Here is a 121,896-nt window from a genome sequence, read left to right as displayed (position 1 = left end):
AGATCCCTTTAATCTTAACTTTCACTTAATTATGCCATGTGTTATTTGTCCAACTGTAATCTGGATTCAGCTTTGAACAGAGAAATGCAGAGTGTTGACTGTGGGGGTGAAAAACAACAGACAGTGGGTCAGAGGCCCTGGTGTGACCATACATTAGGCCAATTAAAACAACTTTCCCACTCCCTGCAGGTTAGTGGTGTGACTTTAAATTTCTGACATGCTGTTGATTCAAGGTATGTGGTTGCGAAATGTTGATTCTACTACATTCTTTCCAATTAAAAATCGAGTAGCTCCTCTCTATCTGCCTGGCATTTTCCTGATGATCAGTTGGAGTTTAGACCCCTCCCACTTTCTTACAGTATGTACATTCCCACTCCTACTGAATTTAGATTAATTTGGGTCCCTTCAATTTTCATTTCTATTATTATGTTTCTTGTTGCTGGTCTAATTAGGGAATAACACTTTATACCTGGAAATTTAGAATCAACTCCACATTTATTCAACTCTTAAACTGGTAAAGTTCCTTGACTTAATAATACAATTCATTATACAATCCAAAAGGGAATAAAGAAAATTCTGCCAACCCCACATTTAATGTAAGCAGGATTTGCAGAAGCATCAACTGCATGAGAAATGTTCCAGTGAATGAAATTTGTTTTTTCTAAAAAGGCAAATGTTTGAATGGGTATGGAGGAGAGTGAACAATTCACTAAAATGTCCATCCATTGGATACCAATCATAGCACGTCATCCCGGAGCCCTAGATCTCCACGCAGCTTTTTACTCCTAGGAGTTTGATGTCCAATGATGGTGGGGTTATTTTCACTCTCTGAAAGAACAACGGACAACGTGAAAACCATAGTACAGGAAGCAAAAAAAAAAAAACCTCCCTTTTGCTAACTCCTAGTCTTCCTTCACAACTCCTTGCCCTAGTCCAGTCAGAAAAAGTGATGGAATGGAAAGAAAAGAAAGGAGAAGACCAAGAACTAGTGCTTGGACCAGGGTAAGATCGCCAGACAGCACGGTTTGAGGGGCTGAGCTATAAATTGCCTTGAGGGGCAGGAAATTAAAATCAGTGGACCAGGCACTGAAAATACCAGGCAAATAGTATAATTATACATTCAATTGTGACTACTTGCATCATTGGTAGTTCAGCTGGTGGTGAGAAAGGAATGTGCTAAGAGATGATACTGACCAGTTGGCTTCGAGAAAGATATGTTGTGATGGGTCAGTAGATCCTTCAGTCTCTGGATCTCTACTGAGAGTTTATTTCGTTCCTAAATTAGGAAGAGACACAGTGAACAAAATAAGTAACGTGATGGCAGATTCTAGAATGACCAGCCCTGAAGTTTCAGCTTTTTTAAAATGATTGATAGTCTTACATTGAATACAGAAGGTGTGGATATAGGTTGAATTTTTGCTCAAACTTCAAATGAAACACATCGGAGAACAGACCACCACTCATCCTTTACTTCATACCTACCATTACCTTTTTCTGAGCAAAGTTTGGAATAAATTTTCAATTTCCAAACAAAATAAACAGTTGTCTCCATTTAAAGGAAAAAATACATCACACCCCATCACTAACTAGGTTTGCATCCTGCACCTTCCATTAACCCTCTATCAGCAAGCACCAATTCTCCTTTACCTCATTACATCTGCCCAAGGTAATCTCCCGTGACTGGTTCTGTTCCTCTTTCCCCTGTTGAGTCTGTGTTGTTCCAGTGGGTTTTAGGTAACCTGCATTTTCAAATATCTCTTGTAGTAACTTCCTATAGCCCTGAAGGAGAAATGAAGTAGGTCAGTATTCTTGGCTAGAAAATAAGAGGTACAAAGCAACCCCTACTTGAGGCTGGTTTTTGAATTATGCAATGCCCCTTGGCAGTGAACAGCAGATTCACGTCAGCATGTTTATGAAAATGGCCCAGGCTTCACCAAACCTACTTGCTGAGTAATAAGGCCATCGTAGAGTGATTGTTCTGCCTGGTCCCACTGATTCTGCAACTCTTGCTTCAGATTTGGGTAAACTGCAAAAATAAATAAGTCTGAGGAGAAACTGTACAACCCATTTCTCATACATTTTCCCCTGCACACCCCCAACTCAAACCAAATAAGTGCTCTTCTAATCATAGCCCAGGAAAACCCAATCTTGCCCAGTTCATACCAACTCCCAAAACAGTGTTTCCAAGCCCAGTGAGAGTTGAGGTTGATTGTATTGGCAATCACCTGTAAACTCTGAAGTGTTTTGCACGGACTCATTTCGATACGCAGGAGCTGTTTTTCATGGAGCGTGGGGAGGCAAATATTTCTTCACTTAACAGACAGCCACATTCTCTCTGCAAATGGCTGCATTTTCCTTACTCACCCAGTAAAGAATGGGGGTGGCATACCAGGGGCGTCTCGAAACTGAGCCAGTAGATACAAGTGTGGGGCTCGGAAACGTGGATCAATTTGTGGTTGGGTCCACATTTAAGAAGAACCTGTGGAAAAGAAATGAGTTTCCACGTGGGTATTTCATGGTTTGCCAAAGTGACTCAGGAACTGGTCAGTGAGATGATGTGATACAGACTGGTATCACATTGACATTTGGGGGAAGAAAATCCTTGCTTGCCAAATGATCGGTAGCATAAATGAATCACCACACAGACCAGATCCAACAAGATAGATACTGGGAATGCTGGAACTAAAACCACCCGAGTCTCTCTCACCCTGTCTGTATTCCAACTATCTGGAGGAAGAGTTGTAATTAGCTTGGCAGTAGGGTGTAGTAAAATATTGTTTAGGTTTAGAGGGGAAGAATGTTGACTGTACTACCAATGAGTCAAGAGCCTGGGCATAGGAAAACAGCGATTGTGTACCTTGGTTTGTCTGTTCTTGGTACCACAGGAATCTCCTTCCTTCATCCACATTCCCACAAACGTGTTGTTCTCAATCTCCCATTCCTGCCATATTCTATAAAACACAAACTGTCAGATTCAGCTGTTATCCATTGCACCCTAATCCTGATTCAGTCCAACATTGTTCTGCACCTTGAAGAATAACTCCATTTTCCATTTTACCCCAACCGCTGAACACTTGATTGGGCTGTAGAAGTGGACAAACTCATCCAACAACTGGTTGGTGGAATTCAAAACACTATTCAAAATATGATGATATCTTTATATTCCCCAAGCCTATTATGTCTCTTTCCACATTATGTCCTTAGTGCATTTCTTGAGTCCATTGGTCTTAAAATCTAAATTTTTTTATATTTACCCTTCCCCTTCTATAAATTGCCGTTGACTTATCCCATAGACTTACTACGTGTTTAGTTTATTCATTGGTGAATAATAGCCGTTGGATGTACATTATTCTGTATAGGGCAAAAATGTTTAAGAGAGAGTACTACTTAAAATATCCGGCCTGTGAAATAGGGCAAGCATTGTCAGGAACATAAAAATTAGGAACAGGAGAATGCCATTCAGCCCTTCAAACCTATTTAACCATTGAACGAGATCATGGCTGAAGAAGAGTACAAGGCTGAAGAGTTTCAATGAAGAATAACTGAACTTTAACCATTAGCAGATGTGGTGGTAGAGAAAGAAACAGCTGAATTATTCCAGTATCGTATTTTTATTGTTGATATGATTGTGGCCTAAACTCCATATTCCCCCCCGCCGCCATAAGATTCTTCCCTAAAAAGAACATCAAAAATTCTCCGTCTTAACATTCACGAAGCTGCCTCCACCATTCGAGACAATGATTCCAAAGACACGATATCTCCCAGTTTCTGTCTTAAACGGAAGACCCTTTTAGTTGAAGCCGTTTCTTTCAATTCTGGTCTCTCCCACAAATGAATACATACAACGAGCATCTACCTTGTCAAATCCTCTCAAGATCTGTGTTTTATATCACAATAAGATCACTGCTTAATCTTAACTCCAAATGGACATAGACCCAGCTCAGAAAAAGGTCTTGTGGCACCAGAGTAGTGTCTCTGTCTCTGGCCTGGAAAGCCCAGATTTAAATTTCACCTGCTCCACAGCAAGTCATAATATGTCTGAGCCGGTTGATTTAAATCAAAATTTACAGGGTCATCTTGTCCAACCCAAGATAATCAGTCCAGCTCAGGTATCAGTCAAATTCACCTCTAAAACTGCCTGTAATGCATTTACTTGCTTTCTTAGACATGGAGACCAAAATTGTGTGAAGTACTCCAGATAAGACCTTGCCAATGCTCTACTACTACACCAAACCTGCCCCACCCCAACTCTAACATTCTATTCCTCTTGCAACAAAAGACAACGCTACTGTTTATCTTCCTAATTATTTCTTATACATAAGTTATGATGATTTATGAACCGAGGTGCCCTAATCTCTCCATTTAAATAACAACATGCTGCTTTTCTGTTCTTCCTGCCAAAGTGTACAAGTTCAGTGTCCAACGTTATACTCGCCCATTTGCCGATTTCTGTGCAACTGAATATGTCCCCTTCACAATTTATTTGCCTGCCTTTGTATTACGAACAAATTTTGCATTCATACATTCAACCAAGGAATGAATATAAATTATGAATATTTGAGACCCTAGCACTGACACTGTGATGCTGCACTTGATTTAGAATGACAGAACGTACTTAAGAGGCTGAATGGGCTACTCTTCCTATGCTCCTATGTCGCATTTGGCCCACCTGAAAATGGTCCATTTTTACCTGTTTGCTAACCATTGCTCTATCCATTCTTTTATGTTACTTACACCATGGGCTCTTATTCTGCGTAGTAATCTTTGCTGTGGCACCTTCTCACACACATCGCCAGTATGCGTGCGGTTCCAAACCAAATAAGTTTCTCCTTGTGATAATGGGAACTGCAGATGCTGGAGAATCCAAGATAACAAAGTGTGGAGCTGGATGAACACAGCAGGCCAAGCAGCATCTCGGGAGCATGCTGCTTGGCCTGCTGTGTTCATCCAGCTCCACACTTTATTATTTAAGTTTCTCCTTGTACCTGATTCTGCCCACACACACACACACACCCAACCACATTCCCACTCAATTCCTAATGGTGGACATACCCCAGAATCCCGCTATAAGCATTCCAGCGGAATGTCTGTTCGTGTTGAGTGACATTATGGAAGGGGCAGAACTCATACTTGTATCTGGGGGGGAAAAAAAACAGGACAAGATATAAAAACAATGGAATAAGACAGTGTAGGAGAAGGTCTATTATGCTTATATTAGATCATTTTAATACTATCCAGTTAGTTTTACTCCTGCTGTTAGAACACTTTCTCTGTCAAGATCAAAGTAGACAAACGTGATGTTGCAGATGTAATCTAGATTTCCAAAATACATTCAATAAAAAGTACATGATAGACTAACGAATATGGTCAAACCACAGGGTGCTAGGCCAAGTAGCAAAATGAACATCAAGTGACTGAAAGAGAAAAGTCGGCAAAAAAGATATCTATTTACACTGGAGAAATGAGGTCCCTCAACAATTAATGCTAGGACGACTGTTCAAAATTTAAGATTTATATTTCTGATCTAAAATTGTGGAATCAAAAGAAGTTTCTAAATTTGCAGAGAATACCAAATATGGAAGGATAGTGAACAATGAGAAGGCCTTTAAAGAAACACTACGAGTGAACTTGCAGAGTGAAATACGACAGGGGTCTTTAGAATTATTGATTTTTATGGAGTTGTTCGTCTTTTCCTTCTGATGAGAAACAAAAATATAGAGGCTGCTGATATAAAATAGGGATCCCTTTTGTGACTGTGACTAGTGACCACTGCACAGGCTTGGGTGTATTATATTCCCCCAAAATAGTACAGCCATTGAAAAATCAAGTAGGGAATTCTGAGGGAAAGCATTTATCAAGAGAGCAGCAAGAATATAAAACTCTCTAACACAGACAGTAGTTGAGCTGACTACTGTATTTAAGGGGAAGCCAGATAAGCACGTGGCAGAGAAAGGAGTAGAGGATAAGACTGATAGTCAAACAAAATAGTATGGGGAGAGGTTTGAGTGGAACATAATGATTTGTTTTTGCCCTGTGTATTCTATGTACCAGCCCCTTTTAATAAAAGTTAAACGTATCTGCTTTCATCACTCTTTTGTGCAGCATGGTCCAACTTATAACAACTCGCTGCATAAAAATATTTCTTATTTTAACTCTGCCCTCATGATGCAGTTTCTTACCCAAAGACTTCCTTCAACTGGTGTCACACCAACTGTTTATACAGTTTCCCTTATCACTAAAAATCTTTTATGGTGAGCCACTAATCAAATCCACCCTCTTATGCAGCATATATTTACAGCAATAAGTTAAATTGATACTCACACAGACTCAGTCATGCTGAAGCATTTCCCAGCAAGTCTGTGCAGATGAGCAGGGCCTAGATTAAAATAAAGCAGTTAATACCTGACTGGAACAAGACACTAACAATCACACTCTCATCAACTCGTCCCCTCAGTAAAGTTTCTTTCCTTTGTGCAATCACACTTGCCTCATTCATCTACTGGCAAAGTCAATATCTCAAACCAGGAACTCTGACACAAACACGTAGAGTCATAGACCCATTTTCATCCAGAGCAAATCAACATGTCAGCCCCTTCCCTGAAAAGTTAATCACCAGACATTGTCAGTCAAATAACCAAGCTGCCTCCTCAGCGGCCCAATTGCAGCAGGGAAGACTCCTGGCAGTTACTTACCTGAAATCGCAGCAGGGTCAATTTTGGGTTGAAGTCTGTTTACTTGGGACAGGAAAGGATTGTTTAGCCTGAAAATAAAAAGTAAGGATTAGATACATATTTTCTCATTTTATGTTTCCCATACACATTCTATAAGAGAAATGTCCTTTTGAGAGTTTTTTTTAAAAAAAGAAAATTACTTCACAGCATGTGAGTTGCTCGGCCAGCATTTGTTGCCAATCCTTAATTGCTCTGAAATGGTGGTGGTCAGCTGCGTCCTTAAACTTATGCAATCACATTGGATTGCTACACCCAAGCACTTTTAAAAAGAGAGAGTTCCAGGATTTGACCTTAAGCCAGTGATGGAATTACGATATAGTGCCAAGTCAGAACAGTAGGTATCTTGGAAGGGAACTGCAGGTGGGGATGTTCCCATGCATCAGCTGGCCTTCTAGAGGGATCACTGATTTGGAAGGTACTGCTGAAGGTATATTGTATGCTTGAAGTTACTATTCTTTCAAATTTATGGTGAACTAATTAGATGTTTTATTTAAGCATGTGGCCATTCAAAACTTTTGTTCAACCTGTGCAGTGAGTTTCAGATTTCTGCAAAGGTTACAGGCTAGGATGAGACTCACTTCATACTTGTCATGTGCCTCAAGTTCATTAATCATATCAGCGTAGTACACCAGTGGATCAGAAAGGATTTCTGTTTTTGGACCATACAAAACAGAAAGGTCCTAGGCATAATCCTAAATCTGTGCACAAATTGCCAATCCAATACTTATTCTGTTTCACTACTCATGTGCATTCTGGAAATATCTGTGATTAGAGTACCAGGTTCAGTGACATAGAATTGGAAGTAATAATATTGACTCTGAATCCTGTTCCATTGCTTTTAAATGAAATCATGGTTGATCTGTGACTTAACTCCACCCACCTTCCTTTTTCCAATTATATTTTATTACCTTTGGCTAACACAGATCTGATTAATCACAGGTCTATAATTAGTAATAGATCAAGCATCACTGGCCATTTGCGGAAGAGGCTGTCAAACATCCACCATACTTTGTGTGTAGAAATGTTTTCCTAATTTCACTTTGAAAGACCTACCTCCAATTTTTAAACTACACAGCCTAGACCTAGGTTTCCAAATCAGCAGAAACAGTTTATGTCCATTTATACTCTTCTCTTTCATATCCCAACTTCAATTCCTTATCATCTCTTAATGGTTTCTAAATTCCAAAAAGAGTATAACAATATTGTTAAGCCTGCATGTAATTTAACTCTTGAGCGCTAATGATAATTCTGGTTAATTCATTCTGTAGTCCCTCCGAAATCAATAAATCTTTCAAGGTATAGTGCCCATAATGGCTCTGTACTTCACATGTGGTTCTCAGGCTGTTTCTATAGCTTCAGCATGAAAAACCCCAATATTTGATTAATCATTTTGAATGTATTTTTGTAACTATTCATGATATTGTAATGATGTGGACTTGGACTCCCACATCTCATTGGACTTTCACTGTTTGACTTTTCACATTTAAATACTTCTATTCCATACCTTTAGGTCAAAAATAATGAGCTTACACTTGCTTACATTGAAGTCCATTTACTATACCTTTCCTCATTCACTTATTCTATTAAGAACTGTTAGCAGTGCAGATCGCATAAAATTACAACATCACCTGCACGTGTCATCAGCAGAGTTAGAAACATTACTTTCTATTCCATCATCTGATTTGTTAATAAATACAATGCAAATAGTTGAAACCACAGCACAAATCACACCTTATCAATTGGAGTCAGTTGACCAATAGCCTTATTTTCTGTACCCTGCTAATTAGTCAGTTTCTAAAGGTCATTAATTTTCCTTCAATTCTTAAGGTCTGAGCGAACATTTGTTGTTCAGGTTGTGGATGCAGTTGTTTGTTCGCTGAGCTGCTTGTTCCATGGTGTGAGCATTTCATTACCATTTCTAGGCAACATCTTCAGTGCAACCTCTAGTCAAGGTGTTGGTATTTGCTCCGTTCCAAATTTATATCATCTTGTGCTATGGTGGGTCTTTCACACTTCCAGTACTTTTTCCTGAAGAAGTGGTCTGTATATAGGGTCTATTTCTATCTGTTTGTTAATGGAGTCCCATGTGAGAACCGGGCCTCCAGAAATTCCCTTGCACATTTGTCATTTGCTTTACCCTGCACAGTCACTTTGTCCCAGCTGAACTGATGTTGTCAGTGTGTGTCGAGACAACTGAATATTGGTTATGTCTTTTTACTGTCATTTGGTTGTCAGTTTCCTCCGTTTTTCCAAAGTTTATTGCACTTGCTGCATGGGATTCTGTGTATCACGTAATGCAACACGCTAAAACAGGCCTGATGAAGGGAAACCTATGCCATCCGACAGCGCTGCCCAGGAACAACTACATTTCTTACATGAATGTTGCAGGAACTGCCTTGCAGCAAAAAAATACAAACCACCAATGAACAATGCACAAGCAAGAATAGCAGAGCAAAATACCCGCAGAATGCTATGGGGAATATCACAGATGCCTACAACCACCTCCTAGATAAGAATGGGAAATTGAGTGCCAAAAATGCTTGTACCAGAACTCTACCAACCAGTGGCCAACAATACTGGAAAAAGGAGAAGATAGCCTACTGGACCAACTAACCCAACTAATCCACCAGGAAGATGTGAACAAAGCAGACACATGGGGTAACGAACCTACCCGACAGATAACTCGGGTATAGGAAAAGCTGTCCTGCTACACGGACTTAACTACAACCACAAGGGTGCGAGTAAAACAGACTTCTTAGCAGCACTAGAGTCAACACTAAAAACCAGTGGACTCACTGAGAAACTCAATGGGCTGTCAGACAAACAGTAGTCCCAGAACTTAACCATGAACACAAATCGAGCACCTTCAGCACAGCAGAGAGAAAGACCCGAGAAGGATTGAAGCATAACAACATCACAATCCCACCAGTGGACAAAGGACAAATGACCATTGTTTTGTACAAAACAGACTACAGCATGAAAGTATTAGCACTATTCGCAGATACAGCCACGTACCAACAGGTGGCGTCAGACCCCACACTACAGCTAGAGAACAAAATAACCCAGACACTCAAACATGCAGGAGAGATTACTAACACCAACTACATCAGAATGAAACCAGATGGTTCAAACACCTCTTGCTTCTATGGTCTCCCCAAGGTACACAAATCTGGAATCCCAGTCAGATCAATAGTCTCCTTACCAAACAACTCTACTCAAGCTAGCAAGGGAATTACAACGGACGCTTAAACATCTGTTTAGCAGATCCCCACATTCGATCCATTCGGCCCAAGAATATCTCTCAGCTCAGGGACACAAAATGATGTGGACGAGATTGTGATCTCCTTCAATATTATGGCACTATTTACGTCCACTGACATACTGTTAGCCAGACAGACTCTAGCCATACTATTAGAAGGACCAGCAACATCAGCAAGGACAGCTTATTGAAACTGCTAGATTTATGCCTCACAATGCACTTCATGTTCAATGACACACCGATGGGATTACCCATCTCGGATCTCACTGCAGAAGAATTGATGCAGGGACTGGAACGTACAGCCCTTTCTATAATCTAACCAAAACTGTGAATAAGATATGTGGATGACACATTTGTAATAATCAAATGCATAAAAGTAGAAAAAACCCACAAACTTGTTAACATCTTCACAAGCATAAAATTCACCAGAGGGGAAGTAAACAGCAAACAACACCTGTTGTTCTTAGACATGATGGTAGAGAGACTAACTCAGGGTGAATTCCAGACCCGAGTATACAGGAAGGCCACACACTGAACAAATCCTGAACTTCAATAGCAACCACCCCAACACACATAATTTAATTAAGACTCTTATTTAAGAGAGCCACATCAGACTGCATAGAACCTGTTCTGCACTGTATTGTTCTTCGGCCCTCGATGTTGCGCCGACCTGTGAACTAATCTTAGCCCCTCCCCCTACACTATCCCATCATTATCCATATGCTTATCCAAGGACTGTTTAAACACCAGACATGCAAGGGAATTTCTGGAGGCTTGGTTCTCAACATGGGACTTCATTAACAAACACAAAGAAATAGACCCCATACACAGACTGCTAAAAGACCGTACCCCGAGTGACAAGACCTACCACACCAGATGATCATATAAATTTGGAACAGAGCAGAACTAAAATGTTTTGATTAGCAGTCATACTGATGATATTACCTAGAATGGTAACGAAACATCTGCACATCACAGAACAACTGGCTTGGCGAGCAAACAACCAACTGCTTCCTTCAATTCTATGTATTATAAATTTAGCTAATTGTTCTATTAAGGACTTGATTAGATGCCTTTGGGTCTTGTGGCATCCCTAACTCTGGACCAGAAGGCGTAGCTTCAAGTCCCATCTACTCTGAAGTTGTACCATAGCACTTGACAGATTAACTTTTTTTAATTCATTCACAGGATGAGAGCATCACTGGGAAGGCAGCATTTATTGCCCAGACAGCAGTTAAGACTCAACCACATTGCTATGGGTTTGGAGTTACCTGTAGACATGCCTAAAGGGCATTAGTGAACCAGATGGGTTTTTCCAACAATTGACAATTCATGATCGCATTAGACTCTTAATTCCAGACTCTTTTTTAATTGAATTCAAATTCCACCATTACCATAGTGGGATTTGAACCTGTGGCCAGAACATTATCTGGGCCTCTGGATTAACAGACCAGCGATAATACCTCTAGACTCCCTTTACCACCTAGTAAAGATATTTATAAAATCCATAAGTATTCCCCTCTGCTACTTTGGTCACCTCTTCAAAACAAAACGTGGTTCATCAGGCATGACTTATCTTTAACAAATCAATCTTAACTTTCTCAGTCACCTGAAAAAGTTGAAGCTGTTGATTAATCTCTCCTTAATTATAGACATCTTAATTGTAAGTCCAGTTATTTCCAGACAATTGATGTTAGGAAAACTGATCTATAGCTCCCCCTTATCTTTTGGGGTGCAGAGTGACATTCACAGTTTTCTACCTAAAGGAATGGTATCTGAACTAAAAGACCCTTGAAAGATCATATTCCCGGGCATGAGTTATTGTGGTCATCTACTTCCTTTAAAATCCTGGAATGGAAAGCAGCTAATGTTGGAGATTGTCACTCCTTAATAGCATTAAATTTACACGATGTCTTCTCGTGCTCTTGTTTACTGCTGCCCTAAACCTTTAAGTTGAGCTATGATTGTATTTACCCATAAGTGTTCGGCTCATCCACAATTTTCATTTTACCAGCTGAGACGATGAAAACTGCAAAAAGAAGCACAAGTACAACCACATATTATCTGAAAGGCTGGAGTTACGACAATGATTAAAATAATTCAAGGCAGTTTCTGCCCGCTGTGGACCTAAACCCGCGGAGGAGGAAGATCCAAGAGTCAGTGAGTTAGTTAATAGTCGCTGGGGGGTGCGCAGAAGGCAAAGCTGCCGTCGGTATTCCCCGGGGGGGAAGAAGGGGTGCTGTCGCTCCAGGCACTGTCCAGTGACACCTCCGGCGGGACCAAGATCACTGGTGAAGCATCCCATGACCGAATGGGTGGCTGCTTGTCCCGGGCTCAGAACTCGGAAAGCATGGGGACACTCACCCGGCAACCAGAGCATTAATAGCCCTGAGCCGGCCATTGCCATAGACACTACTGGCTCTCTTCCCCGTGTCCTTTACCGACGTAACCCGGAACTGGAACTACGCTACCACTTCCGAGTAACCCGGAACGGCACGTCTTGCTGTCTCGGTGCACCAAGTGAAGGTTCAGTTTTCACCATTTCCGGAAAAGAAGGGACTCAATCTGAATGAAGCTGTGAGTTCGGGGCCTCATCCACTGGAACCAGTACTAGGGCCTGCTCCAAGAGTCCATTCCTTAATCTGGGTTCACACCTTGGGTACATCCCGGTGGCCTGTTCCTATTCCCATTGTTCAGGAGAGTAATGAGATCGCCGCCCAGATGTTAATGCCCCGATTATGCATTTCCGAAGTGTCTTAGATACTAGAACAATACTAGCAATTTGGAAGCTCGCAATTTAGCAACTTCAAGAGAAGGAAAACAGAAAAAGAAACTGTAGATCTATTTAACTTCAGTCTACTGGAAAATGCTGAGATATGTTTTAAAGAAAGTCTTAAAAGTGCGGTTAGAAATTCATAGAATGATCAGACAGAGCCAACGTGGAATACAAAAGGAAAGTTGTGTTTGACAAATTCGTTAGGATGCTTAAAATGATATTACGAGTTGCTTTGAGTAATAGGACCACTAGATGTAATATACTTGGGTTTCCAGAAGGTGACGTGAAAAGTTGACATGCATGATCAGAGCTAATGGGAATTGTGAATAATATTGAGTATTGTTTAACATGAAGTGAACAGTAGGGATAAACAGGATATTTTCAAGTTAGCAGGAGTTAACAAGTCTAAAGCCTCGAGGCTGTAGAGTAGAGAATCTTTTAACTGAAGAAATTTCTTTTTAAATCATTACTGACAATCCCTTAGCCCACTTTTTTAGGTTCCTCAACCAGTATAAAGCCTGCCACGACAATTTACCCCTACTTTCAAGAGGCAATAAAGACTTTTATACAGGCCCAATGATCAGGAATCAGAGTGATTTATGTAAAAAAAAGTGATGTTATTTATTTTGGTAGTATAGAAAATTACAATAGAGGAAAAAAAGTGGAAATCCTTTGATATTCAGTGAGACCTGGTGAAATAAGGTGGATAATTGTGGTAATATCCAGTTTTGTGACGTGACATAAGCTCATGATAAATGGTAGGAGGCGTTGATGTGGTTACTTATTGCTCTGCATTGAGTAGGAAATGAAACGTGAAAGGGTGCAGAGAAGGCTGATCTTCATCTGTGCCACATGGACGGAAACTCTCATTCAGCCCCATTTTCTTTTCTGTGTGGCTGGGCCCTTCTTGCTGTCACTTGACAAAGGACAGCCCTGAGGCTTGTGTGGCAGTGGGTAGAGAAGCATGTAGGTTCGGGTCCACTGGACAGATTCACACCTTTGGAAATGCAGATCTGAAAATATTCCTGTGGGGAATGTTAAAGCCAAACTTTAAATATAAATTCCGAACAGGAAGAGACAGGTGTTGGGGAGACAATGGGGCATTTGAATTAGGATGAATTGGGCAGCAGGATTAGTTTCTGATGAGAGTAGTGTGATGGGGTTTTTTGGGGGTTGAGAATAGGGTAATGGAATGAATTTGGATTGGCGGCTGTGTGCAAAGACTTTAGAACCATGGAGCAAACTGTGATTTCACCAAGCTGCCCTGCCAATGGGCATAAATAGCACTTGTGTGGGCAGAAATTTAACGATAGCTAGAAGATAGCAAATGAGCGAGAGATTTAGACACATGTAGCGAATAGTCTTGACAATATAACAGTAAGGTTAGAGCTTGAAATATCTCATGTTATCATGTATAGCTATTGTATTTAGTATGGATATGCAGTAAACTGTTCTATAGAAGTCTAACCTAACAATTTTGCCTTTTCGATCAGTCTGTCTTGAATCCAAAACTCGGATGTGGACGTAGAACCACACAACAAAAGACAGTGGCAGCAAGCAGATCCACTGCCTAGAAAGTCATGGCAATAGTGAAGATCAAGAAACAAAACTGAAATTGTTTAAAGAGTGAAGACCTCAAAAATCACTTTTCTGAAAAAAATCATTGCTACAGCGTTTAGACTGGCTGGCAACCAGAAGGGCCATAGAACTAAACGGCTGCTGTGAAGAAAAAATCTGTGGACAGAAATCTCCTGCAGAGAGACAAGTGAGGACAACTGTAAGTTAATAAAAGCCTTTTACAGCCACTAATGAGGGGACAAATTTTTAAAGGAAAAGAAAACTATGTCAGCAGTAAAAGCACAAAGCAGTGAAGGGGATCAAACACATGTGAAAAGAAGCCAAAGCAAATTTGATACCTTGGAGGAAAAAACACAAAACTACTTGGCTGAGAAGCAGAGTTAAGATTACTGGCAGTCATTTAGCAGCTTCAGATCATTTATTGAATGGCAAAATTTATCAATATGCATGTTAAGAAAATTCATCAGAGACAAGATGAAAGTGCATCATTTGAAAACATTGGAATGAAAATCAAGTTTCAACATCCCAATAGCGAAGTTAGTTAAATCTTTATTATTTTAATTGTCTTCATGAGAAACTAAAGTTTTGTTCAGCAGCTAAGAAGTTTTATTCATTTTAATTGTGAAAATACAGCATTTAAGACAAAGGAAAAGTGCATATATCTTATTGTGGTGATGAATTCAGCACAAAAATAATATTTCGGTCATGGAAAAAATTGGCACAAATGATACTACTGCAGCCATCTTTGGTGCAATTAAAAATCAATTAATCTTATTGATTGAAGGCATTTTGAGAAAGTTTCTACCCAAAAATCCTTTGAAAATCCTTCTGTAATCATAGCGAAGGAATATCTTTATACCAAAAGAAAGCCAAATCTTAGATTGAAAATAGCATTTAGGATAGCAGAATCTTCCAAACACAGGGATTACAGCGTTCAGAAGAGAGAATGTGGCTGTTGGATTAGCTTGAATTGAGAATGGGTCCATAGGATTTGTTTCTCATGAGATCACAGCTGTAAGGTTGGTTTGGGATAAAAATTAGGCGGTGGGATTAGCAGGGGTGAGAGTGGCGCAGTGGGATTAGTTTGATATGAAAGTGGCATTCATTGGGATTAATTTGGCTCTGCTCCAGTGAAGAACTAGCACAAAAAAGATTTCCTCTTCTGGAAATTTTGATTGTTTTATCAAAGTTGTTTAGATTTGAGTTAACACAATGCTTGGTTGACTATAATTGTTTCTGTCAGGCACCATGGCCTAGCTGTTAACAGTTTCACAGTAACCCTTGTTCAAATGAGGCGGAAAAAACAGTCACAGAAGAGTGATCGAGCAGCTCTGAAATGGAAAGATGCTCATCATCAGCAGAAAGGGCGCTCCTTGGAGTCATTCACTGAAGATGTTCATGAGGCTCTACGAGGTAAGTGATTGTTACCCTAGAAAGACTAGGTCTGCCTAAGTCTAGACACTATTCCTGTAACTAGGAGGCTATTTCATTCCTTCTCTGTCTGTAAAACAGGATACAGGAAAATCTCATTTGATAAGGATTCCCTCTCACTTCTAATCATGACTGTGTATATGTTTGTGTTAATAGTGTCGTGACATTATTTTCACTGATAGTACTATGATCAATGCTCCTGATAGGATTGAACTGTAGGATGCTTGCTTCCTTACGGGTTGAAAACTCATTAGAACAGTGGAACACAATCTGTACATTAACTAGACTGAAAATGAAAATTCTGTGAACTTGACGTTTAATATTTACCAAATGTTGGTAATTTTGAGATTCCTGTAAACATCCTTCAGCCTGACAAGCCATCTTAACTGTTGATTGAGCTAATGTTTGTTCTGTAACAAATTCTGTGGGAATGATTGATTTGCAGCTGTTGATAATGGGATTTCTGAGGATGGGTCGTGTTCCACATTCCGGTTCCCATGTCCACTGGCCATGTGGGAACTAGGACACTGTGACACAAAACGGTGTACAGGCAGGAAGCTTGCTCGCAAAGGGTTTGTCCGCAACTTGCGTATCAGTGAGAGATTCGGTGGACTAATTCTGACTCCTATGGGAACTAGATATGTCTCCCCTACTGATAGGTAAGCAAAATGTTGAATAAAATAAAAGTTGTTGAAAGTAAGAATCTGGATTGAGAAATGAGGAAGGAGTATGTTAGCTAGAAGTATGTAACAAAATTAATATTAAATGTTTCATGTATATGAGTAAATTCTAATTCATCCGTATTTTGTAATGACACAACGCTCCCAGGGCAGATGTAGAATAAAATAAAACAAATATTGAATTAAACTCTATCTGCAGTGTCCTAGTGAACGCTCCCACAACAGGTACAGCATGCATTAGGTTAAGTGTAAAATCCTTTTCTGCCCAAAATTAAAAACCGTTTCTATTTGAGTCCTTCTCTTTGGGATTGTTCCTGGTGACAAGAAGCTGATGAGTGAGGAATGCAAGTAATATTGTTTTGATGTTTATGAATCGATGTACACTTTTTCTACAGAGAGATCGTGGCACAAGGTGGTGTGGCTGTCATCGATTGCTCCTGGGCTAAACTGGGTGACACTCCGTTCACAAAAATGAGGGGAAGACACCCCAGGCTATTACCTTATCTCATTGCTGCTAACCCAGTGAATTATGGACGCCCCTGCAAGCTTTCCTGTGTTGAGGCATTTGCTGCCACTTTCTGTATCGTAGGTAGGTTTGGTGAGATGTGGTGACTGAAATCAGAATGTTTTATGCAGTCAGTCATTCTTTATTTTGAAAGGTTCTCTCCATTTGTCAATGAATTATAATGATTGTTGATTTCATGGCATCCAGCAATACCCCTACGTCCTCCTGCCTTTTGCATTTTATTAGTAAGTACAGAGCAAACTGTTAGACTGTGGGAAAAAATAACAGCTTAATCTAGTCTTTTCATTTTCTGCTCTTTTTGTGCATGAAAATTGAGGCTGGGTGGGGCCAGGACAGAGTAACAGCCCTAGGGTGGGTTTGAAGGAAATCTCAAGTGGGAAAGGTTGATTCATGTTTATTACAGTGTCTGATTCTAATAGGGTTTCCGGAGCTGGCAGAGGTTCTGCTAAAGAAATTCAAATGGGGGAAAACATTTCTGCAGTTGAATCAAGCATTGCTGGAGAAGTATTGTGCGTCCAGGAGTGAAGCAGACGTGCTACAGGTTGAACAGGAGTGGCTGGCTACTGTGAGAGAACCAGAGGAGCAGGAGGGTAAAATTTCATCTTGTATCTAACTTATCCTGAAGTATTTGCTCCTTGTCAGATACCCATACTTAAGAGGCCCTTCCATTTTGAACTTAGACTGAACATTGACAGGGTATTTAAGCTTGATTCTGTTCTAGAAGATGTTGCTTGGCTTAACAATGAAGATCAGAAAGCCTATGTGTAACCTGGAACCCAATGAAAACAGTTAATTTCAGGAGTGTTGTCTGAATATAAAGTGAATGAAGGTTGAAGTTCTGTTTTTTGTCCTCTAATTGCAGAAGGTTTCATTTTTCAGATCCATTTGATGTTGATTCGGGAAAAGAATTCTGTAATCCCAATAGACCCAAGCTTGGAAGGTAAAATCTCAGTGTTTGTACATTGTTTATTTTTACTTTAAGTTACATTTTCACCATCAAATATTGAGAAAACCAAAGCCACCTTATTCAGCTCCCACTAATAATTCTTCAACCACCAAGCTTTTGGCTTGTTTTTCAACCACCAATCTCACCGGTCTGCTTGACAGCTTCATTGTGTCTTTAATGTTTACAGTGACCTGAATGTCCTTTGAATATGAAAGTTTTATAGAACTTGCATAAGTAAAATATTGCGGATGCTGGAAATCTGAAATCTAAACAAAAAATACTGCAAATATTCAGTAGGTCAGGGAGCATTTGTGAAGAAAATCCGTTAACATTTCATATTGATGGCCTTCCATCGGATTTATGTTCCAAAAAGGGTGGGTGATTTGAAGTATTAATTCTGTCCCTTTCCATTAATGCTGACTGAATATTTCTGGCGTTGTCTTATAGAATGATTACAATGGGGAAGGAGGCCTTATGGCTTGTTTTTCTGGCTCTGTACAAGATCGACTTAGCCAGCCCCTCCTCTTCTCTCCCCCTGCAATCTTGCAATTGTCTTTCTCTTCAAGTATGTATTTATTATCCTTTTTAAAGCCACAGTTGAATACGCCATCACCACACCCTTGAGGCAGTATGTTCTAGATCCTAATAATTTATTGGATTTAAAAATGAACGCTTTTCCTCATGTCTTCCTTTGCTATATATTGGTGTCCTCTGGTTCTAAACCCTTCTACCAATAAGAATAATTTCTGTGTTCACTTCCTTTAACACCGTCATGATTTTGACCGCCTCCTACCAACCTCCTATCAACCTTATGTTCACTGAGAAGACCAAGTCCAGTTTTAGCTTCTCCAATGTATGCACACTACTGAATTCTCTCATCCTTGGAACAATTTCCATTTTATTTTCCGCATCCTCTCTAAAGCATTCATATCCTTCCTAAAGTCAGATGTCTGGAATTGTACACAGTGCTCCAGTTAAGGCTGAAGTTATGTTTTACAAAGGTTCATTGTAGCTTTCTTGCTTTTGTATTCTGTTCTCATAATTATAAAGCATAAGATCATCTATGCCTTTTTTAACTGCTTTCTCAACCTGCTTTGTCACCTTCAACAATATATGTACACCTTTCCAGGTAACCAACCACAAAAAGTAGCTTTCTTGTTGATAATGGTCATCAACTACTTTGGTATCTGATAGAAAAACATCAGAGATGATCAAAAGCGTGGTCAAAGTTGAAGGGTTAGGGATGTGAAGGGTTTAGGAAGCAGATTTTAGTACAGACAGCTGAAGGTACCGAGTTGTTTGGGGACTGAAGACAGTATTTCCAGACTTGTCAATATTTAGTTGGAGGAACCAGAAGAACTGTGGATGCTGTAAATCAGCAACAAATCAGAAGTTGCTGGAAAAGATTAGCAGGTCTGGCTGCATCTGAGGCGAAATCAGAGGAAAAAGGATCCGAAACGTTAACTCCGATTTCTCTTCACAGATGCTGCCGGACCTGCTGAGCGTTTGGAGCAACTTCTGTTTTTGTTCTTTAGTTGGAGGAAGTTATGGCCCATCCCAAGACTTTATATGGGACAAGCAATCTGATGATACTGGGACAGTGAAGGGGCTGAAACATGTAGACTGTGTGTTGTCAGTTTACATGTGAATCCACCTGTGAGAAGAGAGCTAGTTGGTGAAGATGGTTTGGTAAAATTCTGGTCAGGAAAACAAATGTGGGGAGTCTTTACCAAGCTGAATAGTGGGAAGTGTCATTGGTGCAGGAGGTTGGAATGATCAAATGTGTTGGAGAGGATGCTGTCACAGAACACTATTTGAGAGTTCAATTTAAGCCTGTTTCTGCTTGGTGTAGAATGGATGTAGTTTGACCACATATAGCGTTCCCATGGCCTTAGCCTGCCTACTGACTACAATCTACAGCTTTATACACCTATCAGACTCTCAGTCCAAGCTGCTGCTCTTCTTCCCCTCACTGGGTCCACACCCAGGTCCCTTCCTCCATGGGCTTAGCCCTTACCTCTGGAGAACTCTCTTTACCTTTGATTTTGCCTCCTACTTAAATCTGACCATTTCAGTCATGCATTTTGTCAACTCTGCTAATTCTTCTACTATGGGCTGTTCTTTCCAGTAGAATGCTTTATACTATAATGGATTTAGAAACATAAGTGTTTCATGTCCTGGGAAAAATTTAATAAACAGAATCAGTCTTGTGCTGCAGTGTTGCTAACCTCCTGTTAGTGGTGCTGTGACCGCACAGTCAGCAGGTTTCCAGTGGCATTGTAACTCTTTACAAAATGAGAGTACAAAATTTGGGACTTGAGTTTTCCTAGAAGACAACTCATTGAGAGTGGAATCAAATTGAGTAGCTCAGTCACATACTTTTACGTGCAAAACTGGTGAAGCCTGTATTTTGTAGAAGTGAGGTTCCTGTGTCTATTCTGTTAGGTAGAGGGGTTGATGGACATGGCTCATCACATTGTGCTTCAAGCTGTATGGTGCTAGTGGTGTTGTGTTCAACAATCTACAGTGTTAATTATCTGACGAGAAGTCAGATGAAGTTACAGGTACAATTATGTGCTGTTGTCTTTGCACAGCAGAAGTTATCAATGAGTTTCACTTTATCTTATAAAGCTATTTAAAGGTTGCATTGTGCCTTCTGGTTGGCAGCATAAATTAACCTTTCCTTTTTACACTAATGTACTTCAAGCCCCTTGTCCTAAGCACAAATCAATGATATTGTTTGATCTGTAGATGTTCACAAATGCTTTTGAAATTGTGTAGTAACTGGAAACAGTTTTCTGCAGCAAGCACAATACAACATCAGGCACATTTTGTATGTTCTAATCTTAAAACTCTAAATTTGTTAAACTGTAAGGTTAAAGGACTAAAGAGATAAGGATAGACCAGGATGTGTTCAGGAACAAGTGCAAAGTTGTTTCACTTCTATTTGTCTTTAACTTTTCCATAATGGGAAACTGGTGTCAATTGTTTTCTCTCCTGTAAGAGCTTAGCAGCTCTGGGTAGATTTTCACCACTCAAAATTGCATTTATCTCAGAGAAACATTGTCTTAGACTGACCATGAGGATGAAAAGTTTAAATTTTCTACACTGTCCAATTAACAAGAGGCTTCAGCACAGAGTAGAAGTTTTACTGTTCCATTTAAACACACTGAAGGTATGTACAGCACAGGTTAAATTATATAACAATGGGTGATATTAATCTTAAGGTAGTTCCTGACCTACTGCATTTTTCCATCATTTTATGTTTTCATTGCAGAATTTCAAACTTTCACAGTTCTTATAATTTATTTCTTGTTCTGTTATCTAGAGTTGTGGAGACAGAAGATGATATTACCGATGATGATGAATCTGAGAGGGAAGATGAAAATAGTGAATCTGATGAGGAGAGTACAGCAGAAGTTTCTGGTCTAAAAGGAGACCACACAGCATGCAAAGAGGAGGAACCAACAATTAAAGCCATCAGCAGTGCAAAGGTTTGAAGCTGAATGTAATGGGGAAGCAATAGTCTTCCCTGTTTATGGACCTTCTTTCTAAAAACACGATACATAATAAAATTATTTATAAGTTAGATCTGTATAGAATGCAATGCTTAACTCAATAGAACAGAAGAACTTGGATATTTAGCTTTCACAAACACAGATATTCCAAAGGGAATAACATTCAGTGAAATACTTCTGAAGTATAGTCACTGTTGTAATGTGGGAATTGAGGCACATGACAGGATTCCATAAGAGATGATGACCAGGTAATATTATTTTTAATGATCATGCCATTCATGTTTTCTAATATCTCTCCCAGTGTCATCCCATTCATCTAAATTCCATGTTCCGGATATTTTACATTTGTAGTAAACGCAAATGGTCCCATCAAAGATGTTGTGGACCATCCTAAGAAATATATAAAGAAACGAAAGTCTGATCTCTAGATAGCACATCTTGAAAAAGATCTTGCAGCACCTCATGTACAATGAACTACTAAAAGTACAGTTGCTTATGTAGCCATTTTAGCACACATCAAGACTCCTTGAGCAATGCACTGAATGACCAGTTAAAGATAAATGTTGGCCCAGGCAGTGGGAAGAGTTACTATTCTGATGATATGTTTATGGGACTGAACTAAACAGATTGGACCTTTAGTTTTAAGCCTCATCGGGAAAACAAAATGAGAGAATGCCTCACTTTGTGTTATTCTTTTAAATGTTTTCCAAATTATAAATTACAAAAAAAATTGAAACTGAGACAAAATTATTACAACTGTGTAACATTTCTCTGTACTACTTACAAGAGCAAAGACAGGGGTTATAAGACTTAATTTTAAAAAAAAACTCAAAAATCAGGATTGCTTTTTTGTAATAAGTAGGAGTATGAAGAAATTGTGGGACAAGAGTGACCACTGCAGCACAAGATCCATATCACACCGACGGTGAGGTGAGTTGGCACAGGATCTGTGTCCCCACAATGAGAGGTCCGGCACAGCATGTGAATTACACAATGGTGCGTGCTTCAGCACTGGATCAGTATCACCACGACAACGAGGTTACAACACTGAATCAATATCACCACAATGATGAGTAGCTCAAGGATTGCACAAGTTTGAGGAGCTACAGTACAACTTCAGTATTTCGATATTGGTGACAGTGAGAAGCCACAGTACCATATCAATAATGTTCCAATGCTGAGGAGCTCCTGCATAGCTTTACTATTATCACAACAAAGCACTCCAACACTTGACATTCTGAAATTCTGAATGTTAATGTATATTCACATATTGCAATCACTTTTTCCAAATTGGCTGGAATTTAATCCGGAGACACCTCTAGCTCCTTCATCTTCTTAACAAAGTCCTGTGCTTCTCTGTCAGCAGTCCGGCTCTCCAGCATCTTCATGATTGGTTTCATTACTGCAAAAATAAACATCTTTAAAAGACAGCACTGTGTATCCTTGGATTTTGTGTATTGCAAGAGGTAGTAACTGCGTAATAACGACAGGACAAACGTGACTCCATGATACCTCTGATCTTGTTAAATTTGGAAAACAAAAACCAGACGGGATGTTATCTGGTAAATCCTGCTGCAGGGACAGGCATCAATGAGGACAGAAACTGATTCAGGTTTGAACTCCTCCCCCTCCTCCTCCTCCTCCTCCTCCTCCGTCCCCTCCCCCAAATTGTCAAATCATTTGATGATACTGTCTGTACAATAAAAGCCATTGGAGGATGGTGATGATGTTTGATTGGATGGGGTGTGGTGTTGAGTAAGTGATGAGATGAGTCATTGCCTGACAAGCTGCCACCTAGGGGGGAGAAGTTCAGATTTAATTTAAAGAGCTGAAATTGGCATTTGGGCCTGATACAAATCATTACCATGTTTTACTGACAAAACCATTAATTATCTATTAGTCAATCTTATGTAGAACTGCACACAGCCCATGAAGCCTGTGTGTAGTCTTTGGGTGATGTGGGTTAGCAGTCAGGGATTTTTGGACCAGTACATACAGACATCTAATCTTCATCTTCAAATCAGGCTGGGAATTCTCTTGGGAGTTTTTCTAGTCCCTTCTCCTCCTCTCCCCCCCCCCCCCCCCCCCCCAATCCCCAACCCCCGTTTCACCAGGGTAAGGTTAATATAAGGAGGGTTACTGGCAAAGTTATAATGACGCACTGGGACAAACTGCTAAAAATGAACCCTGTTCAGTGCTTATGAACAAGTCTTCTATCAACATTTTCAATGAAACTCTGTCAGTATCTTGGGTTGTAAACTATATATTTTAAACTACATCATCACCGCCACTGGTAGGTGAGTGAACTTACAGTCTGACATAAGTAGCGTCAAATTTAAAGATGGGCACTTTTTTTTGTGTGAAAGAAGACTTCAACTTGAATTTCCTGCAGTTGTAATTTTAGAGCTATTACTATATATAGATAGTGAAGTGTTATTTTTACCATGGGGTTCAGGATGTGTCAGTTTCAGAAATAGTGGGGAAACATTTTTTATTCCTCCAGCACTGGCGGGTTTATTGAACCCGGGAACTTCTTGCAGCTGCAACACAGCCTCTCCTGCAAAGTCGTTGGTGGAGAGCCAGTCATGGTCCATGACTGTGAAGTGAATGCAGGCGGTGCTGTTACTGCACTGCTCTCGTGTTACAGTGCTGAAAGAGATAAGACAGATTGCAATGCAACATATATATTGTTAATGAAAGAAAATACAATACATAGAGACTCATACAAATGTGAGGAATCAGTAAACTACTAAAGACCAGGAGAGTTATAAGAGATTGTTTAAGTGATATTGCTTGGAACAGGTGTGAGATCACCCAGCTAGGATTACAAACTCTGTCCCTGTCCAGTGATTATTGCATTATCTATACTATCATGGTCAGATGTATCTACAACAGATCAGTTGGTGAGGCTGAGATTTTTCCCTCTAATTGTCTCTGACCATCTGCTGCAGGTTCTACATGGCGATGTGACCTCTAAGACTGATTCATCAGCTGAGAAAAAAATAAGATAAGACCATAAGTCAATAAGAAACAGGAACAAGGGTAAGCCATTAAACCCCTTGAGCCTCTTCCACTGATCATTAGGATTGTGGCTGATCTTATGTTCCTTGTATCCATTTTACCACAATTTCCCCTTAACCTTAGATTCTTCAGCAATAGTAGAATCAATCTCAGTCTTAAATATACACAAAATATTCCAAAGGGAATTGAGAAACCACTGTGTGTTCTATTTTACACGGACAAGGCTCACTCCTACTACGCCTGACTGCGTCTTTTAATCTGAGGGTTTATCAGTTACCGCATGTTGTTTAGTGTCATCGGCAAGGCAACAGAATGTGGGGTCTGCCTTCTAATCAACACCCCCCACTGCTCAGACATGGTGATCCTGGTGAGTTACTGTTCCCTGAACCTAGAATATCTTCCAGTAAAATGCCATTCCTACGATGTATTGCACAAGTTTACCTCTGCGACCTGTAAGCAGTCTACATCCCACCTCGTGGAAGTGAAGAGTGCACTTGATGTCGTGTACAATGCTACAGTCTTGAGATGGAATACCCTTAGGCCTTGTTCATTGTAGCTGGTGGCTTCTACCAGGCCAACCTCAAGAATATGCTACCAAAATAATGTCAACATATCTCCTGTCCCACCAGAGGTCTGAACATCCTTGACCATGGCTGTACAACCATCAAAGATGCTTAACACTCCACTCCTGTCAGCATTTGGAAAATCAGATCACAACACTGTGCTGCTCCTCCTCCCAAATTACAAGCAGAAATTGAAGCATGAAGACCCAGTACAGAAGGTAGTGCGGTGTTGGTCTGAGGAAACAGGAGGGGTTCTACAGGCCACTGGGCCAATAACTCAGCGGCTGACCTAAACGAGTGAGCCACTACCATTACAGGCTTCACTAGTAAGTGTGTGGAAGACTAAGTGCTGAAGAAGTTTATCCAAATGTTCCCCAACCGAAAGCCATGGACGAACCAGGAGATCCACTCCGTACTAAAGTCCAGATCTGAGCTGTTCAAGTCGGGCAACCCTGACCTATACAGGAAATCTAGGTACGACCTTTGTAAGGCCAGAAATTACAAGAGGCACTACCAAACTAAGCTTGAGACCCATGTCAACCACACAGACACCCATCGTTTGTAGCAAAGCTTACACGATATAATAGTCTGTAACATAATAGCCAGAGCAAGATGGGCTGTAAAATTTGGAGTTTACATTTAATGAGCCAAGATGAGCCTTCCTGACTGTATTCCAAATTGCCACCAACTTTGAGAGTTTTTCCTGTTGGTGAAACTAGACATATCCAGAGATGCTAATGGAAATGTCTGGAACATTGGCTGTTAACTGTGATTTATAGCGTCATAGAGGCCACAGTAAAAGGCCCTTCAGCCCATCACACCTGCACCAGTCAAAAATAACCATCTAATTATTCTAATCCCATTTTCCAGCACTTGGCCCATATCCTTCAATGCCTTGGTAACACATGCACACGTAAATACCTATTAAATGGTGAGAGTTTCTGCCTATTCCTCACAACCCCTCTAAACCTTCAGCCCTTACCTTAAATCTGTACCCCATGGTCATCAATCTCTCCATATTGGGGAAATGTTTCTTCCTGGCTACCATATCCATAATTCATAACTTTATACATCTTCGTCGTGTCCCCTCTCGATCTTATCAAAATTTTTTTATAACCAGAACTTTCCAGCCCAGGAAACATCCTGGTAAATCTCCTCTGCACCCTCTCCAGTGCAATCACATCCTCTTATAATGCACACACAAAACTCTAGTTGTGGCCTAACCAATGTTGTATACACTTCCAGCATAACATCCCTGCTCTTAAATACGAGGTCTCTAACAAAATTAAATATACCTTATATTTTCTTAACCACCTTATCCACCCTGTACTGATAGCTTAAGAGACTGGTGTACTTGATTTGGTGAGTATGATTGTGTCAGGCTGCTTCTTTACTAGACTGTGGCCAGATGTCATAGATCATAGAATCCCTACAGCGTTAAAACAGGGCCTTTGGCCCAACAAGTCCACACTGACCCTCAGAGCATCCCACCCAGAACTCATCCCCCTAACCTACACATCCCTGAACACTACTGGCAATTTAGCATGGCCAGTCCACCTCGCTTGCACATCTTTAGACTGTGGGAGGAAATTGGAGCACCCAGAGGAAACCCACTCAGTTACGGGGAGAACGTGCAAACTCCACACAGACAGTTGCCTGAGGGTAGAATCAAACCCAGGTCTCTGGTTCTGTGAGGCAGCAGTGCTAACCACTGAGCCACCGTGGTGCCCTAATTGAGGAGAACTTGGTTGATTCAGCACAGAATGCATTTGTGATTTCCAGGTGGTCCATCTGCTTTTTTTTAAATAAAAACTTTTCTGTAGTAGTTTGGTACAACAGAGTGGCTTGCTGGGCCATTTCGGAGGACATTTAAGAATTGACCTCATTGCTGTGGATCTGAAGCCATGAGTAGGCCAGCCTAGGTAAGGATATCAGATTTCTCTCCCTAAAAGACATTAATGAACCAGATGGATTTTTAATGATGATCCAGTAGTTTCATGGTCAATATTGCTGACACTGGCTTTCTGTTCCAAAATGTACTAATTTTAAATCTCCTTGTGACAGGATTGACCTTAAATGCAGTAGTTTGGACTTGTAGATTACTAGTGCTGTCACCTTACACTGTACCACATCTGCCAAATCATGAAATATCCCCAAGATACTTTAGTAATAAAGTATGAAGACTGAAGTATAAAGAATATCAGGAAGGAACTAAATCTGGGAATGTTTGATTGGCAATAAATTCAGCACTTCAGGTAATGAAATAAAAGTACTGACAAGTTGAACAGTTCATCGTAGATCGGATGTAGCGTTTTATTCTTGACTTGTGTTTGCTGGCTCTTTGCCCCTGGGAAGAAGTGGAGAGGAGCAAGTTTGATAATGACGAAAGGATCACTGAGACCTGTTAACACAGAATAAAAAAAAATGTTGGGCTTCTAACATCATTCACTTAAGCCTAACCAAGAACAGATTGCAGATAATTAGGGGAATTGCAGAATATAGTAGTTTGCCATATGTGTGAATAGTTCTGTAGTATACATTTGAGATGTGCAATTTATCATCATATTTGATGGCTTGAACTTGGCCATACAACTCAATAGGAGCATTCCTGAAACAAGCAGGACCCTTGTGTGAATATTTAAGTCAGGGTCCAATGTACTGTGGCTGAATCGGTGGTTCTAAGACCCAGCAAGGCACTCCAAAAGATCAATTTTTGCACAGCAAAGTCTCATAAATAGTACGAAGTGACTACATAATTCTAATTCTACTCCCTTTCCCATTTCTTTGATTGAATCAATGTATACATCCACCTCTTACTTTTTATGTTTAAAGAAGCATTATGTGCAAGGCATTAACATGTCTATTTCTGCATTGATGCTGACTTTCTTTCTAACTGATTTCGATATGGCACGCAATAAGTGAAACACAGGTGCTGATAAATATTGCAGCCTCACCATTTGCATCCAAGGCAATCAGGTTTGTAGCATGCAAGACTTCAACAGACAGCTTGGATTCAGCAGCCTCATAGTGACATTTGATGCACAGCATCCCATACAGACCAGGGTCAGTGGACTTCTGAGAAGGAAAGCACAGTTACCTTGAATAAAGTGAATTTATTATTTCCCTCATCATCTTCCCAAGTTCTAAGTTCATGTCATGTATCTGTCACCATGGCTCATTAAATCTAAACTCCAAATTTTACAGCCCATCTTGCTGTGGCACACGAGACAGAGAAAAAAAAATCACCAACTCACAGTTCGACATGCTCAGAGGCGCCCAGGATGATTGTTGTAAGAAGTAGGAAAATTATATAATGTGCAGAGCATGGAACACAACTGGCAATGGGACTAAGGTCTCATATTTGAATAATTGGAGGGAACATTGCTCAATATCTAACCTGTGCTACACCTGTCTTAATAGTATTTGATAGAGTAGTGTGGAGGGAACTTTATATCTAACCTGTGATGTACCTACTCTGGAAGTGTTTACTGAAATTATTTTCCTGTAATGAGGCTATATGTTTCCCAGAACTAATAATGATTAACGTAACATGCACCAGAAACAAACAAGTGAACATTGTTTTTTGGAATTGGTTGGAATGGACACAGTACCTGTTGGCGAATTTTGGCCTGGTAACAGTATTCAACCAGTTCCTGCGTTGAGCATCTATTTAGACGCAGCTCTTCCTTCAGAGCCTGTGAAATCAGTCATCGAAAAGACAGGGTTTACACTGTCTGCCACACAGAATCCCAAAGTACTGCAGTGCTTTGATAAGAAGATCCATAAATGTCCAACTTTTTGTACTAATATGTAACACCTTGTCTTTGTGTACGTTGTGAAGAGCTTCACAGAGCTGATGCCGCGACCAAACGGGAGCAAAAATTTAATAAGAAGCACAAAGCATTGACTAAGAAACCACAGAAGTTAGTTTGAGATGTACTAAGCAGTGAGAGTTAGGGAAGAAATTCAAATGGGTCAGACACCAAGAAAATTCTGCGGCCCGTTGTGTAGGAAGGGGGAGGGAGGGACAAAGGAAGAGGGAGGAATGGACAGTGGGAAAACAGTACAGGAGGCCAGAGGGAGGAACAGAATGATACTTTCTTAACCCTGATGCAATTCCACCTGGTTACATAACAAGAAATATCAGGGCAGAAGAGTGTGTTTGGCCCAATATTACTGGTTCTTCTTTCACATACTCTGGTCCTGTTTCTCAGTCTTTTTTCCTAACACTTTCATATTTTTCCTCTGGTGAGTGATTCTCTGATTACCTCTGTGACTGACTTAATTTCCAGCATATTGGAGAAAAGTCTCCCCTTTTCAAGTCACCCTTCCTGTCAAACAATTACCCTTCCAGCTCAAATCTTGAGGTTTCTCCTGTTAATGACTCACTGAAAAGAATCTTTTGCTATTCACCTTTGAACATTCATTTGATGTCCCCATAACTTTCTAAACTTTGGTTAAATACTTTCTAGAAGATCCCAGGAATCATGTTAGTAGTGAGTGTGCAATCACTTCTTTTTACCTTGTACTTGTCATTCTGCAAGCTATCAAGTGGCAATCCCTGTCCCTCTGCGTGGAAAAACACCACAAGAGCCTAAATAGAAACAGAATTCAAAATTCCAGAAATGCAAAAATGTCTAAACATAATATTAACCAGTTTACAAAACAGTTGGAGACTACTACTGAAGATGTGATCAAATTAGTTACACGAACCTAACACCTTTGATTCCTTGGAAACTTGAATGAACTAATTCAGTGAACATAAGTTAAGAACAAACTTTGATAATGCATAATTTAAATCCTTTGCTGGGGAGGACTGGGTTCTTGACTGTTTTCTGAGCCACTCTCTGACTTAATTGGTGACATTCCTGCCCCAATTAAGCCTATAGTCTATGCTGATCCTTCAACTACTGAGAAAACGTTGCTCTCAGATGTCCAGGATATTAAGGAAAGTTCAAATTGGTGTAAAGGCCCAAAAAGACTACTTTAAGGAAAATCAGAGTTCTCCTAATGTACTGACCAACATTCCATCCTCTTCAGTTACAGATTGTGGTTACTGAACATAATTCTTGTTGAACAAGAGTGAAGTCCTTTGAGACATCCAGGATAAATGACAACCTGTCGTGGTTCTGCATGATATAAAAAGGGACAGACTGGGAATAGGAGGGTGGGAATCTTAGCGTGGCTTTGTATCAATAGGAGTTCTTTTATTTCTAAACATGCAAGGTTTTGCTTCACTTTTTGTAGTTCTTGTGAATTAGGGTACAATAGAACACAAGTCACGTAATCAAATTGAAAGCATCAGCAGGAATGATGAGTAACTAGCTAAACAATGATTTAACTAGCACAACCAACATCCTTTGGCTTAAACCCACAGTCAGTGATGGAATTTGTGTGAGGGAGAAGGTTTTTAGATAAAGCAGCAACATTTTAAAGTGAGGCTGAAGATGTGGGATTAAATGCTGCATGACGAGATTGGGAGGCTCCTCATAGCAAGACATGACACAGGTCTGGAAGACTCTGCACGAGGAGAGAGAGAGATTACTGATGGGGAGACCACCAATTATATTTAACTTGTTCCCCCTCCATTATTGAATGTTAAGTCACCACAAATGGAGTCAGGATAGGATGTGCTAGAAACAGGGAATGCTGGAAGCATTTCTAGAAAGAGAAACTGAGTAAATGTTTCAGATTTGAAGAAGAGTCACACCAGACTCAAAACATTAACTCAGTTTCTCTCTCCACAGATCCTGCCAGACCTGCTGAGTTTCTCCAGCATTCTGTTTTTTCAGATCTCCAGCATCCACAGTGTTTTACTTTTATTATAGGATGTCATAGAATGAATAAAATCAGGCAAAGCATTGGAATTATAAGCACAAAGTGCATAGAGTTATAATGCGGTGACTGATAACCATGCCCTTTGCCCCTTTGTTCTAACCTCCAGTGTGAAGTGAAATCGCTCGTAGAATTCAGCAGACATTCCAGTATTTATAGCCAATGCCTCAATGATCAAATCCAACAAGAGTGTCCACAAAGCACTCAATATCCTTGAGAAAGACAGAAGAGTTATTGGAAGTGAAGTCAGGGGAGGTTGTGAACACTGAGCTGCAGGAGTAAAGTGACACATAACACAATTTTCATTCTGAAATTATCAAAATGAATTCTCTTCCCTTGAAGCTGCTTGTAATGCTTGTACTTAATTCAACAGTGACAAACCAGATTCAGCATGAGTATTAGGCTTCTCCACATACTCGATGAGGAACTTTACACAAAGGCATAGCTTATGTTAAATACAAGATAAATCCTCCTCTATTCTGTCCAATAAAACCATGTACACTATGGATGCAAAGGAAAGCCATCTGTATACAGTTCCATCCAACACTTATGGGGAGGTACAACTTGAGTTAGACATGGAGTAAATTTCGCTCCAAGCTGACTCATCAAATATTCACTGGGAAGGTACAACAGCATGTATTTATACTGTATCTTGAATGTAATTTACATCCCGAGATATTTCATAGAAGTGTTGAAAGGCAAAATCTGACAGAATATGTGAGATGATATTAAGGCAGATGGCCAAAGAATACATGAAAGCATTCTAATTCAAGACCACAACCTCTCTCTCTATAGATGCTGTTAAAAATTGCTGAGAATTTACAGAATTTTCTGTTGTATTAGAACTAAACAAAGTTCTGAATGACCTAAGATGGATAGAACTGGGGAGGCTGTTTGGGAATGCACTGGAATGGTCAAGTCTAGGGTTAACAAAGGGTGAGAGTTCAGCAGCAGATGAGCTGAGACAGGGGTAGGGTCCATTGATGCTGCAGAGCTAGAAATTGGTAGAACTAGTGATGACTTATCTATTTCTGCAAGTTTATCTCAGGGGCTAAACATGACACAAAGGCTCAGACTGTTATCACAATTGAGAGTTTCTCACTTCCTGCCAAACACAAGTTCCATCTCCAATGCACCATTTCTACTTTTCATGGGAGGTGGTTTGGGGCACAACCCAAGTTCCCACAGTCACAGTTTACTGAGACAGCTGGCTATTTAAGTGATCAGTATTCTCCATTCAAATCCCATCTTGGTATCCTTGCTGTCTGGAATACAACTATGCGGAACAAACCAGATAAAAGCAAGTCTATTTCAATAAATTTACTCTGGATATTCCGGTTGTACCTTTTGAGAACCGAGGTACTCCTGTAGATATGATCTCAGGACACCTTGGGGTGGGAAGATGGTTTCAGGTATAGTAGTTAGGGGTAGTCAGGTTCCCTTGGAGTACTGGGGGTTGGGGGTTGGTCACCCTTTGGGATTGGTAATAATGGATGAGTCTGCCTGAAAGGTGCATAAACCCTTTTGAATTGTCAAACCAGTAAACATATTTCAAGCCATCAAAGATCTCTCTAATTAGTAAGGATGTGTAAAACTGTCAAAGAATGGTCAAGAGAACTATATAAGCCTGAGGATTTCCATTACTGGATTTGTGTTGCATTACTGATTTTACAAGGATTAAATATTACAGTGGGGTGTCTTCAATTTCAAGTGGTTGTAAAGATGTGAGCCAGTGAATAACACAGCTTCTTGCGATCAAATGAAATATTTGCTTTTACAAGGCATTATTGAGGTGAAGAAATGTAAATGTAGTTGTGTTTTTTTGAATGTGAGTGTTTTTCTCAGTAAAGTAGAGACTGTTATACACACCTAGAAATTTAGTATTCTTTGTGCGTGGGTCTTGAAGTATTCTGGACAAGTTGGTATGGTTGATGAAAAAGCAAAAGGTGGTGGATGGAGCGCACGGGCACTAAGTTGGCATAAGGGGCCAAAATGGTGAATACAGGGGTACAGATTAATATTAGGGCTATTTAGAGTCATGGTGGTAAGTACAGGGATATAGAGAGTATGGAAGTCAGGTTGGAGGGTGTAGATTGGCAGAGGGTAGTTTGGAGGTCTGAGATCCTGGGGAATGTGTAGACGGCATAATAGGTCATGGAGTTTATAAGCTGGCATGGGACGGCAATGGATAGATGTGAAGAAGAGAGGGGATGTGAGGATGAGAGCAGGAGGGATGTTGTGGTTTCATTTGTTTTACTGTTAAAATGAAATAGATAGACAATGCAGGGAGGCACAGTTACAACCAGCAGCTTCTGCTCTTGTTTCAGGATCACGCTGTTACCTCCCAGGGAATCCTGCTACCAAACATCCCATTTCCGTGTTTCCTCCCCAGGATCAAAAATAGGGTCCCGTGTTTGCAATTAGTCTGGCTCAGCCCCGACAGTGGTCAGAGAGGGGGAAGGTGTAGGAATAGAGTTTGAAGCAGATATCAAAATACCAACGGCTTCGGTCTTCCCAGTATTTATTTTGAGGAATCTCTGTTCATCCAATACCAATGCCAGACAACAAGTGTGATAAGCTAAGTGAGAGTCACGTGAGGTCCTGGTAAGATAGAACTGGGTGTTATTAACATGAAAGTCAAATCCAACACACTTCTGATAATGTCTGCGGGGGGATACATGTAGATGAGAAAAAGAACAGGGCAATGGATTGACTTTTGAGCCACACCAAAAAAAAGTGCAAGAACAGAAAGAAAAACCATTACAAGCTACAATTAGAACATAGAACATTACAGCACAGTACAGGCCCTTCGGCCCTCGATGTTGTGCCAACCTGTCATACCAATCTCAAGCCCATCTAACCTACACTATTCCATGTACGTCCATATGCTTGTCTAATTAGGTGGATAAGAATGGAACCATGTGAAAGCAGTGCTACTTGGTTGGATGACCATAAGGGGAACTGATGTTGTCAGCTGTGTCAAAGCCTGTAGAAAGATTGATGACAATGAGGGTGGCTAATTAACCTTTGTTATTGATGCATGAGATGTTATTGTGACTTTCATAAGCACAATTCTGGTAAATGTTGGTAGGGACATAAACCCAACTGAAGGGATTTGAGCATGGAGTTCTTAAGAAAAGTAGATATGGAAATTGGTCCTGAGATGGTAGCATATTAGTGAGTTCAGGGTTTCATTTTGTTTTGGAGTGAGTTGATGATATTTGTACAGCAAAGCTTAAGTATAGGGTAAGGTTACCTCTATCCAATTAAATACTCTCAAGGCAGATATGGGATGGATTAGATGTAAAGCCGTCTCTAAATTAGTAATTCAGATACTTCTAGAGAGGTAAAGTGTAAATTAGTTTACAGAGTAAAACTAACTCTATACTGTTGCATCAAATTCATGCAGAGCCAGCACAGTGCTGGTTACATATGGCTAAAACTCAAGCCTATAAAGTAAGGAGTCTTTGTAGCACAGGTCCTACAAGAGACGGAACTTAAGGCCAAGTGAGATGTTGGTCCTGTTCAATTATACAATGCAACTTGCAACCACATCAGGACTACTTAAGGCTTATCTGTAATTTTAGTTCCATCTGAAGCTGGTGACCTCTTTTGCACTTTATCCATCTTTCTGTCACTAGATTGAATTTCAGTGATCTTTGACCTGTCCGAACTTACTTTCTGAGATTCTCCATCACCAACCATTCGCTCAGGATTATTAGATTGTCATCTAAGAACTTCATAAGAGGACAGACAGCCTGCAATACAGAAACAGTTGTTATTGAACACATGTGATTTACACTGTCAAAAAAAACCCGACTAAAAATATTTCACAGGATGTTCCCAATCGGTGTCATTCCTCCCTGGAGGTTTTGTTAACAACAAATGGTATCATATGTCTCGATTAAACTGATCATGTACATTTTATATGTAGCTCTAACCATGTGCAACACTGAGCTATTCAAGAGTGAGAGTATCACCATGATATTCTCATCCAATAGTGACAAATAAATGGGCAAAATCCATTAGAATCCTGTTCTATTCTTCCCTCTGGACCCAGGGAAATGGATATCCCTCCTCTTCTTAAAAGATCACTACTGGTTACAGATCAAACCCAAGCCTATCCTAGTTAGTCATTCCAAGCCTTGCAGTGTTGAAATTCACTGAGATCTTGCTATGGATTTGATCCTTCTCAGTACCAATTGTTGTGATGATTCCCAAATCCTGTATATAACTTTCTCCAAGGCACCTACCTCATCAGGCTGGATGGAGTCTGGTGACAGACTGATGTGCTGAATGTATTTTCGCAAGTCAGTGACCATCTGTAAAAAGCCAAACCCAGGAAATAATTTAGTACTAGACTGGAGGCTTGGAATTATATGCATTTGCCATCAATGTGCTTCCTGCCCTCCTGAAAATCATTCAGATCATTGGATTGTGTAGATACAGGACCAATCTTGGAAAAGGCTGAATCTCACCGAAGCAAACTGATCTCCATCAGAGAGCATAGATAACCCCATTCCCACGATCAATACCAGTCTTGCCCAGAGTATTGCCATCCAAATGGAACTCAAATTCCATTGCTATGCGCAAAACCCTCAGTACATGCTGTAATTACCTTCTCCACGAGTTGGTTGATCATATAATTAGACTGCCGCTGCATGCCTGCATCAATGCTTTGTATTTGGGTACCCAGTGCTCTCTGCACCTGCTGCTTCCCTTCCAGCCCACAGAGCCGCTCCATGGAACCTTCCACTCCCTGCCAATCTAATTCCTTCGGCAGCTTCCAGGTGTACGTGTGTACATGCTGAATGTTATTCAGTGCAATGCACAGCTGAGGGCATAGATAGAAAGCCACCATGACAGGGTGGAAGAACAAATAGCAAAGATGATAGAAAACATTATGTAACAGAATTGATGAAATGAGCACAAGTCTTGTCACAAGCATGACCCTGGAGTATCAGAAGTGATGCCATTCATGTCAATTTTCCAAAGGCGGTGAAAGACTTTGGAGACAACTGGCAGGAACTAGATCTGCAGTGATTTTTTTTCCCCCTTTGAAGTTGATGGAATGGAATTGCTCGTTTTTAGTCTAACGTCATGGCTGACAGCAGCAAATCTATTCAATGTACCACTGGGAAGAATTGCAGTGTTCTATCCAATAATTCGCTGTCCCATGACTTAATCTGGCAGCCAGATATTTATCCAAATACTTAAAGGACATTTTCAAACACCACTTGAAAACTGGAGTAAAGAAGCATTCTTTGTTCAATATACTTTCAGGTTTAATCCCAGTTACATTTTCCAGGTTTCAGGAAGCCCAGCAACTGAAAGGAGTTGAGGGCAGCCTTAGAATGAAGATTAGTGCTTTTAGCAGTACTGTTTGCAGATTAAAAATGCTTACTCCTGGCTCCTCATTGTACATAGATCCTTGGGTTTTAAATTCAGACCACCCTTACGCTGGAATTGGACTTGCACCGGATCAGAACCCCTAGTTAGGTCTGAGATCGAACAACTCCCAGGAGCAGAGCCTCTCCCTCTATGGGATTATGGATCAGACTTCGGACCAGCCTGCCGTGGAATCCTGTCAATCTGACCATAAATTAAGTTTATAAATCAGACTACCTCTGGGCATGGAACCAGGCCATGACAAAAGATGCACACTTTGGAGTTGGTTCATTAGGATTTTCAATGAGACTAAATGGAATGATACTTAGCACATTGGCATTCTATATAAGTGAATGGGAAGATATTTAGTTTATTGAAATACTTGATATTAAGACTGAATGGGAAGAGATTTGGTGCACTGGGCTTCTGTACAATAGGAGTGAATGGGAAGAAGTTTGACTGAATGGGAACCTATCTGGATTCTGTGACCACAATTGGCTATAATATGTACTGTTCATGAGGATTCCTCAGAACTCACCTGTTGTGTAATTTTCTTCTGATCATCTGCTTTCTGTCTCACCTTTTCTGAGTACATCACAGCTGCATTACAAATATCCTAGAAGAAACCATTGAAATATCTATTGATCCTGGGAATAAAAGTTGCAGGACATTTAAACTGGATACTGCAACTACTCTTACAGTGCTGATGACACACATACTCATCACACAACCTGAATTGTTCATAAATTAAATATCAACACAATTTGGCTAAATATAACGTATCTAAAACTGAAAATATCCTGGTCACTTTGTGGAGGAAAAAGCAAATCAAAATGAAAGGAGAAAGGTTCCATGCAGGTTGTCCTCTAGCCAGCTATCCAGGGGTGAGAGGCACTAAAGAGCCATGAAATCGAAATGGACAATGAAGATTATCTAAGATTGGAAAGAGATCTTGACCAATTGGGTCAATGGGCTGAGGAGTGGCAGATGGAATTTAATTTGGATAAATGCATTTTGGTAAATTAATTAAAGCAGGACTTATACAATTAATGGTATGGCCCTGGGTTAGTTTTGTAGAACATACACCTAGGGGTTCAGGTACATGCTTCCTTGAAATTTGTGTCTCAGGTGGACAGGGTGATTAAGAAGATGTCTTTACATACTTGTCTTCATTTCTCAGATCTTTGAGCATAGGAATTGGGACATCGTGTTGAGATTGTACAGGATGTTGGTGAGGCCTGTTCTGGAGTACTGTGTACAGCTCTGATCACCCTGCTATTGGAAGGATATTAATAAATTGGAGAAGGTTCAGAAAAGATTTACCAGGATGTTGCCAGAAATGGAGACTTTGAGTTGTAAAGATAGGCTGGGACTTTTTTCACTGCAGTGTGGAAGTTTGATGGGTGACGTTATAGAAATTTATAAAATCATGAGGTGCATAGTTAGATAATAGCAAGGGTCTTTAATAGCAAGGGAGTTCAAAAGTAGGGGGCATATTCTTACGGTAAGAGGAGAAAGTTTTATAAAGGAACTGAGGCGGAACTTTTTTTTTACACAGAGAGTAGTTCATGTGTGGAATGAACTGCCAGAGAAAGTGATGGATGCAGGTACAGTTGCAACGTTTAAAAAACATTTAGAAAATAGAAAACGTCTGGAGGGTTATAGCAAGCACAGGCAAGTGGGACTAGTTTGGTCTGGGAACATCGTTGGCAGTCACTAGTTGGGCTGAAGGGTCAGTTTCCATGCTCTATGACTCTATGTAAATCTGGCTGTGTAACCAGAAGCTCAACACCTGCCCTCTGATTTCCACTCACTCACAAGCCTCTGCACTGACTGCAGGGCTCATTAGAAGTCAGATGAGAACAGGGCCAATATACTTGCTGAGGCTCCTTCGAGGAACAATATCTTTTCAGAAAGCTGCAATAATTGCGAGGATTGTGCTGATACTCACGTCTGTAATTTTTGTTACAAAGACAAATGCCCCCATGGGATCAGGCCAGGCCAACTGCAGCCAGAAGCTCTTGATCTGAGTGAAACAAGTCACTACATCGACAGCCGAACTGCTGTGCTTCGACAATGTGTCAACAGGTTCGAACTGGAGGTTAAATAAATGCACAAACATTCACCACTATTGTCAACTTAGAGATACCATTCTGAGAAAAGGTTACTCAACATCCTCTGTAAAACATCCCCTCTCATGATCTGTATCCGCACACATTTAATACAAGACATTTTCGTGAGTTAAATTAACTGACCCAAGTATTCAGCCTTGTCTCCTCACTGTATCAATTACTTCACTACAGTACAATTAAGGATAATGCCTAAATAGAAGAGTTTCATGGAGAATGAGCCTGCAACTTGTCAACATGCTCAACTGGCAACAGAGATTGCTTGGGCTATTTACCTGATCCACTGACACTGCCCTTGTAACACGTTCACATGATTTTTCGTAAACAATTTGGAGCCACTTGTTAATGGACATTTGAAACCAATCGTGGAAATTTGAGAGCGCCAGAAGTTGCGAGTCCCTGGAGGGGATGGGAAACAAAACAGATTTAGAGTCACAGTAGGATCAGGTGGTTAGACCACTCCCTGGCCACGGGATTGAATGTGTTAGACCACTCACTACTTAAAGGATTCAGTGTATCAGATCATTCCTAGATTTATGGGATCCATTGTGCTAGATCACTCCCTGCTCGATGGGATCCTGTGTTAGACCAATTCTTCCTATTACAAAGGAAAACAGAATCTGCATTTAATATCTGCTCAAAATGTGCAACTCTGCCGTCAGTACTGGACTTTCAGCTCCTGGTGAGGTAGACCCTTTAGAACAGACAATGAGAAATTTCTTCACCCAGAGAGTGGTGAGCCTGTGGAATTCCCCACCACAGAAGGAGATTGAGGCCAAAATATTCAATGTTTTCCAGAAGGAAATAGATGCAGTTCTGAGGGCTAAAGGGATCAAAGGGTGGAGTGGGGTGAAAGCAGGAACAGGGTACTGAATTGCATGATGAGCTGTAATCAAATTGAATGGTGGAGCAGGCTCAAAGGGCCAAATAGCCAACTTCTGTGACTATTTTCAATGTTTCTAAGAAGAAATACTGCTTTACACAGTGAGTTCTTCTCAACTGGAATGCATTGCCTGAAAGATGGTGGATGCAAACTCAAACTTAGCATTTAAAAAGATATTGGATAAATAACTGCAAGGAAAAAACTGGCAGGGCTATAAGGAAAAGCAAATAAAAATGTGGAATTAAAACCGCAAGAACTGCAGATACCGGAAATAGAAACAAAAATTAAAATTGCTGAAAAAGCTTAGCAGGTCTGGCAGCATCAGAATTAACATTTTGAGTCCAGTGACCCTTCCTCAGAACTCATGGTAGCCAAGAAAATGTTTTTTTTAATGCAGAAGGTAGAGTGGTGAAGGGGTAAAGACTAAACAATAAGTGGAGATAGAGCCTAAGGAGAAAGAAGAAGTTATGCAGACAAAGGAGTGGATAATGATTAGCCTCAGAGAATGAATAGCTATTAATGGGGACTATTAGTGGCTAACAATGGGGTGTGTTTAATAGCAGACTATGTGATAACAAGGCTGGTGGGTTGGGGTAAGGACATGCGAGAAGGTGCCTCAAGCCCTAAAATTGTTGAACTCAATATCAAGTCCAGAAGGCTGGAGAGTTCTCAAGCAGAAAATGAGGTGCTCTTCTTCCAACTTGTATTGAGCTTCATTGGAGCATTGCAGCAAACCAGAGAGAGAGAGATGTTGGCCAGGTAATAAGGTGATGTTTTGAAGTGGCAGACAGGACATAGATGTTCTGCAAAGTGGGTATCCAGCCTACGTTTCGTTTCCCCAATGTAGAGGACACCACATTGTGAGCAGCGAATGCAGTAGGCCAGATTGAGTGAAGTCCAGGTATATTGCTGCTTCACCTGAAAGGTGTACTTGGACCCTAGGATACCGAGGAGGGAGGAAGTAAACAGACAGGTTTTACATGTTCTGCGGTTGCAGGGGCAAGTGCCACATGGTTGTGGGGACACAGGAGGTGTTGGGAGTGAAGGAAGAGTGGACCAGGGTGTCCCAGAGGGAATGGTCCTGACAGAAGGCTGACAAGGGAGGGGAAGGGAAATATGTGTCTGGTGGGAACATCCTGCTGGAGGTAGTGGAAATGGCAGCAATGATCCTCTGGATGTGGATGCTTGTGGGATGGTAGGTGAGAACATCGGTGACCCTATGTGGGAGGGAAGAGAGAGGCTGAGGGCTAAAGTGCAGGAGATGGGTCGCACCTGCCTGAGGGCACTGTCCACTACTGTGCTGGGGAATCCTGGGTTGAGGAAGAAAGTCTACATTTTGGAGGCCACCTTGTCAAAGTCGGCATCAACAGGACAAAAGCAATGGAGTGGGAAATTGGCTCTAAACAGCTCTACCAAACAAAGGCACACTGGATTGACTGGCCTTTTTCTGTGCTGTAAAATTTTGTTCTTTGCTCAGGTCAATCCAGTACATTGGTTTTAGAAACCAAGTTGTTGTACAGAGAATTGCTCAAATCAACACCCAGCTGTATCCACACTTGCAAGTTCTTCCGGTCTCAGCTGTTAAATTCGGAGTTTGAAGTAATTGTCACAAGGTACCAGGGCTGGTCTTAATTTTTTAAGGTCTCCATTCCTCTTTCCATTGCTACATAACCCATCACTTCAACTTTACCTTTGGTCACTCCTGATAATTCCTGCTCAGTGTCTGATGTCCTAATTCCATTCTCTTGGGCTACCTTAAGGTGAGTAATTCTAGCTTCTGTTGACTCACTTTAATTGAAGGTACTCCTTGAATTGTTTCAGCTCTTTAAGTGATAAGTACAGCTCAAACAGAGTCTCCCCCATCTGTTGGGTCATTTGTGACCTCTCCAGTTCCATGGTTGTCCCCAGTTCCTCCATCAGCGTGAGAACATCATCTGCAACCTGCACCAAGCAGACAGTTTTAAGGAAATAGTTTGAGGCAACAATCACAAATCCTGGGTTCAGGAGTGGGGAGAAGACAATTCCACTTAGATCCATGATAAGTAGGTAATCCTGCATACAGTCTTGGATTCACTCTTACCACCAAATTGAGGACACTGCAATGAGGGAGAGACCTATCAGCAACTAAGATGTTCTGATGAAGTGCTGCAATTAAACTGGTCATTCAGAAGCTGATTGAGGGAGACCAGTCCCCACATTCCAGGAAGAATAAACCTGACCATTGCCCTGATTCAGCACACAATGAGTTCCCAGTTGTGGCTGGACAATGAGCATGAGGTTGGGGTTATGGCAAAGGGGTTGGGCAAGGACACAGCACAGGAAATGTGCTCAGGGTTTAGTGGCTTACATATGATGAGGGTACTCAAAAGCTCTGGCAATTGAAGACTTACACATAATGGATTGGAGATTCTCAAACATAATGGAGGCTTGATGTTTTTGGAGTTGAGTCTCTGGTTATTTAGGTTTGGTGGAGAGGGTGCTCCAAGAACTCACTCTCAGAGTTAAACAAACAAACAAACAAACAAACAATCTCCTTACCAGTTTCTCCAGCAGTAGGTAGGTGATGCTGAAGTAATCAATCTTCAAAATACTGGAAAAAGACAGAAATCATTCCAAGTGGATGAAGAACAGCTGCTCAGTGAAGTTACAACACACGACAAGAACACAACCAACAGAATGTATTCTTATGGCCCCTCTGGCTTACACCACCTCTTTCTGAGATGTGGGGTGGTGGTGGGGTGGAAGTACACTTAACATTGAGCTCAATTTTCCATTCCATCAAAACACAAGAATTTGTACAGCCAGAGGCATGGTCAGTCTTCCACTACACCAATCTCAGCCCTGTCAACCTTCTCACATACTCTCTTCTGTCCCCTGCAATGAGTTACAAACTGAAGCACACACAAACCTAAGTGATGACTCCCACTGGGGTTGTCAAACAAGTGACTGAGCAACCCAGCTCTTGTGTAGCACCAATGTGATGCCTAGTCTGTGAAAATCCCTATGACTTCAAACAACCTTTCCTAAGTATTGTGTCCTAGAGCCAATCATTTTCAGCAGTTTCATCAATGATTTTCTTTCATAAACGAGAATGTTTGCTGATCCACAATTTCAGCACCATTTGTAACTCTTTAGATACTGAAGCAGTTCATGTGTATATGCAGCAAGACCAGGACAACATTCAGGCTTGGATTGTTAACTGTTTTAAATACCAAGGAATGTGAAAGGATTGCTGCACTTTTTGAAAGTGTGTAACCTAACACTTATTACAGGTACTGTTCAAGCAGTAGCAAAAGCCTAGTTTGCAGACAATCTTGGTCAAGGAATGTGTATAATTGAAATTTAGCTGGCAACTAGTAGCTAATTGGTCTGGGACTAGCAACCAGTTATCGACGATGGTTGCCTTCTACCTGCCATCAATTAGGTGATTAGCTCCGGGGTACCAGAATAGCTTGGTGGCTTGAATGTTTTGGCAAAAGCAATCAGATTTTTGCAAAGGCAGAGCTGTCACTTTTCTCTGCAGTAAAAAGCATCTCAAGACTCATTTGCCATGATTGTGATGAATGGCAGACCAGGCTCAAAGAGCTGAATGGCCTCCTATCTTCTATGTTTCTACATAAGCCTGAAGATAACCAGTTTATTTCCCTTTCCAGTTCCTGCAAAGTATGACTAATTGATATGCCAAACATTTTTATATGTGGGATCTGGTCACCCTGTTCTTCCTGCAAACAAGTGGAAGTATCTGGAGAAGGAAGATTGAGAAGCAATATTCTGATTGGCAGAAGGATATTCTCTATAAACCCTGCAGACAGGATTTTTAGAGAGACCACTAAACTGCCTGATTTTTTTTTTTAACTTGCTTCAAATGTTTTGTTTCCTGTCTGTGTCGGTCTGTGTGTATGTGTGGAAGGGGAGTTTATAATGAGGTTGAAATTTTAACTAGTACAGTTATATGCTGATGGTTTACAACTGTTTGCATATAATCTATTGTAATAAATAGTAATTCTTGTTATAGACAGGAAACTTGGTCCATGCTTTCTGTGGGCGTGGGTCTAAAAGACAGGAAAATTGGGGAATTCCATATCCCTTTTAAATTGTTTAACTTGTATGATGATTCCAGAAATAGTGGGTTTGATTTCCAGTATGCTACACCAGTGGGGTATATGAATACCATCCAGGACAAAGCAGCCTGCTAATTGACACCCCACTTTAAACATTCACTCCCTCCACCATAGGCAACACACTGGCAGCAGTGTGTACAAGCTATAAGGTGTATTGTAGGAACTTGCCAAGCTATCTAGAAGGACAAAGACAGTAGATACATGAGAAAAACACATCTGTAGATTCCCTCTAAGCTATACACCACCCAGACTTGACATGGTACCACCATTCATTCACTCCTTTTGAATCAAAATTCTGGAACCCACTTTGAAACATCACTGTGGGTTTATGCCACTTTAACAAAATTGCAGCATTTCAAGAAGGTGGCTAACTGTAACATTTTCAAAGACAATTAGGGATGGAAAATAAATGCTGACCTGACTAGTAATACTACACCCATTGGACAAGTGTTTAAAAATACTGACAGGTTATAGATCTCATGAAATGTTTTATAAGCAAATGTGTAGAAGTGATTTACTCTCTCTGACACAGTGTGTTTGATTGGACAATGTTGAACAATCGAAACTGTATGTCGAACTCTTCCTGTACATGCCCTGGGAATAATATTAGAGACTTGGTATCCAGAGCAATGAAAGATTTTATTTCCTAGCACCGATATCCTTAATCTATCTGAACAAAATAACTGTTACTAAAATGTAGGAACAAAAAAAATGTCAAATACCTGACAAATATTTGGTTGTACTTGTTTCGATCTTTACGTAGCTCTGTACAAACTGCATCAACCAGTTGTACCAATCTCATCAGTTTAGTCAATTCACACTGCAAAATAAAGTCAGCCTGAGATCAGTTTTGATAAAAAGTAATGAACCTTTCATCACCAAATCCAAATCAAGGTCAACAATGTTGCAAAACACAACACACGGTAAACAATGCCACAAGACGCAACACACAGTCAATAACATGCCAAAACCCAATTCATGGTCAACAACATACCAAAACCTAACTCATTGTCAACAAACTCACACAAACCCAACCTAGTAATCAATAACACTACCGAACCCAACACGTCAGTAAAACCGAAATATGCATCAGTGTCTCTGAACTCAGCGCATTGTCAATAACATTGCCTAAACTCAATTCACCATATACAGCCTCTGCAATCTCCTCACAGAGTCAACACATCATTAACAATACTCCCCAAATCCAACTCATCATCACAAAACCCATCAAACCCAGCTCGTCATCAACAATACCCCAAACCCAACTTACTATAACAATACCATTCAGGACAAAGCAGCCTGCTTGACTGGCACCCCATCTACCACTTTAAGCAATGTCCTAAAACACAACGTTCCATTAACTCTATCGCCTCCCAAATCGCTGTAATCAGGAGTAGAAACATTGGATAATTTTCTCTTTCATTACTCAGACACATGAAATTGCTTCTATAACTGTTCAGTTCAGCTGATTTGTGGTTCAACTTGAGAACTTCTGTGTGTTAACAAGTGTGGAGCTGGATGAACACAGCAGGCCAAGCAACATCTCAGGAGCACAAAAGCTGAGGTTTCAGGCTTAGACCCTTCATCAGAGAGGTCTAGGCCCGAAACGTCAGCTTTTGTGCTCCTGAGATGCTGCTTGGCCTGCTGTGTTCATCCAGCTCCACACTTTGTTATCTTGGATTCTCCAGCATCTGCAGTTCCCATTATCACTGATACAACTTCTGTGTGTTGCTTGTTTTCACACAGATTACTTTGCACAATGGATCATGAACTCAGTAATGAACAAAGACAGGAAGCAAGAACAATACTAATATGACAAAATCAGATATTTCTGCTGATCTGCTCAGATTACATTATTCAGTAACACATACCTTAAGTTTTGATTTGACGGTGTCACACATTTTCTTATACAATTCACATGTGGATTTCTGTAAAATTAACAGAAAATCAGCACAATGTCACTCATTGAAATGTCAAACCACAATGTTATTCAACAGAGTGTCTTTTTATGCAATGCTATTTGACACAATGCCACTTGATGTAACGTCACTCATTCCTCTAAAATGCACTAAGAGGCAATCTCATGAAAATATACAAAATTCTTAAAGCAATAAAAAGTTGATTCAGTACATGAAGTTTTCCCTAGCTGTGGGTCTAGAACCAAAGGACACAGTCTTGGAATAAAAAGGGTAGATCATCTGGACTGAGATGGAGAGGAATTCACTCAGACTGGTGAATCTTTGGAACTCTCCACTCCAGAAGGTGGTAGAAGCTTTGACATTAAGTCCAAGACAGAAATTGATAGATTTCTAGGTACTAATATCACCAATGGATATGGGGAGATTGCAGGAATTTGCTGAACAGGTAGATGATCAGCCATGATCTAGAATGGCAGAGTAGGCTTGAGGGACTGAATGACCCACTTTTGCAGCTATGTTCCAATTCAATACCACTTAACATAATGTAACTAAAGGTATTTTTAAATATGAGTGAGAGTCTTCCGATTGTACTGAATCCAATATGTAATATACTCTTTATTTTATAAAGACTTAAAACTGTACAGTAATTTGTCTTAAGTCCAACACACACTGGTCCTGGAGTTGGTTTGCCCAGTTCAGTTTGCCAAGAGACATTGGGACTTAGTATTCCTCCACACGTGGTCTGACCTGTATTTAACTTTTAAAAATTCTTTCAAGGGATAAGGGCATTACCGGCAATTTTTCCCCCAACTCTAATTGTCTTTGAGAAGTTGGGGGTGACCCACTTTCTAAAACTGCTGTTGTCTATCTGGTGTGGATGCATCCAAAAAGTGAGTTCCCTGATTTTATTCCAGCAGTAAAGGAACAGTCATGTATTTCTAAGTCAGGATGTTGTGTCACTCAGAGTTTCTTGTGGATGGTGACATTTAAGTCGATAGATGAAGGTTGCATGGTTTGCACAAATTCTGCAAAGTGTTTTATTTCTTTGTAGTGAAGATGTTGAGTGAGAAGTTCATTAGTGCCTGAGAATTTTATCTCCTTATCCTTTGATAACTTCTATTTCCTCATAGGTTCCATGTCCCTTTTATTTTTCTTCCATACATTCTGCATTTGTTCACATTAAATTCATTTCCTCTAACCAGTTCAAGTGCAAATTTCTGAAGAAGGGTCCAGACCCGAAACGTCAGCTTTCCTGCTCCTCTGATGCTGCCTGGTCTGCTGTGTTCCTCCAGCTCCGCATCTTGTTATCTCAGACTCCAGCATTGGCAGTTCCTACTATCTCCAAATACTGCTGAGTTGTTTTGATATGATCTTGACCTGCTCTAATCCAATCTGTTCTGATTTATCAATGAATTTAAGTAATGTTACAAAGCAAATCCATGTTGTTCATATATAAGTGGATATATACAGATCACAGATCTTCGGCCATTCTTCAACTGTATCTTTTCTACCTTTATTATAATTCTGTGTCCGTCAGTTACTAATTTGTGTCACCCAGTGTCAACCTGTTGAGTTTAATTTATGGAGAAGTGTCTCCTCATCTGCTTTCTCAAAACTCATTAGGAAGTTGAGATTCACTACATCAAAGGAATTTGCCCTCCCCCTCATTAACTGGTGTTAAAAAGATTGGTTGGACGAGATTCTCCCTTCAAGGTTGTCAATGCAATTTATCATCAGATTCTGGCATGATTTCTGAATATTGACAATGAAGCCCTCTCTGTACCTTCACCATGGCAACAATCTCCACATAGAGCTGGTCGTGTAAAGGACAGACCACTTTAAAGGCTTCCATGGAATAAATCTTCAATAAACACCTGAAAAATATTAAATCAAATGCAGACACGAAAATTAGATGAGAGATAGAGAGAGAGAAACAGAAATAGAGAGCGAGATAGATAATTAGGGAGAAATAAAAATTAGGAGTTACAGAGAGAGAGAGAGAGAGAGAGAGAGAGGGAAAGAACAAGAAAACCGAAAGAGGAAAACAGGAATTGGAAGCAAGACAGGGAGACAGAGAACCCGAGACAGGCGATATCAAGCAAGATAAGATGGAAGACAATGGGGGTAAGTGATGTATGTGGAGTAGGGGTAAAAAAGATAAGGAACAGGAGTAAGACAGAAAGTAGTGACAGAGACAGAAATAGAGAGACAGACAGAAAAAGAGAAACAGAGAAAGAGAATCCTTAGTTCCAAAGATATTCTTCACTGAACAGTGTTTCGTACATTAACATTGCAAACACATGAATACACAAACTAGAAGCAGGAGTAAGTCACTTGCTCCCTCAAACCTGTTCTTCCTTTCAATAAGGTTATGGTTGAACTAATATCATTCCTGCCTACCCCACAATAACCTTTCGCTCCATTACTTATCGACCACTTCCTTTAAAACATTCAAAAATTCTGCTTCTACTGCCTTTGAGGAAGAAAGTTCCAAAGACCCATGACCCTCTGTGAGAGAAACATTCCTTAACATCTGTCTTAAATGGACAATCCCTTAATTTTAACCAAGACCCCTAGATCTACATTCCCCCACAATAATGTCAAAATGCCCTCAGGATCTTATGTTCCAATCAAGTTACTTTTTACTCTTCTAAACTGCAGCAGATACAAGCCTAGCCTGTCTAACCCTTTTCAGATAAGACGACCAGATCTTTCCCAGTATAAGTCCAGTAAACCTTTTCTAAACTTCTCGAAGTAGACTTATATTCTTCATGAAATCAGAAGACCAAAGCTGTACGCAGTATCCCAGATATAGTCTCAGAAATGCCTGGCACAACTGAAGCATAACCCTACTTTTGTATTCAATTCCCCCTGTAACACACAGTATATTCAATTAGGTTTCCTCATTACTCGCTATACCTGCATTCTAATCTTTGATGATTCGTGTGAAAGGAAGCCAAAACCATCTGCACTTCTGAGTTCTGCAACCTCTCACCATTTGTATCATATGCTTGTTTTCTATTCTTCCTGCCAAAAATGGACAATGACAGATTTTCCCACATTATACTCCATGTGCCAAATCTTTCCTCACTCACTTCAAATATCCGTAATCCTTTGCAGCCTCTTATGTCCCCTTCATAACTTAATTTTACTCCTTACTTTATATCATCAGCAAATTTAGTAATCATGCCTTAGGTCATTTATATAAATTGTAAAATGTTGAGGCCCTAGGACTGATCCCTGTGACACAGCTACTTGTTATAACTTACCAAACAGAAAATGACTGATTTGCACCTACTTACTGCTTCTTGTTAGCTAACTAATATTCTAGCAGTACAAACGTTACTGCCCAAAACCATGAGCTTTTATTCTCTGCAATAATCTTCAAGGTGGCACCTTATCAACACCTGAAACAGTTTCTTCAACAGTACCTCAAGAGAAGTAGCTAAAGCACTCAGACCAGGAAGAGCTATGGTTCAATCATCAGTTTGTGCTTGGTTCAGCTGATTAACAATGGGTTGGTGATAATTAATGGTAATGCCTGAGCTCAGAAGATAAAACTACAATTTGCCGCATTTCTTTCTTCTGATCACTATTTAGTGAAGAGATGGAAGATAAAGCATGTGATGCCAGAAGGAACAGCATGTGATTCAGTTGTGAAGCTCTCCCAAGAGTTGGACTAATCTGCACACACTCAAAGTTTAGGTCTGCTTGGACATCGACCAAATGGAATTGAAATCCAATGACAGTCAATGCTGTCGAGAACAATTAGGAGACTCTCCTGTGGATTGCACGTGGACCGACATGTTCATGTCCTGAGTGAAACTCAGTTGTCTCAGTCTGTCCCAGTTCAGTGTAGGTCAGTTTTGTTTCACCAAGCTGAGTCTGAGCTTGCCTGGCTCAGGTTGGCCTGTCCAAACTTGGTCTAGTCTGGGCCCTGTTCTGCCTGTCTCAACTTGATGTAGTATGGCCTCACTCAGTCTGATCTGGCCTCACCTGACTCTGGATCCACTCTGGTCTAGCCTCACTCAATTTGGCTCAGCTCGGTCTGTATTACCTCAGCATCAGTTCCAGCTGTTGTAATGCCATTGGATGATTGGCGGGAAAGACCTGCTTCATCCTCTGGAGCAACTCCCAGCTGTAGTCAATAAAAAGGTCAAAACTGTCACCCAGGAACTCCTCCTGCAACAAAACAAAGTTAAAGGAATAATATAACCACAATAACAATGACTAAGGAGACACTGGCCTGTGAGAAGGGGCCTCAGCTCTTAGAGACTGCTGTAGTCTGTGTTTACCAGGAATAAATAGATGTGACTTAGGCTAAGATGGGTGTTGTTATATAGTGAGTAGCACTCCACCCTTTGCAGGGTTTTGTTTTGTTTTTTTTGTTCAGGGGATGTCAGTGTCACTATCAAGGCCACCATTTATTACCCTTGAATTGAGTGGTTTGCTAGGTCATTTTAGAAGTCAGTTAAAATGAGCCAGATTGCTGTGGGTCTGGAATCACATGTAGGCTGAAGCAGGTAAGAACGTCACTGAAGCAGATAGGTTTTTTAGGATGATGGCTACCCTGTTACCAGACTAACTTTTAATTCCTGAATATTATTGGATTCAGATATAACCATCTGCCATGATTAGATATGGATTCATGTCCCAAGCACATTAGCCTAGAGTTCTGGATTAATATCCAGTTATGTTATTACTACACCACTGTCAATTGGTAAGATTAAATCTGAGTTTAATATATTTTTGTTTGTTAACTAAACAAAAAAGTAAGGGATGGGGGAAGACTGGTGGGGCTAAATAGTCTTCTCCTGTTCCTATTTTATTTAATAAAATTTCTCACCTTCCGAACACCAACTAAGCGTGATTTGAAAAATACAGGAACGGAATAACATTACACAGTAATAAAATTTGACCAATTCACTGAAAAGAATGGGTTTGAGATCCGAACATAAAAGCTGCCACATGGTGCATTCTTAACATTTTATGTATTCAAAGTGGAAGTGTATGTGAGAGAGATATGTGCATATGCACTCTCATTGCACACACATTTACAAGATTCACACACATGCACATATATACAAAGATGTTCGCAGACACTCAAAAAGAAAATTAGTGGCATGAAATTGTCAAAACTTGTGCTTTATTTAACAGACGCACAGCCTGTCATAACACTGTTTAGATTCGCAGTTGAAGGTTGGTAACTTGTGTAAAATACTGAAGAATGGCCAACACTTGGAAACTATTAAAAGTCACCAATTTCCAGGGAGTAAACAGAACTGGGGTAAGGGGAGTAATAGTTGCCACAGGCAATATTTAGTGACATGAACGTTTTACCTGGTCTTTGGTCAGAACACTAGTCTCGAACCTCTGATCTAGGTCCTCAAGGAGGTGGAGAAGGAAACCACAGTCCATAATGTGGAACTGGTAGTGCTTGCTGTATGCCTGCCACTCACTGCAAGGGGAGGAAATAAACACTTTATTTGAAACAGCTCCAGTTCATTTCCTCTCAATCTCTTCAGTCTACAGAATGCTTGATGGGATGTTAGAGGAACCTTATATCTGACTCTATCATTACATGTGTATAACTTGAAAAGTTGATAGAAAACTCAGGAGATGGGTCAAATGGTTGTTTATTTTCACATGTATACAAGGGAGGCTAGTCTTATAATTGTGAAGTGTTGTTACAACTCTCACTGACATCTCTTTATTTGTACCATTTTTGGCTTGGAAGAGTGAACTATGAGCTGAAAGCTGAAGGTCGCTTTTGGACTGTGAACATCAGCTTTTCTATTTTTAAGAAAAGAGCAGAACAGACAAGCTGATATTTGTTTATGAAGCTAGGCCTGAAGGTTAATTGCTAGTTGATGCTTGTTAAAGGTAATTTTTAGATGTTTTGACTCCAGAGAGGCATTATTCTCAAACAGATGGCAGATGTTTAAATGTTAATATATGCCAATCAGACTAACAAAGAAAATGTTGAAACAAAACCAGAAAGAGAAACCAAAGTTTGAACTGGCTTTGAACTGTGTTTTTTCAGAAGATTTGTTGCTGCCAACTCTACAGGAAGGAGATCTGATTGTTCTCTGGTTGTCCTCCCATTATCAATGTATTGAGAGATCAGAGAATAGAATTTCAGTGATAAGAACTAGATAAATATTCCTCAGAACCAACTAGAAGCTGTTTGCATTGACCAGAATCTTCAGAAACCAAGCAAGGTACAATCCCATGTGTCTGTGACATTATTCATTGTGGACTTTGCTTCAGTTGACGGGCCAGATACAGCTTATTTATTTTCCTTTCGATTTATCTCTCTTCTATATGTTTGTTTGTCTATCTATCTTTGTGTGAATGGAGTCTAAAATCAAAGATAATTGGGTTTAAATCATAGACATTAATTTGATTGTCTTGGTGTTCAACTTCACTGTGCTAAAGTTTCTGTGACATTAATAAATTAGAGTCATACAGTTGTAAGCATGGAAATAGACTTTTTGGTTCAACTCGTCCATGCCAGCTGGATACCCCAAATTAGTCTAGTGCCATTTGCCAGCATTTTGACCATATCCCTTCAAACCCTTCCTATTCGTACACCCATCCAAATGCCTTTTAAATGTTGTAATTGTACCAGCTTCCACCACTTCCACTGGCAGCTCATCCCATACACACACCACCCCCTGCATGGACAAGTTGCCCCTTTTGTCCCTTTTAAATCTTTCCCCGCTCACCTTAAACTTATGCCCTCTAGTTTTGAACTCCCCCAGTCTGGGAAAAAGACTTTTGCTATTCACCCTATCCATGCCTATCATGATTTTATTAACATCTATAAGGTCAGCCCTATTTTCCAGGGAAAATAGCCCCAGCCTATTCAACCTCTCGGCATTGCTCAAACACTCAAAATCTTTTCTGAACTCTTCCAAGTTTTACAACATCCTTCCTATTGCAGGAAGACCAAATTTGCACCTAGTATCCCAAAAGCGGCCTAACCAATGTCCTGTACAGCCACAACATGACCTTCGAACTCCTATGCTATATGCAGTGACCAAGAATGGCAAGCATACCAAACACTTTCTTCACTGTCCTATCTACCTGCAACTCCACTTTCAAAAAAAATGAACCTGCACTCCAAGGTCTCTTTATTCAGCAACACTGCCCAGGACCTTACCATTAATGTATAAGTCCTAACCTGATTTGCCTTTCCAAAATGCAGCACCTCACATTTATCTCAATTAAACTCCATCTGGCACTCCTCATCATTGGCCCATCTGATCAAGGTCCCATTGTATTCTGAAGTAACCTTTCTTGCCATCCACTGCACTACCAGTTTTGGTGTCATCTGCAAGCTTACGAACCAGACCTCCTGTAGTCACATTTAAATCATTTATATAAATGGCAAAAAGCAGTGGACCCAGCACCAATCCTTGTGACACACTGCTGTTCACAGACCTCCTAGTAGCAGTTATCCACAAAAGTCTGGCATTGGCTATTCAAAAAGTCTGGTTAGGAAGCATTGGAGTCAATTTTGAGGGTCATTGAATGTTTTAATTTTACGGTGTTGCAAGAACATAAGAACAAGGAGCAGGAGTAGGCCATCCAGCCCCTCGAGTCTGCCCTGCCATTTAATAAGAAAATGGCTGATCTTTTTGAGACTCAGCTCCAGTTACCACCAGCACCCCCCCACCCCGCTCACCATAACCCTTAATTCCTTTACAGTTCAAAAATTTATCTAGCCTTGCCTTAAAAACATTCAATGAGGTAGTTTCAACCGCTTCACTGGGCAGGGAATTCCACAGATTTACAACCCTTTGGGTGAAGAAGTTCCTCCTGACCTCAGTTCTATATCTACTTCCCTTTTTTTTTGAGGCGATGCCCTCTAGTCCTAGCTTCACCTGCGAGCAGAAACAACCTCCCTGCCTCCACTTTATCTATTCCCTTCATAATCTTATATGTTTCTATAAGATCTCCCCTCATTCTTCTGAATTCCTATGCGTATAATCCTAGCCTACTCAGTCTCACCTCATAATCTAACTCTCTCAACTCTGGAATCAACGGAGTGACTCTCCTCTGCCCCTCCCCGTCCCCTCCACCTAGTGCTAGTATATCTATTCTCAAGTGAGGAGACCAAAACTGCACACAGTACTCCAGGTGTGTCCTCACCAGGACCCAAAACAGCTGCAGCATAGCCTCCCTGTTTTTAAACTCCATCCCTTTAGCAATGATGGACAGAATTCCATTTGCCGTTTTAGTCACCTGCTGCACCTGCAATCCCACCTTCAGTGATTCATGCACAAGGACACCCAAGTCCCCCTGCATAGCAGTGTGCTGCAATTTTTTTTACCATTTAAAACATAGTCCATTTTTCTGTTATTCCTACCAAAATGGATGACCTCACACTTATCAACATTGTACTCCTTCTGCTAGACCTTTGCCCACTAACTTAGACTATCTATGTCCGTCTGCAGACTTTCACTGTCTTCTGCACACTTTGCTCTACCACTCACCTTAGTGTCATCAGCAAATTTTGACAGACCACACTTAGTCCCCAACTCCAAATCATCTCTGTCAATTGTAAACAATTGTGGTCCCAACATTGATCCCTGAGACACACCACTAGCCACTGACCGCCATTCAGGAAAACACCCATTTCCCCCTACTCTTTGCTTTCTAATGGTCAACCAATCCTCTATCCATGCCATACATTACCTGTAATACCGTGCAACATTATCTTAAGTAGCGTCCTTTGGTGTGGCACCTTGTCAAATGCCTTCTGGAAATCCAGATACACCACATCCACAGGTTCCCCATTGTCCACCATGCAAATAATGTCCTCAATGAATTCCACAAAATTAGTTAAACATGTCCAACCCTACATGAACCCATGCTGGGTGTTCCCAATGGGACAGTTTGTATCCAGATGTCTTGCTATTTCTTCCTTAAATGATAGATTCAAACATTTCCCCCACTACCGAAGTTAAGCTAACTGGCCTATAGTTCCCTGCTTTTTGTCTACATCCTTTTTTAAACAGTGGCGTAACACTGGCTGTTTTCCAATCTGCAGGAATCACCCCAGAGTCCAGTGAATTTTGGTAAATAATTACTAGTGCATTTGCTATTTCCCCCATCACCTCTTTTAGTACTTTAGGATGCATTTCATTAGGGCCAGGAGACTTGTCTACCCACCTTGCCCAGCACAGCTTCCTTCATGATAATGACAGTTTCTAGGTCCTCACCTGCTATAACCTTCTTGCCATTAGTTTTCAGCATGTTATTTGTGTCTTCCACTGTGATGACCAACACGAAATAACTGTTTAATGTCTCAGCTATTTCCTCATTCCCAGTTACTAAATTGGCCTCAGAGATAATGGGAACTGCAGATGCTGGAGAATACCAAGATAATAAAATGTGAGGCTGGATGAACACAGCAGGCCCAGCAGCATCTCAGGAGCACAAAAGGTGACGTTTCGGGCCTAGACCCTTCATCAGAGAGGGGGATGGGGAGAGGGAACTGGAATAAATAGGGAGAGAGGGGGAGGCGGACCGAAGATGGAGAGAAAAGAAGATAGGTGGAGAGAGAAGAGGTGGGGAGGTAGGGAGGGGATAGGTCAGTCCAGGCAAGACGGACAGGTCAAGGAGGTGGGATGAGGTTAGTAGGTAGATGGGGGTGCGGCTTGGGGTGGGAGGAAGGGATGGGTGAGAGGAAGAACCGGTTAGGGAGGCAGAGACAGGTTGGACTGGTTTTGGGATGCAGTGGGTGGGGGGGAAGAGCTGGGCTGGTTGTGTGGTGCAGTGGGGGGAGGGGACGAACTGGGCTGGTTTAGGGATGCAGTAGGGGAAGGGGAGATTTTGAAACTGGTGAAGTCCCCATTGATACCATTAGGCTGCAGGGTTCCCAGGCGGAATATGAGTTGCTGTTCCTGCAACCTTCGGGTGGCATCATTGTGGCACTGCAGGAGGCCCATGACGGACATGTCATCTAGAGAATGGGAGGGGGAGTGGAAATGGTTTGGGACTGGAGGTGCAGTTGTTTGTTGCGAACTGAGCGGAGGTGTTCTGCAAAGCGGTTCCCAAGCCTCCGCTTGGTTTCCCCAATGTAGAGGAAGCCACACCGGGTACAGTGGATGCAGTATACCACACTGGCAGATGTGCAGGTGAACCTCTGCTTAATGTGGAATGTCATCTTGGGGCCTGGGATAGGGGTGAGGGAGGAGGTGTGGGGGCAAGTGTAGCATTTCCTGCGGTTGCAGGGGAAGGTGCCGGGTGTGGTGGGATTGGAGGGCAGTGTGGAGTGAACAAGGGAGTCACAGAGAGAGTGGTCTCTCCGGAAAGCAGACAGGGGTGGGGATGGAAAACTGTCTTGGGTGGTGGGGTCGGATTGTAAATGGCGGAAGTGTCGGAGGATGATGCGTTGTATCCGGAGGTTGGTAGGGTGGTGTGTGAGAATGAGGGGGATCCTCTTTGGGCGGTTGTGGCGGGGGCGGCGTGTGAGGGATGTTTTGCGAGAAATACGGGAGACGCGGTCAAGGGCGTTCTCGATCACTGTGGGGGGAAAGTTGCGGTTCTTGAAGAACTTGGACATCTGGGATGTGCGGGAGTGGAATGTCTTATCGTGGGAGCAGATGCGGCGGAGGCGGAGGAATTGGGAATAGGGGATGGAATTTTTGCAGGATGTTGGGTGGGAGGAGGTGTATTCTAGGTAGCTGTGGGAGTCGGTGGGCTTGAAATGGACATCAGTTACAAGCTGGTTGCCTGAGATGGAGACTGAGAGGTCCAGGAAGGTGAGGGATGTGCTGGAGATGGCCCAGGTGAACTGAAGGTTGGGGTGGAAGGTGTTGGTGAAGTGGATGAACTGTTCGAGCTCCTGTGGGGAGCAAGAGGCGGCGCCGATACAGTCATCAATGTAACGGAGGAAGAGGTGGGGTTTGGGGCCTGTGTAGGTGCGGAAGAGGGACTGTTCCACGTAACCGACAAAGAGGCAGGCATAGCTGGGGCCCATGCGGGTGCCCATGGCCACCCCCTTAGTCTGTAGGAAGTGGGAGGAGTCAAAAGAGAAGTTGTTGAGGGTGAGGACGAATTCAGCTAGGCGGATGAGGGTGTCGGTGGAGGGGGACTGGTCGGGCCTGCGGGACAGGAAGAAGCGGAGGGCCTTGAGGCCATCTGCATGCGGAATGCAGGTGTATAGGGACTGGACGTCCATGGTGAAGATGAGGTGTTGGGGGCCAGGGAATTGGAAGTCCTGGAGGAGGTGGAGGGCGTGGGTGGTGTCACGGACGTAGGTGGGGAGTTCCTGGACCAAAGGGGAGAAAATGGAGTCCAGATAGGTGGAGATGAGTTCGGTGGGGCAGAAGCAGGCTGAGACGATGGGTCGACCAGGGCAGGCAGGTTTGTGGATTTTGGGAAGGAGATAGAAACAGGCCGTGCGGGATTGGGGACCAATGAGGTTGGAGGCTGTGGGTGGGAGTTCCCCTGAGGTGATGAGGTCATGAATGGTGTTGGAGATGATGGTTTGGTGCTCGGGTGTGGGGTCATGATCGAGGGGGCGGTAGGGGGTGGTGTCGGAGAGCTGGCGTCTGGCCTCGGCGATGTAGAGGTCAGTGCGCCATACTACCACTGCGCCACCCTTGTCTGCGGGTTTGATGGTGAGGTGGGGGTTGGAGCGGAGGGCTCCCTACCTCCCCACCTATACTCTCTCCACCTATGTTCTTTTCTCTCCATATTCGGTCCACCTCCCCCTCTCTCCCTATTTATTCCAGTTCCCTCTCCCCATCCCCCTCTCCGAAGAAGGGTCTAGGCCCGAAACGTCAGCTTTTGTGCTCCTGAGATGCTGCTTGGCCTGCTGTGTTCATCCAGCCTCACATTTTATTATCTTGGAATTCTCCAGCATCTGCAGTTCCCATTATCTCTGATACTATTTTAACTTCACTGCGAAGCCTCTTCCAGGGATGCCTAACCTGAAGAAGTTACCCTCCTCCCTCCGGACCAACCTCAGGGAATCTCTCTCCCATTGCAACTCTCTTGTAATCTCTTCGGCCTTGAAACTGCTCGACCATGTCCTGAAGCAAACCAGGTACCACAGCCACATCACCTTCCTCAGCACCTGCCTACGGAACCAGATCATCCCCAAGGGACTACAGTCTACATTTCAGCCTTCCCAATTTGGCCCCAACCGTGACCACCTCTACACCCAGAATATTCAGACCCTTCAGAAGTGTTTCTCCCTGCGAGTCCTGAAACAGACACTCGCAGCCATGCGCCGGCACCTCCACACACTGCAATCCAGCCTGCCCCAGCTCACAGCCTCCCTCTCCCAGACCTGCAAAGGACCCCTGCTGTTTTTTATCCTCCGCAGGATCCACAGACTGAACACCCAGTTTCACTCAGCTTTATTGGACACCAAAAATCGTAAGTACAACCAACTCACGGGCCCCTGCCACCCACAAGAGGATTCCTGCGCCTCCCAAATCCCGAGTCTGTCCCTGCCCCTCCCCCACCATGCACCCGCCGCCATTGACCATGAGGACACGGCCGGAGACCCCACCGATGACGTCACATCCGCCTCCACCGGCCACAGAACTTCCGGAACCGCTGCTGCAGTCACCACCTCCACGTCCAGGTACAACACCCCACACACCACCCTCACCGCAGCTGCTGCCGCCCACCCGGATCCTCCAACCGCCGACGGAACCCCGCCCACGGCCGACACCGACGGAACCCCGCCGGACGGCCGATGGCACCCCACCCACAGCCGACGCCGACGGAACCCCACCCACGGCCGACGACATCATCGCTCCGCCCACAACCTCCACAGCCAGCAACCCCAGAGAAGACAGTCACACTGAGCCCTGCCGCATCTTCACCATCCCCCCAGACCTCCCACTGACTGAGGACGAACGGTCAGTCCTTAGGAAGGGGCTCACCTTTGTCCCCCTACAACCACACATCAACGAATACCAGTCACGGTTGGACATAGAGCAGTTTTTCCGCCGTCTTCGCCTCCATGCCGACTTCAACCGGGAACCTAACCCTCCCTCCACTGACCCCTTCACCCACTTCCAACACAAGTCTTCCTCCTGGACACACCCCCAGGCCTCCTACCCTCCCTCGACCTCTTTATCTCCAACTGCCGTCGAGACATTAACCGCCTCACCCTCTCCACCCCTCTCACCCACTCCAACCTCTCCCCCGCAGAACGGGCAGCCCTCCGCTCCCTCTGCTGCAACCCCCACCTCACCATCAAACCCGCAGACAAGGGTGGCGCAGTGGTAGTATGGCGCACTGACCTCTACATCACCGAGGCCAGACGCCAACTCTCGGACACGACCTCCTACCGCCCCCTCGATCATGACCCCACACCCGAGCACCAAACCATCATCTCTAACACCATTCATGACCTCATCACCTCAGGGGACCTCCCACCCATAGCCTCCAACCTCATTGTTCCCCAACCCCGCATGGCCCGTTTCTATCTCCTTCCCAAAATCCACAAACCTGCCTGCCCTGGTCGACCCATCGTCTCAGCCTGCTCCTGCCCCACCGAACTCATCTCCACCTATCTGGACTCCATTTTCTCCCCTTTGGTCCAGGAACTCCCTACCTACGTCCGTGACACCTCCTACGCCCTCCACCTCCTCCAGGACTTCCAATTCCCTGGCCCCCAACACCTCATCTTCACCATGGACATCCAGTCCCTATACACCTGCATTCTGCATGCAGATGGACTCAAGGCCCTCCGCTTCTTCCTGTCCCGCAGGACCGACCAGTCCGCCTCCACCAACACCCTCATCCACCTAGCTGAACTCGTCCTCACCCTCAACAACTTCTCTTTTGACTCCTCCCACTTCCTACAGACTAAGGGGGTGGCCATGGGCGCCCGCATGGGCCCCAGCTATGCCTGCCTCTTTGTAGGTTATGTGGAACAGTCCCTCTTCCGCACCTACACAGGCCCCAAACCCCACCTCTTCCTCCGTTACATTGATGACTGTATCGGCGCCGCCTCTTGCTCCCCAGAGGAGCTCGAGCAGTTCATCCACTTCACCAACACCTTCCACCCCAACCTTCAGTTCACCTGGGCCATCTCCAGCACATCCCTCACCTTCCTGGACCTCTCAGTCTCCATCTCAGGCAACCAGCTTGTAACTGATGTCCATTTCAAGCCCACCGACTCCCACAGCTACCTAGAATACACCTCCTCCCACCCAACATCCTGCAAAAACTCCATCCCCTATTCCCAATTCCTCCGCCTCCGCCGCATCTGCTCCCACGATAAGACATTCCACTCCCGCACATCCCAGATGTCCAAGTTCTTCAAGGACCGCAACTTTCCCCCCACAGTGATCAAGAACGCCCTTGACCGCGTCTTCCGTATTTCCCGCAACACATCCCTCACACCCCGCCCCCGCCACATCCGCCCAAAGAGGATCCCCCTCATTCTCACACACCACCCCACCAACCTCCGGATACAACGTATCATCCTCCAACACTTCCGCCATTTACAATCCGACCCCACCACCCAAGACAGTTTTCCATCCCCACCCCTGTCTGCTTTCCGGAGAGACCACTCTCTCTGTGACTCCCTTGTTCGCTCCACACTGCCCTCCAACCCCACCACACCCGGCACCTTCCCCTGCAACCGCAGGAAATGCTACACTTGCCCCCACACCTCCTCCCTCACCCCTATCCCATGCCCCAAGATGACATTCCACATGAAGCAGAGGTTCACCTGCACATCTGCCAATGTGGTATACTGCATCCACTGTACCCGGTGTGGCTTCCTCTACATTGGGGAAACCAAGCGGACGCTTGGAGACCGCTTTGCAGAACACCTCCGCTCAGTTCGCAACAAACAACTGCACCTCCCAGTCGCAAACCATTTCCACTCCCCCTCCCATTCTCTAGATGACATGTCCGTCATGGGCCTCCTGCAGTGCCACAATGATGCCACCCGAAGGTTGCAGGAACAGCAACTCATATTCCGCCTGGGAACCCTGCAGCCTAATGGTATCAATGGGGACTTCACCAGTTTCAAAATCTCCCCTTCCCCTACTGCATCCCTAAACCAGCCCAGTTCGTCCCCTCCCCCCACTGCACCACACAACCAGCCCAGCTCTTCCCCCCCACCCACTGCATCCCAAAACCAGTCCAACCTGTCTCTGCCTCCCTAACCGGTTCTTCCTCTCACCCATCCCTTCCTCCCACCCCAAGCCGCACCCCCATCTACCTACTAACCTCATCCCACCTCCTTGACCTGTCCGTCTTCCCTGGACTGACCTATCCCCTCCCTACCTCCCCACCTATACTCTCTCCACCTATCTTCTTTTCTCTCCATCTTCGGTCCGCCTCCCCCTCTCTCCCTATTTATTCCAGTTCCCTCTCCCCATCCCCCTCTCTGATGAAGGGTGTAGGCCCGAAACGTCAGCTTTTGTGCTCCTGAGATGCTGCTTGGCCTGCTGTGTTCATCCAGCCTCACATTTTATTATCACTAAATTGGCCTTCTCATTCTCTAAAGGACCAATGTTTATCTTCGCCACTCTTTTAGGATTTACATATTTATAAAAACCTTTGCTGCCTGTTTTTATATTCTGAGCTAGTTTACTCTCATAATCCATCTTACTTTTCTTTATAACTTTTTTGTGGCTCTCTGTTGGGCTTTAAAGATTTCCCAGTCCACTAGTTTGCTTTTCTGTGTGCGTTTTTTTTCAATCTGATACTTTCCTTTATTTCCTTAGACATCCATGGCTGGCTCTCTCTTCTACAGTTCTTACTTATCACTAGAATATACTTCTGCTGAGCACTGTGAACAATCATTGTGAAAGTCCTCCACTGTTCCTCCATTGACATACCATGCAGTTTTTGCTCCCATTCTACCTTAGCTAACTCCTCCCTCATCCCATCATCGTCTCCTTTGTTTAAGTACAGGTATAGGCAGGCTGATTTGATTTGGCTGTCTGCGTTTGTTTTAGAACAATGCAAAACCAACTTTGTCTGGCTTCTGACACCTCCAGTTTTATACAAAACATTACATGTTCCATTTCCCTAGTTTCTTCATCCAGGTGTCTTATGTTATCTACTAAACCGAAAAAAAAAGCAGATGCTGGAAATCAGAAACAAAAACAGAAATTGCTGAAAATTCTCAGCATGTCTGGCAGCATCTGTGGAGAGAAATCAGAGTTAACATTTTGAGTCCAGTGACCCTTCTTCAGAACTGTTCTACTGTTGTGCCTTATTTTACACAGGCTTTGGTCTGTATTTCACACAAAACCAGCACAATGCTACTGATAGTACAGCTTATATACTACCAGCCTTGACTCTTTATATACATCATTTGTTATTCATTCATTCAATATGACTAAAGCTTTAACTCTTAACTAACTAAATCTAATTTTATCCCTTCACACATATTGTATCTGAAATGTAAGCAGAACACACTGGAAAAAGTCAGCAGGTCTGCTAGCAACTGTGGAGAGTGAAACAGTCGTTGTTTCAAGTGCCATGAATCCTCTGAAGAACTCAACAGTGCTGGAAACATAGAAACATAGAAGATAGGAGGAGGAGGGGGCCATTCGGCCATTCAAGCCTGCTCTGCCATTCTTTACGACCGTCCAACTCAATAGACTAGTCCTGCTTTCTCCCCATAACCTTTGGCCCCCGTTCGCCCCAAGTGCTATATTTGGCTGCCTCTTGAATATATTCAATGTTTTGGTATCAACTGCTTCCTGTGATAATGAATTCCCCAGGCTCACCCCTCTCTGGGTGAAGAAATGTCTCCTCAGCTCCATCCTAAATAACCTACCCTAAATCCTCTGACTGTGACCCCTTGTTCTGGACATACCTACCATCCTCCCTGCATCTACCCTGTCCAGTCCTGTTAGAATTTTACAAGTCTCTTTGAGATCCCCCCTCATTTGTCTGAACTCTTGCGAAAACAATCCTAACCTGGTCAGTCTCTCCTCATACGTCACACCTGCCATCCCCAGAATCAGCCTGGTAAACCGTCACTACACTCCCTTGAGAACAAGAGCATCCTTCCTCAGAAAAGGAAACCAAAGCTGCATACAATATTCCAGGTGTGGTCTCACCAAGGTCCTGTACAACTGCAACAAAACATCCCTGCACTTGTGCTTGAAACCTCTTGCAATAAAGGCCAAGATACCATTTGCCTTCTTTACCGCCTGCATGCTTACCTTCTGCGACTGGTGCACAAAGGACAACCAGGAGGAAAAGTGAGTGTAACAGGTCTTGAGGATGTGTAGAGCAAAAGGGTAGTAAAGGAGGTGTGTGTTTTGATATAAAAAAGATATTCATGATAGTTGTGGATAATTCAAATTAGTTAGTTTTGTTGAGAGCAAGCCCACAGAAACAAGATATTAGTTGGAAGTGGGGGCAAGATTCTGGGTGTGGGGCTAGGTAGCAGTGTAATCGAAATGGAGGACAAAGGTCATGTTTTTGAGCACAATGTTGTGCCCTGAGGGCTGTAAACTGCCAAAGCAAAATGTGAGGTTCTGTTTCTCCAACCCACTTTGGTCTTTGTTGGAACACTGTAGCAGGCCTAAGATGGAAATGTTAGCTTGGAACAAGATGGTGTATTGAACTGCCAGGCAACTGGAAGATTGGGATTGCTTTTATAGCACAGTCAAGATACTCCACAACACAGTCACCCAGTCTGTGCTTGACCTTGCCAATGTGGAGGAGGCCTCACTGTGAGCAGTGGACTGGATTGAAAGAAATACAAGTAAATTGCCACTTCAGAGATAATGGGAACTGCAGATGCTGGAGATTCCAAGATAATAAAATGTGAGGCTGGATGAACACAGCAGGCCAAGCAGCATCTCAGGAGCACAAAAGCTGACGTTTCGGGCCTAGACCCTTCATCAGAGAGGGGGATGGGGGGAGGGAACTGGAATAAATAGGGAGAGAGGGGGAGGCGGACCGAAGATGGAGAGTAAAGAAGATAGGTGGAGAGGGTGTAGGTGGAGAGGTAGGGAGGGGATAGGTCAGTCCAGGGAAGACGGACAGGTCAAGGAGGTGGGATGAAGTTAGTAGGTAGCTGGGGGTGCGGCTTGGGGTGGGAGGAAGGGATGGGTGAGAGGAAGAACCGGTAAGGGAGGCAGAGACAGGTTGGACTGGTTTTGGGATGCAGTGGGTGGGGGGGAAGAGCTGGGCTGGTTGTGTGGTGCAGTGGGGGGAGGGGACGAACTGGGCTGGTTTAGGGATGCAGTAGGGGAAGGGGAGATTTTGAAACTGGTGAAGTCCACATTGATGCCATATGGCTGCAGGGTTCCCAGGCGGAATATGAGTTGCTGTTCCTGCAACCTTCGGGTGGCATCATTGTGGCAGTGCAGGAGGCCCATGATGGACATGTCATCAAGAGAATGGGAGGGGGAGTGGAAATGGTTTGCGACTGGGAGGTGCAGTTGTTTGTTGCGAACTGAGCGGAGGTGTTCTGCAAAGCGGTCCCCAAGCCTCCGCTTGGTTTCCCCAATGTAGAGGAAGCCGCACCGGGTACAGTGGATGCAGTATACCACATTGGCAGATGTGCAGGTGAACCTCTGCTTAATGTGGAATGTCATCTTGGGGCCTGGGATGGGGGTGAGGGAGGAGGTGTGGGGACAAGTGTAGCATTTCCTGCGGTTGCAGGGGAAGGTGCCGGGCCAGTTCATCCCCTCCCCCCACTGCACCACACAACCAGCCCAGCTCTTCCCCCCCACCCACTGCATCCCAAAACCAGTCCAACCTGTCTCTGCCTCCCTAACCGGTTCTTCCTCTCACCCATCCCTTCCTCCCACCCCAAGCCGCACCCCCAGCTACCTACTAACCTCATCCCACCTCCTTGACCTGTCCGTCTTCCCTGGACTGACCTATCCCCTCCCTACCTCTCCACCTACACCCTCTCCACCTATCTTCTTTACTCTCCATCTTCGGTCCGCCTCCCCCTCTCTCCCTATTTATTCCAGTTCCCTCCCCCCATCCCCCTCTCTGATGAAGGGTCTAGGCCCGAAACGTCAGCTTTTGTGCTCCTGAGATGCTGCTTGGCCTGCTGTGTTCATCCAGCCTCACATTTTATTAAATTGCCACTTCACCTTGAACGTGTTTTTGTGGCTTCAGATAGTGAGAATGGAAGGTGAAAAAAAAAATGTAGATCTCACACCTTCAGTGACGGTATGGGAATGTACCAGGGAAGAATTAGGAAGTGTTAGAAATGACAGGGGAGTGGAATAGAGTGTCACAGAAGACAGAATGCTGACAGGGGAGAAGAGGGAACCATGTCCCAGGCAGGGAAAGGGTACCACGCAGCTAGTGAGGGAACCCCTGAGTGCATCTCAGTTGCAAACTGTTTTACAGCCTTTGCGACTATATGTGGAAGAAGTTGAAATGCAAATAAGTCCAAAGACAGATGATTCAGACTAAATAAGAAAAAAAGTGAGTTTAGTAAGTCTAGATTGAATATAATTTGATACAAAGTGTCTGAAAAATACATTAGTCAGATTGAGGGCACAGATATGCACATGGGTGTATAATATATAGCAATGCCTGAGATTCGGCTGAAAGATGGGCAAGATTGTCAGTTGAACATTCCTGATTATAGAGCAATAAGGCAAGGCAGAATGGCATTAGAAAAGGAGAAAGAGACACAAAATTGATTGAGGAATTAATTCGAGCAGTCAAGAGGGATGATATCTTGGCAGAACCATCAAATGAGGCCTGATCATTAGAAAGTAAAAATCACAATTCTGGTTCTAATATTCAGAAATGAGCCCAGGCAATGGAAAGCATCTCAGTAGGGGAGCATTTTGGAATTAGTAGCCATATCCTGGTTAAATTTAGGACAGTAATGAACAGTACAAGGATGGGTTGGGAATATACGTAATAAATTGGTGAAAGGCTGACGTTATTGATACGATTCGGCAGGAATTATTTACAGACAAAACTATGTCAGAGTAGTAGGAGGCATTCAAGGAGAAAACAGCAAAAATGTTCCCATAAAGACAAAGAGTGGAACCAAAACCAAATAATTCCGTTTAAAGAATATAAAGGATAGGACTAAGAAAAAAAATGCTTATGACAGATACCAAGGGCTCAATATGCAAAGTCACTACGGGACTATTAAAAGGTGCAGCTGAAGGGTTGTGGTGGTGGTTTTGGAAGGGGGGGGGGCGCGGTGGGGTGAGGGGTGTACCTGATAAAAAGGAGATTAGGAAAACAAAGAAAAAGCATGAGAAAGTATTGGCAGGTAGAAAAGGAAAGCCCAAAGGGATTTTCTTTTCAACATATAAAGAACAACAGAATATCTAGGGAAAGTATAGGACCCATGTGAGGCATGGAAGTAACTTGTGTGAAGCTGAAAGACATGGACACACCATCATCAATGAATAATATGGATTGTTCTTCATAATGGAATAGAACAACATGGATATAGATATCAAGGTAGAGGACTTTGAAATATTAGATGACGCAGAGACAGGAGGTAACAACAGCTTTAGCAGCCTTAATAGTGGATAAGGAGGCTCACATAAAATAAGATGTTTTCCAATCATCTGGACTTTTTCAGAATCTAAGAATGCTTGAAAAATTACTACCAGTGCATCCATTATCTCTATGGCTACTTCTTTTAATGTCCTTGGATGCATCCCATCAGGTCTAGGGACTTATTTGGTCTTTAGCCTCATTAGTTTCCCTACCATATTTTCTCTTGTGACAATTGCTGTGTTTATGCCTCTTTTCCTTTTGCCCTTGATTATTTAACACTTTTGGAATGTTAATAGTGTCTTCCACTATGAAGACTAATCAAAGTATTTATTCAACTCCTCTGCCATTTCCTCATTCCACACTATTATTTCCCCAAACTCATTCTCTAAGAGATGTTCACTTTGGCCTCTCTCTTGCTGTTTATATATTTAAAAAAGCTCTTGCTGCCTGACTTGGTTAAACTTGCAAGTTTGCCTTCAAGTTTATTTTCTCCCTCTTTAGAACTTTTTGGTCATCTTATGTTGTTTTCTAAAACTTTCCCAATTCTCTGGCTTACAATTAATCTTTGCCACATTGTATGTTTTAATTTGATGATATCCTTAACTTCCATGGTTAACCATGGTTGGCTTATACCCTTTATGGAATCCTTCTTTCTCACTGGAATATACCTGCTGAGAGCCATGAATGATTTTATTAAAAACTTCTTCCAGTGTTCCTCAGCTGTCTTTGCTGCTAAACTATTTGTTAAAAATTTCTGAACACCAACATGGTGAAAGTTAATACAGGAGTTGTACTCACACAGCTGCCTTCTGTAGAGGTGAGAGGTCAAATTGCATGGCATGGTGGGCTAGAATGGTCACAGCATGTTTGCTGAGTTTGCCAGACCAAATGTTTTGGTCATCCTGTGGTGAAGGAGAGGTGACAAAATTAGTTGTTGGGCTGTCTCAAGCTTACTGTGGTGACAAGATGGTTTTCACTGTGATGATGGTGCCATTCCAAGCCAGTGGAGTTCCCTTGCAGTTCCTGGATGCCAGAAACTCTGTGGCCACTCATCCTGTGTCCATTTGAAAGATGTAAATGAAGTCAGTGAGTGGAAGGAGGCTTCTCCAAGTCAATAGAACCACAGGCAATTCTGATTCCCTCTGCAACTCACACACGCCCCCATCGGTCCTGTCTCCACAGTCAAGGGCATAAAGCAATATATAACAGATATCAACTCATTCAGCACTGATTGAATCTTGGACCACCCATTAACTATAGTGCTTTAATTATAAATATCATGTGAAACTACCAAAGATTTTTACACATGATGATTGCACAAAGGATTTAATTATAAATATGGTATAGGAGTGTCAAAGATGCCAAAGATACCAAATAAACATCCACCTAAGCTAGTCACACCTCCACTGTTCTACTCTGTTATAATGAAGTAATACATACCTGGAAATCAGAGTGCTCCACCTCCAACAGTTGCCTCAGCAACAACTCATGGATTCTCACACCACACATCATCTTGCACAGCTCTGTATCTTTCTGTAAAACAGGCAACTGTGACAGCAGTCTTCACAACTCAGTTTATTCTACTTTCCTCTTCTTCTGAAATACTGACTTTCTTTGTGGTATATATTCTCTTGTCTCCTAAAGGTCCTGACTCTCACTAGGGTACAGGACCTTCTCCTGAAGGTGTTAATTCTTATTATGGTACAGGTCCCTTTGTCTTCTGAAAGTACTGACTCTTACAAGGGTACGGGTCTCTTTTCTCATGAAGGCATTAGTTCACACTGAGGTACAGGTCGTATCCATTCCTAAAGGTGCTGACTCCTACTAGGGTAAAGGCCTCTTTGACATTTGGGGAACTTTTCAATTGGCAGGATCTGGCAATCTCTTATTTCAGCCAAGTGACTTTGTTTGACAGGTGAATACAGACATTAGGTTCTGGCAAGACATTCCAGTGTAATTTCCTGTCCTTGCTGTGGGGCGGAAGGCCTGCTGACTGGTTTCTGTTGGGTTTCGGTCTTAGCTGACTTGAATACTCTTATTAAGAAGGCTTGACAATACTTCAATAACTCAATTTAACCCTCTTCCTCTGCCTCCCTAAATATAACTGTGTGTATGTCTTGACCAGCCCATTACCTGTGACATGATCAGTGTCAAGATGAGGTGGCAGTCTCCTTGCACTCGAGATGAGCTTGATCGAGGCTCCAGTTTAAACCAGCCATCGATCCCTCCGACAGGAATGTCCTGACAATGGAATAGAAAGAATTCAAACATTTCTAACAAGGTAATGGTTCTGAAAAGGTAAATGTTCATAATGCATTGGCTCCACCCATTCTACTGATGTTATACAGAGTCTGTCGGTGGAGACCAGAAGTTCTACTCCAGCTTTTGGAGGGAGCAAATGTATCTGTACCAGCTCCCTAAGGCCTGAGCAACTACAGCTGACAAAATATAGTTATACTTATAAATAAACACTATAAATGCTCTTCTTACCTAAGAATGGTGCCTCATCTGTAGATATTCTAGGCTGGTATACCCTCTATCACTAATCACTGGATAGGCCCAAGACAAAGTAGGACTGGTGGCAGTTAACTACTTTAATACCTGTTACCCAGTACCACATACTGGTAGAGCTGGCATGTGCCACAAGGTACCCACAATGGTCATGTGAAAATTCCAACTGCAGCCCAGAACCTAAGGTGAAGCCCGAGTCACAGTCTGGCCTTAGGATAAAAACCAAATATAAAGTTACCATAATCTACTCTCTCACCAGAGAGAGGCAACTGGTGGTGGTTTAACCTGAGTGTCACAACACGTCAGGGAAGGGGAGAGATGAAGAAGGAAAGTCTTTCATGATAACCTCAGTCGATACAGGAATTGAACCTAGACTGTTGGCATCAATCTGTATTATAAACCAGTCATTCAGCCAACTGAGCTAACCAAGTGAGCAGTCAGATTGGAAGTAGTAGAATAGTTAAAAAAAAACAAGGTTCTTTAGTTGACTGCATAAAGCATTGATAATAGCATAGATGACCCCACATTATAAATTTGTTTAGATCTAAATGGCATTGCAGAGACACTGGGTAGATTTACAGGGGTTGGATCATCTGACACTCCCCAGACCCTTCAACCTAAAATTTCATTGGTACCTCACTGACGTGAAATCTGGTTTCTCTGCAGTGAACATCCAAAACAGAGGGTAACTAAGGAGATAATAAGATTGAGGAACTTAAGATAATTAGTGGTGGCATAGGAAAATGTCCTGGAGAAATATAAGGAAATAAAAGCTAAGAAATCATTAGGACCTGATGGCTTATATCTAGAATTATATAGAAATAGCTGGAGAGATAACAAATGCGTCCTGATGATTTTTCATTAATTACATTAATTACTTCATTAATATTATTAAGGAAATCTTGACAATGCATTTAGAAAATCTTAGTATTATCAAAGACAACATAGTTTCACAAAATGAGAATAATGTTTGACAAACTTATTAGAGTTTTTTTGAAGGTATCATTTTAAAAACAAATAAAGGGGAACCAGCAGATGTAATATATTTGGATTTGCAAAAGGCATGAGATAAGGGGTGGCACAGTGGTTACCACTTCTGCCTCACATCACCAGAGACCTAGGTTCAATTCCAGCCTTGGGTGACTGTGTGAAGTTTGCATGTTCTCACTGTGTCTGTATGGTTTCTTCTGGGTGTGATGGTTTCCTTTCACAGTCCAAAGATGTGTAGTTTAGGTGGATTGGCAATGCTTAAAAATTAATTTATACTATCCAGGGTTGAGCAGATTAAATGAGTTATCCATGAATAAAAGCCCATGTGGGGCTATGGGGATGGGGTAGGGGTCTGAGTGGGAGGCTCATGGGAGGTTTGGTGCAGATCTAATGGACCGAATGGCTTCTTTCTGCACTGTAAGCATTCCATGATTTTATAATATGTCACGCAAAATGTTAGTGTGCAAGGTAATGTCATGTCATCAAGGCTGTGACTAGAATAGACCTGCAAGGATTGGTGCTAGGTGGTCAGCTTTTGAGAAAATATATCAATAATTTAGAGAAAAAGACTGTGCCTAAATTTACAACTGATACAAAACTTGGTGGAAATACTAGCATCGAGGAGGAGGTACAGAGACTATAAAAGAAGTATTGGCAAGTTTAAGTGAGTAGACCACAAGCTGGCATATTGAGTTAAATGTGGGCAAGTGTGAGGTTATGTGCTTTAATAGTAAGAATGGAAAAACAGAATTTTTTAGAAAGGCATGAAACTTTTAAAAGTTAATATTCAGATGGCCATCTACAAGGAATAGAGAAATTTAGCTTGTGACCACAGTAATCATTTAAGAAGGCAAATTGCACACTGAACACTATGGCAAGGAGATTGGGATACAAGAATAAGAAAATCTTGCTACAATTTAATAGGACTTTGGTTGAAATATTGTGAAGAGTTTCAATCTCCATTTACAAAGAACAGTACAGCATAGTAACAGGCCCTTTGGCCCATCAAGTCTGCTCTGACACCTGACAGCTTTCTAAACTAAAAATTTTTTGCTTCTGTGTGATCTGTTTCCCTCTATTCCCTGCCTATTTATGTATGTGTCAAGATGCCTCTTAAATGTTGCTATTGTATTTACTTCTACGGCTTCCTACAGCAGCACATTCCAGGCTCTCATGCAAAAAGTCTTTTCTCTCACATCTCTTTTAAACTTTGCCCCTTTTACCTTAAACCTGTGTGCCCTTGACATTTCTACACTGGGAAAAAGACTCCAATTATATCTAAGAAAGATAAGCTTGGCTCAAAGGCAGTACAGTCAAGGTTCACTAGATTGGTTCCTTTGATGAGAGGCTTGTCCAAAGACGAGACCCTGAGCAAACTAAACCAATCTGTCTAAGTTTAGAAGGATTTTAGAGAAATGAAACATAGAAAGACTCTTAAGGGTAAATGCAGAGATTGTCTCCCCTGAACTTGGGAATGTAGAACACAAGTATACAGTCTCATGATGAGGCTTCAATCATTTAGAGCTGCAGTTGAGAGAAATTATTCACTCAAGTGGTTTAAAATTTTTTCAATTCTGTGTTCCATCTGTGATGTTCAAGACCGAATTGTTAAATTTACGGTCTCACAGGGAGCAACAAGATATCGATGAAGGGAGAACCAGCTACTGAACAAAACAACAAGGAAGAAGTTAAACAAAAAGCAGTCTGCAACTTTGAATTACTGGGCGAGTCAAAATGGCTATGCATTTTCTGCTCTCTGCTGCTTTAAAAATGAAAGAAGATAGGAAAGAAGTCAGCTAAACAGGCTCAAATGAACTCATCAGCATTTGTTAAATAAATTACAAACCACGAGACTAAGATAGTACACTCACTTGGGCTGACATAGCAACAAGATTGTTACACAAGTATAACAAAATAACAGGGAAGTTGATATCCACAAGCACGTAACGGCACTCGACCTCACATGAAAACAATGCCCACTGTTAGCTAACGAAACAGGAACAAAGGTATGATTAACCAAGGATGGAGCTCTCTAACCCTGTTAACCTGATAACATAATAACATTTGGCCATATCAGGATCAAGGGTCAGAAAAAACAGACAAATGGGGAACAAAGATAGAGACAGACGTGTAGGTAGAAATTACTTATGCTTTGTAAAGCCAGAAAAAGTCAGGGATAGTCTGACAATGTTCAGAGCCTCCATGACCATCCTGTGTGACTGTGTCTTGGAGCTCTCCCTGCTGTAACCGATTGCAAGCTCGAATAAAGAAGTGCTACTGCTGATGCAAGACTCTTGTCCTCATGGTGTGTCTTTTAGAGTTCGAAAAGACCCCCCACAGAATCATGGATAACAAAGTGTGGAGCTGGATGAACAAAGTGTGGAGCTGGATGAACACAGCAGGCCAAGCAGCATCAGAGGAGCACAAAAGCTGACGTTTCGGGCCTAGATCCTTCATCAGAATCAGTTTTTTTTTCCATAGTCAGTAGCAAAGCTACCAAATAGCTACCGAGTGAAATACAAATGACTGAGCAGATCAGATCAGTGACCCTGCTATCGGTGCTGGTCAAAGAGGGTAACAAGGTGTATTCTAGCTCAGATCTCCCTGAGGAGCAGAAAAACCACACAGAAATTATGTTGAAGGTTTTGTAAACACTCTTGGAACCCCATATGATACTTAAACATAGTATTAAGTTATCATCAGAATTCAAGGGGAGTGGATGACTATTGATCAGTATATGACCAAACAGACACATCTGGCTGGATCCTGAGAGCTTGGATAATGGAAAGGTGACTTCATCAGAGACAGAATTGTCTTAGCACACAAAAGTTTGTGCAGTGACAATATGTCTGCTCAAAGAGGAGAAACTTACTCTCAAGGAAACTATCAACATGTGCAGAGATGGTAGGAACTGCCATTGCTGGAGAACCTGAGATAACAAGGTGTAGAGCTGGATGAACACAGCAGGCCAAGCAGCATCAGAGGAGCAGGATAGCTGACGTTTCGGTCCTCCCTTCCCCCTACCGCATCCCAAAAACAGCCCAGCTAATCCTCACCTCCCTAGCCTGTCCTCCCTCCCGCCTATCCACTTCTCCCACCTCATCTCCTACCTACTAGCCTCATGCCGCCTCCTTGACCTGTACGTCATCCCTGGACTGACCTATCCCCTCCCTAACTCCCCACCTACACTCACCTTTACTGGCTCCAACCCCACCTCTTTGACCTGTCTGTCTCCTCTCCACCTATCTTCTCCTTTATCCATCTTCTATCCACCTCTCCCTCTCTCCCTATTTATTTCAGAATCCCCTTCCCCTCCCCTATTTCTGAAGAAGGGTCCAGATGCGGAACATCAGCTTTCCTGCCCCTCTGATGCTGCTTGACCTGCTGTGTTCACCCAGCTCTGTACCTCGTGATCAATATGTGCAGAAGCTCTGAATTTGTCTATCATCAGCTACAGCATGTTAATAGGAGAGTAGATGAGACTTGGTATTCAGCTGAGACGCATTCTAGGTGGAATTAGAACAACATATTGGAAAGTTATGTGACTATTCGAATGATGACTATAGCTGTTTTGTGCAACACAATTAGCTGTGCCAACCTATGCAAAGTGGCGCAAGGTGACGGCCCAAAAATGAAGCCCTAAAAAGTAATGTTGACAGAACAGTACTAACTAAGTAAGCACAAATTAAGGTGAGAGGCCAATGCAACAGGAAGAACAAAGATTAATATTAAGCAAAATCGATACTTCTCAGTTGAAGCAAGCCCAGAGCTTAGAACTGTATCTCTAAACATGCCAGAAGAGATCTGCAGGTTTTTTACAGGCCACTAAGTCATTGACCGCTGAACAAATCCTAAAAGATTACAAAGATATCTTTACAAGTCTCAGATATCTTCCTGGTGAATATCATCTTGGAGTGGATTAAAGCACGAGATCAATTTAACACCTGTCAAGGAGAGTTCCAGACACCCTCAAATCCAGCCTGAAAGACAAGACAGATGATTTGGAAATGAAGAGTAATTAAAAAAGTGATAATTCCTATAGACTGGATAGCAACAGCTGGGTAGCACTGAAAAAAATCTAGAAGCGTGACAATGGCCCTCAATTTACAAGTAAAGGATTTATAAAGAATTTGGAAATTCAAAACTATACATCAACTACACACTATCAAAAGTAAAATGGAAAAGCTGAAGTAACAGTGAAAATCACAAAGGAAACAAAGCAAACCCAACAGAAATTTGTATAGGGCAATTCTTAAGTGTCCAATCCCAAGTCTAATGTATTGTCACACCAAAAGCTGCTCTTCCAAGAGTGAACCAATAATTGAAGCCAGAATTAGAACAAGCATGAGTGATAGATTCATGGTGAAATGACAGAAATCCAAATTTCACTTGAAAAAGCAGCCAAGTCATCGCCAAAGCTCACCACTGGAAAGCCAGTCAGAGGGCTTTCAACAAGAGTCAGCCCACACAACAAATTGGAATTGAGTACAGCACTTGTCATCTTGATCTAACACAGTGAACATGAATATTCCAGCTGTATCACTGCAACTGAGACATCTACATAAAGCAATTGTGTGCCTTCACGACAGTCAGCTGACCAGCAAGGTATAATTGCAACACTTGCACAGAGTACAGAATGGCCATTAGTTCCAGAGGTCCATCATTTCCTAGCAGCAGAAATGGATCAGGAAGAATAGTTATCACAGTTATCACCATGGGAATAACACTCCCCAGATAAGGAACATTACTCTATCAACTGAGCAGACACAGATGAATAATCAATGACAATGTGCATCCATGCCATAAGGAAATGTGCATGATTTAAAAGACTATGTATGTAATGTATGTGCAGAGATTGACAGTAGGGAACTGACTAGAGTTAATGCACAGTTCTGCAAATGAATGAGAGCCTTTTTTTAAAATTGTATCATGGAAACATATAGTACAGAAGAGGCCCTTTGGCCTATCAAGCTTGCACCAACAAAAAAAAAAGACTCTAACTTTACACTAGCTCCACTTTCTGGCTCATTCATATACTTTTTAAAGGTTGTGAGGTTTCCTGCCTCAACTAACCTCCCAGGAAGTGTATTCCAAATTCCACCAGCCTCTGGGTGAAAGAACCTTTCCTCAAATCGCATCTAGACATTCTGCCTTCACCTTAAAATTATGTTCCCTTGTTTTTGACCATACAACTAAGGGAACAGCTTCTTTCTATCCACCCTGTCCATGTCCCTCATAATCTTATACACCTCAATCTGGTCTTCTCTGCTCCACAGAAAGTACCCAAGCTTATCCAGTCTCTCTTCATCGTTAAACTGCTCCTCTCGGGCAATATCCTGGTGAATCTTCATTGCACTGCCTCCAGTACAATCACATCCTTCCTCTACAGCAGTGACCAGAACTGTATGCAGTACACCAGCTGTGGTCTAACTAACATTTTGTACAATTCCAACATAACCTCCCTGCTCTTATAATCTATGCCATGACTGATAAGGGCAGTGTCCCATAGGCCTTCTTAATTACCCTATTCATCTGTTCTGACACCTTCAAGCATCTGTAGACTAGCACTCCAAGATCTACTGTTCCTCTGAGCTTCCTAATGTTCTGCCATACATTGGAAGCAGTAACAAGAAAAGGTGTAACAAGACAAGACAAAGTGCGTCACCTCACACTTATCAGGGTTATATTCTACCTGCTACTGATCTGTCCATCTGACCAATCGCCTACATACTGTCAATGCCTAACATTTGTGTCATCTGCAAATGTACTTCCCACTCCTCCCATATGCTCATCTACATTGTTTATATACATCACAAACAATAGTTATATGTAGATTGGGTAACTTGGGAAATTTAATACTATATTGATAGTGTGTGCATTTTGTTTTTTGTTATGACATGCATGGAGAAGGGCAATTGTAGTAAGTTTATTGGCTGTCTTGCCTTCATGACACGGTTTCTACTTGTGTCTCATATGCATCTGCATCACTTGAAATACCCCAGACTTGAGACTATGGCAAAGGCTATGTTTGGGAAAGAGGGTTGGTTTTAAATGCTCTGGTATCCCATGCCCCGTTCCCTCTTTTGAAGGTCAGACTTACACTGATTGGAATATCCAGGCAACCGAGGAAATCATCGTTTTCTTCCTGTGATCCCGTGGCCCCATTAGTTCGAGCCGACTTTACGATCTGTTTGAAGTATCTTTACAATCAGAATAATAGTCAGCAAAATGGATCAGAACTGAGAAAAGGAATATTAGATGCAGTATGGTGCTGTTAAACTAGGCAGCGCAGAGACGATTCACCAGTTTGTTGCCTGGGATGGAGCAGTTTAGCTTTGAAGAGAGGTTGGATAAGCTTAGGAGGTCTCTATTGAGGAGAGAAGGCTTGTTTGAGATTCCCTGGATTATGGGAGAACATGGACAGGGTGGATAGAAAGCATGGGGGGGGGTGAGGGGCACGAAGGGAAAACTCCTCACTTCCTGTTATTACTGCTGTCAGTCTTCATGTGAAAATCTGGAGTTTTCCTTAGCAACAGTAGAGCTGGTATCAATGCTAACATTTACAAAAGAGAAGTAGTCTGCAAGACAGAGTTAGAAAGCTAACAGTGCACGGTTGAGTAGAAAGTTCATCTAAGCCTAAATTAAACATTTCCTTTTTCATTTAAATGCCTCTTTACATTCAGTCATGGCAATTAAACACTGATATATCTTAGCAAACAAACATGGAGTATAAATTTTAACTAAAGGCAGTAGAATATTCTGAGCAGGAGAGTTTCCAACAGCACATGAAATATTCCTCGGGCAAGGGCAGCATGGGCTAGATACGTAGTAAAGCTCCCTTTCCACTATCCCATCAAGCATACTTGGAGCTGGTACAGTATGGAATCAATATAGGATAAAGCTTCCTTTAACATTATGCCAATAAAATGCTCCTATGGCAAGTGTAGGAAAGGTTAGATATGGCCTCAAGCTGCTGTTTTCCTACCGTTGGACAGTTTGATAGGACTTGATCAGCCAATCCACTCAGGTTATTAACTTACCTTCCCATTCCTTTGAATCCACTGATCTGATTTAGATTTTTGCAAGCCTCTACCACTGAGACTTCATCATCATGGTCCCTGTGAAGTGACACAATGACAATGATTATATGGCCATACTTCTGTACAGGGATACAGACCTCTTGCATGGTGAGTGGGAGTGTACAAATGGCCCTGGTGCTGGATTCATGAGCTGCTGGCAGCTCTGGATTATTGAGAGCCAGGCTGTAGTCTTCAATTCAAATAGATTAGGGTCAACTGCGGTGTCCCACTTTATCAGATCATTTACACACAATGATAGGAATTAGGAGCAGGAATAGAACAATGGCCTATTGAACGAGCTCCACCATTCAATATAATCAAGGCCAGTCTCATTGAAGCACATTCCTGACCACCGTTGATAAACATTCGCACTTTACTTAGCTAAAATCTGTCTAGATCTGCCATTAAAAGGTTTCAAGACTCTGTTTCCACCACCTTTCCATGAAGAGTTCCAAAGACTTATGACCTTCTAAGAAAAGAGATGTCTCTTTGTGTCTGAATTAAATAAGAAACCCCTTATATTTTAAACAGTGACTGCTCATTTTAGATTCTCCCACAACAGCATCATCACCTCCACATCCACTGGCTGAGATCCCTCAGGGTCACATGTTTCAATCAAGTCACTGTTTACTCTTCTAAACCAGCCTAGCTCATCCACCTGTTCTTCATAAAATAACCTGCCCATCCCAGATATGGTGTAAATATCTAAATGGCTTCTAGTGTATTTACATCCTCCCTTAAATAAGAAGACCAATACTCCACACAGTACTTTAGGTGTGATCTTAACAATGCTCTATATAACAGAAACATGACTTCCTTATTTGTCTATTAAATTCCCTTGAAATAAATAATAATCTATTAACTTTCCTAACTGCTTGTTGTAGCAGTTTATTAACCTTCTTTGACTTGTGCACTAGGACATTTTTATCCACCGCAAGGCAGAGTTCTTCAACCTCTCATGTTTAGATAAATTGCTTTTAAATTCTTCCTGCCAAGATGGACAATTTCCCATTTTCGCACATTGTACTCCATTTGCCATCTGTTTGCCAACACTAATTTATATCCTTTGTAGCCTATTTATCTCTACTTCATAACTTACTTTCTTACCTATCTTTGTAACATCAACAAAATTAGCAATTATACTTTTGGTCACTTTCATTTATATAAATGGCAGAAAAAAAAGAGCACTCGTTACTGCACCACTTGTTACGTTTTGCCAACCAGAAATTGACCCATTCATGCCTTCTCTGTTTCTTGTTAGCTAGCAACTAGCTAATTTATTCCTGTCAGTTGGAAGTTGGAGCTCTTATGTATAGTATATCCACTGGTTTCCCATATCATGCATTACTTCTTCAAAGAACTCCAATAAGTTGTTTAAACATGATTTCCCATTCATAAAACCATGTTGACTGCCTTATTATCTCGAACCACTTGAAGAATCCTATTGTACGGGTTTTAATAAACTAACTTCTGACATTTTTCTTGTAACGTAAATTAAACTGACTGGGCTGTCATTTTCAACTTTCTCTTTCTGTTTTGGAATAAAAGTGTTTGTATTTGCTATTTTCTAATCTAGTGAAACATTCCCTGAATCTAGGGAATTTTGGAAACTTCAAACCAATCTCATTAACCATTTATTTTAAAACCCCTTGGATGATGTCCATCAAGATGAGTCCGCTCATAGCTCTAACCATTTGGTGAGTATCTCCTCTGGTGACTGCTATTTTCTTCAGTTGCTCCTTCAATTTCATTTCCTGATTTACAACTACTTCTGGGATGTTACTTGTATCTTCCATAGTAAAAACTGATGGAAGTTACTTGTTTCTTTTTTATGTATTTTCTAAATACTCTGTTTTTGTATTTCTAACTAGTTTCTTCTCATACTCTAAATCTTTCTCCCCTATTCATCTTTTAGACTTCTTTTATTGTTTTTATATTTTGTCAAATCTTCTGACTTGCCACCCATATTTGCACAATTGAATGCTTTTCTTTAAGCTTGATCCTGCCTTTAACTTTTTAAATTAACCAGTCCTCCCCTCAGATTTTTTTTCTACTTCAATTGAATGTATCTATTCCGTGTTTTCCAAAATATTCTTTTAAATGTCTGCGCATAACTCTGGGCTTATGCATGAAGCATGGTCATATGGGAAAAGGTCAGGACAGCCAATGGAATGGAAGTTCAGTATCATCACTGTGCTCAGTCACTCCTTTCTTGCTCACACATTTTACTCACACAAGGGAAATAATGTAAAAGGGCAAAGATGGGAAAGACGTCTTGAAATTTGTTCAGGAGAGCTTTCTACATCAGGACGTTTCAATGGTGGAGGAGGCATTACTGCATATAGTTCTAGGTGAACCAAGTGGATCAAGTGTCAGTTGGGTTTTTAGAGGGTAGACACCATAACATCATAAGACTTAGGTTCGTTTTGTACAAAGGCAAATAGTTAATTAGGGGAGAGCCAATTTCAATAAGGTGAGAATCTGTCTGGCTCAGATAAACTAGAATCAGGGACTTAACAGGCAAAATTGTAGCTGAAAAACTGACTGCTTTTAAAAGGGGAGATAGTCCAGGTACAGTTGATGTACATTCCGATAAGGAAGACTGATAAACAAACAAAGCAAGAGTTCCTAAACCTAAGGAACCAAAAATTGAAAACAGAAGATGAAAAATGCAATAGTAAATAACAGGGCAGTAACACTTACCAAATATCAAGGTGGAGCTGGTCGCTATGAAGATCGTCCAGATCACTGTGGAACAGGGATATTCAGCAATTCAATATACACTAACAACAAAGGGCATCAGAAGATATTTCATGACTTCAGAAACAACTAAGCGTTTTACAATGATGTGTAGGTACCGGTGTTGGTCTGGGTTGGACAAGATCAAAAATTACATGACATCAGGTTTATTTGAAAACACTAGCTTTTGGAGCATCATTCCTTCATCAGGGGTAGTGAGAGAGGCATCAAGACACAGAATTTATTAGTAAAAGATCAAAAGATCAGCCTACTGATCCAAATGCATTGAATAAGCCTAAAATGGCTGACTGACTCCCTGCTATTAAATCATTAATCAGTTAGAAAGGAGATGCAGATTTTGATTGATTAAAATGCAAATCCCAGAACTTCTTTCAAGTCACCGCCATGAGATAATTGAAGGCTTTATCAATGTATACAAGAGGCAACATCTTAGGTCAACAATGCATTTTAGGTATGATGCCTTGTTTAGAACTTGTCTGTGTTTTAACCTGGAGTCAGATTGGTTTTATTTCCAACGCAAACATTTATAAAATGCCCCATTGACTGACTGTGTCTACAAGTTGTGTGTTTTTTGAACAAAATAAAATGTGTCTGCAAATACAAATCTGCAAATGCAGACTGGCCCCATAAATTTGTGTATATGTGTATGCGTGTGCATGTCCGTCTGTCTGTGTGAGGGAGAATGAGAGATAGAGGGAGTGTGTGTGTGTGTGTGTGTGTGTGTGTGTGTTTGAGAGAGAGTGTGTGTGAGTGCAGGGGAGATTGATGAATGGACACCATGCAACAATCGCCAGGCAGGGGTGTTCCCTCCCAGTGGGCGAGCACTTCAGCGGACAAGGACATGCGGCCTCGGATTTTCGGTTAAATGTCCTTCAAGGCAGACTTTGGGATACACAACAACGCAGAGACACTGAGCAGAGGCAGGTAGGCATGTTTGGTACTCATGAGGACGGCCTCAACTGTGACATTGGGTTCATGTCACACTACAGGTGACCCCACCACACAATACACTCACACACACACACACACACACACACACACACACACACACACACACACACTCTCTCTCAACCACACACACACATTCTCTCTCTCTTCTGCGCGCACACACACACACACACACTCTCTCTCTTTCTCACATAACCAAGCACACTGGCGTGGCAAGCACATCTACAACCTCATCCACGACCCGAGCTACAAATCTTCTCGAAAAGTGTTAACTCCGTTTCTCCTGCCACAATGCTTTCTGAGTTAATGATGTTGAATAATGGGTAAGTATTTGCTTGGATACCAATAACTCAGTTGTTCTTCTTTAACTAGAACCATGAAGTTTGTTACATCTACCTGACATCTCAGCAAAAGGATAACATCTCAAAAGTGTCATCCAACTAAATCTGACTATCCATCCAACAGTGTAGCACTTGATTAGCATACTGCTCCAATAGAACATGATTCCCCAATATTGCCCTTCTACAAATGTAGCATTCCCTCCATACTATCCTCAAAAAATGCAACGTTCCTTCAGTGCTAATGCTCTGACACCTCAGTAATTTCATTCCAACTGTGGAGTGATCCCATAGTGCTGCCCCTCTGACAGTATATCACTTCTTCTAATGTGACCATCTAATAATGCATCACGTTCTGAGGTCAATCCTCTCAGTAATGAAGCATTCCCTCAGTACCATAGGTCTGACAGTGTGGTGCCCCCCACAGATAAGGACGGTCTGACAGTGTGGCACTCAACCCCAAGTACTAACCTTCTGACAGTGTGGTACTCACTGAGTCTGGACTCTCTGACAGTATGGTACTAACCACCCCCACCCCACCCCACCCCACCCCACACAAAGTCCTGATCCTCTGACAGTGTGGTACTCGCTGAGTCTTGACCCTCTGACAGTGTGGTACTCGCTGAGTCTTGGCCCTTTGACAGTGTGGTACTAACCACCCCACCCCACCCCACACAAAATCCTGATCCTCTGACAGTGTGGTACTCACTGAGTCTTGATCCCCTGTCAGTGTGGTGCTCCCCACAGGTTCAATAATAAATTCAACAAAATGTATTATTGAACTTGCGGGGAGTTCCACACTCTCATAAATAATAAGTCCAAGTTTAATAAATTGAATGCAAAAAAATTTCTGGAATTAAGAGTCTAATGATGACTATGAATCCAATGTTGATTGTCAGAAAGACCCATCCGATTCACTAATGTCCTTTAGGGAAGGAAACTGCCATCTGTACCTGGCCTGGCCGACATGTGACTCCAGACCCACAGCAATGTGGTTGGACTCTTAACAGTTCTCTGGGCAGTAAGTGCTGGCCTTGCTAGCAATGCCGCCATCCCATGAATGATTAAAAAAGGGTACTGAGACTCTGACAGTGTGGTGACAGTGTGGTACTCCTTGAATACTGACCATCTGACAGTGGTACTCCCTGAGCATTAACCCTCTGACAGGGTGGTAGTCCTGAGTATTGAACTATAGCACTTGTTATTACTCTGTCAATACTGCAGCTGACATGCAGCATTCATAATACTCACAACATGTGGCTCTCATTCCACACTGGATTCAGAGTATTTGATTTGACATCTGTGACCTGAATGTACTTGGCAGGAAGTACTTCTCTGAGGCTTGACTTCTTTTCCATTCTGTCCTTTTTTTTCCTAAAGCTGAATTTCCGCTCCTTCTTCTCTTCCGTCTCCCGCATGGTCTGCCCCATCGTGATTCCCAGCATACAGTAGGGATCGCTGAAACCTACACCGACCCACAGAATCAGAGAGTGAATGATTTGTGGTCTGCCAATTTGCCAAGTGAAGCTACCAGACAACAAATGCCAATCATTCAGCTAAAGGAAGAGTGCGGTAAATGAAGCTGGTGTGAGGTGAATCTGGGATTCTGACTCAAGCCCACAGATCTTCATGGTGGAGAAGTGGACTGATTGCCTGCCATGTTTCCTGACTCTGGATTCTGTGTGATGATAAACAATGGAATGCCAAAAGCATTGTTAATGCTGTAAAGTTTTAAACCTTACCCCACCTTCGTAGATGCCTTCACCAATGAATGAATAATTTGTTAACAGTCAGTGCCTGAGCTAGAAACTGCTATATTGACTGTGCTGGATGGACTTGATCGTGTGTGGGGTGTTAATCAATGAGGAAAAGAAGGCTGGGGTGAAAAGCTGTGTTAATACACTGAGTAATGGTTACATTTACATGGACCCTTTGTTCAATGTTCCTTGTTGTGTAAAAGAAACTGCCATGTCCCCACTTTTGACCTCACACCACCCCATGCGGACATGAAGAATGCCCTGGATGAAATTTACAACGCCACAAAGACTCTTGAGATGAAATTCCCCAATGCCCTATTCATTGTGACTGGTGACTTCAACCAAGCCAACCTCAGGAGGGTGCTGCCAAAGTACCACCAACACATCTCCTGCCCCACCATAGGACAAACATTCTGGACCATTGCTACACAACCATCAAAGACGCCTACCGCTCCACCCCCACCCCGCTCACACTTTGGAAAATCCGACCACAGTGTGTGTTTCCTCCTCCCAGCTTGCAAGCAGAAACAGGAGGATCCTTCACCGAAAGGAATACAACGCTGTTCTGAGGCAATGGAAGAGCATCTCCAGGACTGCTTGGAATCAGTGGACTGATCCAGGACTCAGCGGGAAACCTCAATGAGTATGCCACCACCATCAAGGACTTCATTAGCAGGGTCTGTTTATCACAGAAGTCAATCTGGGTGTTCCCCAACCAGAAGAGTTGGATGAACCAGGAAATTCACTGCCTACTGAATACCAGGGCATGCAGCATTCGTCGGGATGGCCCAGGCCTATACAGAAAATCCAGATATGACCTGCACAAAACCAAGAGTGATGACAAGTGGCAGTACCAGACCAAGTCAGAGGCTCAAACCATCCATACAGACTCCCGGAGATATCAAGAACTGGAGATGCTGGAGTCTGAGAATAATACAGTGTGTAGCTGGAGGAACACAGCAAGCCAGGCAGCATCAGAGGTGAAGGAAAGTTGATGTTTTGGGTCAGGACCCTTCCTCAGAAATGGGGAGGGGGAAGGGAGATCAGAAATAAATAGAAGAGTGGTGGGGCTGGGGAAGGTAGGTGGGATGGTGATAGGTGAGTGCAGGTAGGGAGTGGTTGGGGATTGATTGGACAGTGAGGTGGGAGGGGCAGATAGGTGAGAGAGAAGATGGACAGGTTGTGTCAGGTCAAGGAGGCAGGATTGAGAAGGAGGGTTGGTCATAGGATGAGGCTGGGGGTGGGGAGATTTTAAAACTGGTAAGTTCTATGTTCATGCCACGGGCTGTAGGTTCCTGAGGCAGAATTTGAGGCGCTGCTCGTCCAGTTTGTGGGTGGTGTCATTGTGACATTGGAGGAGGCTTAGAATGGACTTGTCACCTAGGCAGTGGGAGGGGAATTAAAATTGCTGGCGACCGGAAGCTGTTGCCATTTGTCACATACAGAGCACAACCGTCTGTAATTTCTCATGGTCCTGGGCAGATACGCGAGGACAAGCGGGATTCTGACTTTATTTTTGTCAGGGGGAGGGGATGTGAGGCAGGAGTGCAAAAAATGCAAACGATGCGGTTGAGAGCATTTTTGATCACCAGAGGGGGGTGTTACAGTCCTTGAAACCCGCCACCTGTGGCAAGACCTAAGCAACACAACGGGATACAAAATGAACCAGATCAAGATAATGGACAAAGACACATCCTTCCCTGATGCACTCAATGTTTTCTATGCTCGGTTTGAGCAGAATGCCAGCGCCACAGTGTCACCAGCCCCGACAAGGCCTGGGCACACCTGTTTCATCTGTCACTGGCCCTGGAACATGTGAACAACAAGGGCACCTTCATCAGACTCCTGCTCATCGACTACAGATCCGCCTTCAACACGATTATCCCCTTCAGATTGATCTCAAAACTCCGAGACCTTGGTATCGTCTCTGCCCTCTGCAACTGGATCCTCAGCTTTCTGACCCACAGACTGCAAATCAGTGAAGATAGACAACTGCACCTCCTCCACAATAACCTCTCAACACTGGAGCCCCCCAGGGATGCATTCTCAGCCCTCAACTGTACTCGATCTACACCCACGGCTATATTGCCAAATTCTGAACATAATCTACAAACTTGCTGATGACATCACCATGGTAGGCCAGATATCAAACAACAATGAGGCGGAATACAGAAAGGAGATAAAGGCTTGATGACGTGGTGCAAAGATAACAACCTCTTTCTCAGTGTCAGCAAAACAAAAGAACTGATCACTGACTTCAGAAAGAAAGGAGGAGAGCACGCTCCCATCTACACCAACTGAGCTGAGGTTGAGAGGGTTCCTGAAGGTGACAATAACCGACAAACTGTCCTGGACTTGCCATGTAAATGCAACAGTCATGAAGGCACAGTAACACCTCTCCTTCCTCAGGATGCTCAGGAAATTTGGCACCTCCACAAGGACCCTAAACAGCTTCTATAGATGCACTATTGAAAGCATACTGTCCAGGTCCATAATGGCCTGTTATAGCAACTGCTCTGCTCAGGACCATGAGAAATTACAGAAGGTTGTATGCATAGTCCAGACCATCGCGGAAGCTAAATTTCCATCCATGAACTCCATTTACATGGCTCGCTGCCGCGGAAGGTCTGCCAACATCATCAAAGACCCATCCCAACCCAGTGACGCTCTCCTACAACCTCTTCCATCGGGCAGAAGATACAGAAGCTTGAATACACACACCAGAAGGTTGAAGAACAGGTTCTTCCCTGTAATTATCAGATGGTTGAATGTATCTGTAACTTCATATAATGTTGATCTTGCCTAGCACACACCCTGTGCGATGTACCCTATATGCTTTTGTCCAAATTGTTTTTCACCCTACGATCAGCCTGTATTGCTCATAAACAAAGCTTTTCACTGCACTTAGGTACATGTGACAGTAAAGCAAATCAAATCGAAGCAAATCTATCAGTAACCAATACATAGCAAGTGTGAAACTTGATCCACATATAAGCTCCTCACTATACAGACTCAGTATCTCATCCCTCTTGAAGGTTGGTATAGAATTGCAGCAGACACATGAACATAGAAGACAAGTGCCACTTCACAGAATCATTCCCACACAGGAAAGTTCGGGTTCCTCACCATTGGCATCCTTGGCCAGCAGGTTTCTTGCCTCCACAACGGTCACTTTCAGGGTCCAGGAGGGCACCTGCGGGTGACATGATGAAAGAAGTATTAGTTGCGTATAGGATTTAATACTGACCACAGGAAAATGGTAACATCACCTCCCCATTCAACATCTGCCTAAGAGGAAATCAACAGCCAGTGTACAAACCAAACTGTCAATCAAAATAAATTGTGCTTTCCAACAGTTTAATTTGACTGTTATTAAAAGCAGAAGCTAATACTTGTATTCAAATGGCCCATCAGTAGGCAGACAACACAGCGAATGTCTAAGATAACAAAGTGTGGAGCTGGATGAACTCAGCAGGCCAACCAGCATCTCAGGAGCACAAAAGCTGACGTTTCGGGCCTAGGCCCTGCGACAGGGTCTAGGCCCGAAACGTCAGCTTCTGTGCTCCTGAGGTGCTGCTTGGCCTGCTGTGTTCATCCAGCTCCACACTTTGTTATCTTGGATTCTCCAGCATCTGCAGTTCCCATTATCTCTGATACAGCGAATGTCTAGTGCTGAGAACTTTTCAAAGAGTTATGTAACTGCTGTAGGATCCTGCTGCCTAAGTGATACTGTTCTGAGATGTTGTCATTACTTAAACATCTTTTGTCAGATTTGTATCAATAAGCCGGAATTGGGTATATAAAGTTTTCAGATGTTACAAAACAAAGAAATTGCGTAAGCAATGAGGAAGGCAGTCTAGTTTCGATTATGGGAGGATTTGGAAAGATTGTTAAGTTGGTTAGAATTATAGGCAATGAAATTTAATGCAGAGAAGTTTAAAATACTAGAAGATTGAGGCAAGAAAATAGAGCACCAGAGGATATTGATTTAAGGTGATGAACAAAACAGGCAGAGGCAGCATAAGTTTACACAGCAAGTGGTTAAGATTACCACAGGAGTAGATGGAAACCAAGTCAGTCACAGAGAGTGTTAGGGAATCACTGACAGACAAAAAATATGCAAGGCTTAGCAAATTGGCAGGGAAACAGGACCAGAACAGAGGGTTCTGATGTTGAGGCACAATGGGCAAATTGGCTTCTTTTGAGCTTAGATTTGTGTCATTCTAGATTTGCATTCATCCATCTCAGGAAAAGAAAATGAAAAAAATTAATATGTGATTTTCTTTACCCTCAACTCCAGAAACTGCAACAAGCAGGCTCATGGAATTAAGCTTCAGCTCTGCCTTTGTACTTGTTTCAAAAGTGTAGACCCATCCAGTATCCATCACAATCAGACATCTACATTGGGCAATGCGCCCTGACAGCCTGGGCATTGGACCTCAAACATCACACCTCAGACACTGCAGCCTCAAACGCTGGGTATTGCAGCTCATTGTCCCCAGCATCACACCCAAGTCTTACTAAGCGCGCATGCCAACACTCGGACACCATACTCCTTGGCATCACACATTAATGTGTCACATTTTGGTACAATGAAAAGCAAATTTAATATAGAAAGAAATTCAGTTGTGAATTGGAAACCTGAACCATATATCAGTTCCAGCTTCCTGCTGTTCAACATGAACAGTTTATAAATCATTGCCTGAACTTCTCTATTGAGCAGGAACTGTAAAGAATAGGACGGGTTTGTGGTCAAAAATAACTAGGTTAGGATGATTGTAACGCACACGTTCGAGCCAAGAACAGCGCTGATCACAAGAAGGGAAGTTATAAACGGCAAATTGCAAGTCAATGGGTGTAAATTGGACAAGCAAATCAGTAGGGGTGGATCTTGGGAAGATATAATGTCTGCAGATCTGGGGTGTAAATTGGCAGTGGGGTGTAAATTTGTAGGGTATAAATCGAGAAGTCTAATTTGAGGTTGTAGATGAGGTGGGAGTAAATTAGGATGTAAATTTGAGAGCGTAAATCAGACAGGGGTATAAATCAGGGGTGAAACAGTAGGGATGTAAATTGGGGATTTTAAATTGGGTGTGTAAACTGGGGGAGTTTTAATTGGATGTGTAAATTGGGGGTGTGTAAATTACGGGAGTTTTAATTGGATGTGTAAATTGGGAGCGTTTAAATTAGGGGTGAAGAATTCAGGGGATTAAATCAGAGGGTGTAAACTGCAGAGTGTAAATCTGAGTTCAGTTCAGCGATGTTGGAGTTGAATCAGCAAGGTATCGATCATGGGTGGTAATTGGGGGGTATAAATCGAGGGATGTTAACTGAGGTGTGTAAATCAGTGTGTAATTCAGGGGTTGTATATTGGGGAGATGTCATTCAGAGGGTGCAAATCAGTTGGGTGGAGTATAAATCAAGGATGCATATTGTTTGTTAGAAAAAGCTAGCTTTGTAGCAGACAAACTGGGTTGAGTTCCTGTAAACGTCACAGAACAAGTTTACTGTGGAGTGTTTGGGAAAGATTTATTGGAAATGTGTTTCCTGATTGCATTGAAGTAGTAGATTCACTGTGTGAGCACACCACAATGTTGAGTTCTATAAATTAGTGACATCTTTACCTTTGCTTCTCTCACTCGGTGCATCACAGCCTCATATTCATTCTCATCAAGCTTGAAGACCTGTAAAATGTAAAATCACATCAGCCTCTCTCACTCTGAATATACTCATGTGGAGCAAAAACCAAGAGAGCTGCGGATGCTGTAAATCAGGAACAAAAACAGAAGTTGGTGGAAAAGCTCAGCAGGTCTGGCAGCATCTGTGAAGAAAAAAAAAAAAAAATCGGTATTAATGTTTTGGGTCCGGTGACCCTTCCTCACAGATCCTGCCAGACCTGCTGAGCTTTTCCAGCAACTTCTGTCTTTGTTACTCATGTTGAGTGCTGAATCACTTTCCCTTACAGACAGCCACTCTTCAGGTGTAAATCTAGGCAGTGAGCATCCTCAAACACAAGGGGCATCATGATTGTCTACCATTACACATTTCCACTGAGATTGCTGTCCTTTTAAAGGAGTCAGGAGCAGAAACCCTTGTAAGCGTTATCCTACTCCCTGCCCCAAAGGAATAATGCTTCAGAATTGCCAGTCCATTCAATTCAGGAAACATGTTCTTGCAACAGGATGCTGGATATGTCGGAATATGTGAAAAAGGATGAGTCTGTTGCAAGTTTGAATGATTAGCCTGTACACCCCTCGCTCTGTAAACATGGATATGTTGAGCAGAGTTTTCACTTGGTGTGTAGATTTTGAACAGCCTATTTCAGGCATATTACACCCCCTTAATAGAGAACTCCCCGCTGCCTAGCAAGAATCTAGCCTTAACTTAGTTAAAAGACATTGAGATAGACCTCACTGGATGTTATGTGCAATTTTGTCATATTTCTCACCTTAACCCATGTTATTCAGGTCCCTGTAAGATTTTGCCCATAGATTCTGCAGTTGCAGTGCTTCCTGGAACAATCCTGGATTAGTGTGAAATCTGCACATAACTCTGGGGTTACAATGTAAGAGTGCCTGTAATTCTGGGGTGTACCTTTCTCTCCGGGGCTACAGTGTGAGTTTGCCTGTACTCTTGGTGTTATAGTGTGAGATTATCTAACCCCTGAGGTTACAAGTGACACTGTTTTCTTGGATAGTATGGGATCGCCTGTACCTCTACAAATAAATCATGGGACTGTTTGTACTGCTGGCTTATAGTGCAGCACGGTCTGTATCTCTAGGATTACAAAGTGAGACCCTCTCTGTTCCTGACATTGCAGTGAGACACTGCCTGTACTACCAGAGTTACAGCACGAAACTTCCCTTACTCTAGGCACTCATAATGTGGGATTGTCCATATCCCTGGAGTTACAGTACGGGACTGTTGAATTACCTTCTGCAAATAGTGAAGCATCTCATCTTGGTCTGTGATGTGCGTTTCAGAGGGGACACCAGTTCGGTGGATAACTGTGTACAGCACATTCTCACACAGCAACAGCAGCTATGGGGACAGAGACAGCATAATTATTGAGAATATTGTATTGCTGTTGTCCCATTGTCAAATGCCTATATGTCACATCACCCCATTAACAGTAGTCACCAACTAACGCACTCTGGCCGTCAACGCGTCCCTAACGACTATCCCATAATCCTGGTTATCAGCCACCCCAATTGTTCTTCCTCCCCCTCATCATTCCTTGAAGATGAAGGTGAATGTTACCTCTCCATGTGGTATCTTCAGCTTATCTTTGTGTCTAGCCGTTTGAAACAGGAGGGACTCAGTTACATCTCCCAAAGTCTGTGGCAAACAGGAAAACAACACAATTTCATTTCACTTGGAATTCAAACATGCTGTCAGAGATCTGTGGTCTCTGATCACAGACACCTGGACATTTACCCCAAACATCAATCTCAGTCACTAGCCGCAGACACTGGTTACAACGACTGACCACAGATTCTGACCACTGGCTCTGACTCCCAGCGTCTTACACAGAAACTCTACACCCCATCACAGTACCGCTGTCACCCTGGGAACAATGTGATCACAGAGAAGCCACGCTGGGGATCTGTGACAGTGGAGGTCCTGCAAGCTGAGATCAGTGAATTGAGACAAGCAGCTGAATGCTTTCCTCAGGTGCTCTGGAGCTATGTGAGGAACAATGACAGCAGTGTACCTGTGTATAGTCCAGATGCTGCATATTTTCCTGCTTCTGCTGAATGGCAATCAGTTTCTCAAAAAAATCCCCATCACCTTCTTCTCCAGTCCTGTTGAAGAGAGAAAATTGACTTTATTAACCTGTCTAAGCAGGAAAGGGCTTCAGCAACAAAGCACAGCTCGAGGGACCCCAACATAAAACACACTGGTACTGAATACTGACACCTCATCCCCGATATCAGCACCTGCTCCATACAGACACATCCCCTTCAATATCAACGCAGCTCTTCCCATATGGGTACACACCCCAGTATTGACAACCACCCCCACCATGGACACAGCTCCCGACAAACACCCCTCAATTAGGACACCCCCAGATAGACACAATTCCACTAATATAGCACACACCCCACACAGGCATGGCCCTCCCTTACTGAATACTGATTGCACCTCCCCCCCATTTAGACACAGACCATTTTTTAGACACAGCACCTGCTTTCGTACTGAAAACTGACTTACTCCATATCTACACACAGCTCCCACATACTGAATACTAATGCTCCCATGTAGACACAGCCACCCCACATATAGACTCTGCCCCAATGTACGTATTACTAATAACAGGCCCCTTCACAAAGCTATAGCAGCCCCACACTCAATATAGCCTAAAGTACTGAATACAGAACCTCATCTAGATACAGTACATCATACTGATTCATGATCCCCCTACAGACACAACAGCCCATTTAGAGAAACGCACTCAATACAGACACAGCACCCATATATAGCCATAGCTCTATACCGACCTCACCATATAGACACAGCTCCCACAGCTTCCCCCCACACTGAATATTCACCATCCCCATATAGATACCTTCCACCCATATAGACATAGACCCCTCCCCACCTAAACACAGCTTCTCCCAAATGGACACAGCACCCGCCCCTCCCCCCCCATACAGTGATACCCCGCTACACCCACCCTCCTGTACTGAAGTCATATTTCTCACCTTAACTCATGTTATTCAGGTCCCTGTAAGATTTTGCCCATAGATTCTGCAGTTGCAGTGCTTCCTGGAACAATCCTGGATTAGTGTGAAACCCTCATATAACTCTGGGGTTACAATGCAAGAGTATTTGTAACTCTGGGGCATAACAGAGACACAGCAGCTCCCCACGTTTAGATACAGCATCTCCCATACTGAATTCCGACCCTCATATAGAAACGGCCTCCTCCCCCAATAATGAATACTGGCCCACTTCCCCCAGTGAAGAAATGGGTTGTTATTTTCTGATAGTGCCTGAGGATCACTAGGCACATTGACAGGCAGCAGTGTTGAGGTGTAAAATTATTTAATTCTAACAATGTACTGGTACACACAAGGTAGAGGGTCTGAGAAGCGGCAAGGGGGCAGCTGATATAGACCAAAGGGGATTCTGCTTTGGAAAATTTCCATTGTCATGGACCTTGATCTGTTGCTAGGAGACCATCACTTATAGCTCATCCTGATGGTCAGACTCATAAGCTTTGTAAGAGACAGTTATTCAGAAGCAGACTTGAGTTTTAAATGAATTCTCAACAATAAAGTCAGCAAAGATTTGCAGGAAAAAAAAATCAATTTAATTGCTACTGCTGGAGATGGCAAAAAGAGAAAAACAGAGACAGAAACAGGTACAGAGGGAAAAACAGACACACTGAAAGTGCAGGGGTAAATGGAAGGGAGAAAAAGACAAGAGGAAGAGAAGGGAATAAAGTGAAAATGGGCCAGAACAGAGAGAAAGACAAAGGCAGAAACATGGGGATAGAGTGAACAGGGATGGAATTCAAAACAAGCAAAAGCAGAAATTGTTGGAGAAACTCAGCAGATCTAGTAGCATCTGTGGAGAGAAATCAGAGTTACTGTTTTGAGACCAGTGACCCTTCTTCAGAACTCCAGCAATTTCAGTATTTTGTTTCAAATCTCCAACATCTACAGTTAATTATTTTATTTTAGTGATAGAATTTGGATTTCACAGGCAGAACCGATCCTGGAATCTCTCTATAACACAGTCTGTTCACATATCACCCCCTTTCCCAGTTAAACAATGTCCCACTTTTAAAATTCTCTTGTTATTTTCAAATCATATTATGGCTTCAACTTTTTCAACTTCTGTTACCACCTCCAACCCCACAACCCTTTCAGACCTCTGTCATCCTCTAATTTTGGCCTCTTATTGTCACTCTATTCAGGTGTCCCTATTGATACTGTCTCACCCTAAGCTCCAGAATTCCATTAACCCCACCCCCAAACATTTCAGCCTTTCTACCTCTTTTTCCTTCTTTAAGATCAGTAGAGCCTACTGTTTTGACAGTTTTTTGCCCATCTGCTCAATGGTATAAAACATTAGATTATGAAACTTCTCAATGGTGCTGTAAAACAACTAGTTGTTGTTGGATTCCAACTACTCCATCTCTTCTGAACAATTTGTCACCTAGATGTTTGATTTATATTCATTCACTACATCAAATTGTGTTTTTGATTCTCTAACAATGTCATAGCTCCCAACTGTCACCTCAGTTTCAGTTCTTCTGGTGCCTTTGTTTCAGAGTCCAGTCCACTATTGAATTTGTGATCTTTGTCGCCTGTGATCAAAATTTTTCCCCTTCATGTGCCTGTTTCCAATGATTCAAATCAATGCCTCAGTGATAGTCACAAGTTTCTTAGTCCATCATTAGTTTTGATGGAGCCTGCCTCAGTTATCCCAAACCCCTTTGCTTCAAAAATTCCCCCACTAATTTCTTCTTCTATTGTTTCAAATACCAGATTTCCAGTTACTCATTCTGCCTCAGAATATGAATTTTCCAAAAAGTTAGGAGCATCCCACAGAATCTTACAGTTCAAGAACAGAATCCCTACAGTATGAGAGCAGGCCATTTGTCCCATCGAATCCACACTGCCCCTCCAAGACCATCCCACCCAGACCGACCCTCCTACACTATCCTTGTACCCTGCATTTCCATGACAAACCCACCCAATGTGCACATTCCTGGACACTACGGGGAATTTAGTGTGGCCAATCCACCTAACCTGCACATCTTTGGACCATGGGAAGAAACCAGAACACACAGGGGAAATCCACACAGACAGAGGGAGAGCGCAAACTCTACACAGACAATCATTCAACACTGGAGTCAAACCTGGGTCCCTGGCTCTATGAGGCAGCAGTATTAACCACTGAGCTCCCATGCCACCTGTAAATGCAAATGCAGCCCCTGTCTGTATAACTTTCTGTGTCTGCGTGTCCAGTATATTTTTTCCTAGCTCCTGGCATTTCAGTCCCTTTGTCCATTCCTGTCCCATGCTGAATCAGATTGACTTCCCATTACAACTGGCCTGATATCTCACACTGCTCATTTCCAGGTTTTTTCCCCCAGAATTGGGTTACTCTGGCTCATTCCATTGATCTGTAAGATCTCTTTGAGCATTTATTCAATCCATTTATCTCTTTGACTTAATTAGAGAGTGAGAAAAAAGGAAATTTGAAAAACAGGAAGTATTATTCTGGGTGATGAGGAAAGAGAAGCTGAATTGCAAAGAAAGTACAGGGGCGGTGGCAGGAATGAGTACAGAGGGCTCAGTATTGAGAAACCAGAATACTGACTTTTCAGTCTTGTGGCTATGATGCAAATAACATGTTAAGAGCTACAAGTATTTAACTAATCTGGGGAAAGAGACTGGAATTCAATGAGTTTAGAATAAACTTGTTCGTAGAAATTCACACAACTTAACTGGTGCTAATTGAAAATTAAGGGAGAATGAGGCTCCTGGCTTTAAAATCTTGAGGAATAGGTGATTTTTCAAAATATATTCTTCCTCTTGGGACATAAAGTCATTATAGTCTGACTGGACCATAGGATTCTCATTCCAGAGGGTCAACTGTCCAAGGTTTAACCTGAGGGTCACCACATCTCAGGTGAGGGAGAGTTTGAAAGGGAGAGCTCTTCATGGTAACAGGAATTGAACCCATATTTAGGACATTGTTCTGCATTGCAAACTAACTGTCCAGCTAACTGAGCTACCCAACTTAATGTTACTGGCAATTTCAATCAAATTGATTCCTGATAAGATAATAATTAGACTCTGAATGACCTCTGGCTGTGTTTGCTTGATAACATTTGACTGTCCATTCATTACCCATTCCTAATATTTAATCATCTCACCTGGATCTGGAGTTACAGGAAGGTCAGATTGTTCCCTCCCTTGAAGGATATTTGTGTCTCAGGAAGCTATTTTGTTTACGGGTGAAGTCAGATACAATAACAATAAGCATTTACGTAAAGTCTCTTTCACATAAAACATTCCCAGGAAGGACACTCACATTCAGAGTGAAAATACACACTGACGTTCACACCTCAACTCCAACCCAATGGAGAACTGGCAGTCATCAGAAGTAGTTATTATTGAGCTAGTCACTACCTTTAAAAAAGGATCTGGATAAATTTTCACCAGAAAATGAAACGGGAGGCTGTCCAGGGAGGCAAACATTAGGAAGTACTATGCAGGATGTGTTGAGACAATTTGACTCCCTTCCACCCTGGATACTTAATAGATGGATCATTCCGACATGGACTGTCTTTAATAAGCTGAAGCTGCCAGTCTACCTGCAGCCAGCCTAGTAACATTTTTGAACTTTAAGTCTAGAACACAAACCCATTTACCAACTTTTATTCTTGAGCACTAAATTCACCAAGAGAAAACTGAACTGGAGGGTCCACTTAGTCCCCTTCCATCTCCTGAGCATAACCAGACACAAACCTTCCACCACCCACAAAATCCCGCTGTCCTTGGTCAGGCATGCAGGGCACTGTAAAGGTGCACTGTGCCCATCCCCTTTCCAGAATACATACTACCCCTACATACCCTTCATCACACCTACAGTCTGGGGATAAAGAACCACTTCCCCAAAGACTGATTAAGGGTTGACTTTCCAATTCTCTGCCTTTGGGATCAGAAGCTGGTGTACAGGAAACTGCGTAACTGCTGTAAGTGAGTATGGACTTTCCCTGGTTCACTCTCGTCATGCAGGAACTCTGTGCCTGACATTGATATTGTAAGGCTTATGTTTCACAGGAATAAAAAGAGAGTCTGAGCAGCCAGTGTCAATCTCTGAGTGTTTCAATTCCTACAATTAATAATTAGTAACAAAGGAACTTGGAGTTGTGGGAAAGGCTGCGATGACTGGGTAATGGATCCCCCTTACCTGAGTTCATCAGCAGTAGAATGGGCTTCCTCTACTGGAGTCACAGGTCGTGCTGTTGTCCTGCGGACAGACTGGCGGCTCTGCAACTGATGCATTACAATTGCAAACCACCTCGACGGTGGAAAAGTTCAGTGAACTACAGGAAGTGATGCAAATCTGAAGGCAGAATAACCGAAATAAAAACAGTTAAGAAACCAGAATTGGTTGAGTGCCCTTGACACCACACCAAGTAATTAGTAAACAAGTTTCTTGGGGTAATTTGTGAGGCACCACAGAAATTTATCCCAAGGAAGAATAAGCATGCCACGGGAAGTCAGGAATAACATAAAATGCATGCAATGCGGTGAAGGTTAATAGGAACCCAAAAGATTGAAAAGCCTTTAAAAACCACCAGAGGACAACTAAAAAGCAATAAGAGAGAGATGATGAAATCTCAGGATGAGCTAGCTAGTAATAAAACAGTAAATTGGAAGAATTTTTTTAAGATGCCTAAATAAAAAAATGTGAGAGAGAGAGACAAGAGTGAACATTGGACTGGTGAAAAATGAGGGTGGAGAAGTAGTAATGGGGATCAAAGGATGGCAGAGGTACTGAATAGGTACTTTGCATCAGTCTTCATTGTGGGAGATTAAATTGAGGGGTGATATAGCTTTAAACTGAGGGGTGAAAGATATAGGACAGATGTCAGAGGTGGTTTCTTTACTCAGAGTAGTAAGGGAATGGAATGCTTTGCCTGCAACGGTAGTAGATTTGTTAATTTTAGGTACATTTAAGTCGTCATTGGATAAGCATATGGACGTACATGGAATAGTGTAGGTTAGATGGGCTTCAGATCGGTATGACAGGTCGGCACAACATCGAGGGCCGAAGGGCCTGTACTGTGCTGTAATGTTCTATGTTCTATGTTCTATGTTTACAGCTGTGACCCACCCACTGTGTCATTGCAGACTGGCTTAGTGATCTGCAGCACTTGCCGTGTGTTGAGGGTTCGTAGTGTGTCCATTCCCAAACAAATATAACTTGTCAGTTCTGAGGCTTGAGAATCAAAAATCATGGCTGTAACTCTCAGGATGTCTCATTCAACATCCTCCAACAGACTGCACTAACGGAGCAGAATAACAAACCCAAATGGTACAAATTTTTGGATTTTTCAAAATTTGTTCCTCTTTTTCTATTTAAAAAGTATAAATGGTATTTGCATTAACTTCTCCAATCCAACCACTACACAGGGACACCATGATTTTCTTGATACTTATAACGACATGAACAAGGAACAAGACTCTGCCCTTTGAGCCTGCTGTTCTATTCAATAGCTCATTTGATTTTAATCTCAACACTAGATTCCTGGACACCCTGAATAATCTTTCATCACCTTGGCCATCAAGAATCTTTCCTTCCATTTCAACCTAGAAAATATTTAAACATTTTGCATTCAGTGCATTTTGAGGAAAGAATTACCAGGACGGTGCTGGGTTTGCATTATAAGGAGAAGCTGTGACTTTATTGGAGCACAGGAGGTTGTGGGGTGGCCTTGTAGAGATTTATAATAATCATGAGGGGCCTAGATAAGATGAATAGCAAAGGTCTTTACTCTAGGTTGTGCGGGAGTTCAAAACTAGGGGGCATATTTTTAAGGGGAGACGAGAAAGATTTAAAAGGGACCCGAGGGGCAACGTTTACACATGGGGGTGGCTCACTTTGGGGAGGTAACCGTGTTACAGCTGAATAAAGGTGACTGCAGAGGTATGTGGGAGCTGGGCACAATTGACCGGAACAGGAGCCTAGCAGGAAAGACAATGGAACAGCAAGGGCAGGAGTTTCTGGGAGTAAATCAGGAGACACAGCAAAAATTCATCCCTAGGAAAAAGAAGCATGGTACTATGACTAAGGAAGTCAGGGATAGCATAAAAGCAAAAAAAAAGCATATTACGTGGGGAAGAGCAGTGGGAAACTGGAAGATTTGGAAGTTTAAAAAGACCAACAAAGGGCAACAAAAAAATAAATAAGGACAAACGAGATTAAATATGAGGGTAAGCTAGCCGTTAATATAATTGAAGTCTTTAAGAGTTTCTTTAGATATATACAGGGCAAATGAGAGGCAAAAGTGGACATCGGAAAATGACGCTGGAGAGGTAGTAGTGGGGAACAAGGGAATGGCTGATGAACTGAATAATTACTTCACGTCAGTCTTCACGGTGGAATATATGAGTAAAATCCCAAAAATTCAAGAGAGTCGGGGGCAGAGCTGAGTATGGTGCCATCACCAAGGAAAAGGTGCTATAAAACTGATTGGCCTGAAGGTGGATAAATCACTTGGACCAGACAGACTACACCCCAGAGTTCTAAAGGAGATAGCTGAAGAGATAGTGTAAGTGTTAATGGTGACCTTTCAGGAATCGCTCGAGTCAGGGAGGGTCCCAGAGGACTGAAAAATCACTAATGTGACACTCCTGTTTAAAAAGGGAGTAAGGCAAAAGATGGAAAATTACAGGTTAATTAGCCTAACCTCAGTCGTGGGTAAGATTTTGGAGTCCATTGTGAAGGATGAGATTTCTGAATATTTGGAAGTGTATGGTTAAAAGGGAAAAGTTGGCATGGTTTCATCAAGGGGAGGTCATGCCTGACAAATCTGCTAGAATTCTTTGAGGAAGTAATGAGCAGGGTAGACCAAGGAGAGCAATGGATGTTATCCACCTGGACTTCAAGAAGGCCTTTGACAAGGCGCCACGCAGGAGGCTGCTGAGTAAGATAAGGGCCCATGGTGTTAGAGTCAAGGTACTAGCATGATTAGAAGATTGTCTGTCTGGCAGAAAGCAGAGAGTGGGGATAGAAAGGTGTTTATCAGGATAGCAGCCGGTGACAAGTGGTATTCCACAAGGGTTAGTGTTAGGACCACAACTTTTCAATTTAAGCTTTAATGATCTAGATGAACTGTGGGCATTCTGGCTAAGTTTGCAGACCATATAAAGATAGATGGAGGGACGGGTAGTATTGAGGAGGTGGAGAGGCGGCAGAAGGATTTGGACAGATTAGAAGAGTGGGGAAAAGTGGCTGATAGAGTACAATGTGGGAATGTGTGAGATCATGCACTTTGGTAAGAAGAATAAAAGCATGAACTATTTTCTAAATGGGGAGAGAATTCAGAAGTCTGATGTCCAAAGAGACTTGTGAGTTCTCGTCCAGGATTCTCTCAAGGTAAACTTGTAGGTTGAGACAGTAGTCAGGAAGGCAATGCAATGTTGGCATTTATTTTGAGAGGACTTGAATATAAAAGCAGGGATGTACCACTGAGGCTATACAAGACCCTGGTCAGGCCATATTTGGAGTATTGTGTGCAGTTTTGGGCCCCATATCTCAGGAAGGATGTACTGGCCCTAGAGCGGGTTCAGAGGAGGTTCACGAGAATAGTCCCAGGAATGAGAAGCTTAACATATGTGGAACATTTGAGGACTCTGGGAATATAGTCATTCAAATTTAGAAGGATGAGAGGGTATCTAAGTGAAACTTACAGAGTGCTGAATGGCTGGACTAAGCAGATGTTGGGAAGATGCTTTCAGTGGTAGGAGAGACTAGGGCCAAGGGCACAGCCTTAGGGTAAAGGGAAGGCCTTTTAGAACAAAGATAAGGAGAAACTTCTTCAGCCAGAGAGTGGTGAATCTACGGAATTCACTGCCACAGAAGGCTGTGGAGGTCAAGTTATTGAGTATATTTAAGTCTGAGTTAGATAGGTTCCTGCTTATCAAGAGGATCAACAGTTACAGGGAGAAAGTGAGAAAATGGGATTGAGGAACTTATTAGCCATGATTGAATGGGCCAAATGGCCTAATTTCTGCTCCTATGTCTTATGGTCTTATGCAATAAAATACCTGAGGAAGTATTGGTGAAGGTACAGTTACAACATTTAAGAGACACTTAGACAGGTACATGAATAGGAGAGGTTTAGAGGGATATGGGGCAAATGCAGATAAGTGGGACTTGTTTAATTTGGGCAACTTGGTTCTCATGCACTAATTGGACTGGAGGGATTGTTTCCCTGCTGTATGATTATGACTCTCAAATCCCAGAGAAAAAAAATGTTTCAGCATCTCTGTTTTAACAGGGCAAATCCTTATTTTTATAGGATGACCCCTAGGTGTTGATTGTCCCACGAGAGGAAACATGCTTTCAACATCCACCCAGTCAAGTCCCCTCAGATCTTATATATTTTAATTAAGTTACCTCCAACTCTTCTGAACTCAAGAAGATACAGGCCTCATTACTCTATCACTTCCTCATAAGCAACCTGCCTATTCCTGATATTACTTACTTTCCACAGCCCTTTATTACTCCATAACCTCCCTACACTTGCATTCAATCACCATTGCAATAAAAACACAACCTGCTATTAGCTTTCCTAATTACTTGTTGTACCTGAAAACTAATCTTCCAGATTCCTGCAAAGGTACATACAACCTCTCCTGGTAGTATTCTGCAAATCTTTTCCTGGTGCACACTACACAGGTGTACATAACCTCTCCAGGTTTATGCTACACTGGTCCAAAGGATCTCTTTTGGTGTACACACAGTTATATCACACATCTCCCGCTGTACACTGCACAGATATACAGAACTTCTCCTGGTGTATACTGCCTATGCACACAATATTTCCTGCATTACATTACATGGCTGCCGACAACATTCCCTGATGTACACTACACAGGTATACAAAACATTTCTTGGTGTACGCTATGCTACATAGATATGTAGGACGTTTCCTGGTGTACACTACACAGGGACACAGAACCTCTCCTCATGTACGCTATGCGGGTACACAGAACATTTCCTGACGTACACTACCAGTCACTGAACCTCTCCTAGTATAGGCTACACTGGTATAGAGTACCTTTCCCGGAATTCACTACATGAATAGATGGGACCTCTCTCAATGTGCATGACACAGGTTATTTTCCACTTGCTTAGTTTATCGCAATGTTGAACACAAGGTTTACTGTTTACCAGCTATCTAATCCACTAACAAATTCATGCAAATCCTATCATATCCTCCGTTATTACTGACTCTTATTATGAAATGCTCAAAATACAAAGAGCACGAGTGTTTGCAATAGGATCTCGTGGTGATAGTTGCTTTCTTTCCTGTCATCACGTTGTTCCGTGCCCATTGAGCACCACCTACTGCCAAAGCAATTTGCATAAAGTATCCACTCCCAGAATATGTGCAGACTGACGTTAACCAAAAGGGCAGACTGAGAAACTGTGGAGACATTTTAAAGATTTAAGAATATAACCATTGCCCCATATATTTCCCAACTTTTAAAATGTCAGGTTGGATCCAGAATGCATGCAGGTTAGTGTTGGCTATCAGGCATCACAGTCACTAGGGTTCAACATTCCTTTTGAAAGACAATACCTCCAATAGTATATTGATGCTTCTGTATAGCACTCCAGAAGTGCTCTCTGTAGCACCCATCCAACAGTGCAGTACTGTCTCAGTACAGTCCCTCCGAGAATTCAGTGCTGCCTCAGTACTGCCCCTCTTCGAAAGTGCAACTTTTCTGTAGTTGGTGCCTGGTACACTTTAACATTGCAGCACCATCTGACTGTTGTCCTTCCAAACATGCAATGCTCCTACGTATTGAATCTCTGACAGTGCAGTGCTTCCTCAGTTCTATCCCTCCAATAGTGCAGCACTTCCTTGGTACTGTCCTTCTAGCATTTCAGCGCTCGCTCAGTACTGCTCCTCCAGCAATTCAGTAATCCTTCAGTACTGCCCCTCCAGCAATTCAGTGCTCCCTCAGTACTGCCCCTCCAGCAATTCAGTAATCCCTCAATACTGCCCCTCCAGCAATTCAGTAATCCCTCAGGACTGCCCCTCCAGCAATTCAGTAATCCCTCAGGACTGCCCCTCCAGCAATTCAGTAATCCCTCAGGACTGCCCCTCCAGCAATTCAGCGCTCCCTCAGGACTGCCCCTCCAGCAATTCAGCGCTCCCTCAGGACTGCCCCTCCAGCAATTCAGCGCTCCCTCAGGACTGCCCCTCCAGCAATTCAGCGCTCCCTCAGGACTGCCCCTCCAGCAATTCAGTAATCCCTCAGGACTGCCCCTCCAGCAAATCAGTAATCCCTCAGTACTGCCCCTCCAGCAATTCAGTGCTCCCTCAGTACTGCCCCTCCAGCAATTCAGTAGTCCCTCAGTACTGCTCCTCCAGCAATTCAGTAATCCCTCAGTACTATTCTGGAATTTCTGATTTTTTTCCATTATTCATTTAAGGGATATGTGTGTCTGTCACTGGCTAGTTGTATTTGCCCTTCAGAATATTGTGGTGAGCTGTCTTGCTGAATCACAGAGATCTTTGTACTCTAGTTATACTCACAGTGCTGTTAGGAATGTGGTTTCAGGATTTTAATCCACTGGCTGTGAAGAAATGGCAATACATTTTCAAGTCAGGTGAGTGGTTTAGAGGGGAACCTACAGGTGGTTCTGCTCTTGTCCATCTACTTGGTAGAGGTTGAAGATTTAGAAGTTGTTGTCAAAGAAGTCTTTGTGATGGAGTACATCTCAGTGATGGTGCACATTGCTGCCATTGTCGGTAAATCAGTTGTGAAGGAAGTGAATGTTGAACGTTGACTTTAGCAAGACCTGGACAACATTCAGGCTTGGGCTGATAAATGGCAAGTGACATTTATGCCACACGATTTACCCTTCCAGCAGCACATGACCCCCTGATACAGCCGCTTTGACAGTCCAGCACACCCTCAGTATTCCTCCTGCAACAGTTCAGTGCCTCCTCAGTATTGTTCCTTCAACATGACAGTGCTTCTTTAGTATCAGAGATAATGGGAACTGCAGATGCTGGAGATTCCAAGATAATAAAATGTGAGGCTGGATGAACACAGCAGGCCAAGCAGCATCCCAGGAGCACAAAAGCTGACGTTTCGGGCCTAGACCCTTCATCAGAGAGGGGGATGGGGGGAGGGAGCTGGAATAAATAGGGAGAGAGGGAGGGGCGGACCGAAGATGGAGAGCAAAGAAGATAGGTGGAGAGGGTGTAGGTGGGGAGGTAGGGAGGGGATAGGTCAGTCCAGGGAAGACGGACAGGTCAAGGAGGTGGGATGAGGTTAGTAGGTAGCTGGGGGTGCGGCTTGGGGTGGGAGGAAGGGATGGGTGAGAGGAAGAACCGGTTAGGGAGGCAGAGACAGGTTGGACTGGTTTTGGGATGCAGTGGGTGGGGGGGAAGAGCTGGGCTGGTTGTGTGGTGCAGTGGGGGGAGGGGATGAACTGGGCTGGTTTAGGGATGCAGTGGGGGAAGGGGAGATTTTGAAACTGGTGAAGTCCACATTGATACCATATGGCTGCAGGGTTCCCAGGCGGAATATGAGTTGCTGTTCCTGCAACCTTCGGGTGGCATCAACCCGAAGGTTGCAGGAACAGCAACTCATATTCCGCCTGGGAACCCTGCAGCCATATGGTATCAATGTGGACTTCACCAGTTTCAAAATCTCCCCTTCCCCCACTGCATCCCTAAACCAGCCCAGTTCATCCCCTCCCCCCACTGCACCACACAACCAGCCCAGCTCTTCCCCCCCACCCACTGCATCCCAAAACCAGTCCAACCTGTCTCTGCCTCCCTAACCGGTTCTTCCTCTCACCCATCCCTTCCTCCCACCCCAAGCCGCACCCCCAGCTACCTACTAACCTCATCCCACCTCCTTGACCTGTCCGTCTTCCCTGGACTGACCTATCCCCTCCCTACCTCCCCACCTACACCCTCTCCACCTATCTTCTTTGCTCTCCATCTTCGGTCCGCCCCTCCCTCTCTCCCTATTTATTCCAGTTCCCTCCCCCCATCCCCCTCTCTGATGAAGGGTCTAGGCCCGAAACGTCAGCTTTTGTGCTCCTGGGATGCTGCTTGGCCTGCTGTGTTCATCCAGCCTCACATTTTATTATCAGTGCTTCTTTAGTATTGTCTCTTCAACAGGGTAGTGTTCCTCAGTATAATTGCTCCAACAATGCAGCATCTCTCAGTACTGTCCTTACAACAGTGTAAATGGGGTACCAATCAAGCTGACTGTTCTGTCCTGAATGATGTCCAGCTTCTTAAGATTTGCTTGGGCTCACTCACCAAATCAGTGGAGGGTATTACAGTAGTCTCCTGGCTTTTGCCTTGCAGATAGTGGACAGGTATTGGGAAGGCAGAAGGGGAGTTATTTGCCACCGAATACTCAACCTCTAACCTGCTCTGTAGTCTTAGTATTTGAGTGGCTAATCCAGCTTAGTTCTGGTCAATTGTAAACAACAGGATATTGATAGTGGGGGTTCAGTGATGGTAATGCCATTGAATGTCTTGGGAAGGCCATTTGGTTCTGGAAATTATGCGGCATGAAAGCTACTAGCCACTTATCAGCCCAAGCCTGAACGTTGTCTTGCTAAATGTGGATATGAATTGCTTAGTATTTGAGGAGTTGTGAATGGTGCTGAACATTGTGCAATCATCAGTGACAATCCCTACTTCTGACCTCATGATGGAAAGAAAGTCATGATGAAATACCTGAAGACAGTTGAGCCTGGGACACTACCCTGAAGAGCTTTTATAAGCACTTTTGTGGTGCAGTGGAAATATCCTACCTCTGAACCAGGAGGCCCAGCTTTAAGTCCGACCTGCTCCAGAGATGTGTAATAAAATCTTTGAACAGGTTGATTAGAATATATCGACACTGAAGAACTCCTGCAGTGATATCCTGGGGCAAGGAGATTTACCAGGATATTGCCAGAACTGGAGGATTTGAGTTACAAGGAGAGGCCACACGGGCTGGGACCTTTATCAATGGGGAATAAAAGGTTGATGGTGAACTTATAGAGCTTTCTAAAATCATGAGGAGCACAGATAAGATGGATAGCAAAGGTCTTTTCCTGACGGTTGGGGAATTCAAAACTAGGCAGTATATTTTTAAGGTGAGAGAAGAAAGATTTAACAGGGGATCAAGGGGCAAATTTTTCACACAGAGGATGGTTCATATGTGGAATAAACTACCAGAGGAAGTGGTAGATGCAGGTATAGTTACAATATTTAAAAAATAATTGGACAGGTACATAAATAGGAAAGCTTTAGAGGGATAAGGGCCAAACGCAGAGAATTGGGGCTAGTTTAGTTTGGGAAACTTGGCCAACATGGATGTGCAGGACCAAAGGGTCTGTTTCTGTACAGTATAACTCTGTGACTCTGTAACACTCTTTGTGATAGGTATGATTGAAATCAATAGAGAGATATTCCCATTGACTCCAGTCTTGATGTCAAGCTTGGTCAAATGCTTTCTTGATGTCGAGCATAATCACTGTCACCTCACCTATGGAGGTCAGCTCTTTCGTCCATGTTTGGATCAAGGTTATCATGAGGGTAAGAACTCAGTGATCATGGATGAACCCAAACTGATCATCAGCGATAGGTTTTGACTGAACATGTGCCACTTGGTAGCATTGTGGTGACTCCTTCTACCACTTTGCTGATGATTAAGAGCAGATTTATAGGGCAAGATGTGCTCACATCCAGAAGTTAGGCATGAACTGAAAATCTCTGTTGGAGGTTAACCCCAGTCTTTTAAACTCTTCATTAGCCAGCAATTTTACTTGCAGACAGAATTGGAAATCCAAAACAAAGTGCAGAACATGCTGCAAACATTTCACAACTCAGTCAATGCTTAACAGAGACAAGCCATTTACCACCTAGACTGACTCTCCTAAGATTGATTTATCTTTACTGGTGCTGATAGATCCACTGCGTGTGTCTAATATACTGTTTAATGGCATTGAGTAAATGGAGCACTTCCAGAATCAGTTCCTTTCTCCTCCAGTTTCTTCCCACTGAGTCTTTAATCTCGTTCCTCGTTGTTGCACTTGCTATGTTTTATGTCACACTAATGCATATTAAATTGCATTTGCCATCTCTCACTCTATTTCACTGATATTGCCCTATTCCTGAAATCCTTATAGTTTTCCAAGCCTGTCACAGTGCATCAAATTTCAATTGTGTTACCTAATTCAAATCCACAAACAATTACAATTAGTCCTTTAAAGAATGAAGTTAAGAAACACCTCTTCACACAAAGGGTTATAGAAATGTGGATCTCTTATCTACAAACTTAAGTGGATGTCAGGCTATTATTAATTTTATAACTAGGATTGATAGATTTTAATGAACCAAAGGCATCACACGAAATGGAGCAAAGATTGAGTTAGGTCAGAGATCATTAAATTAGAACGGGCTTGAGGGGCTTTGTAATTCCCCTGCCCTTAAGAACAGGGCCGTCCTAGTGATGGTGGGAGAAATGATTCTGCCCCAAATGCTGATATTGCTCAATAAACTACCATAACTACCTTCAATAACACCATTTATCAGTGGACAAAAATCAATTCACCACAGTGTGGTGTGTATACACCCTTCTAAAGGACAGGCACAAGTTTGTTGTCAATCTTGCCGTTCTTCTAGGGGGTCACAACATTTCAATTCACAGTAGGTTTGTCATTGACACCATTAATTATTATTGCCTCCCTTTGCACCATGTCAAGTGAGGGTGCACTAAAGGGCAACCCTCAAAAACTTGCCTCAAACAAGTTGCTTTAATCCAATGTCAGATAACTACTTCCCTGAAGGTTCAGGCAACCGTAGCATTAGATAGCAGCACAGTATCTTCCTGGACATAAATAGAAAATTCAGATTAAAGAGAGCTTAGAATTTTTTTTTAGACTGAGCACAAATTAAGAAAAAGAGATTAATTAAAACTTAGATTACTGGTTTTAGAATTTAAAGTGGAATTTAAAAAGAAAAGTGTGGACTAAAATACAGTGTAGATTTAAAATAACAAAGATTAAAAAAGAGAAGACTTGTTTTAAAAAAAGTGTGGAGTAAAACGCATTGAGTACAGTTTAGCAGTTTACTTACCTGACCATGAGTTCAGATCTGATGAATCAATCTTTCAGCAACTAGAAATGTACTTGGAGTGGATAGGTTTGAAAAATCAAGGTCAATTTCAGAAATGTATAAAGCAGCAATACTGTTGCCTTCTCTGCATCTGGAAGACTCACACAGTTCTCAAGCAACACAAAAGATTCTGAACCTTGTAGACCTGCAGTCTGCAAACCTTCAAAGCAAGATCCCAAATAATTCTAAAAAATATTTGCTGTTGAGAAGTATTGCTAGCATTATCTATCTGATCATTGGAATATCCTTTACTAGGTGACATAGTATAAGGTATCTTCCTGAACCATTGTAAGTACAATCGTAATGCTGTTAGGGAGGATTTTGATTTGGTGATAGTGAAGGAAATATAGTTCTGTCAAATGGAGTGTGGTTTGGAGGTGAACCTCCAGATGATGGTGTTCCATCTATCAGCTGCTCTTATCCATAGAGGTGGTAGATATCATGTGTTTGGACGGTGCTGTTGGAGGAACCTCAGTGAGTTTTAGTCTGGGATCAAGCCTATGCAGACAAAGCTTTCGATATCATATTGAGTTTGGCAGACGTTTTTCTCATCAAAACCTTTGTCTGCAAAAGGGAGGAAATACCACCAGATGGTGATGGAGGGGACCCCACAGAGACAGGCTCAATCCTATCCAGTCAGAAAGGGCCCAGCAATGGTAAACTAAGGAGAGAGGTCAGTTCACCAAGGCAGACAGCAGCTTGAAAGTGTCAAAGCTGCACCTGGAGACAAGGGAGAGAAGAGAGCTAGGAGGAAATTAGGCAGGGAACAGGGCAGTAAGCAAATTCTGTATTCAGTGATTGTTGTCAAACTAATTTCACGTTCAGCAGTGAATCAAACGTTAGTTTGGGAAATGGCAGAGTTCATGGAGTTCAGAAAGGATTCAATCCAAACTGACTGGGCAGAAAGGTTATCAAAAGTGGTAACTCTACAGTGGAATATGTTCAAATATGAGATGTATAGACCTCAAGATAAATGCTTTCCTGTAATGTGAAAAATGTAGGGTTATTGCATGAGTTAAAAGGTTAAAATCAATCAAAACAAATTGCACTTTTATAGTGTTTTTCACAACCGTCAGTCATCTCAAATTGTGTTACAGCCAGGGATGTACTTCTGAAATGTAATGTTTATTGTAATGTTGGCAACTCAGTAACTAATTTACACACAACAATCTATAGGATATATTATAAAATGTATAAATATGTGATATTAATTGATGAATATGCATTGTCCAAGACACCAGGGATAATTCCTCTGCTTTTCTTCAAAATGGTACCATGGGGTCTTTTAAATCCACTTTAGAGGGTGGACAAGGTCTTGGTTAAACTTATGATAGGTTGTTAGTCTAAATTTTGGTGCCGAAGTCCTGAAGCAGGACTTGAACTCAAAACCTTATGAGTGAGGGACAAGAATGCTATTCACTTACCTGAGGCAAAAGCTCAAAAGAATTCCATAGGGAATATAGAATGTTTAAATTTATGGTGCAATGTGTCACTAAAACGTTGATCTCTAATTGCCCTTGAACTAAATGGCTTGCTTAGCCATTTCAGAGGTCGGTTAGGAATCAAACTCATTGCTGGGATATTGCAAACAAACAGGCCAAACCAGGTAGTGACTGCAGGTTTCCTGCCCTAGAAGGCTCTAGTGAAGCAGATTTTTTAAAAAATTGAAACTTTTCTTCCAATTCCAAATTTTACTGGCTGAATTTTAAATTCGACTGGCTATCATGTTGAGGTTTTGACCCCCTGTCCCTACAGGATTTGAATCTGGGCTTCTGAATTACTAGTCCATTGACAGCGCCATCTCTCCCTAAAATGCAGTGGGGAGATGAAGTTTGAAATTGAAGTGAGTACTCTCCTCTCTGTGATGGAATTGTTGGATGGTGTACTGGGAAAGCAGTGGTGGGCCCAAACCAGCACTTTAATCCCCGGGCTGCCTCTTCCTGCCAGGTAGGCAGGCTAGGAATCGATCCTTTGAAACTTACAATGTGAGACAAAAGTTGGCGAGGAGGTGGGACGGGCAAAATCTGTCAATTATTCTTGCCTCAGTCAGTTGCCCCTTCTCAACGGCATCGTCGGGTTCTGTAACGAGACGAAGAATTACTGTATGAGAATTCAGATCTGAAAGCAAGTCTTGTCCTGTTAATAGCGGCTAAGGAAGAATTCTGTTCCGGGCTTGACCCTCTGAGACTGAGAACGCTCACTAGCCTGTTTGAGAGAGTTATCTTTCTGTAAACAGCAGCTTGTGGGCTTCATAGATTTTGTGGGCAGAACAAATCTCACTGACACGCCCTCTCCAATAAAGATACAAGCAGCGTGCTTGTGCGCTGCCATGAGACGGGGTATCATTAACCCCGTGGCTGAGGCGGGCTGGGGTGTCACGAAGATTTTCCGCCTCATTTTTCACCTCAATTAATTCCCTTGACGACGGCTTCATTTCTTTTCAACAAAATATCAACAGTGACGCGAAATGACGTGGAGGGAGATATTTTAGGTGTAACCTCGCCCCCACACCGTCTTACTTGAAGGATGCTGTGTCCCTCTTGCGTCCCGCCCCCCTCCATCCACCCACCACCCTCCAGCCAGACCAGCGATCACTCTCAGCCGCAAAGGGTCACAGCGCCTCCTTGTCTTCCAGTCTCTGGCTGGATTGGAGCTCGGATCCGTCCTCCCAGGAACGAAAACTACCACGAAGTTCGAAGGAAAACATCACTTTTCTTAATCTCTCTGTTTGGGCCTCTCAAAACATTGTCCCCTTCAAAGAGCCCACGCAGCATTTCATTATTGGTGACAGCTTGTGTGACATTTACTGCTGCCCAGATTACAGGGTTTGTAGCGTTACAGCGCCTTTAGCCATCAGTCCAAGCTCTGTGTGTGTGTGTGTGTGTGTGTGTGTGTGAGAGAGAGAGAGAGAGAGGTACACACGCGGAGGCCGATTGTATTCTGTAAGTCCTCCAGAACTTTCCCCATGTACTGAAAATTGCAAACAAGGCTGTCGCTATACTGCAGAATAGCAGGTACCGAGAAGGAATTACAGTCTGGAACTAAATAAACACAAACAGTTGGTGGCGGTGGGTTTCTACATTGAATAACTGACATGCACAGATATTGATGAGATTGCAGTTACGGGGGGATTACTGATGAGAAATGTTGATGCAATAAAGAAGTCTATAGCCTGTGGAATTTTGAGATGCCGCATGTTAAATTCTCAATACATTGTTCAGAAAATTATCGGAATATAGCGGCAGTAAATGACAATGAGAAAGGGAAGCTGCAATATACAGCTGTCCGTATGGGTTTGGCTGCGTATTTACCGCGTTATTACAAAGCTGTTCGGGCTCATCTCCTGCCTTTTCCCCGTGAGTCTATCCCGTTCGTTAAGGAGAATCTCGGAAATTGAATGCTCACTCCGTCCACCCCTAACGCGCACCAACAATGCATACACCTGGAGAATCACCACATTGTACCAGCTCGCCAATATGATTAAAACACCGCACGCTTTCTGCAACGCATCTCACCAAGTACGTTTGTTCCATCAAACGGAGGTGCAGGATGATTTGGATTCAGATGTTGGTTATCTGAATTTCATACTGGATTACCAAACTGCGCGGTCTTTCAAAATATTTTACAGTACCAATGCCGCCCGCCCCGCATCTTCTTCACAATTTGTGTAGATGAAAACAATTCTTAATCGCAACAAGTATCGCACTTTTCTGACAGTGATCACCCGTTTATCGGGCGTTCAATTCATTAACGGTCAGTATCCCAGTGCCCAGCTCTCCGGCAGCAAGGCTCCCAGTGCCCAGCTCTCCGGCAGCAAGGCTCCCAGTGCCCAGCTCTCCGGCAGCTCGCCTTTTCTAGGTCGGATTGAAGTGGAAACTTTGTATGGCAGCAGAACATTGTGGTCACTGAACAAAAAAAAATGCCTGATTGGTGTGTTTGGAAGGTTAACTCGTTAACGTGTAACCGTCCACTGTAGCCAAACCGAGTTTATTTGAAAAAGGTAAAACATCTCGAATTTTCTTTTCCCACTCGATGGGACATGGTTCCAGTGTAACATATCAGAGGGGAGTCTCAAGGGAGACTGGGTCAGATTAACCGAGCGGAATGAAGAGAAGTTGTTGGAGGGACAGTTTCGAGAGAGTGAGAGAGAGAAAGAGACTCAAAGGCATTGTTCTGCAACTGGACAAGAGACAACAGTACGAGGGGTAGACAGCATGCTTAGTGTAAATGGAACAGAGAGGAGGGTCAGGTTGAATGGGCGACAGTAACTGACTGGGGCTGTACTGGATTCCAGCTGAGGCGTATTGTGTTCATTGGAGCTCTACGTTTTCAACAATTACCTATCTCCTCACTCCAGCATCAGCAGTTCTTACTATCCTCACTACGTTGTCGTTGCCGATTTAAATAATTAATTCCAATGATTTTATGCGAAGTGTCTCACATTGATCATTTATTTCTGTTTTAACCAAATAAAATATTCCAATGTGTTTAGTTTAATGTTGTAATTTCCAGCCCCAGCCCGGCCCGCTCAGAGGTTCACCCTTCCCGCCCCCTGCCTCCGTGGGGTTGATATGATGCAGGAAGCTGTGTGCTGGCATTGTAGTTATCTCCGGTTTCCTAGACTCAGGACACGAAGCTAACCAGAGCTACATCAGGAGCACCAGCTGGAACTGGGAAAGGATCAACAATTGCTAATGAGACTACCAGGAGACAGGAAGCACGACGTAGCAAGTCTGTCACCTTCACATGAACACAGGGCCAGCAAGAGACCGTTCAGCCCGTCCCCTCCAACCCAGCCACCATGCAATGAGGCTACTCCAGCTCTAGTTCTGAGTAAACAATTAGCTGGCAGGCCCCCTTTTAATTCTTTGTTTGAAAATGATTAACGGAGCCCGGACCTCGGGTCTTTGGGGGGCGGGGTGGGAGGAGATGGGTGAGAGCTTGGGGGCGGCGGAGTAAACAGTTCCAGTCTCCGGTAGCCACAGGTCTTGAGGAAATAACACCTAACACAGCACCACCTCCCCCCCCAACCCCTCCCTCGTCCTTTAGTCAGCAGGAAACATTTCTATCAATTAATTGCTTAACAAAAATAAACCCTGACCGGTGGAGGGGGAGGGGGTGGGTTCTGATAAAGAAGAAATAATTCCTCAGGAAAGCTTTAACCATGCCTATGAATGTAGCACCCCCCCCTCCCGGTTTGGAGTCACTTAATACTGGTACCCGGAGGAGGGACAGCTGGAGGCTACCTTCCGTTCGCCAGCTCTGTCGCCGGCCCTCAGTGTGTGAGGTGGGGTGAGGTGGGTGGGGGGAATATGTCGGTTGATTTCCACCGTTTCTCACCGCCCAGCCACCGCTGCCCTCGCTTCGCCGCCCGCGGATCCAGCGCAGCCCGTCACAAGTAAAGGCAGAACGGAATGTGGAAATGAAGAGAAATTCAGCAAACAAGATGCAAATTAAACAATCCAAAGGGGGGTGGGGGGGAAACTAAAAATAACGAGGAGAGGACAGGAATAAATAATCGGAAGTGGCACGCAGTGGGGATATGACACCTGTTAGAACCGGGAAAAAGGGGCCGAATGGAAAAGCCTGAGAAGGCGCAGTGAAATGGGCATGGAGGCTGAATGTACAGTTAGAGCAGAGCGGGTCAACTGTCCTCGCCACTGTAAACAGCACTGAAACCTGCAAACAGGGAGGGAGGGAGGAATTAAACCAGTGAGACAGACTGACACAACATAGAGAGAAAGAGAGAGATTAAATTAAAAAAAAACAAAACTAACAAAGGCAAAAACAGAAAGGAGAATAGGAAAGTACAGAAAGAACGAGAAAACGAGGCGGAGAGACAGACAGACAGAGACACCGACGTCAGGAATGGGACACTGTTCCGCGTCGGTGTCGGACATTTCGTCAGTGTATTCTGTGCGGTTATCTCCCCGGCACTTGGGCATCAGAAACAGACCGTACCCGGGACTGGTCAGGAAGGACGGAGAGGAAGAGTGTGGGGGCGGGGGGTGGGGAGAAGCTTGAGGTGCATGCAAACAAAATGAGAGGCACAGGCCAGGGGAGAAAGTGAGAGAGGAACAGAGAAGGAAAGTGAGTGGGAGAGACAGTACGGGACTATTATCCTCTACCGTCGAAGCAGAAACACGACGAGACTGAAAACCCGATGTTGCTAACATTACTGTCACAGGCAGTGACACTGACTGCGTTTGCTACAGGCTCCTTACCTGTTGCTGCAGTCCTTAGCCCGGGCTCCTCTCCTGTTGCTGCCGTCCTTAGCCCAGGGTCCTTACCTGTTGCTGCCGTCCTTAGCCCACTGCACACTGACAGCTCCAGGCAACATCGCGCTGGGAATGGAGAGACCACCTACTAACCTGGAACAACCCAATCAGAATTCATGCGAGTTGATCAATCGGTTGCATGGGGGGGTGGAGCTGAAGTTGCCCGACCAAAAATTACAGACGTATGATCCAAGGTGATCAATCTTCTTTCCTAATTCACTGTACAATTAGTACAGACCAGCCCAAAAGCTGCGTTAACTAGTCTTGTCCCAAACCAGCAATGTTTACAAACCCGTCCTAAACTACATTCCTTGCAGTCTCATCTAAATTCAGGAACGCGCGGAACTTCCAGGAACAGGAGAACGGCACATGTCCCTTCGAATAGACCCCGCTCCATCATTCATTAAAGTTGATCATCTAAACTCAATTTCCCACCACGATCCCCATATTGGCCTAAACTGTATCGATTTCGATATTCAAGGAGTGAGAAATCTAGGGTAGAGAATCCAAAAATTCACAATCCACTGCGTGAAGGTTCTTCGCTAGGTCTCTTATCCACAGCACTAGCCCCTTGTCCTGAATCTATGGCCCATGTTCTAGACTCCTCAACCTGAGTTGATGGCTTCCTCCTTGTTAAGCCCTGGAAGAAATTGACATGTTTATTATGGTCCCATCCCTACCTGCGTTGATTATAAAAACAGAATGGGCTGGAGAAGCTTCGCAGTTGTGACAGTATGGGTGGAGAAAGAAATCGATAAAGTTTTCAGTCCAACAGAAGTTCTAGAAGATTCATACTGAGCTCAAAAGGTAAACATTTTCTCTTCAGATTAGATTAGATTAGATTCCCTACAGTGTGGAAATGGGTCCTTTGGCCCAACAAGTCCACACCACCCCTTGAAGCATCCCACCCACAACCATCCCCCTATAATGTGCTTTCAGTTAATCCAGCAACTTTGAATTTTGATTTCAGATCTCCAGTGCTTGTATTTCAGCATCTATGACAGAATCTGTTCTCACCAACATTTATTACAATTCAAATTTTGCAGTCCAGCTATAAAACTTACATATATTACATTTATGCCCAAACCTGCATTTATTGCAAAAAACCAGAAATGACTGGAGAAACTCAGCAGGTCTGGCAGCATCTGTGGAAATAGAAATAGAGTTGACTTATTAATCCAGTGTCCCTTCTTCAGTTCTGATTTGTTTCAGATCTTTAGCATCTGCAGTCCTTTGTTTTATTTCCCACATTTATTGCGATCATCTCTCAAATCAACCTTCATTACAGCCTTCACAAGCTAATGTTTATTGTAGTGAATAATTGGGTATATACTTTGCAGAACAACCTTGTTGTTGAAAGGTGCACCCACTCAGGCATAAAGTGTTCACTATCAGAGTTTGCAGACAACACAGAACCTGGGGTTTGGGAGTAGAGTGCAGGGTTGGTAAATGGCTAAACGTGAAAAAGATTGTAAGAATTTCAGGTCAGGCTAGTAAATTAGGCTGATGCCAGATAAATGTAAGGCTGTGAAAAGTGAGTTTTTGAGGAAGATTAAAGAGAGATAATATACATTAAACAGTAAAATTCTAAAAGGAACAACAGAGTACATATTGAGAAGGAGGTTCAGAGAGACATAAAATGAAAGTTGATAATGGTGTAAAAACCCAAGGTTGGGGTCTGGAATTGGGCTTAATAGCACCGATTCCTTGACCGCTGCAAGTATCCTTGGAGTTGCAAGGTAGTGTCTGTGATGTGTGTGCACACTTCTGGTGACAAGCATCCGAGTTTCTTCTTGGTAAAAATGTTGGCATACATGCAGTTAGTTACAAAGCAGGCAGAACATGATGTCGAAGATAATAAAATGTGAGGCTGGATGAACAGGTGTATTCTAGGTAGCTGTGGGAGTCGGTGGGCTTGAGCCGAACTCGTCCTCACCCTCAACAACTTCTCTTTCGATTCCTCCCACTTCCTACAGACTAAGGGGGTGGCCATGAGCACCCGCATGGGCCCCAGCTATGCCTGCCTCTTTGTAGGTTACGTGGAACAGTGCCTCTTCCACACCTACACAGGCCCCAAACCCCACCTCTTCCTCCGGTACATTGATGACTGTATCGGCGCTGCCTCTTGCTCCCCAGAGGAGCTCGAACAGTTCATCCACTTCACCAACACCTTCCACCCCAACCTTCGGTTCACCTGGGCCATCCCCAGCACATCCATCACCATCCTGGACCTCTCAGTCTCCATCTCAGGCAACCAGCTTGTAACTGATGTCCATTTCAAGCCCACCGACTCCCACAGCTACCTAGAATAGACCTTGTCCCACCCATCCTCCTGCAAAAATTCCATGCCCTATTCCCAATTCCTCCACCTTCGCTGCATCTGCTCCTACGATGAGGCATTCCACTCCCGCACATCTCAGATGTCCAAGTTCTTCAAGGACCGCAACTTTCCCCCCAAAGTGGTCAAGAACGCCCTTGACCGCGTCTCCCGCATTTCCTGCAACACATCCCTCACACCCTGCCCCCGCCACAACCGCCCAAAGAGGATACCCCTCGTTCTCACACACCACCCCACCAACCTCCGGATACAACGTATCATCCTCCAACACTTCCGCCATCTACAATCCGACCCCACCACCCAAGACATTTTTCCATCCCCATCCTTGTCTGCTTTCTGGAGAGACCACTCTCTCTGTGACTCCCTTGTTCACTCCACACTGCCTTCCAACCCCACCACACCCGGCACCTTCCCCTGCAACCGCAGGAAGTGCTACACTTGCCCCCACCCCTCCTCCCTCACCCCCATCCCATGCCCCAAGATGACTTCCCATATTAAGCAGAGGTTCACCTGCACATCTGCCAATGTGGTATACTGCATCCACTGTACCCGGTGTGGCTTCCTCTACATTGGGGAAACCAAGCGGAGGCTCGGGGACCGCTTTGCAGAACACCTCCGCTCGGTTCGCAATAAACAACTGCACCTCCCAGTCGCAAACCATTTCCACTCCCCCTCCCATTCTTTAGATGACATGTCCGTCATGGGGCTCCTGCAGTGCCACAATGATGCCACCCGAAGGTTGCAGGAACAGCAACTCATATTCCTCTTGGGAACCCTGCAGCCCAATGCTATCAATGTGGACCTCACCAGCTTCAAAATCTCCCCTTCCCCCACCGCATCCCAAAACCAGCTCAGTTTGTCCCCTCCCCCCACTGCACCACACAACCAGCCCAGCTCTTGCCCTCCATCCACTGCATCCCAAAACCAGTCCAACCTGTCTCTGCCTCCCTAACCTGTTCTTCCTCTCACCCATCCCTTTCTCCCACCCCAAGCCGCACCTCCATCTCCTACCTACTAACCTCATCCCACCTCCTTGACCTGTCCGTCTTCCCTGGACTGACCTATCCCCTCCCTACCTCCCCACCTATACTCTCCTCTCCACCTATCTTCTTTTCTCTCCATCTTCGGTCTGCCTCCCCCTCTCTTCCTATTTATTCCAGAACCCTCACCCCATCCCCCTCTCAGATGAAGGGTCTAGGCCCGAAACGTCAGCTTTTGTGCTCCTGAGATGCTGCTGGGCCTGCTGTGTTCATCCAGCCTCACATGTTATTATCTTGGATTCTCCAGCATCTGCATTTCCCATTATCACATGATGTCAAAGTCTGCTAGACAGTAGTTTAAAGCTCCAGCCAATGCCTTCACTTAGCCTCACACAGCTGAACATGAGTTATGTAGCGTGAAAGCCCTTCCACACCCAAAGTAGCCTTTAAAGAATCAACTGCTTTCAGGTTGCTAGTTGATATATTTCAATTGTTGCTACAATTCTACAGAGATTTAGTGTTTTCCATTGTTATTTAAACTTCCAAATATCTACAGGAAGTGTCAAGGATGTCAACTCTGCCACCTACCTGAGCCAAAAAGAATTTCATCTGTTCAACTTCCAGCTGGTGTGTGACCATGGCACCACATCTTTTTCCAAAATCCTGGAAGTCTGGTATTATGAACGGAATCATGATGCCTTCAATCGACAGTGGTCATCATATTGAACCAAAAAGTGGCTTCTGGGTGAGTAGAATTATCAGATGACAAGAGATAATGGGAACTGCAGATGCTGGAGAATCCAAGATAAGAAAGTGTGGAGCTGGATGAACACAGCAGGCCAAGCAGCAAAAGCTTTTGTGCTCCTAAGATGCTGCTTGGCCTGCTGCGTTCATCCAGCTCCACACTTTCTTATCAGATGACAAATTGGCTCATGACATCTGTTCTTAACTGCCTGCTTCAGTGACTGGTGTACAAGGACACCCAGGTCTCGTTGCATCCCGCAAATGTGCACCTCAACCTTTCTCAATCTGTTGCCATTCAGGTAATATTCTGCCTCCCTGTTTTTGCTACTAAAGTGGATAATCTCACATTTATCCACTTCACCCATTTTGTATTTGCATTTTCACATCTCTCACCAATTTACACACAGCAAAGTCCCAGAGTCATATTTATGCTTTCCATGCTCCAGTCTACCAGCCACTTTAAGTTCACATGTTGAGCATAAATTCAATACTAGGACTGATACCCCATTCAATATGTTTTAGGAGGGCCATGAAATGCTCAGAGTTTAATTTCTTGCATATTTCCTCTGGCTGCAGGTGCAATTCTACACATTGTTGGACCTTTTCTACACTTAAGCTTCAATAGGCTTCATTGCGTCATCTGGCTGTTGCTGAAATAGTTTATTACATATTTTAAAGATCTGTGCTGAATCAGGTTGCTTTCGGACATGGCAGCCTGGGAAGCCTTTCTTTTGGAACTGAGCATGGGTAGAAGAATACAGAGTGGTCATACAGGACAGATCAAGCTGCTGGGAGAGGAGGTTGAAGATGGGTTGATGGGAGAAGGGCTTTCAGCCAGACCCATTTCCGTAATAGATGTTTTGGTGCAAATCCTTCTACTCAAACCTCAGTCAAGTGCAATATGCAAAATGTGCGTAATTCAATGAGCACACCTTCAGTGAAACCTGCCTGCTGCAGCTACAACTCCAACCTCGGAGCAGGGAGGGACCTCACTATCAGTGGCTGTGGGCATGAACTTTTATGTGACTGTTTCAGATTGCTGTTGGAAACATTTCACAGTTTGCAGTGCACTGCTGTAACAGTGAGGTCACTGAGGCTCTTTATGTAATGAATAGTAATTTCATGTCATGCCTGCTTGCAGAACAATTATGTCACTTTACAAGGATTGCAGCCTTCCCATGGTGCAGGGACTTATTGACTGTGTATAAATCTCATTGCAGCTGCCACATGTCCATTCTGTCATCTTGCAGAACTAAGAGATTGCATTCCCTCAATGGTGTGTGACCAGAGCTACAAATCTTCCATGTCAATGCTTGGTATTCTGGTAGTAGACACGATGCCTTCGTTCTTTAGGAACCCACTGTGTTGGCTGCATTTGAGACACTATCACAAACCAGAATATGACTACTGGATGATAAGGGCTATTTGTTGACCATATGGATGATGACTTGCAATCACAATCCATGTACTTGAGTTAATGATACATACAATGAAAGCCATGCTGATCCAATAAATGTGACAGAGTGTACCATTGGCATGCTGCCAACATCAATTCTACTGCCATGACCACTCTGGAGCAACAGTGCAGTTTGCCAGTGTGGGTCTCAGGATTTGTTATGGTCTGTTGCATGCTGTACAACATTGTTATCTCAAAGACAAAACTATTGTCGTTATCTATAGAGCAAGAAGCTGAGGAGCAACACCATGAAGAAAAAGAGAATGACAAAGGGAACCTGCAAACCAGACAGCCCCTTTCTGCCCAGATTGTACACGCAGAAACAACAAAACTAGTAACTGAAACCCAATTCCTCATTTATCAGTCTCCGTACCTTCTCTACAAGAGTGACCATCATATCATTATCTTAACCATTAACCAAAAACAAAAGCCAACACCATCTTATGTTTAAGATAACAAAGTGTGAAGCTGGATGAACACAGCAGGCCAAGCAGCATCTCAGGAGCACAAAAGCTGATGTTTCGGGCCTGGATATCAAACAAGCATTCTAATATTTTGACAATAGTGGAGAAAGTGAGGGAAATGGTAGTGAGGTAGATGTAGATGTGGTCAGAGATAATGTGAAAATAGATGTTGTGTTTTTGGAAGGTGTCGCCAAGAAGCAACATAGATAGAATCATAGGTCATATACAGCGGAAACAGACTCTTTGGTCCAAATCATTTGCATCGACCAGATGTCCCAACCTAACCTAGTCCTTTTTGCCAGCATTTTGTCCATATTTCTCTAAGCCCTTCCTATTCATATACCCATCCAGCTGCCTTTTAAATGTTGTAATTGTACCTGCCTCCACCACTTCCTCTGGCAGATCATATCATACACGCACCATTCTCTGCATGAAAATGTTACCATCCATGCTCCTCATGATTTTATAAACCTCTATAAGGACACCCCTCAGCCTCCAATGCTCCAGGGAAGAAAGCCCCATCCTATTCAGCCTTTTCCTATAACTCAAGCCCTCCAATCATGTAAACATCCCTGTACATCTTTTCTGCAGCCTCTCAAGTTTAACAACGTGGAATGCAGTTTCCAATTCAAAAGATGGCAAGTGAAATGTTCTAGGCATTGGACCAGCAATAGACCTGTGTGGATCGTGGACTGTGAGTAACTGGACCACTGCCAGCCACACTCCCACTTCATTAAAGGTCAGGCAAACAATCAATTCTTTGTGGAAATTACACCCAGTTGATTTCTCCAGCAGACAATATACCTGAAATTTTACAATCAATTGAATAAAAAGCACCATCAATTAAAAGAAATTGGACAGACAATTGTTTATGACAAAAATAGGCATGAATACCAGGAAATTAATGATCTGCAATCACATAAGAAACTATTATCTGAAGGTTAGATGAAGACAAATGATTTTAATGAGCAGACAGGTTGTGGCATTAGTATTTAAGGTGCTGGAACAATTGCAGACTGTAATTTAAAGTGGGGTCTTATATGGGATGATGAGAGGAAAGTGCTGACTGAAACAATTGAATGTGTTGCTCAGACAGAAAGGAACAGAGAAAGAAAGGGAAACCAAGAAAGAAGCAGAAATTGAGTGAAGAAAGACAGCCAGGAAGAAGCACAGAAACTGAATAAGGAAGCAGTAACTGATAGAGAAAAACAAACAGAAATACAGAATGACAAAGAGAATCAATACAAGGCAGAGAATAAAGAAAATGGAGATGGCAAACAGGTATGCACACAGAAAAGAGAGAGTTAGAAAGAATGGAAACAAGAGGCATATATTGTTCAGGATCTTTATTATTTTTGCTCCAATCATAAGGAGATGATCACCAGCAGCTGGGATTTGACAGGATTGATCATAATCTCCTTCACCCATCACTATCTCTATACTACAAACAGCCAAGTTTAGATAAGGGCTGTGTTTGGGGGAAAAGAGCTGGATCAAGGATGGAACCCTGTGTTACACATAGTCGACTGTGTGGAGGACTGGGGGTGTGGGAGAGATTAATTTCAAGTCAGGAGGGCAAAACACGAGAATGCAGCCACATGGAGAAGGATGACAGTGAAAAGGAGAATGTGGAGAGGGTATGAAGAAAGAGGTTAGAACTGTTGTAAGCTGTAGGGAAGGAGATGTTGACATTATTCCAGGGTGCATTAATTAGGGCAGTGACCAGGGCAGACTCATTGGAGACAAGGAGGGAACTGGGCTGAAGGAATTGTGAGATTGATGGCAGGGTGACTAAGGCCTATTTGAGGGCATTGAATGGCTACGCATAGCTTAGCAGACCAGTCTACAGTGAATATTGGAAAGTCTGTATGGAGTGATTCCAGTTACAGTTTGATCAGTTTCCATGGAGACTAAAATAGGACAGAGAGTGTGGTGGATCTGACATTTGTTGCTGCGCTGCCTGGAATGGAGAAGCACAGTTCATGGCATTAGCGAGGACAACAACTGAATGAAAGAGAGACAGCAGAAGAGATTATACTGGTAAATAAACAGAAAAGAAATGTTAAAAATGGCAGTTAAAAATTCAGGCTGGTACAGCTTTGTGGGAGACTATCTGGAGCAAGAGCAGTGAAGGATATGGATTCAGGTGCTCTTCTACATGAACTCAGAGCCTCACATGTCCTTTCAGCAATGGACTAATATATTCTTGCAGCTGCAGACTCATATCCATCCCCAATTTTCTCCCTCATATTTACAGAGTATCAGCCTTCAGCTCTGAAGATGAGACTCATTAAACTTAAAACATTAACCCTGTTTCTCTCCCTACAGACACTGCCAGGTCCAGAGTATTTTCAGCATTTTTTGTTTTTATATCATCTAACTTCAACTGTTCATCAGTGGAACATGTCTAGCACTAATTCATAAGTTATTTGTATCCTTAATGTAAAAGTTTGTTCAATTTAAGGTACTTAGCATGTTGCATAGTTAGACATGCTCCCCTAGCTGCTCGTTCAGACATTTTGTCACCATGCTAGGTGACATCATCAGTGGAGCCTCCAGTGAAGCAATGTTGTTCTACTCCACGTGGAAGTTATACTGTCTGGTCTGTTATGGTGAGCAGTGTCATATCTGGTTTTGATCTGTATGGGTTTGTATGTGAAGTCCAATTCTATGTGCTTATTGATTGCGTTATGGGTGGAGAACCATGCCTCCAGGAATTCCCATGCGTGTCTTTGTTTGGCTTGAGCTACTATGGTTACCTTGTCCATCTTAAACCAATGGCCTTCACTGCCTGAGTGTACCGATATGTACTGAGTGCTGCTAGTTGATATTCCCATGTTCTGATGGTTAGGTTCTTTCCTGCCAGTCCGATGTAATGTTTGTTGCAGTCATTGTATGGTATTTTGTAAACTGTTCTGGTTCTGCATGTAGTGGGAATGGGGTCTTTAATCCTTCTATTTGTTTGTCGGAGAGTGGCTGTGGGCTTGTGGGCCACCATGATTCCTAGTGGTCTTAGGAGTCTTGTTGTCAGTTCTGATATGTTCCTGATGTAGGACAGTGTGGCCTGTTGTTGTCTGTTTAATAGGCACCTGCAGATGAATGTTTGGGGATATCCGTTTATAGTGAGGATTTTGTATAGGTGCTCTTCCTCTTTCCTGTGTAGTTCTGGGGCGATGCAGTGTGTCCCGGCCCATTTAACTAGTGTCCTAATGCAGTTTTGTTTGTGGGCGTTGGGTGGTTGCTGTGGAAGTTGAGGATTTGGTCAGCGTAGGTTACTTTTCTGTATGTTGAGGTTTGGAACGCCCCGTTTGTCATACGTTCAACTTTAACATCCAGAAATGGATTATTAAATGCAATAAATTAGAAGAGACCCACCACGTCATCAACAGCGTATTCACAGGGATTAAATTCACAAGAGAAGAAGAAAACAACAATCAACTTCCGTTTCTGGGCACTATTTAAACAGGCCAAGACACAATACAACACCCCAGAACTATGCTAGAAAGAGGAAGTGCACTATCCTCTCTATAAACAGAAATCTCCAAACCTTCATCCGCAGATGCCTACTAAACAGATAACAA

At 42.8% G+C, this 121,896-nt stretch overlaps 3 protein-coding genes across 6 annotated transcripts; 1 reads left to right on the top strand and 2 right to left on the bottom strand.

The window, feature by feature from the left end:
- Window positions 1–476: 476 nt before the first annotated feature.
- On the bottom strand, window positions 477–12,479 carry gnptg (N-acetylglucosamine-1-phosphate transferase subunit gamma). 2 transcript variants are annotated; one of them, XM_048551858.2, is made up of 11 exons: window positions 12,355–12,479; window positions 11,965–12,019; window positions 6,693–6,760; window positions 6,322–6,376; window positions 5,053–5,136; window positions 2,858–2,951; window positions 2,365–2,479; window positions 1,944–2,026; window positions 1,648–1,779; window positions 1,195–1,276; window positions 477–828 (listed from the first exon to the last, which is right to left on the bottom strand). In XM_048551858.2, the coding sequence occupies exons 1-11, from the start codon at window positions 12,395–12,397 to the stop codon at window positions 737–739; spliced, it is 903 nt and encodes a 300-aa protein (XP_048407815.1). In that variant the 5' UTR covers window positions 12,398–12,479; the 3' UTR covers window positions 477–736. The 2 variants fall into 2 exon arrangements, with proteins under 2 accessions (XP_048407815.1, XP_048407816.1); XM_048551859.1 differs by lacking the exon at window positions 5,053–5,136.
- On the top strand, window positions 12,464–21,516 carry tsr3 (TSR3 ribosome maturation factor). 2 transcript variants are annotated; one of them, XM_048551857.2, is made up of 8 exons: window positions 12,464–12,567; window positions 14,260–14,531; window positions 15,588–15,757; window positions 16,221–16,434; window positions 16,851–17,044; window positions 17,401–17,571; window positions 17,861–17,921; window positions 21,256–21,516. In XM_048551857.2, the coding sequence occupies exons 3-8, from the start codon at window positions 15,634–15,636 to the stop codon at window positions 21,425–21,427; spliced, it is 936 nt and encodes a 311-aa protein (XP_048407814.1). In that variant the 5' UTR covers window positions 12,464–12,567; window positions 14,260–14,531; window positions 15,588–15,633; the 3' UTR covers window positions 21,428–21,516. The 2 variants fall into 2 exon arrangements, with proteins under 2 accessions (XP_048407814.1, XP_048407813.1); XM_048551856.2 differs by having other exon boundaries at window positions 14,260–14,543.
- Window positions 21,340–112,395, bottom strand: baiap3 (BAI1 associated protein 3). Of its 2 annotated transcripts, XM_048551853.2 has the most exons (36): window positions 112,280–112,395; window positions 108,038–108,134; window positions 105,680–105,768; window positions 95,084–95,239; window positions 89,862–89,952; window positions 89,408–89,485; window positions 89,081–89,188; window positions 87,772–87,831; window positions 85,274–85,340; window positions 81,642–81,855; window positions 79,048–79,092; window positions 76,306–76,383; window positions 75,366–75,465; window positions 67,898–68,005; window positions 67,205–67,297; window positions 66,563–66,666; window positions 50,645–50,762; window positions 49,362–49,486; window positions 47,088–47,178; window positions 45,257–45,313; window positions 44,108–44,205; window positions 41,803–41,854; window positions 41,054–41,205; window positions 38,657–38,780; window positions 38,204–38,347; window positions 36,791–36,868; window positions 35,483–35,698; window positions 35,118–35,186; window positions 34,543–34,622; window positions 30,968–31,076; window positions 29,552–29,623; window positions 28,641–28,724; window positions 27,984–28,104; window positions 27,307–27,430; window positions 23,889–24,094; window positions 21,340–22,847 (listed from the first exon to the last, which is right to left on the bottom strand). In XM_048551853.2, the coding sequence occupies exons 4-36, from the start codon at window positions 95,176–95,178 to the stop codon at window positions 22,747–22,749; spliced, it is 3,462 nt and encodes a 1,153-aa protein (XP_048407810.1). In that variant the 5' UTR covers window positions 95,179–95,239; window positions 105,680–105,768; window positions 108,038–108,134; window positions 112,280–112,395; the 3' UTR covers window positions 21,340–22,746. The 2 variants fall into 2 exon arrangements, with proteins under 2 accessions (XP_048407810.1, XP_048407812.1); XM_048551855.2 differs by lacking the exon at window positions 105,680–105,768.
- Between the last annotated feature and the right edge of the window lie 9,501 nt (window positions 112,396–121,896).

Source organism: Stegostoma tigrinum, chromosome 23 (genome assembly GCF_030684315.1).
Source record: "Stegostoma tigrinum isolate sSteTig4 chromosome 23, sSteTig4.hap1, whole genome shotgun sequence".
Classification (NCBI taxonomy): domain Eukaryota; kingdom Metazoa; phylum Chordata; class Chondrichthyes; order Orectolobiformes; family Stegostomatidae; genus Stegostoma; species Stegostoma tigrinum.
The sequence above is the reverse complement of the archived record's forward strand: the minus strand, read 5'-3'. Positions and strand labels throughout refer to the sequence as shown.

Excerpts from the sequence above, each read along its gene's own strand:
- gnptg (XM_048551858.2), bottom strand. The coding sequence starts at position 12,397 with ATGGCAATGGCCGGCTCAGGGCTATTAATGCTCTGGTTGCCGG. Across the intron at positions 5,137-6,321 it reads TTCAGCATGACTGAGTCTGT|ATACAAGTATGAGTTCTGCC; the intron begins GTGAGTATCAAT and ends TTTCCCCCCCAG. Across the intron at positions 1,277-1,647 it reads CCTTGGGCAGATGTAATGAG|GAACGAAATAAACTCTCAGT; the intron begins GTAAAGGAGAAT and ends TTCCTAATTTAG.
- tsr3 (XM_048551857.2), top strand. The coding sequence starts at position 15,634 with ATGAGGCGGAAAAAACAGTCACAGAAGAGTGATCGAGCAGCTCTGAAA. Across the intron at positions 17,045-17,400 it reads TGCCACTTTCTGTATCGTAG|GGTTTCCGGAGCTGGCAGAG; the intron begins GTAGGTTTGGTG and ends TGATTCTAATAG. Across the intron at positions 17,572-17,860 it reads AGAACCAGAGGAGCAGGAGG|ATCCATTTGATGTTGATTCG; the intron begins GTAAAATTTCAT and ends TTCATTTTTCAG.
- baiap3 (XM_048551853.2), bottom strand. The coding sequence starts at position 95,178 with ATGCATCAGTTGCAGAGCCGCCAGTCTGTCCGCAGGACAACAGCACGA. Across the intron at positions 89,486-89,861 it reads AGCATCTGGACTATACACAG|ACTTTGGGAGATGTAACTGA; the intron begins GTACACTGCTGT and ends TGTTTGCCACAG. Across the intron at positions 35,699-36,790 it reads AGAAGAAAATTACACAACAG|CTGTGCATTGCACTGAATAA; the intron begins GTGAGTTCTGAG and ends CTATGCCCTCAG.